Here is a 122,633-nt window from a genome sequence, read left to right as displayed (position 1 = left end):
CTACTATGGTGTGCTCTCGCAGTTACTTATGTCTGCTGTGTCTTGTGTGATGGTGCACTTCTCTTTTCAACTCTATGTTCAGTAACAACACCCAGATAGCCTGAAATTGTGCATGATGGGAGTTTTTAAACCTGGAAACTGGCAATCACTGCAAATTGATTTATGGTTTGTTGATTGTCTAGACTTAAAATGATAGAGAAAAACGTTAATGCAAATTAAATGTAAAAGTGTTTATCAGCAGCTGTACATTACAAACAGGAAAAAAATTGAGGGAAAGCATATGCTTCCAATATTTGAACGCCATCATCAGATTGAGCAAAGAATTCATTCATGTCATTGATGAACAAGTGAACTTCCAATATGTCTCTGTGGCTTCACTTTGATCATAAATGTAAAGGAAAATGACAGGGAACATTCATGTCAGGACTACACCTGTTCATCAGTAATATGAGCGACTTTGTTAAATCTGATAGTAACCAAACATTTGCCTGATTTTGTCAAATCATGGTTGAGTTATAACCTTGCTTATAGATACAAACACTCAATCAATTTCCTTTGACTCATTCTATGAGAATATGGATTTGAAATAAAAACTGTCAAATACTCTATTTTCATTTCTAAGTGATGTGCTAGCATATTCTGTATATGAATAGAATTTATAACAACATGTAAGCACATATGCATATAGCCCTCTCTCCCCATCCCTACTGGGATAGCCCGTAGACCACCACTGGATTCAGAGCCCCAAAATTTCAACATTGTAAGTTTTTTCTATGTACTTCATAAACAACTACTGAGTGTCTCTAAGCCTTTTTCTTCTTGTGTAAAGTTTTTTTAAACTACAGAAAAAAAAAGATTTTGGCATAGGAAGGGTATAAGGTATATATCAAAGGCTCTGTCTGGTAAATCTAGGTATTGAATGACTGTTACTCTGTTCCTCTTACCTTAGGCCTCCCTTCCCAAAGCTGTCAAGTCCTATGTTTTATTTCCATTACGGAAATAAAAATGATCTACACATTTTGACTACCTGGCAGTGGAGGAATGATTGGATGAATGGATGTCTTCCTTTGATTCCATGACAAAACAATCAGTCTATGTAGTAATTTAAGAATTTCCTGAAATTTCTGAGGCTCGTAATACTTTCACCTTTCAAAATATATTTATAAAAATTAGAAACTTCTCATATTGCCCATGGAATATAGCTTACACTGCCCGAATTTCTGCTTTGTTATTTTCCTCAAAGTTTCTAAGTAATCAAACTTGTAATAAAAATTAGAGGACTCTCTCTCCCCCTGCTGGCCAGAATACAGCAGAGCAGAAGGGGATTAAACAGAATTACCAAATGCCAAAACATAAAGGAAACTCAGTTGCTAGCAAATTCACAGACCAACTCAGGCCTTAAGACACTTGCTTGGTATACACTGTCTTTAAATTTTTAATATTTGAAACTTTGAGTTGATGACCAACATTTCTGTTTTTTCCCAAAATCTAAAAGTTGGTGTGTATTGAATCTGCCATTCAATGTGCGCTTCCAGATTCCCTTGCACCAGGCTTACTCTCTACTCTGCTATGGTCCCTACTGGGTTGGCTTCACTTCACTGGTCTGCCTGGCTGTATTGCTAAATTTGTCACCTCAAGCTCTCTGGTTTGCCAATGAGTGAACTGAAACCCAAACTTGCTCAAAATCACACTACCTGATTAACAGCAAGGTAGATTTCAACTTGGGCCTCCTAAATTCCAACATATGAAGAAAGATTTTATCCCTTTATTAATGAGTGCTTTAGTACCTACTGTGCTCAGACATAGCAAAATGTCAAAGACACAGACTCTACAGGAGAAAAATAGAAGATAGGAAATCATAAGAAACATGGTGAAAATGCTGAAAGAAGGGATGAGGGGGGTCATCGTGGTGATGCACTCGCGAGGTCCCACTGTCTCCTCCTCATCTAGGTCAAGTTCATCATCCTTTCAAATATAATACAAATATCACCAAGATTTACCAAATAGGCAGGTGCAGTGGCACATGCCTGTAATCCCAGGGATTCAGGAGAGTGAGGCAGGAGGATTGCAGGTTCCATGTCAGCCTGAACAACTTAGGAAGAAACTCTCTTAACATAAAAATAAAAAGGGCTGAGGTTGTAGCTCAGTGGTAGAGCACTTGCCTTCCACATGTGAGGCACTGCATTCGATCCTCAGCACCACATAAAAATAAAGATGTTGTGTCTATCTACAACTAAAAAAAATAATAATAAAAAGAAGGGCCTTGTAGTGGTAGAGAGCCCCTAGGTTCAATCTCCAGTACTGAAGGAAAAAAAATTACTAAGTAATGCCCTCAAACCTAGGGGTACACATTTATTTGGCATTCATTGGAAATAAGTGCTCAGTAGTGGGGAAACAGTACTAAACACTACATTTATTAGATTACTTCCTCCATGGATGCCCTCCGAAATTGTCACACATCCCTCCCCCATTCGTGCTGACTTTGTAATTACTCTCTGGAGTCAAGAAGAGGTCTAGATCAGTAATAGTCACAGGCGTGCACAGTAGTTGCAGGGCAAGCAATGTCTCCCCATAGACACGGGAATCATATGAGCTTGGGCAATGGCAATATGGGATTAAAACTAAACCAAGAGAAGAGTAGAAGCTAATCTTGGTCAGTGATATCCAGGACACCCCAATTGGACACAAGTACAAGAGAAAAGAATTACCTTTATATGTAACTCATAAAAATTCTCAAACTTCATCCTTTGAAACTTGGGCTCTTTGAAGAAATTGTTGATTCCAGAATTGAGGAAAGAAATGCTTAAGAGGAGTCTAAGACACCTCATTGGGCCAGAAACAAGGAAATATTCAGACTAAGTAGGTGGTGTGAAAAGAACTCAAGTCATGCTGGGCATGATCACACACACCTGAAATTCCAGCAACCTGGGAGGCTGAGGCAGGAGGATTCCAAGTTCGAGTCCAGCCTGGGCAACTTAGTGAGCTTCTGTTGCAAAATAAAAAATTAAAAGGGCTGGAGATGTAGCACAGGGTAAAATGCCCCTGGGTTCAACCCAAGTACCAGAAAAAAAAAAAGAAAAGCCAAAGATAATTAGTACTTTATTGAATAAAACAAAATTCAGGAATCCATAATTATAACAGAAAAAGAGAGCAAAAGGAGAGAGAGCACATGCACAGGAGAAAAGCCAGAAGTCTGTTTTTGTAGATAACATGAGGTCATGAACATACAATGACACAATTCAAAGCCACCGCTTTGCAACCTCCAATGTAATAATCAATTCAGACCTCAATGGATGTTAAAAACCCTGAATAAAATGTTACTGATGCTGTCTAAATTGCCCCAAGGATGACAATGAGATTCACTAGTAACCTCTTGAGCTAAGTATCATCCCTGATAGTATACAACTTGACATCATGTGCTTCCCAACTTGATGCAATAAGGACGCAACTCCTGCAACTATCCTTGAAAATTAATGCTCACACTCTTCAAGGCTGGAGACCCAGCTCAACTTTACAGAAAACACAGAGCTGGTTTGCATGAAAAAAAATATCAGACAAATCCAGAATGTACAATATTCTAGCTTGAATTCTTTAAAAATGACATTAAGAAAAAAGATGGAGGACCGTTCTGAATTTAAAGTAGTCAAGATTATTTGCAGGTAAATGGATGGAGTTGGAGATATTACACTAAGGGAAGTAAAGCCAATCCCAAAAAACTAAAGGCTGGATGTTTTCTCTGATTAGTGGATGCTGATCTATGATGCGGGGAGGGGCATGGGAAGAATGGAGGAACTTTGGGTTGGCAAAAGGGAGGGTGGGGAAGGGTTATGGGGGTAGGAAAGATGGTGGAATGAGATGGGCATCATTACCCTAGGTACATGTATGATTGCACAAATGCTGTGTCTCTACATCGTGTACAACCAGAGAATTGAAATGTTGTGCTCCATTTGTGTCTCAGTGAATTGAAATGCATTCTGCTGTCATGTACAACTAAGTAAAACAAATTTTTTAAAAAATTTAAAAAAGCAGTCAAGAGACATGCCATGATCAAATGCGATGAGTGAAACTTGACTGGCTCCTGGAGTGGGGGGAGAAGACTATAAATGATATTCTTGAAACAACATGGAAAATTTGACTACAGACTGAAAATTCAGACAAATGTTACAGCATTGTTAGTTTTGCTAGATGTTATGATTTCATGGTTAGTTGAAGAATGTCATTATTCTTACAAATGCATGCTGAAGAATTTGAGAAGTGTGATTATCCATAAATGTTCAATTAGAAAACTACATATGTATAAAGTTAATGAAGCAATGTGAGCTGATGAACATAGGTGGTGTCATTTGTGCTTGCTGTAGTATTTATTTAATACAAAATTACCTAGGGTTTGGTGTACAGCTCAGTGATACAGCACTTGACTAGCATGTAAGAGGCCCTTGTTCTAATCCTCAGCACTACAAAGAGAGGAAGGATGGAAAAACAGAAGGAAGGTTGGAAGGAAGGAAGGAAGGAAGGGAGGGAGGAAGGAAGGGAGGGAGGGAGGGAAGGAAGAGAGAAATTGTCAAAGGTATAGAAAATCTGTATAGGGAGAAAAAAGTGAGTTCTTGGAATTCTCCATCATCACTGAAGAAACAAGCTATGGGAATAAAGCAGATCTCTTTTAAATTGAGCATTTGGGCATTCAAATGTTTCTGAAATTTGTAAAACATGCAAAATGCTTATGTTATAAACTGAAGTACAAAATATTGGAAGCTAATTTGCCTGTATATTAACTACCTGAAAACTTTTGTGACTTTTTGAAAGTGTTTTTCTGAATTTTCGAAGCATGTTGTAACCATGTATTATTTTTATGTTGGCATAATATGAAACATTAACACCTAATTTTTCTATTCCAAATAACCCTACTTCTAATTAGATTTGTGTAGAGTCTCAGATAACACAATAAAAGTCTGGCACAAAAACTAACATGAAATGGACCACAGACCTAATAAAAGCAAAAATAATAAAACTAAAATACAGGAGAATGACTTTGCAACTTTGCAACAGGCAAAATATCTTAGGACATACAAGCAGCACAAACTATAAAAAGAAACATTGATAAGATGAACTTTATCCAAATTCAAAACTTTGCTCATTCAAACACTATGTCAGGAAAATGAAAGGATAAGTCACGACTGAAAGAAAATATTCATAATATAAACAAGCCTCTTAAACAAAGATTGGTATTCCTCCATCTGTCAGGTGGACTCCTTTAACAACAGCCTACTGGTCTTCCAGCTTCCACCCACCCTGCAACTACTCTCCATGGGATAGCGGACTGATTTTTAAACACAGGCACCAGGACAGGCTTCATAGTTAAGTCATAGGTTACTCGAAATATTTATGAACTATCTATGTCTTGAGCACTATATACTGGACATTTATCAGTGGACAGAACAGAAAATCCTTTTGTTCTTATGGATCTTATGGTGGGAATGATAAAACAGCTAAATAAGTTCATCTAGGGTAAGTGAAGAAAATAGAGTACAGCCAAAAAGTAACAGGAGGGTGGGGGGCAGGTCAGAGAATGCCTCGGTGAGGTCCACTTAAGAATGCTAATCAAAAGTGGATTAGCGAACGCAGTGCTGCACACCTGTAATCCTAGCGGTTTGGGAGGCTGAGACAGGAGAATTGCTAGTTCAAAGCCAGCCTCAGCAATTGCGAAGCACTAAGCAACTCAGTGAGACCCTGTCTCTAAATAAAATACAAAATAAGGCTGGGGATGTGGCTCAGTAGTCAAGTACCCCTGAGTTCAATCCCCAGTACAAAACAACAACAACAAAAAAGCAGATCAAAGACTTAGGCACTAGAACAGAGACCCTTTGCCTAATAGAAGAAAAAGTAGGCCCAAATCTTCACCATGTCAGCCTAAGATCTGACTTCCTTAACAAGACTCCTAAAGTGCAAGAAGTAAAATCAAGAATCAATAAGTGGGATGGATTCAAATTAAAAAGCTTCTTCTCAGCAAAGGAAACAATCAATAATGTGAGAAGAGAGCCTACAGATTGGGAGAAAATCTTTACCACATGCACCTCTGATAAAGAGTTAATCTCTAGGATATATAAAGAATTTAAAAAGCTTAACACACACACACACACACACACAAAAAAAAAAAAAAACATAACCCAATCAATAAATGGGCTAAGGAACTGAACAGATACTTCACAGAAGAAATACAATCGATCAACAAATATATGAAAAAGTGTTCAACATCTTTAGCAATAAGATAAATGCAAATAAAAACTACACAAAGATTTCATCTCCTGTCAGAATGGCAATCATCAAGAATACAGGCAACAATAAATGCTGGTGAGACTGTGGGGGAAAAAGTTATACACAAAAAGGGACTGCAAATTAGTGCAACCACTATGGAAAGCAGTATGGAGATTCCTCAGAAAACTTGGAATGGAACTGCCATATGACCTAGCTACTCCACTCCTGGGTTATACCCAAAGGACTTAAAATCAGCATACTACAGTAATACAGCCATGTCAACGTTTATAGCAGCTCAATTCACAATAGCTATACTATGGAACTAAGTGTCCTTCAATAGATGAATGAATAAAGAAAATGCGAGATATATTCCCCCAATGGAATATTACTCAGTTTTAAAGAAAAATAAAATTATGGCATTTGTCAGTAAATGGAGATGGAGAAAATCATGCTAAGCTAAATAAGCCAATCCCACAAAACCAAAGGCCAAATGTTTTCTCTAATATGCAGATGCTAATTCACAATAGGGCGGGGGCACTAGAGAAGAATAGCGTTACCTCAAATTGGGTAGAGGGAAGTGAAGAGAGGGGAGGGGAGGGGATGTGGGATAGGAAGAATAGCAGAATGAAACAGACATTATTACTTTATGTATGTATGAGACTACATGACCAATATGATTCTACAGCATGTACTCTCAGAAAAATGAGACATTATATCCCATCTATGTATATCAAAAGTGCATAAATGCATTCTACTGTCATGGATAACTAATTAAAACAAATTTTAATTTTTTTTAAAAGAATGCTAACCAACTATGCAAGGGAAGCAGCAGCAAGTACAAAGACCTAAACTCAAGAATGAGCTTTTCTATACGTGACTGCATGACCAATGTAATTCTGCAACCTGTACACTCAGAAAAAATGAGAAATTATATCCCATCTGATTCAAATGTATGATATGTCAAGATCATTGTACTGTCATGTGTAACTAATTTAAAAAAATTTTTAAAAAAAGAACTGAGCTTTTAATATGAGCAAAATAGGAAATTGGCCAGCATAGCCAGAGCAGTATGTAGATGGGGACAGGAGATAGAAAATGCAACTGTAAGATGGGTGTGTAGCCTTTTGTTAAAGAAAGGAGTATAAATTTAATTCCATGTATTTTAAGACACTGTGAGAGGGTATTAAGTGGGCAAACAACATGACCTGATCTGTATGTTTTAAGATCAGTCTGACTATCCCATGCAGTAGGCTACTCTTTTGAGTGGAAGACCAGATAGGCTGTTGTTACCGTTGTCCACATGAGAGGATGAATACCAATCTTCGTTAAGAGGTCTATATTATGAACATTTTCTTTCAGTTTGTGCCTGTCCTCTCATTTTTCTAACATGGTGCTTGAATGAGAAATTTTATTTATTGGCTGGTTTAAATGTGTTATTCAAAGATTTTGTTTTCATCCTATTATCCCCCTTTAGAAATGATTTTTTTTAATGTTTTTAGTCCATTTAATTAGCTGAATACTGCCAGGTATGGTGGTGCATGCCTGCAATACCAGCAATCTTGGAGGCTGAGGCAAGAATATCATAGGTTTGAGATCAGCCTCAGCAATTTAGCAAAACTGTCTCAAAATAAAAAGGGCTAAGATATAGTTCTGTGGTAAAGCACAGAACTTTACAATAATGCGGGAACACAATCAATCAATAACTAGATACTTCTTAGAATTTCCAATTGCCAACTTACTCTCAAGAAAGTTGCAAAATTAGGTTTTTCATCTACATGTAGGATCAGTGCATTGGCCTAAATGAAAATGCTCATTATAATCTTGAAGAACTCACCCTCACAATAACTAAAAGAAATAAAAAGTATGTGTGTAATGAGGATATGTGGCAACTAGAATGCTCAGAAACTGCTAAGTATAAATTAATTCAAGCACTTTGGAGTACTACTTGGCAGAATCAAATGAAGAGAAACACATGTACCTTATGATCTAACAATGCCATACCTACATATATATTCAAAGGAAATGCATGCATATGTGTGTTCACCAAAAGATATGGTTAACATTCACAGCAGCACTATCCATAATAGGTTAAAAAAGTGGAAACTATTCAAATGACCATCAACAAAATAGACAAATTGTAGTATGTGCACACAGTTGCATACCAGACAGCAATGAGTATAAATGAAAAAACTACACACAAGATGAAAGCATCTTATAAATGAAGTGTTGAATGGAAGAAGGCAGATACTAAATAGTTCACAAATGTTATATTTCAATTAAATGTTTACTAAAAGAGAAAAATACATATATTCCCACTGGTGGTTTTTGGTTTAGCATGCATGAGACCCTGGGTTCTATCCCTAGCATCAAAAAACAAAAACTTTTAATCACTGGTGAGTTCTGGGTGGAAGACTCTCCCCAAAACTTTCCTGTTGGTGATTCCCTAAAGATAGAGGGGAAAAGTGAAAGTAAGGTTGTATTTAGGACATAACAAACTGGTCTACTACAACTACATTCTTTTGAAGTCTAATGTTTCATATTTTAAAACCTTATGAGAATTCCCTTTTCTTTGGCTATGTGTAATAAAGAGAAATATTTCCCTCAAAAATACTTGAGAAGGGCTGGGGATGTGGCTCAAGCGGTAGCGTGCTCACCTGGCATGCATGCAGCCGAGGTTCGATCCTCAGCACCACATACAAAAAACAAAGATGTTGTGTCTGCCAAAAACTAAAAAATAAATTTAAAAAATATAAAAAAAATACTTGAGAAAACCTAAATTTCAAGGAAAATGGACCACAGCAAACCTGTGGTTCCTGCTACTTCCGGCACACATCTCAGACTTCAGTTTAAAAAGAAACATTGAAAAGTAGATTAGTTCTGGTTCCTGGTTCATCTGAGATTCATACTCCAACTGACTCTGGGCAAGTGACCTAAATATTTTGTGCTTGTGTTCTCATTCATATAACTATCTCACAACTATCTTGAGTTAAATGAGATGAGGTAAATATATTGAGTTCTTAGTACTGTTAAATCTTTTCTTTCTCTATCCTGTAAGCAGTATTGAAGTGGAAAAAAAGTCAACAAACTGTTTGCTGCAATATATATATTTTAATTCAAAGTGAATCAACAGTAATACACCATAAATTCTTATTTTTGACACTCACCAAAATAGTCACCTGGAAAACCCGCTTTTTGTGACAAAGTACAGAAGGCTTGGTCACATTTAAATCACTGAGAACTAGAGAGAAATACTATCGCAAACTGTAATAGACATTACATCCATAAAAATTTTCCCAGTCCTTATTGTAATATTGCACAGTGCAATTGCTACATGGCAAACTAGTGTAGCATAGAAGTCAAAGCAAAAACAAACAAATCAAAGAAAGAAAGCCACAAGTCTAAAATTGTTAAACAGTTAACAGTTCAAACTTGGTAATCAAATCTATATCATTGGGTTCATTAAAACAAATCTTCCTACACCTTGCAGTGTATGATTTAACTTTCACTTAACACAAACCAAGTTTAAAATTAGTAGTAGAGATTTAAAAAGTGAAAAGTTTTTGCTAACATAGTAATGTTTAATTAAACACCCTGAAAGAAAAAAAACACTAAATATCAGGATATTTGATAAAAAATAATTTGCAAATTAAAATAGTATGCAAATATGCAACCTGGAAGTCATGCAGTGTTTTATTTAAGAAAGCATTAAACCAAAGAAAACTGTTAAAAATGGTTTTAAATAGGGTATAAATCCAGATTCCTTGTCAATATGCTAAATTTAGACTTTAGCAGGATTTTGAAAAGTTTAAACACTTTAAAAAGCCCATGATTGCATTAAGAGCAGTGTAAGTTAAATGCGATATGCCTTTAACAATATTATTACTGTAGTATGAAAACGTCGACCTTTACCATTTAGTCAATTGTTAACAAGACTACCTCAGCCTTGGAACTTAAATAACAGAAGATACACCATTTCAGGGTAGCAAACACAGCCCTGAACAAAAAGAAAACTGCACTGGTTTTGTACCTGTGAGATAAGATCAATCTTTTGCACTTGGTGTTTCTGAAACATCCTTTGCCAGCATTGATTCTTTTCTAAGAAGTGAGCAGATACCAGTAATCTGCTAGACCATATAAACAAAATTAGAAGGCTGTGGAGGGCAGCAAATTTACTTAAATAGTGACTCCATAAACATGTCATCTGTAAATAATCTTTTAAATTAATCTTAGTCTACTCCTTTTTAAGTGTATTATATATATATATATTTCTATTTATATAAAATGCATAGAATTGATTACTAAAAACACTGAAACTTGTGGGGAAAATTAAGTCCTTCATTTTCAGTGTGACTAAAAATGTACTGCTGGTTTTTATTTTATGATCTAATACTGTAATTTTTAAAATCAATTTCAGGCACATTTATTTCATTGATGATTATTAAATAAAACACTGCTTGTATTAATGGAGTAAAGAAAAGTTTATCCATTATTAGCTTATCATCAATGCTGTCCTAGAGCTGTCCTAGTGGTATGCAATTCATTTATTAAACAAACGTTGTAAATCCAAAACATTTGGAGAGTTTTACACTCAAATGCTTCGTACTGTTTATTCCAGTAAATGTTATAAGATTATATTCCAGATTTTTAAGGAAAAAAAGTTAAGTCAAGCCTGCAAGATACAGCTTTCTCAATTGTCTACAATGCCAGTATGAAAATAAAAAATTAAGTTACATTGATACATCCAAGTTTTTTATATGCAGTGATGAGCACAAACATTAATAGAGATAAAATACTGATGCAAATAACACACCCCAAAATAACATATGCAATTATTTTCCATCATTTACAATACAGTAGTTACAATGACACTTCAAACAGAAAAGCAAAGTAAAAAAATCAAAACCCCAACTTCTATTTCATGTAATTAGACTTATACAGAAATTAGAAGGCTAAATAACAACTAGTTAATCACCTAATTTCACAGCTATCTGAAGTGGCAATCGTTATATAGCAGCTTATCTATGATACATTCAAGATAAATGATACAATTTATTACTTGTCTGTAAGCTAAAACACAGCCTCAGTTTAATACCTTTCCTTAAATTCCACCTCTACACTACAATATACTTGAGGTCTATGCAAAAAGTAGCTACCTTTTATATAGGAAATGGATGATTAAGTCTTTGGTGCTGTAAAAGCAACTTCATTTAAACATCACCACCATCACCACCAAGGGGGAAAAGGGGGGGAGGGGACCCAAGACACACTTCCTAGGAAAAAAAGCATGTAATTTCTGTCCCTGACGGAATGTATTAAATAAGCAACACCACCAACAAGCAAAACAAGTACTACAATGTAAAAATACTATAAAAAATAACCAAAAAAACAAAAACCCTCTCACATGCATAAATGAAAAATTGCACACAAAGAACTCACATCTTTTCAAGCTTCAATAGTAAATATTCTGCTACTATTTATTAAATACTGCATGGTTTGCCCAAGCTAAGATGAAACCACATCATGAATCAATGAGCATTTTGCATTTTCTTTCATTATCTACTCAATGTCATGCCTACTGCACCTCTAAACATTTTATTAAGTCCAATTATACAGCAAACACTTCCAAAATAAACTTAGATTGTATTGCAGTTTCACTTAACAGTATATAAAATGCTGTGCTGTGACAGTTATCAACTATCCATTAGATACTGTATCAATTTTTCTTAAGCACTACTAACTGCTTGCTTTTCTTGAAGCTAGATCATTCTGAAAAATCAGACAGCAGAATTCAGCTATAGCAAACATGCTGCCCTCTTAATAAGGAAAAAACAGCTACTATCTGAAATCATACCACACAAAACCAAAAATGAACACTACTCTATCAAAAGAAAACTAAAGAGTAGGTCTGAATTTTAAGTGCTGCAGTCCTCAACATTTATAGATAGGTAATAACATTAACAACCTCAAATATTTAAGGCACTATGTGTGGGAACGGTTTACAATGCAGCTGAGATTATTAGAACAACATTAAGAGCAAAGTCTAGGCAACATTTTGCCCATGCAAAAGACACATGCAAATGTAAAGAACAATAGCTCAATTTCTCAGGTTAAGTGACCCAACATTTATACACTAAGACACAGATAATACAATTCACTTGTATGCTGTAATTCTGACACATGTGCATCTGTTGCTCTAAGTCTGTACACAGAATGGCTTCCCAAATGTGGACGTGTCTTGCACTAGTTAGAAGGCAATTTTATAAAAAATAGCAGGAGCAAAACTGGACTTCTGCTCCCATAAGTCACCTGTCTAGAGTTACTACATAAGAAGATAACATGACCAAAGACAAGTTATACCAAATGTGCAAAACACATTAAAAGTGAGATTTTTAAAGCTCAAAGTTGTTTAAATTGCACCCAAGTCTACATGATCCAAAAATAATTTTCTTGTGCCATGGCTAATTTTTATTAAATACCATGTTTTTATTTTTAATCATATGTTTGTATCATTGAGCTTCCTCAATATACTTTTTTCTTTTCACATATATGGATACTGGCTGAGTTTTGTTGGACTCAATGGAAATCCAGTATATGCAGGTGATGCTGCAATGTAAGAATGTGGTGGGAAGATTGGTTTGTATTGAGTCTGATGAATGGTTGGGGATGGTAACAGACGGGGATTTATGCCCACTGGAACTTGGTGAACTATGCCACTGGGATGGGAGATATTATAAGTTGGATGCTGTAACATAGGTCTTGAGGTACATGGAGAGGCTAAGAGGTGGGCCACTGGTGCAGCACTACTGAGGGTAGCTGATGATGGGTATGGAAGCAGAGTAGGCTGTCCTCCAAGGTGTGTATTTCCAGCCAGGTGGGCATGTACTGCTGTATGGTTAGGACTTCCATGAGAAAGAGTGAATGGATTACTGGTAACACTAGTAGGGATATAAGCTTGCTGTCTTCGATGCCCAAAATTTCCATTCCACTCTTGATGCCCAGATCCAAAGTGTTGAACCTAACACAAAGGAAAAAAAATGATTAATAACATATTTTAGGGGCTGGAGTTGTAGCTCAGTGGTAGAAAGTTTGCCTAGCACATGGGTTCAATCCTCAGCACCACATAAAAATAAAGGTATTATGTCCATCTACAATTGAAAAAAAAAAGTATTTTAAAAAACAAAAGCTTTAAAAAAACATAAGATCAAAGGACAGAAAGAAGGAACTGTGACTAATTAGTCAATAGTAGATCTCTCAGAACATTAGCTTACATTAATATAAGCAAAAGAGAGAAAAACACCAATGAGATACATACACATGCGTTGTAATATTTATTACTACATATTATTACAGTATTAACCCTGCCCCTACTGCTGCTAGTACTATTACTGCCCCTAGTACTACTAACAAATATCATTGGAGTACATATAAAATTAACATTTTATTAAATTCCAGAACAATCCCATGATATAACTATTACTTCCCATTAACTGTGATTCTGATTTGTTGAAGAGACCTGGCCAAGGTAATATATACAGTGTGTGGCACAACTAATATTTGAACCCAGGTCCAACTCCCAATATTTGTGATTTTTTTCTCTTCCCAACTAAAACACAACTGCCAAGCCGAGTGTCCAAGAGATCATCTCTATAACACATAAAAAATATAGCTATGAATCCATGTGCATATGTTCTGATTTTAAAGAGTTAGAGACAACAAATACTAAAACTTTGTCTACAGATATAGTTCAGTGGTAGAATGCTTGCCTAGCATGTTCAATCCCCAGCATTCCTCCCCACTCCAAATTTGACTGAAAACTTAACCGTATTAAAAGAAGACTATAAATTCTATGGATAATTCTATTAATCATCCTAGTAAGCAGGTTACACTTTAGTCACTTGGGTAATGAAAAGGGGAAAATTTATTAAGACTGCTTACAGTTTCAGAGTCCTTGTTCCTCTAAGGATGGAGAGGGGACACCTCTAAACTTGAATACTAAACACCTTTACATATTCACATATAAACTTACTTGGCTGAAGTTCAAATGCTGCTGCTGGAATGCTGATGTCAATTTTTGCTGACGATTACCCACTGCGGAAGGCTGGTTTAATCTTCCAGGGGCAGATCGTCCTTTTATTAATGGCTGGCATGTAGAATCTGGCAACAAACAAAATATGAGAGTTGGTCCTTTTTCCTCCCCTAATAAAAATTAGAAATGTCTTTACATATTTTGCACAATAGTGCCTTAAGAACCTTAAAATTAAATAAAAAGAAAAGAGAGCTGGGTGTGGTGGCACATGCTTACATCTCAGCAACTCAGGAGGCTGAGGCAGGCAGGAAACAAATTCAAAGCCAGCCTCAGCAATCAGTGAGACCCTGTATCAAAATAAAAACTAAAAAGGGCTGAGGATGTGGTAGAGCAGCCCTGGGTTTAATCCCCAGTACCAAAAAGAAAATAGAATAAAGTAAAATTATTAAATTTCAAAAAATTAAGTAAAGGAGCTTATGGTTTCTAAGCACTAGATGATATCAGAAGAGATTTCTTCCATACAATACACAGGACAAGGATAAGGCAGAAATACAGAGATAACTTTTGGCAATCGTATTTTCTGATATTCCTAATAAATTAAGACCTTTTAAGGACAATAAGAGGGCTGTGGCTGTAGGTTAGTGGTAGAGCGCTTGCTTCGTATGCATGAAGCACTGGGTTCAATCCTCAGCACCACATAAAAATAAATAAATAAAATACAGATATTGTGTCCATCTACAACTAAAAAGATAATTTTAAAGAAAAGACAATAAGAGAAACAGGAGGACTCAGTTTACCTGTGTTTGCCATATGCTCATCGGCATTTAATCCATTTTCTATTGCCATTGGTGGCACCACAACAGTACAAACAGCTGGCTTGGTTTCTATGTCAGAAGTTGCCATGTCTGTGTTTTGATGAGTGTCCTCCACAAAACTGCTCTCTGCAAATGGACTGTCATGCCCTGAAGAGTCTGATGTTGGAGAGCCATCAACAGTATCACAACCACTTTCTTGTTCTTCATCTGACATACTACAAGAAAGCAGTTTTATAAGTAATATTTTTAACATTAAATCTGATATTGTGGGGCTGGGCTGTGGCTCAGCAGTAGAGTGCTCACCTAGCATGTGCAAGGCGCTGGGTTCGATCCTCAGCACCACATAAAAATAAATAAATAAATAATAGATAGATAGATAGATAGATAGATAGATAGATAGATAGATAGATAGATCTGATATTGAATAATAGCCAGGCTCCAGTAAATTTAAAAGAATCTTACTCAGCTATTTTACATAATTACTCATTTTTCCTTTACCAACATATCATGTTTTCAAAGAATTCTAAACCCTAAAACTCATTCTCTATTCAATCATTAAACCCAATTCCATCCTGTTTTAGAAAAATCCTTTCAGTACTGTATTTTTTCTCTTTTCTCTTCCCACTTGATCCTTAGTGGTACTTCATAAAATTCTCCTTTATAAATTCTACATAATTTCATCTAGACAGAAGTATTGTTCTGGATAATTTAAATGAAATGTACAAACACATAGCATGTGACTGGGATATTTCAGACATGTGCCTTTTCAAAAGTCTTCCAGATTGCTCTACAGGCCTAGGCAGAGTCTCAAATTTCTTCTACTGTTGATTGTTCTCAGGCCCCGACAAGATCTCACTGTTTAAAGTTTCTACATTAATGTTTGTTTTAATCACTCATTTCATACAATTTGAAACATCTCTTTTTATATGTACATTTTATTTTCCTTTTTATCTTGTATGCATATTTATGTGTATATGCATAATTTATGTGTGTATATTAATATATAAGCTGAACACATCAATTTCCAAACCACATTATAAGTAATTTATAAGAAGAGAATATATTAAAAAGACTTTATAACTTCCACAGAGCTTTGCCTATTAGTATTTAATGCCATGTTTCCTGACTAAGGAAAAAGAGAAGTGTTCAAAATTAACTCTTAAAATTTTTTAAAGTATTATTGTTGACAAAAAAATTCTAAAAACTGAAATCCAATGTATTTCATGAAAGTTCTTGTGGCTTATCTATTAAGATGTTAACAGATCATGCTGGTTATGAGAAGCTTACTGTCTTAGTGGCAGTACATGTCCCCAGCTAAAAAGAGGCCTAGAAAAGGAAATATGGACAAAACCATGCAAACACATCATCAATAATTTAAAAAAAAATCACAGTGGCTGCTCTAGAGATAGTGGGTCAGTCAGTAATTCATTACGCAAAATATTCTTTTTTAAATTTTGTTCCAACAAATGTTTTTATTCAGAATTTATCACATAGCAGTCTCTGGAGCTCAAGTTGAAAAAGTGGAATTTTTTTTTTAACCCTTTCGAAAACAGATGATTCTTTAAAAATTACTTCATAGAAATTTCAATTTTTCATTTAGAATTGTTCTATAATAATGAAAAAAAAATTCTATTAAAAACCTGAATCCACAAAAAAGTGATCTAGTTAAAAAATCACGTTTAAGAGAGAATTCACTGTGGTAAATTGACAGATACTTATTAACTTACACAACAACAAAAGAAATTATAGGCTTTTTAGTAGATTTAATATTTATTACATACTATTATTGAAATTCTCTTACCTGTTCGGTCTCTTGCAAGGGGATGGGCTGGACTGCCCTGAGGAGCTGGTGCTCAGAGTACTATCAGGACTACTTAATGAACACATCCGATCAATATTCAAAGTGCTCTGGCAAGCTTCACAATCTAGATTACCTTTACATCTAGTGGAAGAGGGAAGGGGAAAATATGGGTAAAAAATGAGAAGATACTCTCAAAATAACCAGAATTTACATTTTTAATTTAAGGATGGGAAATGTTAAGAATGAGCTACATGGACTAAAATTTAAAGCTTAAAAATACAACAGTAATCACAACAAATCTGATGTAGCATATCCGCTTTGTCTAGAACCTGATTATCTCATCTGAAGGTTTTACTCCAAACTAACAAGGTTGTCACAGGTATTTTTCAGCACTCTAGGGGCACCACCATCATTCTTTAAGGATGCTGAGTTGGGCACTTACTCTCTGAGCGAATGTCTTGGTGAAGTCTCTTCCTCATCAGTGTCACTGCTGATAGTGATCACACTCACTGCAGGACTCGGGGAATCGGCGATGATGATGGTTTGCCGCTGCTTTTCTGAAACCGATGAATCAGAGTCCTGTCTGACAGACGCTTCACAGCAATCTCTTGCCTCTACTTCTGAGTTATGATTGTCCTGTGTTTCTACACAACTTACTTCCTCAACATCTTTTCCATTTATTATCTTTGGAGAAATAAATGCTGAATGTGGGATACTGGTATTCTGCAATGAATTACTCCTGCAACCAAAGGAATAATTTGTAATTTCTATAATTAAAATATGGAAATGACATTTCTCTAATATATCTGTTGAACTGAACAATGCAAACCTTCACTTGTTCAAGTGTGTGTACATAATGCACTGACATATCAGAAGTTTTTGTGAAATATAGAATATTTCTAAAAATATTAGTGTAGATTGCATTTATATACATTTAAGTGGCCATATTTGGTAAATGTTATATCTGAATGTCTATAATTGCTACATTATAGGTAGAAAATAAATCAAAAGGGCAAGAAAGACAATCTTACCAACAGAAAGCATTTATTTCCTCTCTTCCTGGCTCCCATTCCATTAGTTTTACCAAAATACCTCTGAGAAATTGAGAAGGGAGCTCGCTTAGTGTTTGTAACAAAGCTATCAAAGAGGTCATTTTGAATACAACAGAGTGACCCTTTAGTGTACATGCAAAATTCATTTTAAAGATAAAATCTCAAAATGCAAGAAAAGTTGAAGTACCAATACCCACCTGTTCTGACACAGTTTATTTTTCTTGGTAGTGGCAGGCTGGGGCCAGACAACATGTGCAATGCCCACACTAATTGGCTGAGGGGCTGATAAAGTTATCTGATTTGTTAGAAGAGGCTGTGGCATCACTGAGTTGTAATGATTGCTGTGTGAAATCATTTTCCTAAAGAAAAAGTTCAGAAAAATTAAATCTCTTCTTTATAGAGATCTATGTTTTTCAGACTATTCACAAATCTCTTGTTTTGAACTTACCCCCAGTCTCCAAGCCTTTGTGAAGCAGCCACACCCTCAGAAGTTAGTGTAGCAGTAGCAGGAGCCATGGGTGTTACCTGCTGCCAGGCAGGTACCAGCATCTGCTGGGTTCTACCAGACCATGTCTGCTGTGTCAAAACAGAACCACCAAACAAAAGCCTCTGAGTTATACATCATACATCTCAAACTCAAAATGTATTAAAGTCACAAATAAAATTATAAAAGTTAAAGGCAATAAATATCCTACAAAAAGGATTGAAAGTGACCCAACAGCACAGGCTGACAATAAAACAAATACATCAGTGCCTTTATTTATATGTCAAGAGGACAGCTCACATGCAAAAACATAATGAATTATGACCAACCTGAGAGAGAACTCCTGGTCGGATCTGTAGAGGCTGCACAGCTGGGGCCTGAGTTACAAGTGGAACTGTATTATCCACCCTTATTGAATAACTGGTGGGTTTACCATGTGCTGCAGGAATACCTGTGAAACGATTCAGTAAGAGAAAAAAAAAATTCCTCTGATTTAATTTATAAAATCATTCTAAATGTAAAGAAATAAAGTCTGGGTTTATAAAACCATTCCCTATGCAAAACTTTCATAACTCTAGTAAAGAAATGCACTTTCTATCTACTTTGTGTTACATCAGTCCAAAAACTGTTATAAAGTTATCTGGCCTCAGCCTGCCACTACCAAAACAAAAACTCCTTGTTTTATGAATGCTACACAAAGTTGAGTCATTTATTTTTCTCGAAATTTCCATTTCCCTTTGAAGTCTGCTATTGTAGTTTATTTTCTTTTCAGATCGTTCTCCCACTGTAATGAAGGCCCTAGAAAGGTAAAGGTACTTGACATCCTGATACCCTGGCAAGTAAATGTTCTTATCACTCAAACTTTTAACTATGAAGCTGTGGCAGGGTCTGACATACTTGACAACAAAAGGGGGATATAATGCATTTCACAATTCAATGGACAAGATAGTTTGTGAAGGGGATGGAAATTCCAGAGATTTCCAAATTTCTGAATGGCATATACATTAAGGAAAAGCAAAATAATAACAATAGTAGTAATAATAATAATTTATTCTGCCTAATTTGATGACATAACAAAGCTTTGCCCAATATGGCTTAAAGGACAAGTGCTCTAGTCCTCGAGAGCTGCTGCAACTCCAGAACAAATATGTTTCCCATTTAACAAACAGATCTACCTAATTATCCATGTGGAAAATTAAAAGTAGGCTTGCCAGCAATGTTAATTCCATTAACGTTAGTATTTCTGTTCAATGTATTGCAAAGTGCCTTCCAAATATTGTCTTACACAACTTAACTTTGAGACAAGAAAATATAAGCATGATACCCCAACTGAGAGCTTTAACTAACAAGATTCTAGGGACATCATCCAGGGTCAAAAAACAATTAACTAGAATAAATTATCTACATAATTCCAGACTACTGTAGTAGTCACTTCCAATACCTTGCAAGAAATGTGCTAGGCAATTTCACACAACTGTGTGAACAACATAGCATTGTACTACTAAATGAAGATGACTACCAAATCTCCTGGCAATGTAATCTCCTGCTCACCCCCCACCTACTACCGCAGTACTAGGGACTAAACCTAGGGCCTTGTGCCTGCTAAGTAAGCACTCTACCACTGAGCTACATCCCCAATCCCAGACAACATGACCTTAAGGAACCAAATATGCAGCCCTTCAATGACTGAAGTATGTAGTGCACGGCTTAAAAATATTGTAGGTTTTTGAATAAAGGTGATGTTGGCTGTTTTTTCAGTCATAAAAGAAAAATATAATTGTTTTCTTTTCCTACTGAAAAACAATCTTACATTTTTTTTGCACAAATGTAAGTGCTAATCCTAAGGTGACTTTTATCTTACTGCCAGTATATTCTACTTTCTCACTCTACCTAAAAAGCTAGGTATGGATTAAGTTTTACAAAAGTCTAGACATTTCTTTTTCCTAACTGATTTTCTTGCCCCTTCCAAAATGTATGCCTTGATAAGAATATTCTCTAAGAAATGGAATATAAGCACACAAGCAGTGAAATTATACCAGGTCAAGAGACAATTTCTTCAAGGAAATAAAAAAAGCATAATTCACTTTGATAAGGAGGAAACTCCCAAACCCAAACAATAATCAAATTGCCCTTAAGTTCTCTTTATTAACAACGCCTGAAGTGAGAATTCCCTTATATCTTCTCTCTTCAATAGCAATGGGTTAGAATCCCAACTTTTTTGATAGTTATTAAATTAGCTTAAACTTGGTCTTTGATTAGATTTGCTTTAATGATTAGAGAAGTGGGACATAAAAAGCTTATAAAGATTGTTTTATTACAGAGAAGAATCTTGCTGGAATGCATCTCACTCTAAAATGGTAGGTTTCATTCAGAGGGGAGGAATGGCTAAACTTTTCAGGTTACTAAATAATTTTAAATGCTTGTTTCATACATATAACTTATACTCAGATTTGTTAAATAAAAGTTTGACTAAGTCTTCTACACTAAAGTACTTTTGGGGGAGGGGGTTTCTGGGGATGAACCCAGGGCCTTGTGCATGCTAGGCAAACACTCTACCATCTGAGCTACATCCCCAGTCCTATTAAAGTATTTTTTAATAAGCACTATCTTACAGAATCTATGTACAAACATCTATATATTATATTAATAACATAAATACATTACCTATACACCATGGCCCCAGCGTAAAATAAAAAATTTAAGTCAAAGAGATAGGCATAAAATTTATTTCAAAACACAGTCTAGGATCACACCAAAATTACTACTCCACAACTGCACAGTAATTACTTTCAAATGTTTCTTACAGATAGACTGGCACATCATGAAGGGGAGGGGTAAGAAATCCAATACTGAGATTTTCTATAGTGATGCTGAGTTGGGGAAATTGTCTACTTCTAAGGCAGATACTACATGATAAACCACTCATATTCTTGCTACCATATGTACAGAAGAGTTATTTTTTTAAATCAATTATACACCATATAAAGAGTTAAAGGATTTGTCTAACCTTATTGAAATGTTTTAAGACTGTTGCTCAACCCTGTTTAGAAATGTATCTGATAAGTCTCTTTTTTATATACCTAAAAAATAAGCTCTGAAGAAGAAAAAAAAAAAACTGCTACTCCAAATCTTCATGGAATACACCACAGTGTGGGGTGGGTGACCCTCCAACTGCCTCTGGTACATGGGAGAGATTATCAGAACCAAAAAACCTATTTGTTAACATAGATTATAAATTTACCTAAGAGAAAAACCAGAACGTCTACCACACTCACTTTCAGATGATATGTATACATATTGATTAATTATACAAATATAGTAAAATATTAATGCTTGTTGAATCTAAAATAGAAGACATTATTTTTTTCATTTTCTATGTATTTGAAATTCTTACAGTAAACAGTTGGAGAAAAACACACACAACAGCATCTTTAAAGAGGGCTAACAACTTGATAATGTGGGCAATTTTATTACTAGACATAGCCATTGGTCACTGCCACAGATACTCAAGGCCACCACTAGATCACAATTTCATCTTGAGAATTAACCATTTGTCATTTTTTAAAAATGCTTTCAGTTACACAACCTTCCAACTGAGACCTTATATGAAAATCCCATATGATCACACAACTCAAATTGACATGTAGGTCAATGAAAGACCACATATACTATAATGTTCCCTTAAGATTATTGCCTAGTGACATGGAAGCCATCTTAGTTTGTGTAAGGATGCTCTATGATGGTCATAATGACAAAATCACTTAACAGCACATTTCTCAGAGTGTATTCCTATTGTTAAGCAAAGCATGCACACATATTAAAGAGCTGAGAAGAAAGCTACCAAGTTGAACAGTAGTTAAAGATTTGACTTGTTTTCACATGTTACTCCAACCGAGTCAACAAACATGTTCTTGGTGCTTTGTTTGGTCATATTCGAGATACCAAAATTTTTCAGAAGTTGCTCAAATGCTTAAGTGAAATTTAAAAATTCAAAAAACTTCAAATCCAGACTCCTGAGTTGCTGGGACTAAAGGCATGTACCACCATGCCTAGCAAAGTACAATTTAAATGAAAGAATACCTTGAATAGCTGGGGGACAGATAATCAGTGTCTGCTGAAAAGCATCACCACAACCAAACTGTGCAGTTCCCGCCTGCAGGGGTATCCCGTGGTGTACAACAGAGTGAGCAGACGTGGTTAATGCCTGAAACAACAATGCACAGCACATTACACACAGCAGTGTTCCAACTGCCACACACATTCCTGAAAATCATAATTCTACAATAAAAATTGACCCAGAACATGAAAAGAAAAACAAATTGACCCAACTAAATTAAATTTAAAAACTGATTTGTTGAACTCTACTTTTGGCAGTTGTGACATAGAAGAGCAAGTGGAAGATATGGAGAGAATGAAAGAGGAAAGTAAAAAAATGAATTTGAATAGATTTGTTCCAATCGTTAGCTTGAAATTTAGGATTTAATAAAAAAGCTATACCATGTCCTCCCAGCACTGTAATTTCACATGCCATCAAGAAACTTTTGTCTACCTCAAAAGCAAAATGAATACTCATAAAATTTTTTAAGAGTATAATTATTAATTACCACAAGTTCTTACCTGACTTCTTAATGTTCCAATTTTAGTAAAATTTGCTGTCAGAGTAGCAGTGCCACTTGAAGCAACTGGTCTTAAAAGTGAAGTTTTGTTGTGATGATTTGGGTCACATGAATTTGGGTGGGACTTACAAATATCCATAATATGAAAACAGGACTTCACACTGCAAATGAAAAAGTTAAAGATGTTACATTATTTTAAGTGCTTATACTAGTTTAAAATTATTGCATATTAACAAAAAAAATTAGAAAATAAAATTCTATGATTTGCACTTAATCTACCTATTTCCAATATTCATCTTACTAGGATATCCTATGAGGAAAAAAAATGAATTTAAAAGCAAGGAAAAGTATTATTATTACCTGCAACATTTTAAGACAAAAAAGCAATAGTGGGGGGCTGAGGTTATGGCTCAGAGGTAAAGCACTCGCCTAGCATTCGAGAAGCACTGGGTTCAAGCCTCAGCACCACATGAAAATAAAATAAAGATATTGTGTCCACCTATAACTAAAAAATAAATATATTTTTTAAAAAATCTAGTGGGTATTTTGTAGATAGCATACAACATTTTTGACCCTTATCCTAAATGTTTTTTCCTAAATTTCTGTTTCTCCTATTTAACTAATGAGTTAAATTTATTAACTATGTAGTTATAATGTTATTTTCAAAGTGGGAATCAATAGGATATGCTAAAGTATTTGGGGTAAGTAATGGGGCTTCATGAAAATATCAATTTCATAATAATAAATAGTGATTTATTCCTATGCCTTCTTTGTTAAGTCATCTTAAAATAGTAAACGAAGCTATTTTATATTATTTACTTTATTCCCCTCCCTTAAAAAGGAGGTCTAGGACTCAAAAAAAAATTTGCAAGATTTGCCTAAGGAAACTCTGATAAGACCTTCCGATTTTGAGCATATATTATTATAATCTATCAAAAAACTCTTTTTCTGGGCTGGGGATGTGGCTCAAGTGGTAGCGCGCTCGCCTGGCATGCGTGCGGCCCGGGTTCAATCCTCAGCACCACATACAAACAAAGATGTTGTGTCTGCCGAAAACTAAAAAATAAATATTAAAAAATTCTCTCTCTCTCTCTCTCTCTCTCTCTCTTTAAAAAAAAAAAAAAAAAAAAAAAAAAAAAAAAAACTCTTTTTCTCTTCCAGAATGCAGGGAGCAAAGTTATGAAGGGAATGGAAAATGGAGTTTGAAGGACACAAAAGAACACAGGACCTAAGGTCTGTAAAAACTGAAATGTGTCTTGGTAGAGAAAACTGATAATATTTCCTTTTACATATCACAGGTTACTAAGGTAAAAATGCCATGTAAAACCAAAACCACTTGCTCTTATTTTCAGTATGGTTCTTTTGGAGAAAGAACATTGAACTGCAATTCAAATTTGTTCTATTTCTACTCTGCCATCTACATAAACTTGGCCAACTTATCTATTTCTTTTAACTCAATACATATATGTAATGAAGAAGAATAATTTTTTAACACATTGATTTTCTAGAGATCTATATTATTTTTCAAGAACCAATACAAAACATTATAAGCAGACATACTGGTTGCTATGAGGAAAATCTAAAAGATGTTTCATATTAACAAAAGGATGGTTCAGCGTCTCAACTGGAGTAATTCTTAAATCTGCATCAATCAGCAACATTTTCTTCAATAGGCTAACAAATTCTCTTCTATCCGCTTTCTCAGCCAAAAGATCACTTCCTTCCAAATCCATCACTGTGTTCACCTACGAAATCAAAATTTCAAAACATCAAATAAAAATAAGCCATAGAGGGTAGGAGATTTAAAACATTATAGCTTTTAAAAAATATATTAAAAAATAGGAAACTACAATGATTTTGAAATAAATAAAAACAACTGAAATTAACAAATCCTCAAAGTATTTCGAGGTACCAAACAAAATTCAAAGCAGAGGAAAAGTAAATAACCATTTCTAATGTAGGAAAACCAAGTCTGCTTGCTAGGATTTTTCCTTCTGAAGAAAATACTTTCTACTAAGTAATAAGATAGCTAAACTAAAAATTTGATAAAGACATGCAATTTAGCTTCTGAAAGTTTGAAAATTTAGAATCAATTTCATTTGAAAAACATAAATACAGCAATTACTCTACAGTCATTTAGAAAATGAGTAACATGCCGGAGACAGTAGTATACTCCAGTAATCCTAGGGGCTCGGAAGGCTGAGATAGGAGGATCACTAGGAGGATCACAAGTTCAAGGCCAGCCTTGGCAATTTAGCAAGGCCCTAAGCAACTTAACAAGACCCTATCTCAAAAGAAAAAAGAAAAAGGGCTGGGGATGTGGCTCAATGGCAAAGTGCAATTTCCCAGTATCAAGAAAAAAAGAAATGATTAACATATTTTGGCACCCAAGGCATTCAAGTCTACCATCTTAAGCTTAGAAGATTAACAAATGTAACTGTGGTACTCACATGCGCTATATCATCCAGACTGTTGAATATGTACTTTCTGGCTTCTTTAGACTTCATTCCTGTCTCAGCTTCATGTTCTTCCAGTGTCTTATTACATATATCAAAGAGAACAATAATATATTAGTAGCCACTATTTGCAAATTTTTATCTCTTTAATCCTGGCACATTTAGTCTAATACATTGAGCATTCTAAGGCAAGTGACATTTTCAAAAGAGCAACAACAAAAATATAATTTTTAAAAGCACAAAAGTTTTTAAAAAAAGCCTTGCTTTAAGCAAAGAAAAATATTACATATATAACAACTCCTTTTAAACAAAAACTATTTATAAAGTTAATCATTGAGAATTTACTGATTCCACCAAAGACTCTAGCAATAGAGTCTTTGGGATAGGCAATAAGTGGTTAGATTCAGTTCTTAGATTCAGTTACCATCCTATAAAGCTTAATAATATAGAACTGATTAGACAAGCACACAATACAAATGTAGTTATGCATATAATAGTTAAAAAATCATTAAGAGCCAAGTTCAGTGGCAAATATCTATAATCCCAGCAACTTAAGAAACTGAGGCAGGAAGACAGCAAGTTTGAAGCCAGCCTGTGCAACTTAATGAGACAGTGTCTCAAAAGATAAATAAATAAAAAGGGGAGCAGGGGTTGTGGCTCAGTGGTAGAGCGCTTGCCCTACATGTGTGAGGCACTGGGTTCAATCCTCAGCACCACATATAAATAAATAAAGATATTGTGCCCATCTACAACTAAAAAAAAAATTTTTTTAAAGGGCTAGGGGTATATATCAGTGGAAAAGTTCAATTTTCAGTACCACACCAATCAATCAATCAATCAATCAATAAAAATTAAAGGTGAGTTAATTACACTGTTAGGTTAGAAAATGAACTATTATTCTGAGAAAACTTCCTTCTTAAAGAAGGATTTTAAAAAGTTCAAAAGGATAGAATGTAGTAAAATAAAAACAGGCATAGAAGAGATTACCTGTGCAAGAAGCAATTTAGAAAACTGTTTTTCTAAATATTATTTTTTTATGAATTACCTTTAATCTCCAACCAGAATGAGACATATCTGTTTCTCTGCAAAAAAATCTTGTGGACTTCGTACCCACATTTAACAACTGTTCTCCTGGTAAACCTTGAGTCTGAGAAATATATCGAATCTGAAAAATCGTTTAAAAAAATACAGTTAAATTCTTTCATGCAATAGATGTTATTTGAACACTTACCTTAGCCACTATGCTAGATGTTGGGTCAGACATGAAAAGGTATTATCTGTGCCCAATAAATTAATAGTCTAGTGGGAAATATAGTACAGTATTTAAAGTACCATAATAAATGTATGCTTCATGCAAAGACAAAAACGGCATACTTAATCTTATAGTCAAAGATCCTTGACAAAAACCCTGTACTAAAATTACAATACACATAAATATGGAAAATCAAGAGAGAATACCTAAACATTCAAAGCCTGGAAGAACAGAGGTTCATTAAGGGAAAAATGGTTAAAAGATAAAACTGAACTAGCAGACAAACCTTATCAACAAGTTAAGAAGTTTCAATTTTGTTCTAGGAGGTGATAATGGAAAATCAATGGAGAAATTCAAGCAAGAAACTAACTTACTGTCCTGTGCCCCCATCCCCTCCCCTCTGTTAAGTACTAGGGATTGAACCTAGGGTCTCTACCACTGAACTACATTCCCAATCCTTATTTAAATTTTTTTTATTTTGAGACAGAATTCATTATGTTTCCCAGGCTGGCCTCAAATTTATGATCTTTCTGCTTCAGACTCCCGAATCATAACTTACATTTTTAAAGTAATGCCTAAGAATAGGTAAGGAGATAAGGCCGCAGGAGACCGACATACAGAGGCCTGAATTGAGAGACTGGATGGGGAGACAGTAAGTAGTGCATTCAAGAAATTTAGACTGAGAGACCAGATGTATTACTACTGAGGGAGTCTGGAGTCCCCGGCCTATGTGTAATTGTTTCTATAAAGGAAGACACACAGTTATAGATAAGCTCTCCCAAGGAGCATACTAAAAACCTTCAGCCTCAGGGACTGGATGTTCTGTTTGGAATACTTCTCCCAGGTGTCCGTATGGCTCTCTCACTTCCTTCAGGAATAGGCTCAAATGTCACCTTTATCCACAAGGCTTTCCAAGCCAATAAATAAAAGCAGGCTCTGCCCTTCTCAGCAGCCCCACCCTTCTGGACATATTTGTCCTCACTATGCTTTTTACCATCTGTTATCCTATACATTTACTTTCTACTTTTTTTTACCCCCTTCTCTATTAGAAACTAAGTTCCACATAGGGAGGGACTCTGTTTATGTACATATATTCCCAACACCTATGACAGTGCCTGGTATACAGCAAGCCCTCAGATATTGGTTCTCTCACTCATGATTGGGATAAAATAAACAGGTTTAAAGGTAGAGAGGTGCCAGGAATGGTGGTAATCCCAGCTACTCAGGAAGGTGAAGCATGAGGATTACAAGTTTGAGGCCATCCCGGACAACTTAGTGCAACCACGTCTCAAAAATTTAAAAAGGGCTTCGGAAATAGTTCAGTGGTAGAGTACCCCTGGGCTCAATCAATCCCAGTAACTAAATAAGGGGGAAAAAAAAAAAGCATGGGCTATAGCTCCTTGCCTGGAATCAAAACCTAGGGATAGGACACCAGGAGAGGCTGAGGGATTTGAGAAAGACTATGAAACCCATTCAAGTGACTGATAGGCTGACATCCATCGGGTGAGACTAAAGTCCAAAAGATCACCAGGACCACAGAAGGGGGACAGAATAGAGCAGGGTCTGGTTAGGCCCTTTGACCTTTTTTTTTTTTAGTTGTTTATTTTATTCATTTATTTGTGATGCTGAGAATCAAACCCAGAGCCTCACACATGCTAGGCCACCACTGAGCCACAATCGCAGCCCCAGGCCCTTTGACTTTTAATCCTTCCCCCATATTGCCTTGGGAGCTCATGAGTTGTATGGAAGTCCACTGTTAATAGCTTCTGGATTCAGACTTTCTATGTTCAATTCTTGGGCATAGGGAAGTATTTAACTTCCCCACAACCTAGTTTCCTCATTTATAAACAAGAGGTAATAGCGTGTACCTTCTACAGTTGTTAAGAGCATTAAATAAGTTCATGTAGGAGGGGTGAGAATAGGAAAGATAGTAGAATGAATCAGATGTAACTTTCCTTTGTTCATATATGAATCTACCACCAGTGAAACTCCATATCATGTATAACCCAAGAATGGGATCCTAATTAGAATAAATTATACTACGTGTATGTACAATATATCAAAATACACTCCACTGTTATGCATATCTAAAAAGAACAAATTTTTAAAAATTTTTAAAAAATGAGTTCATGTAAAGTATTAACAGTTCCTGGCACATAAAAGAGTTCAGTAAGTAATCGTCAGTAATATTACTATCACTCACTCAACTGCCACTGGAAGGCAAAAATAATAATCATAATTTTCTTTTTTTTAAGTACCAATATTGAGGCTGGGGTTGTGGCTCAGCGGTACAGCACTTATGAAGCACATGGGATGCAGTGGGTTTGATACTCAGAGCCACATATAAATAAATAAAATAAAGGCCTATCAACAACTAAAATATATTTTTTTAAAAAATATCAATATCCTGTTTTGAGGGTCCAAGTTTATCAAGGAAACTACTAAAATAGCAAACAGATAACAGAGAAAGGTATATGCCACTGTTGCTCCTATCACATCCTAAATTAGAAAATCCAAATCTAAGGAGATGGGAAAGTCTATGAAAATCAAACACATTAAATAGTCTTAAAAACTTATGTGAGGGCTGGAAGTGTAGCTTAGTGGTATAGGCCTAAATGTCATGCACAAGGCCCTGTATTCAATCCCAAGCACCACCAACAAAAAAGAAAAATAAATGTGAAAAAAAAAATCTGGCCAGGAATTGAATCTAGTGTCCTACACATACTAAGCAGGCATTCTACCATAGAGCTACAGTCCCTGCCCCTATAAACATGTTCATGGATGCAAAAAAGCATAAGACTCCCAAACCAATATAGGATTCTTTTTTTAAAGAAAATTAAGGGTAGAGGAAAGTTCTCCTATCTTGAATTTAAACATTTAATTAGGCCTATTGAGCAAACATCTTACTTGAAAAAGAGTATAAAATCTAAGACTAACCACCAAAGCAAGGAGTCTAAACCTTCGCTACTATTCATTTACATTTATATTTTAGAAAATCACTTATTTTGAAACACTAAATTGAAAATTATTCAACTAATGATGTTATATTATTTATTCAAACTCTTCAGAAGCAAAGTCACAAACATTCTGAAAATATTGTTAGTCTACATCAGATAACACCTGTTCCAGGTTTTGTTGGAGTTTTGTTGTGGTTGTTATTGTTGTTGTTTTTTTCTTTTCCTTTCTTTTGTTTAACCATCAATAATAGAATTTAGAAAACTTGGGTTTTGGTCATTGTGTTGTTTTTAAAATTAGCATTGTGACTTGACAAATCAATTTATTTTGTGGTACCTCCGTTTTCTCTCCTTTGAAAACTGGGAGGACAATGAATAGATAATCTCTGGGATCCTTTTAAGTACTAACATAGGTAGTCCAAGAATAGATGTGTTAAGTCCAAATTCAGAGTATAATAACAAATCAACTTTGGAATTGCCACTAGATGGTGTCCTGTTCCAGAGTAAAAAGCATGCCACAGAGTCAAAAGTATCGGTTGACTGGTTCCTCAGCACTTCCGAGGGATGATGGGACTTTTTGATGAGATTACCAACTCTTTCAGAGTAGCAATAGTCTAACATCTGCATCAAAGTTAGAAGCTGGGTAAAAAGCTAAGAGAGAGAGAGAGAAAATGGAAAAATTTTTTTAAAAAACTATTTTGGGGGCTGGGATGTGGCTCAAGTGGTGGCGTGCTCACCTGGCATGCGTGAGGCACTGGGTTCGATTCTCAGTACCACATAAAAATAAAAATAAAGATATTGTGTCCACCTAAAACTAAAAAATAAATATTTTAAAAAAAGAAAAGAAACTGTCTTTTAAGAGGTATTCTACATATGGAGGAAAGAAGGCACAGACTATAGAAAACCTGACCTAAAAGAGAAGGTTCAAGGGCTGGGGATGTGGTCAAGTGCCTCTGAATTCAATCACCAGTACCCACTCCCTCCCCTCAAAAAAGAGAAGGTTCATGGGTTGAAAGTCACTGGAAGATGATAAAAGTCAATCCTAATATCTAATAAAACTACATTTATCAATACTAAATAATTTTTAAAGTCATCTCAGGAACATTCAAGTCACTCAAATTAATTATCTCTTATATATTCCATTTGGTATAGAAAACCAAGCCCTAAAAAACAGAATTAAAGAACAACATATTATGTGATTGTCATGTGCGCTTTTAAAATGTTCTATTTTGGGGTTGAGGTTGTGGCTCAGTGGTAGAGCACTTGCCTAGCACGTGTGAGGCCCTGGGTTTGATTCTCAGCATCACATATAAATAAATAAAATAAACAAGCGTATTGTGTCCACCTACAACTAAAAAATAAATATTAAAAAAAATTCTATTTTCTATTTTTTCTTGCTTAAAAGTTAAATACCATATCACCTAAATAAAAATTACTATTATCCAACAAAAGCTAATTACCAAAAAAAATTATATAACGACTTTGTTGAATTTGACTTACATTTCCCATTAAAAAGAGTTGACTCGATCTCCAAAATAAGGAAGACACAAAAAGAATAATGAATAATAAGAGGGCAGTTTCTCCAAAAACAATCTTCATATTAAAAAATCAAAATGCTAGTAAATAACATTGTCTAGTAACCAATGAACATTCTTAAAAACTACTATGAAGGGGCTGGCACTGTAGCTCAGTGGTAGAGCACTTGCCTAGCATGTGTGAGGCACTGAGCTCAATTCTCAGCACCACATATAAATAAATGAATAAAATAAAGGTCCATCAATGTCTAAAACACATTTTTAAAAAACTACCATGAAAAGTATGTTTCATGAGGTAATTTCGTGGATCCTACTTAGAATCTTTAAATAGTATTTAAAAAGACTTCTAGCACGATTAAAAAACAGCTGAAAAGACAGACAACGGTTCAAGTATCTACAGTACTTGATAGTCTATATAATGGCTGATGGTTTAAAACCAAAAGTTATGATGCCTTTAGAAGTCTGTGTATTTGAGAGGAGCTCAGATTTCATATGTCAACAAAGTTTATCATGAAAGTAAAACCCAATTATTTAAATGAGCACAATCCAGACCTTATATAACTACCGTATAAAATGAGATGTAAAAGATTCTCTAAAGAATTCTAAAGAATTCTAGGGCTGAGACTGTGGCTCAGCGGTAAGGCACTTGCCTGGAATGTGTGAGGCACTGGGCTCGAACCTCAACACCACATATAAGTAAATTAAAAAAAAAAAAAAAGGTCCATTGATAACTAAAAAAAAAAAAAAGAATTCTAAAACACTGGTTTGGGGTCTGTGAATTGTAACTACTTTAAGAAATTTGACTTCAACATTACAAGAGAGTTTTGAAAATCAAGAATCAATGTTAAGATCTTGAACTTAAATTCTATAATAACAAGTTTTGCCAGTTGACAAAGATACTCATGTGATTTGTATACTTGGGTCCACATACCCTTCTAAGTCTATTATTATTCTTTCTTTCTACCAATTCAACTAGGTTACTATGATAGTTCTATTACCTGATCATACTCCAAGGCTCCCGGATAGAGCGGCCATCCGAGGAATAATTCTGCAATCACACATCCCAATGACCACATGTCTATGGCTTCACAAAATGGCAACCCCAATATTATCTCTGGAGCTCTGTGGAAGGGAAAAATCAGTCAGGGTGGTTTTCATTTAAGATTATCTGGTTTCATCTGATATTCAAAGAAATGTTATCAAATGGCAAAGGAATCATTTTCTACTTTGTTCTTTTATAACTCTTTGAAACACAACCATAATCCTGATTTAAGCTGAATAGGGCGCCATTAGTACATCAATCACTGTGATAAAATCTCATGAATCTTTTACACTTGTACAGAGTTTTATTATCATAACACTTTAAAAATAAGAAAAAAAACAGATCTTGTTTTTCAGACTACAGAAGACTAGAAATAACACACAATAAAGAAAACTGGCAAACGATTAAATACATGAACCATGACATCAACACGACTAAAACCAGACAGTGAGAGATAAGAACAAAGGAAACAAAACAAAAAGGCCAAGACTAAAAGTGGATATAGACTTAGGTACTACTTCAGAACACAATAATAATAAATGTTCACATGACTGGGGTCATTGGTCATCCACAAAACCATGTTCAATGTATTCTCCCCTGAAAAGTAGAAAAGTATTAGACAAAAAATTAAAAGCATTTTATTACTTAAAGGACTTTGGTTAGAAGTTGGAAAATGTACTCCATGAAATACTATCATTCCCAAATAAATTATGTAGCTACTTCATATGGCTTTCCCGGGAGAAGCTTCATGTACTGCAATTGCAAAGAAAGTCACAAACATTATAGTTATCCTGGATTTGTTCGTATGTGTATGTGTGTACATTTAATTTTAAAACAACCTTGAGGGGCTGCAGTTGTGGCTTAGTGGTAGAGCGCTTGCAAGCCTAGTAAGTGTGAGGCACTGGGTTTGATTCTCAGCACCACATATAAATAAATAAAATAAAAGTCCATTGACAACTAAAAGAATATTTAAAAAAATTGACATTACAGAGAAGTTGCAAGAATGGTAAACAAATATTTCCCCCAAAATCACCTGAGAATAATTTGCCACATTACTGGATGCTTTGTCTTTCCTACACACAAAAATATTCCCCTACATATCTGCAATATAATTATAAACATCAGGAAAAGAACAATGATATATTGCTAACCATCTAAGTCTCAGAGCCCATTCAAGTTTGACCAATTATACTAAAAATGTCCTTTTTAGCAAGCAAAAGGATCCAACTCAGCATCAATTGTGCATTAACATTTAGCTGCCATATTCCTTTGAGATTTTTTTCAATATAGAATGTTTCCTCAGTGTTTCCTTGATTTCCATGACCCTGACATAAAATGTTACAGGCCTGTTACTTGTAGAAATGTCCTTGAATGTGGTCTTACTAGTGTACACTCATAATTAGATTCAGGCTATAAATCTGTGAAAGAAATACCACAGAAATTTGTTTTCCCATTATACTGTATCAAATGGCACTCAATTTTGATATGTTCCATCATCTCTGGAATGCCCTCCAAAGTCTCACATGTTAAAAGTTTGACTCCTAGTGCAGCAATGTTCAAAGGTAAAGCTCTTGGGAAATCAATGGATCATGAGGGTTCTAAACTCATCAATGGATTAATCCATTGAGGGATTCATGGCTGAATGGACTTAGAAGGTGGGAGGTGAAAAACTGTAGGAGGTAGAATCTAATAGTTAAAGGCATGAGTCATTGAAGTCCAAAATATAAATCCAAGGTACTTGGAAACTCTACCTTGTCTCTGCTCCTTCCTCTATCCATCACTCCAACTCTGCTTCTGGGCTGCTATAAAATGAACAGTCCTGCTCCACCATGCCCTCTTCACCATAATGTTCTACCTCACCACAGACCCACAGGAGTGGAGTCACCTGACTGTGAAACTAAACCTCTGAAACTATGAGCCAAAATAAATTTTTCCTTCTTTCAGTTTTTTTCCAGGTATTTTGTCACAGAGATGAAAAGGTAACAAAACACCTTCCATCACTAATAATTTTCACTGTGATCACTTAATTAACATGGTATCTGCTAGATTTATCCACTACTGAGTTCCTCCTTTTCTCTTTGTAATTAACTATTTATGGGGTTTCAGTTTGAAACTAACCCATTCCTTATGAAACTTTATATTTATTCATTTATTGACCTCCATGAGTACAGATTAATAGACTCCTGTTTCATTCAGTAGGTTATAATTCATTGATATAATTATTCCCAGATTTGACTGCTTAGAAGTCCTTTAAAGTTTTATATGATTTTTGACATGTCCCCACATTTTCTGATTATTTCTTTGCTTTCTGGCACAGCAAGATAGTCTAGGTTCATGTTGTTCTTTTCCTATTAAGGCCCCAGAGGCCACCATTTCTCTGAGGATACCCGGTATTTCTTTTAGTGGAGAATGATAAGTTCAAATGAAGATCAGAAAGCTATGGATTCTCATTACTATTAAGATGATTCCCAGGGCTCCCAGTATTAGAGAGAGACAGAGAGAGAGAGAGAGAGAGAGAGAACACACACATATATAGGTACATATATGTATATATACATAGTTTAGAAGAATAAACTGTTGATTTCTTAACTGAGACTTCTGGTTGTTATTATCTTCTAAGGCAATAATTTGTTTGGCTCAGTCAAGTGCTTGCCTAATAAGTGTGTGGCACTGGGTTCTCAGCACTACATATAAATAAATTAAATAAAGATCCATTGACAACTAAAACAATATTTTTTTTAAAAAAATGTGGTCCCTGGGAACTGTTTTGTACTGAGGATTGAACCCAGGAGCACTTTACCACTGAGGTAAGTCTTTTTTTGTATGTTTTATTTTGAAACTGGGTCTCACTACATTGATGAGGCTGGCCTCAAACTTTCAATCTCCTGCCTTGGCCTCCTGACTTGCTAGGATTACAGATATCTGCTACTACGCCTCTCATAAGACAATGATTCTCAAGCTTGGCTGCACATTATAATCATTTGGCCCTGGTTACACCCTACACCAATTAAATTAGACATCTTGGAGTAACAGGGTGTTTTCAACATACAGCAAACAAAATTAAGAAGCAATGCCCTGCACTCAATAAATTAGGCCAATGGGAAGACCACCCTATTTTCTCCCTGTATCTTATATCAGAATAAATGAATTATTTTCTATTATAGATTTGGTATTTGCACAGCAAAGCTTGTACTCCTGGCTATCTGTGGCTATAATTAATGGTTAAGATTCGGCAGATCCAAAAGTATTTACTGAAAAACAAGAGCCATGGGGCAATGCTATGAAAGATCTTCAAAATATAATTATAAGAAGGTTTCATTCTTTTGACAAAATAAGTGGTTGTGCGGATGTATACACATGAATTGTGCTCAGATGTAACTGAGTGTGCTAAACCATATTGTAGAAGAGAAAAAATAAGTTATACTAAGCTATCAAGCCTATATATTCACAATATTATATAAAAGAAGCTAGAAAGAAACCTCATTTCTCAGTTCGCTATTGTAATACTCAGAACCTAACAAAGAAAATGCACTCAGCAAACATTTCTCAAATAAATCATTCCAACATAGTTTGAGGTACACAATGGAAGCATCACAGTGACATCAGGGTTTGAAGTAGGTCTTGAAGAACGCAAGTCTACAAAGAAAGAAAAAGAACTAGATATAAGAGTTTATTTAAAAACACATATCAACTTAGATTTTAAAAGATGCAAAGCAAAACGGCAGTTCCAAAAGGATGGCGTCAAGAAGAATTTACTACTGATTTTTAATCATGTAATAATCTGAATCCTAAAGAATTATTAAGATTAATAGGACAATCCCAATGTATATAAAAGCTTTATGGTTACTTTGAAACATGAAAAATTCTCCGTAGGATTTAAAATTTGTTAATATAGAAATTTTCAATATTGCATTTGGCAATGAAAGAAAAGTAAGAGAATGATAACACCTAGGATATGCAACTTAGAGAGAAAGAAGTATGAATTCTGGTTAAGACTAAGAAAAAAGTTTCTGTCAATCAGACCAAAACCAGTGAATTCATTCTGCCATTTGATACCATCTAATGAATGAGCCAAGTTTCTGACAGTGATAAGAATATAGAAGTATCATTATAAAATATTAAACAGGATTTGCATACAGCCCCTTTAGCTATAAAATCCGAGATATAAAAGTTACATTCACAGAAGCAAACTCAGTTCCTTGTTTTAAAATGTGAGTGAATTTTAACTAGAACTGTTGATTTTGAGGGAGGAATTAAGAGTAGGTAATCAGAGCTCTCAGACCTTGAGGTCTGAAACCTCCAGAAAAAGAGAGGCCAAGAAAGAATTGAGTAAAGAGAACCTCCAACAGCAGTACAGTGACAAGAAAGGTAAGGTCAATGACGAGTTCCTAAGCAAAAAGGATCTGTTAGAAGAGACCTGGCTAGCAAAAATAGCCCAGCTGTGGTAAACTAACCATGTGGTCATTGGCTCAGAGGGCCAAGAGGAAGTGGGGCTCTTCACCTGAGTACCAAAGCCTGGTCAGCTGCTCTAGGCAGGAGGTTCTCAGGATGAAGGATCTGAGTGGCACATTCCATGGCTGCCACACCTAGCTTCCAAAAGTTTGTATTTTATAATACATATACATATCATAAACAAAAAACACAGTAAATTTCTCTGCCACTAATCATAGCATGCCATATATTTTTCTACATATATCATAGGTTAAAAGTTTAGAAATAATACTTAAAAACACTTCCATTCTAGATAACTGCCAGAGATTGAGAGTTCTACAAGATAGTTTAACCACAGAAAATAAACTTTAGAGTGCTCGCCTAGCATGCGCAGGGCCCTGGGTTCAATCCTCAGCACCACATAAAAATAAATGAATGGAATAAAGGTTAAAATTTTTTTTAAAAAAAAGTGATCATAGCATAGTGATCACATTAAAAAAAGTGATAAGGGATTCTGAGTAGTGGGCCACTCTTAAAATAGATCTTCTTTTCCAATCCTACAGGAAGATCTTCCACTTATTTTATCATCTACCTTAACTCCCTTCTGAACATCCATAATGTGGCAATGTTGAAGATATTGGAGAGAATAGAAATTATTTGTGTTTTGAAAATAGACCTGGTATACATTAAACATGCCTATTTAATGAGGAGTACAACGAAGCCTGATGTTTCTTTCTTTTATTTATTTATTTATTTATAGTTGTAGTTGGACACAATACCTTTATTTTTATTTTTTATTTTTATGTGGTGCCTCACACATGCTAGGTGAGTGCTCTACTGCTGAGCCACAACCTCAGCCCCACCTGATGTCTCTTTCTATAAATAACAACACAATTAGAAAGCAAACGTGAAACCCACAAACCCACATAGTCTATAAGTCATAAGGTACAAAGGCACTATATATCTAAATGCTGTTTTACTTTCTTATTTTGTTGTATATTTTAACCCAGATTTATCAACATTCATTATGAGAAAATTCTTACTGCTTCTCTAAAGTCTTGAAACACTGATATAAACCACAGGTTAAGACTTAAATTTGGTAAGCTGAAAAATCTTGTAAATGAGTATGCAGGCCTGTGGATGATTTGTGAGACTTGTGCTAGACTTAGGAGACAATGTTCACAGTAGAGGCTTCAAAACAATATACAGTAAAATAAGAAGTTACCTGAAAAGATGACCAACAATGAAACACTTTATTTGCTCTATTCCATTTTTGCTTATTTGTTTACTTATGTGTCCAATAACTGGCAAAAGAAACCCAACCCTGTTAGAAAAAGGGATGTCTTGGTCCAGAATCTCAATATATTTAGTTAAGAAAAATTATATTTCTAATAATAGATAGATCCCTTAAGTTACCATTTCAAATGCCACTCAACTAAAGAACTTGTGTGCTGTTCATGCTCATTAAGAAAATATTGCATGTAATCTCAGAGGCTCAGAACTGAGGCTAGAATATTGCAAGTTCAAGGATAGCCTTAGCAACTCAGCAAAGCCCTAAACAACTTAGCCAGACCCAGCCTGACAATAAAAAATTTAAAAAGCAGGGGATGTGACTCAGTTCGTAAGCATACCTGGGTTTAATTGCTGGTGGGGGGGGGGAGAGGAGGGGAGGGGAGGGGAGAATATTGGTCTGCAGGGGCGGGTGGGGGGACTGGGGTTGTGGCTCAGAGATAGAGAACTCGCATACCATGCGTGGGCACTGGGTTCGATCCTCAGCACCACATAACAATAAAATGAAGATGTTGTGTCCACCTATAACTAAAAAAATAAATATTTTTTAAAAAAAAGAAAATATTGGTCTGGGGCTGAAGCTCAGTGGTAGAACACTTGCCTAGCACATGTGAAGCCCTGTATTTGAACCACAGCACTGAAAAAAGAAAAGTAAATATCAATCATAATATAGCTCCCAGCTTGAGTTTTCCTGCATACAGAGAATTCCAAGGCCAACATGAATATCTATTTAAAGTCTTCATTTCTCAAATAAACTAAGCAGAATGCTGATATACTTCAGCTTCTTAAGAGTTTAGGGATCGAACAATACAGACATGGCCAGATATGGTGCTGCACACCTGTAATCCCAATGACTCAGAAGGTAGAGGCAGGAAGATTGCAGGTTCAAAGTCAGCCAGAACAACTTAGCAAGGCCCTAAGCAACTTAAGTCAGACCCCATCTCAATAAAAAATAAAAAGGGCTAGGGGTGTAGCTGAGTGGTACAGCACTTGTCTAGCATGCTTGAGGCCTTAGGTTTAATCTCCTGTACTTCCCACCTCCTACTGCTGCCAAAAAAGATAATGGAGAAATGCTGCATATCAACTTGAAAAAGATAAACTCAATAAACAAAACTACTAAAATCAGAAGTCTTCTCTGAGATAGAAGTAGGTCTGGAAGAAATATTTAAAATAACAGATTAAGATAATTCACGTCTCTCTCTCTCTCTCTCCTCTCTTTAAAAAAAAAAAAAAGATAATTCACGTTACACAATTCACCCATTTAAATGGCACTCTCCAATGGTCTTTAATGTATTTGCAGAACTATATATATAACCATCACCCAATCAATTTTAGAACACTTTCATGACCCCCCCCCTTAAAAAAAAACTATATCCACCCCCCTGCCAAAAAAAAAAAAAAAAAAAAACCCTGTATCTATTAGTTGTTACTCTCCAGTTCTCCCAAACTACCCTATCCCTAAGTCACCAATATCCCTTCTCCCAGAATTGCCTATTCTGGACATTTACTATTAATGGAAACATACATATGTGGTCTTTTATAATTGGATTCTTTTTTTTTTTTAAAGAGAGAGAGGAGGGAGAGAGAGAGAGAGAGAGAGAGAGAGAGAGAGAGAATTTTTAATATTTATTTTTTAGTTTTCGGCATGCCAGGCGAGCGCGCTACCGCTTGAGCCACATCCCCAGCCCCTATAATTGGATTCTTTGACTTGGCATAATGTTTTCAATGTTCAACAATGTTGTTGCATGTATCACTACCACATTTATTCTTATTGCTGAATAATAGCTACTCTTTATATATTTTATTTATCTATGGATTAGGTGATGGACATTTGGCTGTTTCCATTTTTTAGCTACTTTTAAAAATAAAAAGTAGCCAAGAAAGGCTATGTCAGCTCACCAGGCTACTGCAGAAGAACAATATACTCCAGTGCTAAAGAAGGCCAAAGAAGAGTTTATGCCAAGAACAAGTATTGTCTCAGAACTGGCCAATACAGAAAGAAAATGCCCTTTATGAATATATATCAGAAAGTGGAGAGTAGGTACTAGTCTTTACAGGAACTACAGATATTTCTGTTTTATTCAATACAACAGGCTTTACGATCGAGCTAATCTTGTGCTATTCATTCTTCAAACATCTAAAACACTAAAAGAAAACAGTAAGAACCTCGTGGCCGTAGTCTAGTAATCCAATATAAAAGAACACAGGTCACAAGTGCAATTCCCTTTGAGTGACTTTCATGAGACCATTATGCTATGGTGATATTAAAAATATATTTTATAAAAAAGCTAATTTGGAAATACATTTTATAAAAGCTCTGGAAAGATAAGTATTGGATCCTGGTAAGGAAGCATTGATTTCAAATAATAAAAATCATCTACATAGAGCTAAATTTATAACACTCCTGAGTAGGCACACAGCTGTCCCTCAGTAGCATGTAATTTAACTGAGCCTTAGTATTTTCATTTTTAAAATGGAATTTTACTAAACTTACATATTCAAAAGATTTTCTAAAGGACCAAGTAAAAGAATGTGTGTAAAATGTAAAATAGTATATGCATTTCCTTAAAGTATTATTCATACTTTCACTGTCCTAATTCACACTCCTTTCTTTTCAAACCTCTACCTTCTTCCCATCCTGATTCCTGACTACTGTCCTTGCATCCTACTTTACTGAAATAAATAGATGTAATTTGAAAAACAGTTTCTACATTCTCACCACATCCACTGGCCCACCTGCATCTGTCAGTGGGCTGCTGCTATCAAGATAAGGCATCCAGGCTCACTTATTGAAGTACATAGCTCCATCGACTTCCACTCTCTCTCACCACCATTATGTCCCTCTCTATGCGACAATTCTACAGCTCCCACCTTGAAAGAAAAAAGAAATTCTCTTGATTACATATCTTCCTTCAGGCTCCACCCCCTTCTGTTTCCCTTTACTCTTAATCCTTCTTGAAAGCTGTCTCCAATGGAATTCATCTTGAACTAACTCACTTCACCAAAATATAGTTCCTCTCCTGGACACCATCAGTTACTGCACTGCCACATCTTCCATTTACTAGACTTGCATTATTGAATACAACTGATTATGCACTCCTTCTTTAAAAACTACGTGCACTTGGCTTCCAGGATACCAGGAGAACACTTTGTTCTTCTTAATTCATTAGCTTTCCCTTTTCAGATTCCTCCGCTAGTTCCATATCATTTTCCCAACTTTCTTTTTTCTTCCATCCAGTGCTAGGAATCAAATGCAGGGTCTCAACCATGCTAGGCAAGCAATCTACCACTCAGCTACATCCTAGCCCTCATTTTCCCAGTCTGCTGAGGCTCAGACTTTGAAAATCTATCTTCTCTCTACATTCACCTCCCCTAGTGATCTCATCCAATCACAGAGTTTTAAAGCCACCTTTATTGTAAAGACTTCTGAATATGCATCTCCACTGAGGCCTCTCCTTGACTTACGTTATCAAATTGTCTATTCAATACCTGTTGAATTTCTATTAAACATCTTAAATTGAATATATTCAAAAAGAATTGATCCCCCCCCAATCCACCCACCTCCAGCCTTCCCCATCTCAGTAATTAACAATTCTATTCTTTTTAGTATCTCAGGACCAAACCTGAGAGAAGTAAATATGCCTCTTGTCTTTTATTCCCCACATCTACCCCAGCAAATCCCCTAGACTATCTTCAAACAGCTCCAGAATTTTACTACTATGCTCCCCTTTTACGACTACTACCTTAATCCAAGCCCTCATTATCTTATCTGGATTAATACTAGAACTTCCTACTAGTCTTGTTTCTGTCCTTGTTTTCTACCATCTGTTCTCTATCTAGCAGCATGAGTGATCCATTTTATACACAAATCGGACCTCATCACTTCTCTTCTCAAAATCCCCAATAGCTTGTATCTTAGTAAAAGTCTAATTCCTCACAATGACCTCATGAGGTCCAGCCTTCACCTATACTGTCCAGCCCTTAACTACATCTGATATTTCTATTATTCTGCCACTTGGTTTCTCTGATCCAGTTATATTGACCTTATTCTCCTTTCAAAACTTGGTTCTTAAAACCATTACACTTAAAGATACCTGGGGGAAGACGGTTCCAGGTAGGCAGCAAGACTTGATCCCTTCACCTGTATTTATTTGGTTTTCTACTTTAAGGTCACTGTATTACAAAGGCCTTCCCAGAATACCTTAAATAGAAGCCCTCACCAAAACATGGCACTTGCACTTCACCTTTATCCTGTTTGTTGTTCTTTATAACATTTTTTATCAACTGATAAATATACTTGCTTATTGTCTCCTATCCTCAGGCCCTACTAGAATACAAATTCCATGGGGGCAAGAACTTTTATAATTTTTTTCAATGCTATAACCCCAGAACGCTGCCTGATATAATAGGCACTTATTCATTATTTGCTTACAAGAGCTGCTAGCATACATTCATTCATTCACAGGAAAGATAAGAAAAATTTTGTTCAATCAAATGTACGAGCTCAACAGGTATCAATCCAAGGGACTCTTATATGCTAGCCACTTCACATTTAGGACATCTGATGTATTTTATGACTATATAATAAAACAAATACCATTCACTGAGCTTTAACAACAGGCCCAGCACTATGGAAATAACATTTTAATACATTATCTCATTTAACGAAAATATGCTAAAAACAACATATTGTATTGTTCTTCTGCCCTAAGATAAAAATCAAGGTAAATAAAATGTTGAACAGAAGCCTCTGGTTGAGCAGAGAGAATCATGAGAAATAATAAATAACTGTTTTCTAAAGCAGCTAAGCTTTGGAGTTTGTCACATAGCAATAGATAACATACACATTGCTGGAAGTTTCCCAGAAAGTAACGGGACTGAGATTTAAATAACTGTTTCCCAATCCTCTATACCATACTAGCTCCTGTTATAAAACCATTTGACTCAGAAAAACAGAGGAAGTCAAACAGAAAACCTAGAAAATGACCCAGAAATCACTTTTAGTAATTCAATTAAATGATGCTCTCATTTTATTTTTTTACAGAACTGGAAAATACTGACCACTGTTTCTAATAGTTCCATAACATGAGAAACCATCTGTAACAGGCCTCATATGATCCTTACCTCTCTTAGACAATCAAAAGAAAAAGAAGTATTAAAAAAAAAATGGGAAGAGGGAAGGGAAGGAGGGCACAGAGAGAGAATTTTTAGTGTCATAAACCCTTCTAAAAATATGCAACAGTAATTACATGAAACACATAACACTATGAACAAGGTAATGTTGTGTTTTATAAATTATTCATTTGATATTCATACAAACCCTTTTAATAGACAAAAGAAATAGACACAGGAGTAAGCAACTTTCCTAACTAAAGTCACGTAGTAAGAAGTGCACCTGTGACTCAGATCTGAATTTTATGCCTTCAGAATCCATGCTTTTAATGCTTTTTTCTAGTATACACTGAAATAAAAACTTCTAGGATTACTAAAACTATTAGACTTTAATCTTACTGAAAGTTCTCCCATGCCAATGCTATATTTATCATTACTGTGTTCTTTTTAAATAGATTCTAAAACTAATCAGAAGGGCCTGGGGATGTAGCTTAGAAGAAAAGCATCTGCATCATATGAATGAGGCCCTGAGTTTGATCTCCAGCACAGCGCAGTAAAGCAAAAACAAAAACTAAACTACAACTAGTAGAAAATCCATGTCTTTTAGAAGAAAAAGTAGGCCCTAATCTTCATCATATGGGATTAAGCCCCAACTTTCTTAAAAAGACTCCTATAGCACAAGAACTAAAACCAAGAATAATAAATGGGATGGACTCAAACAAAAAAGTTTCTTCTGAGCAAAAGAAACAATCCGTGAGGTGAATAAAGAGCCTACATCCTGGTAGCAAATTTTTACCCCTCACACATCAGATAGAACACTAATCTCTAGGGTATATAAAGAACTCAAAAAGCTAAGCACCAAAAAAAGAAATAACCCAATCAATAAGTGGGCCAAGGAAATGAACAGACACTTCTCAGAAAAGGGTATACAATCAATCAACAAATACATAAAAAAATGTTCATTAGAGAAATACAAATCAAAACTACTTTTTGATATCATCTCACTTCAGTCAAAATGGCAGCTATTATGAAGACAAACAACAATAAATGTAGGCAAGGATGTGGGGGAAAAGGCATACTCATACACTGCTGGTGGGACTGCAAATTGGTGCAGTCAATATGGAAAGCAGTATGGACATTCCTTGGAAAACTGGGAATGGAACCACCATTTGACCCAGCTATTCCTCTACTTGGTCTATACCCAAAAGACTCAAAAACAGCATACTACAGGGACACAGCCACATATAGTAGCACAATTCACAATAGCTTAACTGTGGAACCAACCTAGATGCCCTTCAGTAGATGAATGGATTAAAAAATGTGGCATATATCCACAATGGAATATTACTCAGCAATAAAAGAGGATAAAATCATGGCATTTGCAGATAAATGGATGAAGTTGGAGAAGATAATGCTAAGTGAAGTTAGACAATCCCAAAAAAACAAACAGAATGTTTTCTCTGATATAAAGAGGCTGATTTATAGTGGAGTAGGGAGGGGGAGCATGGGAGGAATAGAAGAACTCTAGATAGGGCAGAGGGGTGGGAGGGGAAGGGAGGAGGCAGGCGGTTAGCAATGATGGTGAATGTGGTGGACATCATTATCCAAAGTACATGTATGAAGACATGAATTGGTGTGAACATACTTTATATACGAAGATATGAAAAACTGTACTCTTTATGTGTAATAAGAATTGTAATGCATTCCGCTGTCATGTATTTAAAAATAAAATCAATTAAAAAAAGAAATTGAATTCTATGCATGTATGAATAAAAAAAGTGAAATATGAATATACTTTTGTTAAGAGAAATCTAGCTAACATTTTACTGATCCCTCGCCGTGATCTTCACTCTGTTACTCAGCTAAACCTTAAAAAAATCCTTCACATTAAATATGCAGACATCTTCTGGACACCTCTTAGTTTAAAAAAGGATCTGACTGTGGGAAACACTGTGTTCCTAAAGATAACTGCAACGTCTTTTACAGAGGCAGTTGGGAAATGAGCTCAACAGTGGATGTGACCATCTACTAGTAACAGGGGTGATTACTCATAAATACCAATTCAACTGCAATAAAACCTTTAAAATTAAAACCCTGTTCTTGGCAAAAGACAGAAAAGACTCAAAATGCTTATAAGTACAGAAATAGATAAATGTGGATTTGTTCAAACATAGAAAAATGTCAGGTTAAATAGAAATTCAAGTTTTTTCAGCTACTATTAATGTGAAATCAACCTGGCAAGGAGGATCAAAAGGTACATATTTCCACAATATTTTAATTGTAACTAAACAAGCCTCTCCTACTATATAACAAAAGCTCAAGCTTAAAACTGCCAGTCACTTAGATATTGTATAAATTTTACATTTTTCCTATTATCTTTATCAAATTAGATGTTAAATGAATCCATGCTTGGATTTTGTAGAAATTTCACATTTTTCCTATTATTATGATCATCATCACATCAGATGTAAGCAAAACTTTTTTATTTCCATTTATTACAAGGAAATTTTCTAGTAAAAAGACAAGTGGGAACGTGTTGCCTTAGGAGGGAAGGCATACTGGAAGTGTCCCATAGGCTCTGTCTCTGATAGGGCACACAACAAAGGAGACTCTTCAAAGTACATCAGGAGAACTTACTCTAGAGGACCTCAGAGAGTGTGTCCAAATCATAACGCAACTGAAATTTATGAAAATGTGAAAGAGCATTTTCTACAGGTGGAACTTCTACAGTAGAATGATCACTAAAATACATTAGTGAGTTTATTTTTGGCACTCTTGTGAATATCCCAAAGAATGGTGCCTGTTTTAAAACCACCAACAAAACTCAACTCTCTTAAAAAAGCAAAAAGATGTCAAAATAGATGATTAACCACTTCTACAAATGTTTTCAAGTTATGAATGTTTTTTGATATGAGAATTGTTGCCATAAAAAATAACATCGATACAGAATACCAGTCATGAAAGTTGCTTTTATGACTATAGCTGAAACTATCCAATAACATTTTGAAATGTAATCAAAGTACAGGCTCTTAGATCCTCATTCAAATGTAGTTTGTATCGTAGGTTAAAAATAACGCAATTAAAAATATCCTTACTGCAAGGCCACTTAATGTTTTAACTATGCAGGACAATGATCCAGATCAAAGCACCAAGTACAGAGAACAGCAATAATAAATATTTTCAAAGCCCATTAAATTGAAAACCTGAAGCCAGGTGCAGTGGTGCACGCCTGTAATCCCAGCGACTTGAGAGGTTATGACAGGAAGACAGCCAATTAGAGGGCAGCCTGGGCAACAGATTCTGTCTCAAAATAAAAAATAAAAAGATGACTGTAATCCCAATAGCTCAGAAAGCTGAGACAGGAGGACCGAAAATTTGAGATCAGTATCGCAACTTAGCATGGCTTGACCCTGTCTCAAAGTAAAAAAAAATTTAAAAAGGGGCCACCAAGTGTAATCCCCAGTAACAAACAAACAAATAAAGGGTTTGAGGGCATAACTCAGTGGTAAAGTGCCCCAGGGTTCAATCACCAGTACTGGAGTGGGGGGGGGGGTGCTGAAAAGAATATAAGATGGCAGAGATTTAGTATACATGACCAATATACCAAATATATAGTTTATAGTTTAATATCAAATAAGATAAAGTATCCATCTATGACTGATCAGTAACTAATGTTTTATAAAACTATAAGTCAGAAATGCACTTTATTTATAGACAGCACTATTAGCTTCATTTTATCTACTAATAACAGCTTCAAGATCACTCAAAATTCTTGTAATATAAAAAACTATGAGAATATTAACAAACATCTAGAGAGTAAAACTAAAGGGCTGCATTCAAAAGATAATATGAAAATATCTGAAAAATAAAGGAAAAACACCATTTCAGCTAGAGGCTGAAAGTGTCTGTTCTTGACTTCATAGTTTATATCTATTGAATATAGAAAATTTAATATTTATCACAACTCATAAACATGCACTATATTAATTAATATATGCATTTGTATTTTACAGCCCTTATAAATATTTTACTCTATGAGATAATAAGAAAAATTGTAATTATCCTTATTTTACATATGATTAGGAGGGAAATAGAGAACAACCCACTGTTTCTTAAATTTATTTCACTATGAAATATTTTAAAATTATAAAACATCATCAAAAACACCAACAAAAACCTCATCATCTGTAAGATATGTCTATTCTAAATAAGAAAAAATAAGTGCAACAAATGATTGATTTTCTAATTTTATGATAATTATTGGGAAAAAAATGTGAAGTGAGCAGTTATGAGGAGCCTGATTCTTTGCTAAATGTTTTATAAAGGAACTGGAGTTGAGGCTCACTTGTAGAACACTTGGTTAACATGTTACAGCCCTCGGTTCAATATCCAACACTGAAAAAAAAAAAAGTTTATTGCTGATAACTTCATTCAATCCTAACAAAAAGCCCCTGAGGTAAACAATATATCATCCCACTTTAGAGTTGAGGAAACTGAAGCATGAAATTAACTTTTAAAGTTCTGGTGGTAAGTGTTGGGGCTTATAAGCAAATGAATCAAGACTTTCACAACAATGTACAGAAATCACTTTTATTTTATAAACTATTAAAGGTATTGTTACAAAATGCATTATTTATTCATAAGAACACATGCCTCATTCCTTAATGAGCACATGTGAGATTAGACACTGATTCATTGGGTGATTTCTCAATACAATTTCATGTAGCATACCAAATTTCTTTTGCTCACTCTCTCAAGTCCACCACCCCCCTTTTTAAAAAATTTTTTTAGTTGTAAATGGACACAATACCTTTATTTTATTTGTTCATTTTTATGTGGTGCCGGGTAACGAACCCAGTGCCTCACACATGCTAGGCAAACACTCAATCACTGAGCCACAATTCTGGCCCCTCCACCCCCCCCCCCTTTATTTTTTATTTTCAGAGAGGGTCTCACTGAATTGCTTGTTCAGACTGGACTCTAACTTGTGATCCCTTCTGCCTTAGCCTCCCAAGCATCTGGGATCACAGGTGTACATCACCACCTACAGTTTCTTAAAAGCAAATTTTACTTATCAGCTAAATTAATATATTCAGTATTTTCCTTTTACTTTTTCCCTCATAATTATTTATGATGACATAGCTTTAAACTTATTGAAACACCCAGAACCAGAGTTCCCAAATGCTAACACATTATTCTGTTTGCATTATCCTTCTCTCTCTTTTTTAGATATATACAATGAATACTATTTTTCTGAACCATCTGAGATTTAAGTGGAAGACAACATACATCTTTACCTCTAAATGCTTGAATCAGCATGCACTTCCTAAACAAGAAGTCTCTTAAATATCAGTATATTTGTGAAAATCAGGAAATTAACATTAGTACAATAGTATTCAAACTTTGCCAATTGTCCCAATAATGTTTTCCTTTAGAGCAAACAATACTTTAAAAAAGTAAATAAATCCCAGACTCATGTCTCTTTCATTTTGCTTATTTGGAACAGCTCTCCTTGCTATTTCTGTGGTTTTCATGACACTGTCATTTTGAAGAGTACACACCAGTAGCTTTGTAGAATGTGGCTCAATTTGTGTTTATCTAATGCTTCCTCATAAAAAGATTCAGTTTATCTGTTTTCAGCAGGAAGACCACTGGAATGACACTATCATTCTAATATTTTTATTTTATTTATTTTATTTTTTTTTTTAAAAATTTGTAGTTGAAGATGGACAGAATGCCTTTATTTTATTTATTTTTATGTGGATCTGAGGATCGAACCCAGTGTGTCACGCATGCTAGGCAAGCGCTCTACCACTGAGCTACAGCCCCAGCCCCTCATCCTAATATTTCTAAATGTGCATATCAGAAAACTTGCCTGAGATTAATTTTCAAAGAGCACATTTTAATGCTTCTCAGAAAAGATTCTTATTAGCTGGTAGAATCAAATAAATACAGACTTTGGAGTCATGGAGATCTGAATTCCAAATCCTAACTCAGTTACAATCTCTAGACCCTCAACAAATTATAAACTTCATTACAGCCTCAATTCACTCATTTATCAATGATGGACTGCTAAGGTTTGGATAGACTTTGCGTCCAAAGATTCATGCAGTGGAAGTTGGATCCTCAATGTGGCAGGGTTGAGGTGGGGGAACATTTAAGAGGGAAGACCTTGGGGTAGGATATTAGGCTTAGGTGCTCTACCTTCATGAACAGATGAATGCTGGTCTGCAGGAATGGCTTGGGTGTGGGAGTGGGTTCTTTCTCCAAGAATAGATTGTTATTAAAAAAAAAAAAAAATCAACTCAGCCCTTCTAGTCTCTTGCTCCACACACACCCCTCCTGCAAAATCTAGTTCCCATTCCACCATGTTTCTAAAGGGGACTTCTCCAGGAATGGCATAAGCCTGTCATCCCAGCAGCTCAGAAGGCTGGGACAGGAGGATCCCGTGTTCAAAGCCAGCCTAGCAAAAGCTAGGCGCTAAGCAACTCAGTGAGACCCTGTCTCTAAATAAAATACAAAAAGTACAAAATAGGGCTGGGGATGTGGCTCGGTGGCCAAGTGCCCCTGAGTTCAATCCCAGGTACCCACCCAACCACCCCAAAAAAAGAAACAAGAAGCAAGAGGAATTACATAATCAACTATGGTAATGACACGTGATACTGGCAGAATAGACAAATTTGTTACTGCCAGGCAGTAGAATAAATAATAAATGGTGCTTAGTTAAGGGGTATCCATACAGGAATAATGCAAATTAATCCCTACCTCATACCTTACACAAATATAAATTCCAGAAGGACAGCAGCTCCAATTTAAAAAAAAAAAAAAAGAAAGAAAGAAAAAAAAGTCTTAGTTCGTAAAGAATACTTTTGAAAAATAAAACTACATTTAACAATATCAAAATCAAGACCATATATTCATGTAAAATAAGAAAGTGATAAAACAAGCCACAGATGGTACTCTCCCTAAAGGTTTCATATTGGGAATATATTTTAAAATAATACACACACACACACACCAACAAGAATAAGACAACCAAGCACACAGAAAATTAAGCAAAAAAAAACACTTCATAAAATAGAATGCACAGTCAGTGAACTTGACACAGGTAGTAGTAAGATGAGCATGTTCACACTGTGAAAATCTATCAAATTACTTAACATCTGTGTCTATAAACTATCTTATACTCAAAAAATGGGTGTATTAATCATTATTCACACAAATTCAATGTTTCCCAAGCTCTCAAAGATTCTGCACACATTCTAAAATAAGCAGCAGGGAATAACCATGAGATACTCCCTATCATCATATCGTTGTGTGTGTGTATAAGGTACTGGGATTCAACCAGGGGCACTTAACCACTGAGCTACATCCCCAGCCCTTTTGATTTTTATTTTGAGACAGGGTCTCATTAATTTACTTAGGGTCTTTCTAATATAGTAAGGCTGGCCTCAAACCAGCAATCCTCCTGCTTCAGCCTCCCAAGTTGCTGGGAGTACAGGCATGCACCACCACACCTGGCTATCTGCATAATATTCTTTTAAACCATGCCACTCTTCTTTTATAGCTCCTACTTATGAAATATATACAATATTCCCAAGACTGTATTACATGCTTTACATGCATTGTGGATTTAACCTTCACAATAACCTGTGAGGTAGCTATTATCACCATCATTTTATAGATGAGTAAATTGAGGCTTAGAAAGATTAAGCAACTTGCTTGAGGTGACAACCACAGGTGGGAGAACCAGAATGAACCATATGAACCATATGAACATGTGAATAAATATGGTAACATAATTAGTTACTTGTCATTATTTAAACACCATCAGACTTCATTATATTGTTTCATCTATTTTATGACTTACCCAATTCTATCCCTGCTTGAAACAGAATATTTAATGCCCCATGAATCACTACAAAGCATAAAGTTTTCTTACAAGCCCTTAAAATGAATACTGTCATATCCAAAATATTATAGTGTCAAAACTTTGCTACATATTCAATGCGATGCTATTTGAAGAAATTATATGCTAATGAAAAGCAATTTAGAGCAAACAACTTATTTTTAATAAGTTTAAACACATACTTCAATCATGTCAGATAGCTTCACCACCATATTACTCAAACATAAATTCTCTCATGAATTTATTTCTCCTAAATACTACAAAATGGTATCCTGTTTTCAGGTGATTTTTATAATCCTGAATTGCCTATTTCTGCAATAATATTTTGCCATTTGTACAGAAACTATATCCTTAGATTTCAAATGAAATTTTCATTTTTTATTTTACTATGACTCAAAAGCAAATGCATCATATATATCTATACACATATGTATAGATATAAATTAAGTAAAAGTGTTATTTATAAATGTTGATACAGCAAGCAGTTCCCACTTAAGTATACTGGGATTCAGTTGCATCTTCTATAGTGTAAATTAGGGTAAAAGTCTATGAAAAATATTTTCTTACAGTTCTAAAATTATTTGCTTCTGTATTACAATGGCCTTAGTACAAATGTTTTACCTTTAGGAACTACTGATGACTCATTTAGCCTTGAGGAAGGGGGAAAAAACACATAAATACCAATTCACAATGCCAGAGAGCATTTTGTTACAAAATAAAATCACTTCCTATTATAGCAAGAGTGGACAATCCAGAGACTCCTGAAGTCAGCAGAGATAAAGGACTCATGTTATAAGGAATTAATTGCCAAACATACTGAAAATTAACAAATGCTATCTGAGCAAAGAAAGGCTATTACACATGTTTAAAGTATTGAAATCCCTTTGTTTAGCAACCTTGTCACCTTTTTCCAATTGTATATGGCATGTCAAGGTCCTGACATAATCTTGATGTACTGCAATTAGGTTTCCAGGACATAGTTTGTGATATATGATGACAAAGTATATTCATATTAGGATTTAAGGTGAAAAAGGAACAAAGAAGTAATGACAGTTCTCAGTTGAGGACATATATCACTTACTAGTTAATATGTTGTTAGTAAAGTTGCAGGACACCAAATCACCTTACAAAAGTCACTTGTACATCTACACACTAGTAAAATAAATGACTCAGGAAAAAAATCAAGAAAGCAATTTCATTTATAATAGCATAAAAAATAACAAAATATTTAAAACTAAATATAACTAAGGAGGTAACAGACTTTTTGACTGAAAACTATAAAACACTACTGAAATTTAAAAAGACCTAATTCATGAAAAGATATCCCATGTTTCTGGAGTAGAGGATTTTAATATTGCTAAAATAGCAGTACTTACTAAAATATTATACATATTCAATCCACCCATATCAAAATTCTAACAGTACTTTCATAGAGATTTTTAAAAAGCCTAAAATTCATATGGAATTTCAAGGGACTCAAAATTGCCAATCTGGAAAATAACAATTAAAACAGGAAGATTCTTACTTGCCAATTTTAAAACTTACTACAAAGCTACAGAATCAACAAATGAGAGTGCAGCTCAGTGGTGGAGTACTTGCCACGCATGTACCAACCTTGCCTTGAGTTCAATACTCAGCACTGCCAAAAAAAAGTTAATAAATAAGTAACCAAAAAATTAAATCATCACATCTACGGTCAATTCATGTCCAACAAGGGTCTAAAGACCATCAATAAACAAAGGACAGTCTCTTCAATCAGTAGTGCTTGAAAAACTGAATGTTCACCCATATAAAAGAATAAAGTGGAAATCCTACCTCACACCAAAAATTTAATTCAAAATAACAAGAAAGACTAAATTTAGAAACTAAAACAACAAATTGTTAGAACAAAACTTAAGTAGAAATCTTCATAAGCTTAACTTTTACTATGGTTTCTCAAATTTTATACCACAAGCATAGCCAACAAAAGGAAAAAAAGTATATAAACTGGTCTTTATCAAGATTAAACAATTTTGGTCACATAATGAATGATTAGATAAACAGCAAGGAAACAGCCAAACCAAAGAACTCCTGGAAAACTAGACAAACAGTTCCTTTGTTAATCCTGACCTGTAATGTGGGAAGATCAGAAGATTTGAGGAGAAAGATTAACTAAACATGAGTTAATGACATCTAGATATTGTCCAAGAAGACACTCAGAAATTAGGTGTTCAAAAGGAAATGCAGCTAGATATTTCAAAGTTAAGAAAACTGAAGTCAAGAATAGAGTAAGATCTCCAAGAGGGAACTAAATTTTTTTTTAAGGGGAAATGGACTGAGACTGAATCTTGAAGACAATATCCATTTAAACTTTTTCAAACAATAAAGTTTGTCAGAGAAATGAAAGAGGAACTTGATGGTATAGCGCTAGGGAAGCCAACAAAGGAAGTTTCAGTAACATGAAGCACAAACAGTGCTATGACAGAAGCCTAGCCAGTTGAGGCCTTAAAAAACACATACAGTGGTGTACACCTGTAATCCCAACAACTCAAGAGGCTAAGGCAGGAGAATCATAATATTGAAGGCAGCCAGTCTAGCTCAGTGGTAAATCACTCCTGGGTTCAATCCCCAGTACCAAAACACACACACACACACACAATCACACCAAAACACACACACACACAATCATACCAAAACACACACACACACACACACACACACACATACACACACACAAAGACATAGGGCTCTGGGTTTGATGCCTAGCATCACAAAATAAATTAATTTTTTAAAAAATTATATTTATGTAAATATCTATGAAATTACATTTATATGGCAAAAAATCCATCATATTTGTTAATTAACAAGTTATCAATGTCTTTCCCAAAAGCAGTTTGAGGAAGATAGGGGGAAATCCCCAGAGTATGGGACTAAAGAGGTAAAACTAAGCTCAAATGAGTTCTGCAATTTAGTAGCCATGTACTACTCAATAAGTTGCTTAATGAATCTGAATCTCAATTTCCCTATCAGTAAAATGAAGATAGTATTACCACTTACTATAGTTATTATAAGGATTAAGGATAATTATGTAAATTTTCTAGCACAGTGGCTGGGACTAAGTAGATAATCAATGCCATTCTTTCATGAATTCTGTTCACTTTTATATTCTCAACCACTGAATTAAAAAAAAAATCTACCACTATGACATGACAGAGAATACAGATCTAAAAAAAATTTTAATGCAGAGAAAAGTGGTAAAAAAATTAAAATTCAAAATTAACGTTTTTTCCTATTCAAATCAAACCATCTTAAAAAAAAGATGTATCCTTGTGATAACAAGAATGAGAAGGGCATTTTCACATGCTATTAATGAGATTATAAACTGGAATAGTACATTTCTGGAAGGAAGCATGGCATTGTCCATCAGCAAAATTGTCCACCAACCTTTGACTTAACAATTCTCCTTTTAAAATATGCCATGGAAATGTCCCTGTAACTATCCAAGGTCAAATAAGAAAGTTCTCTGTGGCAATATTGGAAAACTAAATCTATATCATAGAAGTCTGGTTAAATAAAATACATTTTATAAAATTACGAAATGGACAGGCTGGGGTTGTACCTCAGTAGTTGAACATCTGCCTTAGCATGTGTGAGGCACAGGGTTTGATACTCAGCACTACATATAAATAAATAAATAAAAGTCCATCAAGAACTTAAAAAAAAAAAAAGGAGAGAGAGAGACAGAGAGAGAAATTACAAAATGGAGCCGTGATACAAGAGAAATTATTCCTGTTTTACTTCATATCCTTCTTTATTAATATAGGATTTTTTCTGACAGCCTCCATTACTTACACAATTTAATATTCTGCAACCTGTACACTTGGAAAAATGAGAAATTATACCCCATTTGAATCAAATGTATGATATGTCAAGATCACTGTATTGTCATGAGCAACTAATAAAAAAATTAGATCTAAAAAAAATATTAAATCAAATAATTTTTAACTGTATTGGCTTTTAGACAAATGAAACAAAATTTTTTGTGATTCAGTTTTTCCTCACAAAGGAAATATTTATTCTTTTGAATGTCAAAGTTAGTGCCTATTAGATTCTCTCTCCTAAGTAATACAATCTCTCCACACCAGCTGATACCTAAATTATTCACTGGCCACTGAACTGGCACTCTTCCACAGTAGCACACCCATTGTTATTAACATTTGGGGTGCTGAATTCCTGGGAAGATGCTAAAGACTCAGAAATGGAATAGGCACAAATGCTTAGAGGTATATGATGTCAAGAGTGACACCTGATCCATGATATCATTACATGTTATTGTCTTAGTACATTCACAAGCTACACATACCTTTTAAAAAGGCTAGATAGCCCAAAGAAAATCCTGAGAACCTTTGAAATTTAAGGCTTTATTCAATAGAATTATAAACCATTCTCCCTACAGAATGGGAGAAAATCTTTACCACACGCACATCGGATAGAGCATTAATCTCCAGGACATATAAAGAACTCAAAACACACCCAAAAAAAAAAAATCAATAAATGGGCTAAGGGGGCTGGGATTGTTGCTCAACGGGTAGAGCGCTCGCCAAAAATGGGCGGGACCTGGGTTCGATCCTCAGCACCACATAAAAATAAAGGCATTGTGTTGTGTCCATCTACACCTAAAAAATAAATATTTTTAAATAAATAAATAAATAAATGGACTAAGGAACTGAACACTTCACAGAAGAAGAAATACAATCAACAAATATATGGAAAATGTTCAACATCTCTAGCAATAAGAGAAGTGAAAATCAAAACTAGACTGAGTCCATCTCACTTCAGTCAGAATAGCAATTATCAAGAATACAAGCAACAATAAATGCTGATAAGGATGGGGGGAAAGGTACACTCATGCATTGCTGGTGAAACAGCAAATTGATGCAACCACTGTGAAAAGCAATGTAGAGATTCCTCAGAAAACTTGGAATGGAACCACCATTTGACCCAGTTATTCCACTCCTAGGTTTATTTATACCCAAAGGACTTAAAATCAGTATAATACAGTGACACAGCCAGATCAATGTTTATAAATAGCTCAATTCACAATAGCTAATGAATGGATAAAGAAATTACGGTATATATACACAATGGAATATTACTCAGCCTTAAAGAAGAATTAAATTATGGCATTTGTCTATCAACAGATGGAACTGAGAATATTAAGCCAATCTCAAAGAACCAAAGGCCAAATGATTTCTCTGATATGTCGATGCTTATTCATAAAAAGGCAGGGTAGGAGCGAATAGAGGTACTTTGGTTTAGACGGAAGAAAGGAGGCATGGGGGTAGGAATGACAATAGAATGAATCAGACATTATTACTCTATGTGCATATATGATTACAAGACTTGTGTAACTCTACATCATGTACAACCAGAAGAATGAGAAGTTATACTCCATTTATGTACGGTATGTCAAAATGCAGTCTACTGTCATGTATAACTAATTATAACACATTTTAAAAGCTAAAAACTAAAATTTTTAAAAAATAAAAAGAAAGAAGATAATAAAAAATGTCTTCATTAAGCTATTTAACATATATTTACAATTTTAGAATATGGCCTTTCAAATCTGATATAAAAATGGACTGATCTAGTTTATATGGCAGTATATTTACATATTTTATAGCTATAATGTATAGAATTAATATCACTTTATGTTTATGACCAAGTTTTTAAAAATTAATTAATTAATTTGTTATAATTTGTTATGACCAAACTTTTTAAAAGTGTTTTTTGTCAGGTTCGTGATGGTGCACACTTGCAATCCCACTGATTTAGAAGACTAAAGCAGGAAGATGGAAAGTTTGAGGCTAGCCTAGGAAGACTAGGAAGACTCAGTCTCAAAAATTTAATTTAAAAATTAATAAAAGGGAGGCTGAGAATGTAGCTCAGTTGTAATGCACCCCTGGGTTCAACCCCCAACACCACAAAAAAAAAAAACTAAATATAAAAAATGTTTTTGCCCTATGTCGGATTAGTACTATTGAGCATTATATATTACTTACCATCTTATAACTTAACATCACACCTATAATGCAAGAGAACAGTAACAGTGCCAACTTTAACCCATTAAAGTACAAACATATAAAGTTAAGTATGTGCCTCAAAGTCAACCAGTAATAGAATTTGGATTAAAATTCAGAGTTCATAGTTTGCTAGTTCTACTCCAATTCTATCCTATTATTCATCTTATTTTTCCTTCACATTACTGAAAAAGAAAGAGTCATCAGAGAGGAATTAAGTGGGAAGAATAAAGTACGAACTTATAATTTGGGGAAATGATTACATGAGAAACATCATTTGCTATTTCATTTCAAGAAGGACGGAAAAAATGAGGAGGAGGGCTGGGGATGTAGCTCAAGCGGTAGCGCACTTGCCTGGCATGCGTGCGGCCCGGGTTCAATCCTCAGCACCACACACAAACAAAGATGTTGTGTCCACCGAAAACTAAAAAATAAATATTAAAAAAATTCCCTCTCTTTTTAAAAAAAAAAAAAAAGTGAGGAATGGAAGGAAGTTACAAGCTACAAGCCCAGAGGAATGACAGATTTAGAATGTTAGAACTGAAACAGCTGCAGATAACCCTTAGAGGATCTAATACTCAGAATGTGTAGATTGATTCCAATGCTATTCCCAAACAGACAGAACTTAGTACATGGCAGAGCAGTGATAATTCTTTTCTTCCTCCTTTTTTTTTTTTAAGCCGCAAAGAGGTGTTTATTGCAAGCTACTTTGGTCCTCCACGTGTACACAGCACCTGGTGAAGCTGAGAGGCCCTGAGCCCAGGGTTTGCAGCAGTTTTATACACTCTTTGGGGAAGGCAGGGACTTCACATACATCACAGCATCTCTTAGCAAATCATCACACATGGCAGGAAAATCATAAAACAACTCTAAAACATGATTAGCACATTCACTGGTGGGAACAAGGTGGATAAGGGTCTTTGGTTAGTACAAGAGGGTGATTCGTTTGAACTGATTGGTTTAAGCCATGAGGGGAGTACGTGCTGAACTACATGGTTTCCCAACATGTTATCAACCACCATAAACTACTTGGGGGTCATCTGGCATCCCAGGTATTTTCCCTGTCTCATGCTGATTGGTGGTTGCTAGGGGGTTGCTATGGGTCCTCACCTAGCCTGAGTCAGGGACACCTGGCTCCGCAGATCTCTCCTGTTATTTGTAGATAAAAACTCAGCAGGGTGGGTAAGTGCCTAGGAGTAATCTGTGGGTCTTTCCAAGGACAAGGGTCACGCCCCCTTCCTTGGACAGGCTTTGCTCTGAGGTAGAGGCTGGTTTTTCATTCCCCCCCCTTTGTCTGGAAACTTGGGAACCAATCATGGTTCCCTCAGTTGGGGGTCTATTTGGGCAGACTCTACATCTTGGTAGAGTAAACAGTAACCCTCAAGGGACCCTCAAGGGACAGTCTTCAGCTTCCCAGACTCACTCAAAATTGGCCTCCTAGATCCAACCTGACTCGATTTACCTATCTACACTATCTATTTCTGGCTTCATTCCACCCTCTAATTTTAGGAACACCTTATTGCTGTAAGGAGAAGGGGCGATGGCTCGTTCTGGCTGCTTCAGAGCTGAGAGGGGACATAGAACGTGAGGGGTCTAGAACGTGAGGGGTCAACGACATGGGGGACGTGAGTTCCCTTTTAGAAGTCAGTTCAGCAGTGGAAGTGTAACTGATGTGACTCTGCAATCTGTATACGGGGTAAAAATGGGAGTTCATAACCCACTTGAATCAAAGTGTGAAATATGATATATCAAGAACTATGTAATGTTTTGAACAACCAATAAAAAAAAAAAAAAGAAGTCAGTTCATTTTGAAGACTGGTTGGAGAACAGGTTGTAAAGTCATCTGGGGATGGGTGCTTTGGCCGGTTTTCATCACCTCTCAATCTGGGCATCTGGGTAGGCTTATAAGAGGGATCCCGGACAAGTCCCCATATGTTATGCTCAAATTCAGGACCCCCAAAAGACCACTAGAGACCAAGATGGTTGTAAGCAGCAAAGAGGTGTTTATTGCGAGCTAGCTTGGTCCTCCGCACACACATAGCAACTGGTGACGCTGAGAGGCCTCTCCTTCTTTCTATGGATGTAGTCCCTTAAGCACTGAACTGCAGAGGTCTTGTCTAAAATATATTTCATGGCACAGAACTCAAGATAATGTTCTAAGCAAGGTTATAATACTTTCAGATTTTTCAATGAGATACATTTATGTTTTCCCAAATAAAATATATACATCCAATCTACGTTAACCAGCTTATTTTATGTTAAGGAAGCTGGGGATATGTTCGTTTTATGGCTACTAAAAGGGAAATTTTAAACAATGAAAACAAAATGGGTTACTTAATATAATTCTTAAGCTTTCCTACTGAAAGAGCCTTAAAAAAAAATAACTACATGAAGACTAAGCTCATAATCCCTCTAGAAAGGTCTAGAGATATAGGGGGGCCTGTGAACTTTTATGCTTGATTCCATAATATGTTTCATCAAAAAAAAGTATTTATTTCTTCAAAATTGAAATCCTATAAAACTGACATCAAAAAAGATCTATCATACTTATCCCACATACCTTACAGACCCATGATGGATAGAAGCAGGACTCAGTTTTGGAAGGATGCCACTTGTAATTACTGAAAAGAGTTCAAGGTGAGGTTGGACAAACAGTGTTGATTTCTATAAAAATAATCCATGCCTTAGTAGGGAGTTACATTAGAAAACATCATCACAAGTTCTTTCCAGTTTTAAAATCTGTGAGTCCACATTCCAGTCATTCACAGGAAGGACAAGTACTCCATTATGGCTCAGTGTGTGCCTATTCCACGAGCAAATACACTACTGAGCTAGGTACAGGTATAGCCCAGCACAGTGACACAGGAGCCAGGAAAGATTTCATCAAGGAGATAATATCTAAGATAAACCTTGAAGGCTGAAAGAGATGGTTTCTTGCTCCTCTTTTGAAACATGCATAAAGCATCTTTAAAGTATTATTAGCCAAGGGAAGCTCGGGGAAAAACTGTACTACAAAGCTGAAAAGGGAAGATAAATAATAACATAGACATACTACTTATTGACCACATTCATTAGTCAATCTACATTCTTAAATTCTAACATATAGTAAAGCTAGTATTACCATTAAAGTTGTTAACTGTAAGATCAAGCTTTAGCGGGGAAGGAGATGAAGATATTAAAGAAAACATCAAGGAACCCTGAATGGCCAAAACAATTTTGAAAAGGAAAGAAAGGTTTTGGAGCACTCAAACTTCCCAATTTCAAAGTATATTATAAAACTAAAGTAATCAGAACAGTATGATACTAAAATAAAGATAAACAAATAGACCAAAAGAATAGAATAAAGAAACCAGAAATAAATCATTGCATATATGGATAAATAATCTTTCACAAGTGTGCCAAGACTACTCCATGGGGAAAGGACAGTTTTTTCAGATGGTGTTTGGAAAATGGCATATTCAGAGGTGAAAGAATAAAGTTGGAGCCTTATCTCACACCATATTAAAAAAAAAAAAAAAAAAACTGGCACTGGGGCTGCAGCTCAGTGGTGGAGTGCTTGCCTAGCCCAGTGAGGCACTGAGTGAGATCCTCAGCACCACATTAAAAAATAAATAAAGTTATAAAAAAAATTTTTAAAGCAACAAAAAAAAACTAAAGAGAGAAAGATTCATAACATTGGGCTTAGCAATTATTTCTTTTATGAGACACCAAAAGCAGAAGAAACAAAAGCATAAATAGAAAAATGGGACTATATTGGGACCGGGGTTGTGGCTCAGTGGTAGAGCACTCACCTGCATGCATGAAACACTGGATTTGATCCTTAGCACCACATAAAAATAAAATATATTGTGTGCACCTATAACTAAAAAATAAATATTTATTTTTTTAAAATGGGACTATAACAAATTTTTAAAGTCACATTTGAAAAAAAAAAACCCTTTTAAAGACTATAAAGGCAACCTATGGAACAGAGAAAATATTTACAAATCCTGTATCTGATAAGAAGTTCATATTCAGAATAAAGAACTCCAACAAAACACCAACAAAAAAAATCAAATAACCTGTTTAAAAAATGGGCAAAAGACTTTTCTCCAAAGATGATATTCAAGTGGCCCACAAGCTTATAAAAAGATGCTCAACCTCACTATGATCAGGAAAATGCAAACCAAAACCACGACAACATATCACTTCACATCTACTAGACTAGCCACTATCCAAAAGAAAGAGAAGGAAAAAAAGTACATTTATATAAAAACTTATTCTTGCACATTGTTTGCAATTGCAAAAAAACTAAGTCGATGTTAGGAAAGTGGCTAAATAAATATTATATCTACATATATAAATACATACATATAAATATCATAATCTACACAAAAAGTACTATTCAGAAGTAAAAAATAGAATGAGCTCTATCAACTGACATGAAATAACTTCCAGCAAACATGATTAAGTATAGTCAAGTGCAAACATGTATCCATAATACATTATCTTTCTTGAAAGAAAAAGAATTTTTAAGAATAATACATTTATCTGCTTATTTGTACCAAAACACACACACAGAAAGTCAGAATGTAATGGCTATCAAAACAGCTGGATGGGAATAAAGTGGAAGGGATGGGGAGAGTAGGGACAAATGTGCGAGACAAACTTTTTATATAGTTCTGATATTTTAGAACCACGTTATTGATGAATCAATCACCAACAAGGACACAAAGGGACTCAAAATGGTATTCAACCAGAAACAAATGGACCTAACTGTATTTCAAATAAATAATGTGGGAATGAAGGTAGTAGAGAGGACATTTAGAAAGAAGCTAAGCTGAGCAATTTTGTAACACAGTATTTTGACTTCATACTCCAAATCTAACACCAAAGAATAAAAGAATTATAAATGTTATACTTGGATAGAAAATAATAAGGGTGAACAACTCCAAACTACTTTAAATGTATTCTAGAATTGAACAAAAAACATTGTGGATAATGAAAACCTGCTTCTCAGCGTCAGAGATGAGATTATGCAAAACGAAGAAAGAATGAATTCTGAGGTGTCAGGTTTGGACATATCAAACATGAATTCATGGTTTTAATATACAGATAAATAAATACATACATACATCAACAAACACACATGCATTTTCTAGCTTTACAACTCAAAGGGGCTGAAAATGCAGTCATACCCTAATACTACAAGCATACTTGGCATTAGCATCCAGATCTTTTTTTCTAAATAACCATTCTCCAACAAAAGTATGCTGCTGTCTGCAGCATGTGTACTAAAATTTGAACAATATAGAAAAGATTAGTATGGCTCCTGTGCAAGGATGACATGCAAATTCATAAAGCATTTCATATTTTTTTAATTGACACCATCACATAACTTAATGTAGACTGGCTCTGTTTATGTTGGGATTTATGCCAACCAAACGTCACTTCTATGAGATCTAGCCCAAAAAGCACAGTCTCAATCTAATCATGAGAAACAGACAACCTAAAGTGAGGAATAGTCTACAAAATAAATGACCAGCACTCTTTAGAAGTGTCAGGGTCACAAAGGCGAAGAAAGACAAGGAACTGTTCCATATCAGAAGACTGTAGTAGAATGAATCAGACGTTATTATCCTGTGTGTATATACGATTACATGACCAGTGAAATTCTACATCATGTACAACCATAAGAATGGGAAATATACTCCATACACACACACACACACACACACACACACACACACACACACACACACGTCAAAATATATTCTACTATCATGTACAATAAATTTAAAAAACTTAAAAAGCTGTTTACCAAAGCACAATATATGCATAATATGAAAATGTATGGGGCTAGAGATATAGCTCAGTTGGTAGAGTGCTTGCCTTTCATGCACAAGGCCCTGGATTCAATCCCCAGCACGACAAAAAAAAAAAAAAGTCATAGTGAAACTTATTAATTTGTGCATGTAATATGTTATAATTATGATTTTAAGGATAAAGCTTCTTTTTAAAATATTTAACTTATGAAGATGAGAAATTAGGAGTAAAGTTAAGAAATTTAAGGGAAAGCACCTTGAAAAAATGAAGAAGTATGCATACATAGTACTCTACTATTAAAGTACCCTACATAAAATATTGTTTTATGGGTCTTTCTATGTACCTTAATTTTGTTACAGGAACTTTGTCTTTGATACACTAGGGTCTAAAAATAATGAGAAATGGGTATGTCCTAAATAAGAACTGGCAAGTATAAATTAATGTTTTTACCACTCCATACCTTTTTGTAACTCTTATAATAGAAAGTTTTTTTTTGTTTTTTTTTGTTTTTGTTTTTGTTTTTCCCCTGAAGTGCAGGGGGTCAAATCCAGGGCCTTGCCCATGCTAGGCAAGCACTGTACCACTGATTTATACCCCAATCCCTAGAAGCACTTTTTCATTCAATTAGCAATTAGTGCTAAATTTGTAATGCAGCATAGAATCTAACTGCCACACAGGTTCCTTTATAGCCCACTTTCTTGTCTCTGTGCTCTGAAAATGACTCAGAACCACAGGCTAAATTCTATATTTAAAAAAGAAAGAAAGAAATTCATGACCTGAATGTTGCCACCACACCTCATAAATACACCACCTTCTGCTGCTAAAACCTTTTATGTATTCAAGAGCCTATGTGTTCTTGACAGAAACCATGCTCAAGCAGCTGAATTTAGAACATGCTGACCTTGAGCAAATCAATGCCCTTAGCATGTACTTCTGGCTTCTATCACTGCAAGAGCTAGACAGCCTCACCATCTATAGTAGTCAACAATTTCTGGCCACTGTCCCCTGTCTATTTTAAGATATCCCTACTACATTTGTGTTACACAGTTCAAAGAAATAGAATAACACATCATGTGTGCTTAAACACAAATCATTTACCTTGGAAATCAGAGCATGTGTGTTTCTAACATGCTTAGCTTGGAAATATTTAATTTGACACATTTCCTGTTTTCATTTAAAATTACAATGTCTTTTGAATAAAAAGTGAACTCAACTACTATGTATAACCAAAAGGCTCTAGTGAAAAATCAAGTATAAGACACTCTTGCTTATTATCCAATAAGATTTGTAAGTAACTTAGTCATAAGCTACAAGAGAAATGGCAAGATTCCAAACATAGTGCAAGCAAATATTTAAAGAAAGTAATAGTTATTCTCCATTTCCACACAAAATTACATAAGACATCAAAACAATCCTATTAAGGACCACACATTTTCACCAATCTACCTTAATAGAAAACTCTCAGATCTCAAGTAAAGTTTATTTTCAATTTTTCATCTGAGCAACCTCAACCAAAATGTTAGCACTAGTCTTTGTTTACAAATACAAACCTTACTTTTTTTAAAATTATAAACATAGGACCTGCAGTGTAGAATAGCTATTGTCTAGCTTCTCAAAGTTTGGTAAATAATTTAACTGAAATTTATATATAAACATAAACTAGAAACAGCTAATTGTACTTAGCAATTATTCATAGCTTTTTTTTCATCCTCAACACAGAAGCTAATAGTTGTGCAAAGTCCTAATGCTAGAAACTGGTATCATAAAATATTTAGCTTTTTGCTTTTTAAAGGATTTTCTTTACTCTCTTGAAACATCTAACAAACCAACAGACATTCTCAAGTGTAAAAAAATAAATTAGGCTTTTTTTTTTAAACTCTCATCAAAAGATTTCAAACACAGAAAAACATACTAGGTATAACGGCATTAAATCTGACATGGAGAACAAAGTAGGACCCAAATAAAGTGAAGTCATTTACTAACAAGTGAACTAAATATAGGACTCAAGCAGCTGGAGTTTATATAACATGCTAGTTTACTGCTAAAGGCTCTTAAGACAGTGTCCACAGTGACAAAGGGAAAGGGGGAAAAAAAAGAAAGCACTAATTTCACGCTATTAAATATGATTTATGATAATTTTTCCAGAAAAAAAAACTACCTAAAAGTTAATCTTATGTCTTATTAAGTTGAAAACAAATTATCAGGAGCATCATCGATCAAGCAAATCTAATCACATGAAATTAAATGAGGGTTACAATGCCACAACAGCGAATTACCTTTTAAACTACCTAAAAAGTTTTAAGAATGATGTCTAGCACTCTAATACTAAAAACCACATAATACAGAATATATAACTACAGACAAGGCTATATTGCTAATTCCTAATACATATTTTAATAAACTTAATTGTCACTAAGTTAAATGATAAACTACTGACAGAAGGACATTAGAGTTTACTTTTGTAGCAGCTAATTAATTTCTTCTTTACTCTGCCCTGGGTAGTAAAGCATATACCTGCAAGAAGGCTAATCAAGGTAATCAGAAAGAGTATAAAGGCAGGTGCAATACCAGAAAATACCCCTTGTTGGGCCAAAATAAGCTTCGTGTGTTTGTTTATGTAGTAACTTTTGAATGGCCAATATTGTCACCAATATTGCTTCTATATCTGCCCCACTGTACTGGGGATCATGGGGCTCTAGAGCACACCAAGACCATAAATATGTTTAGGCCAAAATGAAAATAAGTTATTCTCAAAACATGAAATTATGAATTAAAAAACATTTTCACACTCATGAAGGAATTCTTGGCATTCTGAATCCTGGTAACTCTTAGCCCCTTGGACTATTTTACCTCAAGCTAGTGTTACATTATTCATGACATTGGAGCCTTTGTTAATATTTACATGGAAATTGTTTTCTTTTTCTTCTTCAAATTTCTCCCCAACGGCACCACCACCAAAATAGCATTACTCATAGCATATATGTAGAAAAAAAATTCAAGATAGCCATGGAAGAGTATTCTAATCTTAAAATCATTAATCAGAATAACTATTTGAATTCTTTTAATTTTTCTAAATGTTCAGTTACATGTGGTTATAGCTTTAAACTATTCTCAAGGCTGAAATATCCAAAGATAGATATAAAAATTACTTTAACATTTAAAGACTTCTATTTGATCATCATTAATTGCATATCATTTCTGGCTATAATGAAAATAGCCATATATCTTGAGCATGGAACTCATAGAGATTTTTCTATTCTTCTCAATTTTTCAGTTATCTTTAAAACCTCAAACCTTAACTAATCTTGTCTTGATTTCCTTCCAAATACATTCAAAAACTTCACTTAGCAGAAATTCAACATTGTCACCTACCTGTAGTACCGAGATTGTAGATATGTTGAACAAACAGTCTTTGAAACATGACTGGCTGACCCAAAGTCTATTACTTTAACCTTGTATGGCTGCCGAACAGGATCCACCAACATAATATTCTCTGGTTTGAGGTCAGCATGAATTAAACCAAGACTTTTCAATTTTTTCAGTGCAGTGGCCACTTGTTGAAGAATGGGCCGAATCACTTTTAGTGGCAGAGGACTGAATTTATTTTGTTTCAGAAAGTCATACAAATTTTGTTCCAGCATCTCAAAGACTAAGCAAGTATGGTTACGGTGCTGAAAACATTCATAAGCTCGTACAAAGTTATATTCATCAGCATTTTCAGTACTGAGCCTTGCTAATATGCTCACTTCTATTTGACCTTGACGTGCATAAGAAGGGTGATTCTTCAAAATTTTAATTGCTACAATTTCATTTGTCCCTCTTTTCCAGCATTTAACTACCTGGCCAAAAGTGCCTCGGCCAAGAAAATCAAGGACTTCATATGTATTTTTCATGGAGCATAAGACTTCATGCTGTACTAACTGATAGTCACCTTCTCCAGTGGTACAATTCTGTTTTGATCCTGTGGTCGTTGTCACAACTGTCACCGGATTTCCCATGTTGGTTTGCAACATTGCAGGAAGTATGGACAATTCATCGACAATCTGCATTGCGCTGCTGTGATTATCCAACTCCTCACTCTTGCGCTTCAATCCACATCGCTGGGGGCCTTCTAGGAAATGTAACCTGTTTCGCCACGCCCCAATCTGAGGTGCCTCTGCTCGAGCTTGCTGAGCTTGAGCTGCTATAACTTTTGTAGCACCTGCAGTATTTTTTAAAACAACACTAGTCTGCAATGAAAAGTTCTGTCCTCGGGGTCTATTAAATGGTATCTTTGTCTGAAAAGCACTACCCTTTGTGGGAGGATGAGAATTTCCAAAGTTTCTACCATTCACATAGGTCCGTGGATAGCTTCTTTCCTGGAAAACACAACTGCTTGGCTCTACCTTCAGTTTCTTCACACTACAAAAGGCACTTGACTGAGTTTGATAAACATATGGTGGGTAGACCAAGACTTGTGAGGCCATACCTACAAAAGAAGAAAAGCAAACTTTAACTACAAAGTATTTGGGGTTTTATGGGGTTTTTTTTTTTTTCAATTTTAAATCTCAGGAAGAAAACTATCCATAACTTGTCAAATCCATAACTTGTTTTTAAAATCATTATTATAAAATATCATTAAGAATTTTTCCCCTTGAAAAATATAAAGATCCTTAATATCTCCATGTTAGTTAATTAACACTTCAGTTATTTAACGTATTACACAAAAGAGCTTATTACACAAAGATTTAAGTACTGTTATTTACTCAAGAAACACTGAGTAGACATAATGGCCAAGATAATTCATAGAAAGGGTGCAGACCATTTTTCCCAAAAAAGAAAAGTATAGACCCCTAAACTGTACACATGTGACCAAAGTAATGCATTCTGTCACCAATTAAAATTCAAGAACCAATGACAAGGATATAAAATATTCATTACAAAAATATAATTTTATAGGCATAGTCATTAAAGCTAAAGCTCAAGACTGCCTCAGAAATAAAAAACTATGCATGTTTTTAAAACATATCTTGGTAGGGATTTTTAACTAAAAAAGACACCCATTTCCTGAACAGGTGATCTTACATTCTATATGCTAAGTATATTATCCTTTGATCTAAAGTGTCATTATACTACAAAGACAACTTAATGACTTTCTACTCTGTTACCTACATGTTGCCTCTCTTCTCAATTTGTCTTTTATTACATGGATGGATATTCCTTTAAACTTCCTCCAAATAATAGTCATTAGTTCACTTATATTTGAAAAAGAGGTTACTTAAAGCCATTCCAAAGTTCCCAAAGACTAAATGATACTATATTTATTTTATCCCTGCATCCAAAAAGGGATTAAGGTAAATGAGGGTAAAATACCAAACATTCTAACTAAACCATGAAGTGCATAATGATATCATAAATAATATTTGATTCCAATTTAACACATATTATGAAAAACATTTTACTGACATATAAGATTTTCTTCCATGACTTTATTTTGCCAACTTATAATTTATATAATATGAAATCAATCCATCAACTTCTGGCCTGTATATATTAACTCAAAACACACACACTCAACAACAGATCCTCAGGACCACAAACTAAGATGACCTATATATATATATCTATTATATAGATATTCAATCCACCATCCACTACTTGGTCTAGCACACAATATGTAAACATAAGTCAAAAAAGGCATTTGAAAGAATCATCACTTTTAAGTAATACTCCATATTTTCTACTTGGGAAAAATTATCTTGGAATTTCCCAATGGTAAATAAATCCTTATACAAATTATTATACAAATAAGCACAAAAGCCAAATATAGGAACTTAGCATGATGCTCTCTTTATTTACGTCTGTCTGCACATCTACCCTACAAGACAGCAATTCTCCTTTAGATTTAGATCAAAGTAATGTGACATCTTCTTGCTAAAGCCTGTCCTGAGACATACACACACACTACTCACACTTGAGGCAGAGCTGGGCACTTAGAGCTCTCATAGAAGTCTCCACATTCTTCTCCTTTGCATTCATTACATTATAACTCTCAGTGCATACATTTGTCTTCACACTAGGCATGAATCAAAGTGCCCAGGACATGGTGTCAGTGTTCAATAAATTTGGCATGGTTGGATTAATTTCAAAACACCTTCATTCTCCACAATATAAAAATCTGTTATTGGAAATGAGCACAGTGGCACATGCCTATAAAACCCAGCCACTCAGGAGACTGAAGCAGGAGGATCACAAGTTCAAGGCCAGCTCAATGACTTAATAAGACCCATCAGCAATTTAGCAAAAGACCTGTTTCAAAAATAAAAAATGCAAAAGGACTGGGGATATAGCTCAGTGATAAAGTGTCTGTTGGTTCATTCCCCAGCACCAAAAAACAAATAAATAAAACTCTCTAAAATTCTAAAGTTCCAAACCATTTTATACACACACACATTTTTTTATTTTTCCTTTTTGTAGTAGTGGGGATTGAATCCAGGAGTGCTCTACCACTGAGCTTTTTCCCCAGCCATTTTTATTTTTTATATTTTTTTATTTTTGAGACAGGATCTCGCTAAATTGCCCAGGCCAACCCCCAACTTGCAATTCTCCTCCCTCAGTCTCCCAAAAAGCTGCAGTTACCAGCAAGCACCACCACATCTGGTGTGTATTTCATCTGTTTTCATAAAACCTCATTATCTACTTCATATCTTTACTCAGAAGATATTTCAAAACTCTACTCATTCATGATTTTTTTTCAGTTGTTGATGAACATTTTATTTTATTTATATGCAGTGCTGAGAATTCAACTTGAGTACCTCACACATGCCAGGCAAGTGCTCTACCACTGAGCCACTACCCCAGCTGCTCATTCATTATTCTTTTAATGAAATGAAACCGCATTGAAAAATCATTTATTTTTCTAGGTATTTCATCTTTTGTTTTTATTTGTTTTAGTTTTTGGTACTGCAGATTGAACCCAGGAGCCCTTAACCACTGACTCTCATTCCCAGCCCTTTGGACTGAGTCTCAGTTGCTGAAGCTAGCCTCCAGCATGTAATCTTCCTGCCTCAGCCTCCCAAGTCATTGGGATTATGGGCATGAATCACCCTACCAAGCTGAACACTCTTAAAAAGACAAAATAATCCATTAATGCACTTCAAGCTAAACTCCCTAATCTTATCCTCAATCATTGAAAACTCCTATGGTTCCCCCCTGCTTTTTACTTTTTCTTTCTGTGTGTGTGTGTACAATGTGGTACTAGAGATTGAACCAAAGGGCACTTTACTACTGAGTTACAACTCCAGTATTTTTTTAGTTTTTGAGATAGAATCTCACAAAGTTGCTGAGATCGGCCTGAAATTTGCGATTTTTCTGCCTCAGCCTCCTGTCACTGAGTCTGGCATCTCCTAAATTTTCAAACCACTTGTAAAACCCACACATGCAGATGCAGAAAGGTACATGATGAAACTCACAGATAAAATTTCTTTTTTTATTATTATTTCATTTTATTTTTCTGCAGTACTTGGGATTGAACCCAGGGCATTCTACCACTGAACTACATCCCTAGCCCTATTTACTTTTTATTTTGAGACAGGGTCTTTAAAAAAAAGACAAGGTCTAAGTTGCTGAGTCTGACCTCAAACTTGCAATCTTCCTGATTCAGCCTCACAGTTGCTGGAATTTACAGGCATGCACCACCATGCCTGGCTACAGATAAAAATTTTAAAATAGCTATTATAAATGTGCACACATGGGGGCCAAGGGTACAGCCTAGTGGTAGAGCACTTGTCTAGCATGAGTGAGGCCCTGGGTTGAATTCTTGGCACCAAAAATAAATATATACAAACATACTTGTGAATTTAAAGGAAAGCATGAATATAAAAAGGAGAAACAATGAGAAATCTAGAAGAACCCTGTATATATAGTTGATGAATTAGTTATTTACTTTGAATTTTTTTTAATTGCAGTGATAGGAATTGAACGTCATCCCCAGGCCCTCACACATACTAGGCAAGTGCTCTACCACTAAGCTATATTAGACGATAAAAATGCAATTAGGCAATATTCAACAAAATTCCAAAAATGGACTTATCTTCTGATCTATAAATTCAAGCAAATTATATATTCATAATGTTCACTGTAATCCAATATTGTAAAGAACCAAAATATCCATCAAGAATGCACTGGTTGAATAAATCTTGAAACACGGATACGCTACAGTCTTCAAGAAGTATGAAAGAGGTCATTTTTCTTTCCTTGAATGCAGTGGTCAGAAGTTATGATAACTGGAGAGCCATCTTGAAACCATGAAGTAAGAAACTAAAAGACTGTCTAGCACACAGACATGGCAGAGCCTACAGATGGAAAGAGTCGAGGTTCCTGAGGACATCATTAGCTTACTGCACCTAATTTAGAACGCTTGTGTCTCTTGAGGTCTAATGGAGGAGAGAACCTGGCAGTAGAAGAAAAGGAAGCAGGAACTATGAAGTTCCCCATTTAGCCAGGAGGATCCCCTGAAAAGATGACCCTCAACAGGCCATCCGGTTTTCCATGTAGGGCCACAGCTAATGGTGGCTGTTGGCATTCCTTGTCTTATAGCAACGTTACTTCAATCTCTGCCTGTCTTTTAAAAAAAACTGGCATCACCATGTTTATAGTTGTCTCAATGGCTCCAGTCACAGACCTGAGACCAGCCTTCATCAGTTGCCCACAGCCCATAGACATGAGTGGCAAGAATGGCTGTTGTAATACAAGGCACTAGAAGTTTGCTAGAATTATGGCACTAGCCAGCAGACCCAACCTGCTTCTCTGACCAAGGTTCAGTTCATAGAATGACTACAGCTGGATGTTGAGTCCAAAGCCCTGCTTCCCATCATGCTCTCCCACCTGTTGGGTTTGCCTTGAAAACATTCTGGACACTTTCTGGGACTGTCTTTATTTCTCAAAGGAAGGGTGAGTTCATTTCCAGATTCCCTCCTTTGGTGGTTTAAAAACTGCCACAGGGCTGAGGTTGTGGCTCAGGGACAGCGCATTTGCCTAGCATGTGTGAGGCACTCAGTTCGATTCTCAGCACCACATACAAATAAATAAAATAAAGGTCCATCAACAACTAAAAAAATATTTTTTAACAAGTTAAAAAAAAAACTGCCCACAAATTCTTTTTCACTCTATCAGTTGTGTGATACAGATCAATGTACCTCCCCATGATTTTAGCTGGTCTCATGTTTGACTGACAACTCCAAGAGAGAGAACTGTGATTTCTAAAGCTATATTAGCAAATACATTTGCCATGTTGCTTGAAATATGAGTGTTTGCAGCCCTGAGTTGCCATGTAACAAATCCGACAACCCTGAGACCACCATGCTGTAAGGAAGCCCAGACTGTTAAGAGAGGCCACATGTAAGTACTTGGGGCAGCTTATGTGGTCATCCACGTCAGTGTGGAAGCGTGAGTAATGAGCCTCCAGCTGGTTCTGGCCCAGACATGGAGTCATCTCCCCATACCAGAAAGGAAAGACAAGACATCCCCACAGTGCCTGTTTGAAGTTATGGCCCACAAAATCCAGTCTAATAATTGGATTGTTTTTTATCATTAAAAAAAAAAAATAGCCAGACATGGTGGAATGCACTAGTAATCCCAGAACTCTAGAAGCCGAGGCAAGAAGATCGCAAGTTAAAGGCCAATCTAAACAACTTAGCAAGACCCTGTTTCGAAGTAAAAACTAAAAAGAACTGGAGAAATAGCTCAGTGATAGAGTGCCCCTGGGTTAAGTCCCCAATACCAAAAAAGAAAAAAAAAAGTATTTACTGTTATGACCTGATTCCCAAGATAATATTGCTATGTAAAAGAACCAAGATTCAGACAAATGTGTACTTTACAGTAAGGTATTTCCATGTGTTTAATTAAAAAGGAATACTATATTTTTTTCATAAGCATTGAATAACTATAGATTCTGTAGATATATAAAAGAAATTGTGAGTTTCTTTGCCTTAGAGGAGAATAACAAGAATACCAGAACAATTTAAAGACTTGCTTTTCACAGTAAATCCTTTTCTACCACTTTGTTTAGTGCATGGTTCAGGAAGGGAGTAGGGGCAAGTACTCTACCACTGAGCTATATCTCCAGCCCCTCCCTTTAATTTTTTACCATACACAAATATTACCTATCCCAACAGTTTTTTAATCATCTAGGAACCTATTATAGTGTATTATGTTTCATAATGATAAAAGAGATTAATAATGTGGGATTTGTTCAAAATAATACAGAACAGGGGAAAGTAGACAGGGATATGGATAAAATGAAATTAACCACAAATTGTTATAGAAGCTTGACAATGGGAACATAGGTGTTCATAATAACATGATGTCTATATTTGAATGTTTACATGTTTCATTAATAACCAAACAAATAAACAATGAAAGTTCTACCCAGAAAGATCCTGATGCAGTAGTTCTGTAATATAGTCCAAGCATCTGTTTATGTATCCATGGGCACTTGATTCACATTAAATCTGAGAACCAATGACCTAGTCTGTATAGAACCCCTTGGCAAATGAAGTCCTACCAATTCAGTCCTCAAGTCTGGGAGGTGGGGGAATATGAAGTCCCAGAAAACAGGATTAATGCATACTACTCTAGGACAATGCATGCCATGTTAAATGAACGTGTTACTTGAACAAGTAAGATCCAAGTAATTAACCTAGAGCAATTAGAGAAAGTGATATTATTTCTGAATCTTGCTCTTCCTATCTTCTCTTTCCTAATACACAAGTTAGAAGGCAAACAATCAACCCAAAACCCCAACTTGGATCAACAAAGGGAAGCTTAGGAAAAGTCATAATCACTCACCAACTAATTCACTGTACTCTGTAGGACTTCTTTCAAAGGGGACTGTAGAAAATAAATACAGATAGGAATATCACATAATATACAAACAAAGAGCAAATATCAGAAGAAGGTGGAGGTGGTGATGCTGGAGACAGACTACTAGAAAAGAACTACAAATTACTAATTAACTTGACCACTTCAAGACCCTGCCACATCCAGGTATTAAGTTCTTCCCTTCTCTTACCCTCCATCAGATAAACTAATGACCTGATTAAGACCATGTTATACACAGTGTTTATATATTTTACTGCTGTATACCCAGGAGTTACTATAGCCCACGAAGTCCAAAACACTGCTTTGACACAATATTATTTCCTATAATTGCAATATATACTGTGTTACCCTGAGAAGCTATATTATTCATGACTTTGTCATTTGCTCTTATCAATTGACTAAGTTTTGAAATACTATCCCTTTGTAAGCTAGAACTGCCTATAAAATATTACTCAGAGGATAGTGAACACTCCTATTAGAGCAAGAAATAAGCTTCCATTCCTCGGGCTTTGTCATTCAGGTACTTTAACCTGCTATGTGCTCAATGTTTGTATCCTGCCCAGAATTCCTATGTTGAAACCCAACCCTCAAGGTGATGGCATTAAGTGGAAACATTGGGTGGTAATTAGGTCATAAGGGATCCCTCCTTATGAATGGGAGGCATGTCCTTACAAAAAAGGCTGGAAGGAACTTGTTCACTCCTTCACACAGGTGAAATCACTCCTTTGGCCATGGGAAATTACAGCTAGAAGGAGCCATCTTTGAAGCAGACAGCCAAACCCTTACCAGACACTGCACCTACTGATGCCTTGATCTTGAGACTTCCCAGCTCAGACCTATGAGCAGTAAGTTTATGCCCATTATAAATTACCCAGGGGTTTTGTGACAGCAAACTAAATGGAAAAAGACAGGCATTACTCTTCCATTCCTCTAATAAACTTCAGACAATCTAAACCCTGTGGAGAGCCATTCTCACACGTGACTGGGCAACTCCCGGTTTGGGTCTGAGGCGCTCTGGCTAACTGTGTTGGAGCTTTCCCGGCCCTCTCCTGATGAGAGAGCCCGTCCGTGTGGGGGTGTGACTGACCACTGACCCCGGGTGCCAATCACTGACCCTGACCTTGGAGTGCGGCCCCCCCCTCAACCTTCATTGGATGGAATTCTCCCCTGAATTTCTTGTTCCCCAATAAAAGGCTACTCCCTGGCGTGCTCACTCTCTCTCTCTCCTGCTAGCCCTGAGTAATCCTTGCTGCCCTACCGGGTGGTTCGAGGTGGGAACCAGAGAGGGGAGCCGTCTCGGACCTGGTCATAGAAAAAGGTAACTGAGTCTGTGTGTTTTATTTCGATCTCGCTAGCTAACTTTTATGCCAAGAACCTCATTAATGAAACCAATGCACTGGTCGCTTGGTGGAATTGGCGCCCAACGTGGGGCTGCGAGCAAATATTTTCTATCAGGCTCTGTACAAAAGGCGAATTCGGACCATACGTCTCACATGCACTTTTTAGTTCCTTAATGGTTTTAAATGGGATTACAGTATGAACTCTAACTCTCTGATCTTGCTCATTAACTTGCTCAAAAACTGGAAAAAGTTGAAAACCACTAGTATCCTCCCCAGCTTCCTGTGCTTTTTCAATACCTCGCTGGAACAGGGTAAGAAAAGTCATTGTTAATCCAGCATACCTGTTAAATTTTGTCCTTTTAGCAGGTAATGGCCAAATTCGAATAGCCTGGGCAGGCGGTATTAAACGCAGCCTGTTAAAATTTCTCTGTAAGTCCTGAATTTCAACGTCTGATTCTTCTTCCTCGGACTGCGAGTCATGGGTAGACTCTGCGCTGTCGCCATTTTGAAACTGGGCTTCTAAGCCACGTGGTGGAGAAGAACTCTGTGCCCCTCTAAGAATTTCTTCCAGATTTTCCTCCCCAGGAAGATCGTCTACCTCTTCCAGAGGACTTTCTAGGACTGCGGAGGTTTCTTCTCTATGATGTTCCTCTCTATAATCTCCCTGGGGGCTAGCCTGATCCTGCAAGTTTAAAGTCACATTCTTAACCTTTCTTTTAGCCCCTAGTGCCTTTGTTTTTAAAGGGCTCCAGGGAAAGGGAATTAACTTAGCCTCAGGTGGATTTTCCATTTGAATAGACCTAATGGCTCTCTGAATGCCTTTTAATAGGTCTTCAGGGGGCCATGAACTCTGGCCCATATATTCAAAAAGACAAACTTCCAGAGCCGTCCAAGTTTTCTGAATATTTTCTATGCTTCCAGGTAATTCATCAGAAAGACAAACTTTTTGTAACTTCCTTCCTAGTTTCTCCCAAGTAAGTAAATTTGGAGACTCTTGTTCACAAAACCAAGGACAATATTCGCATACAATCTTTAAGAATTGTAATAACTGAGCTTTCTTTATCTGTTTTCCTTTCTGATTAATTATACTGTCTAAAATAGATACATTTTCTTATCCGTAGAAGTTGAATTTCCCATTTTAATTAATTTAACGTCTCTTTCCTTCAATATCTCCAGGCACTTTTGTGACCCAAATTGTCACCACTTCCTTTATCTTTATAGTGGGCTCCCACTCAATCTAGCTAATCTAGAATGCCCCCCTTGTGGGCGCCAATTCCACCAAGCGACCAGTGCATTGGTTTCATTAATGAGGTTCTTGGCATAAAAGTTAGCTAGCGAGATCGAAATAAAACACACAGACTCAGTTACCTTTTTCTATGACCAGGTCCGAGACGGCTCCCCTCTCTGGTTCCCACCTCGAACCACCCGGTAGGGCAGCAAGGATTACTCAGGGCTAGCAGGAGAGAGAGTGAGCACGCCAGGGAGTAGCCTTTTATTGGGGAACAAGAAATTCAGGGGAGAATTCCATCCAATGAAGGTTGAGGGGGGCCGCACTCCAAGGTCAGGGTCAGTGATTGGCACCCGGGGTCAGTGGTCAGTCACACCCCCACACGGACGGGCTCTCTCATCAGGAGAGGGCCTGGAAAGCTCCAACACAGTTAGCCAGAGCGCCTCAGACCCAAACCGGGAGTTGCCCAGTCACGTGTGAGAATGGCTCTCCACAAAACCCTATACAAATTGTTCATTATTTCACAATTACCAAACACAATATAACCAATACCAACACCCACAGTCATGGGTCTGCCAACTACTAACCATAGTGAGATATTTTTATTTTTTTTATTATTATTATTACACATAGTATCATTTCCTTTCTTCTGAAAGGAAATGGAGGGGACAGAAAGAAATACTTTGCTAACGTATCCAATTTATTAAGAGAAAACTTCTAAATAATTTTCTGCCAAACTTATGCACAATTTTATTAAGTGTTCACTGGCATAAAAAATATTCAATAAAAGGCTATAATGCCTTGCATCATCCTTACTCAACTTTCTTCTCCTTATCTCCAATTTAAAAATGTTTCTTTTTTTAATTATAGTAAAATATAACATAAAACTTACCATTTTAACCATTTTTAATTATACTATTCAGTAGCAATAAATATTCAGAATATTGTACACTCATCACCCCCATGCAAACATTTTTCCCCTTTTAATACTGAAACTCTTTACTCATTTAAAAAAATAATTCCCAGTTGGGCATGGTGGTACATGCCTGTAATCCCAGCAACTTAGGAGGCTGAGGCAGGAGGATCACAAGTTCAAAGCCAGCCACAGCAACTTAGAGAGGTCCTAAGCAATTTAGTGAGATTCTGTCTCAAAATAAAAAATAAAAAGGCTTGGGGATGTGACTCACTGGTTAAGGCCCCTGGATTCAATCTTTGGTGACAAAAATAATAATAATAATAATTCTCTATATTCGCTTCTCTATAAACCCGGGTAACCACCACTCATTTTCTGCTCTGATATGACTATTCTAGTTACACCTCATATAAATAGACTCATCTACCTTTTTGTAACTTAGGATATCTTCAATATTTATCCATTTTATACAATGTCAGAATTTTCTTCCTTTTTATGATTGAACAATACTCCATTGTGCATATGTGCCACATTTTATTTATTCATTCATCCATCAATAAGCAACACATACGTTACTTCTACCTTTTAATTATTGTGACTAATGTTTCGATGAACCTGGGTATACAGGTATCTCTTTGGAGATACTACTTTCAATTCTTAACTATTGTGACTAAATATTGCGATGAAATGGGTATAAAGGTATCTCTTTGGAGATACTACTTTCAATTCTTTTATCTATATACCCAGAAGCAGAACTGCTGGATCATATGGTGATTCTATTTTTAATTTTTTTTAGTACTAGGGATATTAAATTTAGGGCCTCACACATACTGTGCCAAAATTCTACCACTAAGCTACGTCCCAGATCTCTCTCTTTTTTTTTTTTTTTTTTTTTTTTTTTTTTTTTTGTCTTTTGAGACAGGGTCTTACTAAGTTGCTCAGGCTGGCCTTGAACTTGTAATACTCCTGCATCAGCCCCCTGAGCAGCTGGGTCTACAATAGATGACCTGGCATCTATTTTTAATTTTTGGAGTTATGACCATACCATTTTCCATAGAGGCTCTACCATTTTATATTCCCACCAGCAATGCACAAAGGTTCTAAATTCTCTACAACCTCACCAACATTTGATACTTTCTCTTTTTTTTTTTTCTTTTTGCTATACTAAGAATTGAACACGGGGCCTCATGTATGCTGGGTAAGTGCTCTACTACTAAGTGATATATCCCAGTCCTCTTATTTTCTTTACCTCAAAATAAAATAAAATAAAGGAAAGGGCTGGGGATGTAGCTCAGTGGTAGATATCCCTAGGTTCAATGCCCAGTACTTGAAGGAAAAAAAAAAAAGTAGTTATAATTACTTTATATCTTGTATGGACTAAACTAGCAAATATCCACTTAACTTCAATATGATTACCCACCTCACCCTACCCTACCCAAAAAAAAGAGAAGTACTCCACCGAAAAAAAAAAGAGAGAGAGAGAGAGAAAGCAAGCAACTTAGATTTCTCTAGTTAATAATATCCAAAATTATAATCACAGAATGACCACCTGTGAATTTTTCTTGAGAATTTTATAAAGTTATATTTGTCACTTGTTATATATATTTCAATAGTTTCACACCCACATGTTCTAATTATTCTCCTGAAGGGCTAGAATTTCCTTCCAGAGAACAAATATAAAAGAGGAGGGAAACTCTTCACCAATTATAGATATTTCCACCTTTCCATTCCAAAAACTGAAGAGCAGAAAAAATCTGAGTTTCTAAATGTCTAAAAATATTGTATATACCCAGGTCAACCTACACAGATTTATATTTTTATACCTTTCAGTTTAAACTCCATGCTACATTTTTTAACAAATTAATCAGCAATGCTTGAAAGAAAAGGAAGTTTTCTTCAGATAAGACAAAAAAGGCATAAACGATGAAAAGAGAAAACTGACAAATTTGACTTTATTAAGATTTAAAACTGTCAGCCTAGGTATCCATCAACTGATGAATGGATGAAGAAAATTTGATATATACACACAATGGAAAAAAATGAAATTACATCATTGTTGGGCAAATGGATGTAATTGAGGACACTGTTAACTAAAATAAGTCAAACTCAGAAGGTCAAAGGTCATATTTCTTCTCTTATATGTGGAAGCTAGAGAGGAAACAGGGAAAGAAGGTAGAGTGGGGGAATTTCATGAAAATCAAAAGGAGACCAGTAGAATAAAGGAAAGGGGACCAGTGATTGGGAAGAGGGAGATAAAGTAGCCAAATTATATTGTTATATTGTATGCATGTACTAATATGTGATAACAAATCCCACATTTATGTACCTATAATGCACCAATAAAATGTGGGGAAAATTGAAACTTTCATTCATCAAATTACATTAGAAATAAAAATAAGCCATTGAAGGCTGGGGTTGTGGCTCAGTGGTAAAGTGAGTCTAGCATGTGTGAGACACTGGGTTCAATCCTCAGCAAAATAAATGAACAAATAAAATAAAGGTATTGTGTCCATCTATAATTAAAAATATTAAATATTAATAATAAAATTTTTAAAATAAGCCCTAGACATAAAAAAGATATCTGCAATACACATAACTAACAAAGATGTAAAGTCATAATGTTTGGCAAAATGTGGTAGAGAATAGGTAAAAGATATAAACAGGTGAGGGACTGGCAGAACATTTGTCTAGCATGCAAGAGGCCCCAAGTACCATCAGCACAAAAATAAACACAAAGGACATACAAACCAAAAGACAAAAATAAAAAAACACCCAATCTCACTAATAATGAGGAAATTCTAAATTAAAAACTCAAGAAGAAGTCATTTTACATCCATCCAACTTGAAAAAAGAACAATAACCAGTGCTGATGAAGAGTGAAGCAACAGAAACTCTTAAATACTAGGTAAAAAGTACAATCACTTCAGAGAGCAAGGCATGTTCTATAATGTAGCAATTCTCCCAGGTATATCCCCTGCCTAGAGAAACTCAAATAAGTACAAAGAAACTGGTAAAATAATATTCTCTACAACATAGTATGTGATTTTTAAAAAAATGTTGAAATAAACTAATTATCAGAAAATGACTGGATATTGTATTTTGTTTGTTTGTTTTGTACAAGAGATTTAACCCAGGTGCACTTTTACCACTGAAATACATCCCAAGCCATTTTTTATTTTTTATTTTGAGACAAGATCTCAACTAAGTTACTTAGGGCCTTGCTAAATTGCTGAGGCTGGCCTGGAACTTGCAATCCTCCTGCCTCAGCCTCCTAAATTGCTGAGATTACAGGCATGGGCCACCACGCCCAATTGTATATTGTATCTTATTCATACAATACCAAGTATATAACACAAGTGTGGCTTGTAACACAATCATCATATATTTATGTGCAACAAGAAAATTAAAAAATAATAATTGTAAGGGTAAGACATAACTGATTTTAAGATGCATGCCAATTTCAAAAATGATAAAATTGATTGTGCGCAGTAGAACTGACAAAGTGCAGTAAAATAAACGGAAGTTCCATGCATAAATATGGCTGATGTTGATCTTACATTCTCATTTTCCTAAATCTCAAAACATACTGAACAAAAAACAAGTTACAGAAGAGCATGTATCATATATTATAAAATACCTTTTATTAAAAGGACACAAAGTTACAAAATCATGCCTCAGGATCCAAAGGGGATCAGTTCCAGAATACCTCAAGAATACCTAAAATCCAATGGATGTTCAATTCCCTTATGTGAAATGGCACATTATTTGCATATAACCTACACATATCCTCCCATTTACTTTAAATCATCTCTAAATTACTTATAATACTTAACACAATATAAATGCTGTGTAAACGATGGTTATATTACATTGTTTAAGGAACAATGACAAGAAAAACAGTCTACATGTTTAGTACAGACGCAATTTTTTTCTGAATATTTTTGATCCATAGTTGGTTAAACTGCCCAATGAACACACAGATGTAAAACTTACAGATATGGAGGGCTGACTGTACTGTTTCTAGGTATATTAAGTATCAGGCAAAAGCATAAAAACATGCATGGAAATTATAAACATGCCAGGAAGAGAAAGGGAAAGTGAGGAATATCAACTATATAACTTTCATTTTGCAAACTGGATGCAAGCCACGTAGGAATTGATTCTATTGCTATAGTTTCACAGACTGAAATTACGTTAATTTTTAAATGACAAGAGGAAAAAATGTATGAGAATACGAATAGCTTCTTTTTATATAATTCTGTTAAAAGTTATAAAAAACAACTATAGGGGCTGGGATTGTGGCTCAGCGGTACAGCACTCGCCTAGCACGTGCGAGGCCCTGGGTTCAATCCTCAGCACCACATAAAAATAAAGATATTGTGTCCAACTAAAAAATAAATATTTAAAAAACAACTATAATAGATACATTTTATTAATATATCCAATCAGTCATACCCTATTTTGTTCAATTTTTTTTCAATTTTTTTTCTAAGTTTTCTTTCTAATCAAATGAAGGCAGGAACAGGAAGATCTAACAACAAAAAATTTTCTTCAATGAGTTCCTTCTAGCAAGAGGCAAACACATGTACACACAAAACTACAACACCAATGAAGGTGGTAACATAAGGATCCAGAAGGCACAAAGAGCAAAGAAAAGGGATGACTGACATATGACCTGAAGGAGCATGAAAGGATTCAGTAAGCAGGTAACCTATGGTCTAAGTTTTGAATACTGACGGGAAAAGTCTATGTAGGAGTGATAGGATATTCCATGTACTAAAAAATTAACAGCTCTGTAAGGGCAGAAAATATTGGGGGAAAATAACATATTAGTTTTAGTTGGCTAGAACAGAGGCCCAAAAATTGCATTAGTCAAAACTAGCACAGTCTATTTTCATAGGGCCCACAAGCTAAAAATGGCTTTTGTAAAGGGTTTGGGTTTTTGTTCGTTTTGTTTTTTGTTTGTTTATTATACTAGGGACTGAATCCTGTAAAGAGTCATTTAAAAGAAAAAAGTAGCTGGTACAGAGGTGACACGTCTATAGCCAAACTACTTGGAAGGCTGAAGGAGGAGGACCACAATTTCAAGGTTAGCCTGGACAACTATTTTGAGACCCAGTCTCAAAATAAAAAGGGCTGGGGATGTAATTCAGTGGTAAAGCCCTTGCCTAGCACGAGCAAGGCCCTGGGTGTGATCCCCAGTACTGGGAAAGAAAGCAAACAAAAAAAAAAAAAAAAAACAGGGAATAGTTGCAAAGCCTAAAATATTTTCAAATAGCCTTTTAACAAAGTTTGCCAACTTCTGCACTAGAACACAATTGGCCAACAAAGGGGCAGCTGGAAAAAAGTCAATCACTAAAAAGGACAACCTTACAAAGAGGTTAAAAGGAGGACAGAGCTGAAGAACCTTGTCTTTCATGCTAAGGAGCTATGGAGAATGTGGTGTCTCCAAAGGGGCTTTAAAAAGAAAACCAATATACTCACTCCCATTTTTGTTTTAGAGTGATTCCTCAGGCAAACTGTGAAGGATAAAATAAAAAGGAACAACACTGGAGACAACAACAGAAAGACTTCTAGAATAGTCCAGATGATAGTTGGTTAGAGTCTGAACCTAGGCAGAAAGAACTAAGAACTAAAGTCAAGAGCACTGGTTATCAACAGGTAGCTAGGAGGAAAAAAAAAAATCGAAGAACTCTAAACAAAGGAAAGAATTAACAAAACTGTGTTTCTGGTTTTCAAGAACTGAGAGCCAAATGATAACAGGAAATACAAAAATAAAGAGAATGGAGAGGAAAAACTGACCACAATTTCAGACTTGCTCAGTTTGAGTGCCTTGTGACTTAATCTGAGTTCCCTGCCTTCAGATAGTTCATTTGGGAAATTAGGCAGGTATGAGACATGGTTTTAAAAAAAAAAAAAAAAGTCAAGAAAGAAAAAAAATGAAAAGAAATAATGAAATTTTAAAACTCACTATCTAGCAACAAACAATCATAATTCAAACAAGCATTACCAGTGGATGTAAAAACTGAGGTGTGAGGTAGGCAGGGTAGTGCATGCCTATAATGTCAGCAACTCGAGAGACTAAGGGAGGAACATTTTAAGTTCGAAGACTTACAATTTAAGGAGATCCTGTCTTAAAAAAATTGAAGGAAAAAAAAAAAAACCTAGTGTATAAAGTTTGAGAAATAACAGGATACTGCTGTTAGGTGACAATTTCTATGGGCTCTTACGTTTCTCCCCACATTGCCTCCCTTTTAGAGTCTCTTTCTAAGGATATTGTACAGCAAACACTTGGATCATAGAGACAGTGTCTTTCTCCCAAGCAAAGGGCACACTGTTTAATGTCCAGTATGATAAAGATGACACCCCTCTCTCTTTGCTTGAGTAAAGGTCAGGCAAGCTTATGATCCCTGATAAAAGAATCCCAAGTTTCCTAAGCTTGGGATTGAATGCTCTCCAATTAATGCAACTCATTTTGTGCAGGAGTCACCTGGCCTTATTCACATAACCCTGTGGAAAGTGAGTCAGGAAACCAACCAACACAAAGACTGACACACTGGCTACTGCTACAACCCTAAATAAGAAAATCCTTTATCTCTGATCCAGGAGTCTCCTACCTTCTCCCAACATCCCAGGCTAACTTTTTACTGGCAAGATCCTTTATAGTTCTTGACACTTAAAGTGTTTTAGAGTTTCAAAATACGGCACATAACTAAGTGATCAAAGTTAAAATCACTAGTAACAGAACATATTCACTTGATGCATCTCCTCCTACTATGTAAATGTTTTATTAGGCTAGAACAGGGGCCCAAAATATACAATGGGCAAAATCAACCTAGCCTATTTCTGTATGGCCCACAAAAACAAACACATTCATCTGACATTCCTAAATACAAAAGAACAAATGTATCCAAAGTGAGGTTCACTCTATTAACTAGCAGAATTCCTCAAATGAAGATATCAAAACAACACAAAGAAAAAAAAAAAAAACACAAAGTCTGAGAAACTTTTCAGATCACAAAAAACTTAAAAGATTCCTAACTGAACTGTCTTTGCTTTTAGGAAATAATTAGGGTTAAAGAGACATTATGGCTGCAACTTACTCAAAAAGTTCAGGGGAAAAAAAGGTAAAAAAAATAATAATTATATATATATATAGATAGATAGATAGATAGGTAGATATATAGATATATCTATATATATATAGATATAGATATAGATATATCTATCTATCTATCTATATATATATATACACATACATCAAGAGAAAAGGTAAAGAAAGGCAAGAGGAAGAAAATGTTAACATTTGAAGAATCTAGATGAAAGACTACATGAATTCTTTGCTGTTCTTTCAACTTTTCTATAGTTCTCAATTTTTGTCAAATGATGAGTTAAATGGAAGTAATTCTTCATTAGATGTCAAGAATATGAGTGATAGGCAAATAGTATCTTTTGGAAGGAGGCTGGTAGTATTCAAGGGTCATTTATTTGTTAAAGAACTGCTTGATACCTTAGGCATGGCCCAGAGCAACTAAAACTTAAGTCAGGCATACAAATCCCTGGGATTATTAGCCAGATTTGGTTAAACTATGATTAGCCAGATTTGGTTATGAAAAAAAAAGAATTCATATGCAGCATATGTTTTCATTTACAAGTATTACTTAATTCATAATATTTTTGAAGCTTTTGATCATACTATAATATCCTCAATCAACAGACTAAAAAGTACAATTTCATTATGTGATCCAATAACTTTTTGACAATAAAAAAGGCCTTTCATTTTTGAAAAGACAGAACTCTAGTCTATACAAGTTATTAGAGCCCTATAATATAAGGCTCTAATAACAGAAATTAGAAAGTATCACTACACGGCCATAATAGACAATAAAAAAGTAATTACATTTATTAATTTGCTTAAAATGTATATCTATGAAAGAAAAAACATGTTATCTTAGAAATAAAAATCAGGATATATGAGAAAATAAGTTGTTGGTGAAAAGAGTACATGAGTTTAACACTTCATCGATCAATTGTCACTATTTTAAATACCTATCATTAACATGTTCTTTCACCAATATTCTACCCAGGAAATAACACTGAACTATTTCACATAAGAAAGAAACATTTTACATAAATGAACCACCACATAATTTAAAAACTTCATAAACTGAGCCTACTATCTGAGGTGCCTACAAAACATTTATTTGAAAAAATACTAAAGTCTTGGGTATTTTCCAGCAGTATTGTGAACAAAGCATCTAGAGAATGTGTTGACTGTAACACAAATCAGCATGTTAAATAACAAGCTTCATCTGACTTAGCAAAATGTTCCAACTTTTGGAACAGAAAATGACCTGCTGGACATTTCAAAGGTGCTAGAAATCACCCTACCAGGACAAATCCATACTTTAACAGGTCTAGAAAATGGATTATTCTTAATAAAATGGATAATTCCCTAGATCTTTTCAAAGTCACACAAAGTAAAAAATCAGAAATGAAAATATTGACAGGTTGGCTAAAGATAAAAAGCTCACCTGAAGCTCTCTTTCTTCAGAGTAACAATTATAATTTACTTTATAAAACATGTTTGAAAGAAAATGCTTTCTTTAAATTCTTCATTCAATGGCTAATAGCTACCAATGGGTTGTTAGAAAAAGTAAACAGTTATATAAGTTTGGATTATAAACCACTCTCTTAATAGAGAGCCAAGTGCACGTTTTTTTACTCTATAAGAAAATCTGCCAAAAGAAAACCACAAAATTTTTATTTAAAATATATGTAACTGGAGCTGGGGTTGTGGCTTAGCAGTAGAGCACTCGGCCTACCACGTACAGGGCCCTGGGTTCGATCCTCAGCACCACATAAAAAATAAAAATAAATAAAAGGAAGGTATTGTGTTCAACTACATCTAAAAAATAAATATAAAAAATAAATAAATAAAAATAAAATATATGTAACTAACTTTCAGACAAATACAAAACATTAAAGATTGAGAAAGCAAAGGTCAAATGATCTTTACCAAGATCTCCCAACCCAATCTATCTATGAAATAAATCAACAGATGAAGTCAAATCCTAGATAAATAATTTGATGAAATGCCCACAGCTAACACAGCAATAAAAGAAAAAATTCTGCTGTCACATAAAACTTTATAAGAGGTAATGATTCAAAGCTCTGAATGAACATTTATAGAATCAACATCAAGCTTTACAAAACTTTCCAAAGAGTGTGGGCTAACCTAAACAATCTTTTATAGATTCCCATTGTGTAGTTCCCATATTATAACATTCTACATTCATAGCTGAAAGAGAATTATCACTCTACAGTAATTTACATCGCAAGAAGGAAAATTCTACAAAACCAACAAAGTGTCACAGTGGCTGCTACTAGCCCCCTTTCTCACATACACACACAAGTTTTTCATTTGAAAGAGCTAAAAAGACCAATATTTACAGCATATGCTTAATTATGGTAGTTGGTGTTTTTCAAAAGTTTTATTAAAGACATCTGAGGACTTTTCAAATTTTAACTGTAACAAAAAAGTCAATTATTTGTACTTTCCAAATTAATATCCTATATGCTTTTACTGTGTTTTACATTGCTAAAATCAGAAGTATTTTTTTCCTACCTGGATTTATGTTGCCTACCATAGTACTTTATTTTAAGTGCTTTTTTAAAAAATATTAATTTTTTAGTTGTAGTTGGACACTATACCTTTATTTATTTATTTTTATGTGGTGCTGAGGATCAAACCCAGGACCTCACGCTTGCTAGGCAAGCACTCCTACCACTGAGCCACAATCTCAGCCCTTACGTGCTCTCTTTAAGGAATTTAAAAACCTTTCTAATGTAGAAACTCTTTTTTTAAATTTCTTTCTTTCTGCAAGGTAATCCCAATGCCTCTTCTTCAGAGGCTGAGGCAATAGGATCATAAGTTCAAAGCCAGCCTCAGCAAAAGACAGGTGCTAAGCAACTCAGTAAGACCCTGTCTCTAAATACAAAAAAGTGTTGGGGATGTGGCTTAGTCATTGAGTGTCCCTGACTGAGTTCAATCCCGAGTACCCAAAAAAACAAAACAAAAAACAATTTTTTTTGGGGGGGGGGGGATTTAATCCAGGGGTCTTTTATCACTGAGCTACATCCCCAACCCTTTTTATTATTATTATTATTTTCAATGTTCAGATGGGGTCTTGCTAAATTGCTTAGGGTTTCACTAATTGCTGAGCTGGCTTTGAACTTACAATCCTCTGGCGACAGCCTCCTGAGTTACTGGGATTACAGGCCTGGCTTCTATTTTAAATTTCAGAGTTTCACTGTCAGTTCTTCTTCTTCAGTACTGGGGCACTCTACCATTGAGCTATATCCCCAATTCCTTTTATTTTATATTTTGAGACACTGTCTCAATAAATTGCTGAGGCTGGCCTCAAACTTGCGATCTTCCTGTCTCAGGCCTTCACCCCCCACCCCCAACCCAATCCCCAGTAGCAGGGATGACAGTACACCACTACCTAGGCTTGTCACATGTTATCTTGTCAACTGAAGATGGCCTTTCACCAATGGCTTCAGGAAAGTCTCTGTGGCATCAAGCCAAACAACATGAGGAACAGAAATGAGAATATGTTTGTCTTATTTTCATGACTAAATTTGAGGAAGGGGACAGGGTGGAGATCTACAATGTCTTCTTAAGAAGGCCAGAAAAAGCTAAAGAACAACAATGTAATTTACAAAGTCTTAAAGAGGAAAGAAAACAAGCAGCTTCTCAGTACCTCAAAGAAAGAACATTGAATTCTTAGAAATCTATTAGAACTGCTTCTATTTGGCTCTGGCTTCCTCTAATCATTAACTTTAAGTGGCACATTGTTACGTTGCATGTATAAGCTGTATGTTAAAACTACAAACTGATATGAACTTACAGTCTCACAAATATCTTTCTTTCACAGCAAGTCTCATAGAAAAAGTTAAGGTTTTTGTTTTACAATTAGTTGTAAAAAGCCACATGCCAATACATGGTACTAAAAATTACACATATCAGTACTTACAAAACTTATGTCTTCATACTTATCTGAAGAGATTTCTAAGTACACACCAATAACACATAAAAAAGATATTAAAATTTCAGTCCAAAGTTACAACTTATAGCTAATACATTTTAAATTCAAAAAATAAGACTAGTCATAGTATCAAGGAATAAAATAAAGAAAAATGGGCTTTATCAGTTGACTGAAAATGGATGCAAAGTAGTTACAGTTTACTGATGAGAAACTGATTCTCAAATAACTAAAAGTGCCAAAACTGACCTCATACCATTTTTCAGGCATTTACACAAGACACTATACAGAACTTCAGAAGCAAAAAGAATGATTACCTATTAATTATGAATGATGCATATATCAAAAAGTTATTGTATAGCAATGTTTACCACAGTAATATTTAAAATATTATTTATTCACAGCACCATGGAACTTGATTAAGAAAAAAATTACCACTAAGCCAGTAACATTACCTGGAAACATACTGTTAGAATAAATGGGTAAAGTAATATGAATTTTAAAATGTTTTATTATAAAATCAAGAAAAGCACACATTACTCATACCAGGAAGAGGCTGAATTTCAGTACAGCAATCATCTTTAAATTGTTTGATTATTATAAAATTTAAAATGTTCAGGGAAAAATAATCTATTTCCTTCCAGTCGTTTTAATGTATATTTTATTAAACAATCAAAATACATGTATAACCTGACATATCCATTTGTTCTTTCACAGGGTATCTTAACTACTATTTTAAATAACAATGTACTGGGCTGGGATTGTGGTTCAGCAGTAGAGCGCTTGCCTAGCACATGCGAGGCCCTGGGTCCGATCCTCAGCACCACATAAAAATATTGAGATAAATAAATAAATAAAAATATTGTGTCCAATTAAAAAATAAATATTAAAATAAATAACAGTGTACTGCCGTTCAGTGGGTGAATGGATGAAGAAACCGTAGTACATACACACAAGGGAATATTACTCAGCAATAAAAGATAATAAAATCAGGGCATCTGCAGGTAAATGGATGGAGTTGGAGAATATAATGCTAAGTTAGCCAATCCCAAACAACCAAATGCTGATATAAGGAGGCTGATTCATAATGGGATTGGGAGGGGGAGCATGGGAGGATTAGATGAACTCTAGATAGGGCAAAGAGGTGGGAGGGGAAAGGAGGGAGATGGGGGTAGAAAAGATGGTGGAAGGAGATGGACATCATTACCCTAAGTACATGTACGAAAACACAAATGGTGTAACTATGCTTTGTATACAATTAGAGATATGAAAAAGCGTGCTCTCTACGTGTAATATGATTTGTAATGCATTCTACTGTCATATATAACAAACTGGAATAAAAAATAAATTAATTTAAAAAACAATGTACCATTTTACTATGTGCATATCTTTACTGGACTGCTGTTTTTCCAATTTTTTTCACCATTTATTCAAGTTGCAATGAACATTTTCATATAAACGGGTTTTTCACATTTTTAATTTTCTTAGTATAGCATTCCCAGAAAGGAGACTTTGATAATGACAAATACTGCCAAGTGGTGCTTGGCAGGGTGCAGTTGTTCAGTTCTTATTAATACACCCACAAGATACAAATATTTTCAGATTTAAAGTTTCAAAATCAAACTGTAATAGAATGAGGATGACAAATGTAGAATACAAAGGAACAAATTTGGAAATAAGATAATCAACTCAATTTGAGGTACCGTGGGGCAAAAAATATAGAAATCATTCCACAGTTCAAAATATGGGTTGAAAGCTCAAAACTGTGTAGGAGACACTATAGATTCAATCTTCTGAATGAATACATAAACCGTGAATAAAACTACTGGGCAGTTTAATGGGAATAATTTTACTAGAACAGAATGGATAGAACTACACTGAATAAATGTTGAAGAAATTTGGAAGAAACAGAAAAAGGAAACATTCATAGATTTGAGGAGGCCCACTTGTAAATGGCTGCTTAAGATCCCAGAAAGTTGAGAATGTTACAAGGTTAAAGAGAAAGAATCAAGAGAAAGGGGGTACTTGACATTCTTGGACAAACTAAAGATATGAAAAACACAATCTAGAATTTAATCCACATACAGAATAAGGAGTCATCTTTGAGGGATGAAGAACCATTTCTTTCCTTGAGAAAGGAATAAAAGCACACTTGTGTATACTGTTTGCACTAGATTCAGAAGCTCATGCACACTGACCTCAGTACAGGAAACAGCATGGTTTTCACAAATCAAATGTGCAGATGATACATTTACAAGTATTTGGTCAGGTACTTGTAAAACTAGACAATAAAGATGTCATACTTCAAGTAAGGTATTTAAGTGAAATATAAGCATGTCAGTATTTCACTGCTTTTATAATAACATATTTGATTCCCCAATAACCTGTTATGCACTTGCAATATAAAACCTGTAGACCATGGTCCCCAACCTGAAGGAACAATTCAGATACTTTCACAAATGTTTTAATTATAAACTTTCCCAATAATGGTCTGTAACTTCTAATAATCATGAAGTGAGATACTTCATCTTCTTCCAATCTAATTAACAGGAAACAATTTCAGGCTAGATATATCATTTGCAAGAAAACACTTTAAAGAGATTTTGCAAGTTAAATAGCCACTAGAAAGCCAGGAGTGGTGGTGTACACCTGTATCTCAGCTGCTCAGGAAGCTGAGGCAAGAGGATCCCTTGAACAATTCTTTCCTTGAGAAAGGAATAAAAGCACAAGGCCAATGTAGGCAACCATGACAAGACCCTATCTCAAAAAAAAAAAGAAAACAACGAGCCACCAGAAATACTTTCAGAAATGCCACACTAGGCTTAAACAGGACAACTGGCAAGTCAAACACTCCAAGAATTTTCTATTCAAAGCTATTGGCAGCAATTATTTTACAATCCCAACACTCCCTAAGTGAGCTTCCATACAGAATTCACTTTTAAATACATATGTTTAAAAATATCAAAATGTCACCAAATTGTCAAGTTTCATTATGTAGATTATACATAATTATAGTAGGGGTAACAACATAATACATGCCCTGTGTATACTTCTACTTTAGGGGGCCCAGGATAAATCAGGCTGGATGTGTAACTCAGTGGTACAGTGTTTGCCTAAGACATAGCAAGCCCTAGGGTGGATAAGTAGCACTGCAAAACAAAACAAAAAGTCTATTTTTAATCTACACAAATGAAGTAACATCTCTTTCATATAGTGGTTTCAAGTAAGTTACAGCTTGTAATTTCAACAATCTTAAAAGTACCTTTCAAAATGTTTTTGCTTTTAATCTTCCTTCCACAGGTTGGTAAAGGAATGAAGTTTGGAGGACATTGCATTCCACATATAGGAGGAAGAAATATAGTTAGAAAAGGCAAACCAGGGCTGGACACAGTAGCACACACCTGTAATCCCAGGGGCTCAGGAGGCTGAGGCAGGAGGATCGTGAGTTCAAAGCCAGCCTCAACAAAAAAAGTGAGGCGATAAACAACTCAGTGAGACCCTGTCTCTAAATAAAATACAAAATAGGGCTGAGGATGTGGCTCAGTGGTTGAGTGCTCCTGAATTCAATCCCCGGTACCAAAAAAAAAAAAAAAAAAAGAAAGCAAACCTAACACAATTTTCTCAATAAATATGAGAACTGTGCATGTCAGAAAGAACATGGGAGAACAAGAAAACTGGATTACTAACTAGAACTAAAAAATAGGACCTTCTCTTGATTTAAATTAACATAGTATATTTATATAAGACAATTATACTATTGGCTGCACATAGTGACACAGGCCAGTAACTCCAGCAACACACAAGACTGAAACAGAAGAATCGCAATTTTGAGGCCAGCCTGGCACCACAGTCAGCCCTTGTCTCAAAATATAAAAGAAAAATCATGCAGCTTAGTAGTATAATGCTTTCCTGGCATGTACAAGGCCCTGGATTTGATCCCCAGTACTGGTAAGAAAGGGAGAAAGAACTTTATCAATTTTATTTTTGTTATAAACTTTTTTTATCAAGGCTAACCAGTTTGATAGTCTAATTGTTTGATTTTGCTATACTGAGAATAGAACATGTACTAGATAAAATATTTTTTAACCAGGAACGGAGGCATACGCCTGTAATTCCTGCAGCTCAGGAGGCTTAGGCAGGAAGATCTGGAATTCAAGGCCAGCCTTATCAACTTAGTAAGGCCTTAAGCAACTTGGACCCTATCTCAAAAAATAAAAAGGGCTGGGGATGTGGCCCAGTGGTTAAGCATCCCTGGGCCCTGGGTTCAATCCTCAGTACCAAAAAAAAAAAAAAAAAAAAAAATGGTTTTCATAAAAAATATTTTATAGAAGGGAGAGCAGTGGAGTAGGGGAAGGGACTAGAAGGGGAGAGGGAGGAAGAAATGGGAAAAGTGAGGAACCAGGGATATGAAATTAACCAAATTAAGGTATTAAGGTATATGCATACATATATAACTACATCACAATGAATTTTACTTTTATATATAACTATAATGCACCAATTAAAAAATAGGAAGGCCAACATTATACAGGAAAGGCAGCAGAAGGAGGAAGGAGAAGAGAGAAAGGGGAAGTACTGGGAATTGAAATGGAGCAAATGATCTTATATAAATTTATGAATGTCCAAAAACTCCACTATTATGTATAATTACAATGCACTAATAAAAAACCGCTTAAAAATATTTTATCAGGGGCTGGGATTATAACTCAGTGGTATAGCACTTGCCTAGCATGTGTGAGGCAGTGGGTTAAAGTCTCAGCACCACATATAAATAAATTTTTTAAAAGTTGTTGACCATCGACAACTATAAAAATATTTTTTAAAAAAATATTTTATCATTTTTGTATCTGCTATAATAAAATTTTATTTTTCTGTGGCTAGTCTATGACCCAGCTACAAAAACTACTTAAAACATACTAAATAGAATACAAATCCAATATTTTAACCCAGTATTATCCTTATCTAATTTTATATTAAAACATAAACTACAATTAATATGCTGCAGGGAAAAAGAATAACAATGATACTAATACTGTCTCCACCAAAACTGTCTGATTACACTTGACTCAGAACATGATTTCTGCCATTTTAAGAATGTAATAAAGCACAGCATCTAGCCACGGGCTATATGGCAACATAACCTATAATTTTCATTGTGATTTTATGTCACCAAACCCTATTTAATTTCCCAATAGAAGTTTTAATAAATTATATACTTAAAGCCCTCAGAATTACTAATATAAATTATATTTTGGAAGCTATGTCCCTGGAAAGTCAGGTTCAATTTTCAATGTTATCACTCTATCTAACTTATTAACTATTTAAAACTGTAGCATTATATATCTAAAGTCATAGAGTTTACCAAACCTACAAGATTCTCCTTGTATTATTGAACATACAAAACACAGTTGAAACATACAAATATGAAATGTTTGGGCCTTAACATTTCATGTAACTGCTTCATAAGACAGGAAACATTTTATAAGTGAGTTATTTCCTGCAAATGTTTCAAAATTTACAATTTTGTTTTTAAAATGTCTAAAATATTTTGTATAAATTTACTAATAATTTACAACAAAGTATGGGGAAGTTAAAGAATTTGAAGTTAATAAAAATGTTTTTAGCAAATCAAACACTTTTGTTAATTTTTAAGGTAGAATAACTGGCTACTTAAATACAACTAAGTTTTAATCAAACATTAAGACAATTTTCTTGGTAATTCATATGTAATCAAATGTAATTTATAATAAATAGCTATAAAATTTTTAAAAGGGAATGACACTCTAATAATCTGATCATTTTAATCCCTATTATAACTAAAAATTTTTGTTCCAATTAGAAAATGTGCTCTAGCATTATCAATCATGGGGGGATGAAAGGAATTACATGTGACCAACTCTGGCAATTCTTTACTTTCAATAAGACCAAAAGGTAACACAAAACAATCAATCTATCACAACTTAGATTTTTGTCCAAAAGACAAAAGTTATAGCTCAAAAGAGCAAATACTACATTTCCCTTTATTCTTCTTCCTGAAATTAAGTCTCCAACTTTTTCTTTTAAGTGTAATCCTATTGTTTAAAAAGAAAGAAATAAAGATTAACAGAAAAGAAAATGAAAGGTAAAAATAAATCTGGATATCTAGTCATTTAAAAAAAGAGATACTTAGATATCTAGTCATTTAAAAAAAGTATACTTCCAGGGTAGAGGACATGCTTGTCATATGCCAAGCCTTGATTCCATGTCCACCACCAACAACAACAACAAAAAAAAAAGGTGGGGGGGATGTTTACGTCAGAAGGTAAAATGGATTTTGTGACAGGTATCAAAAGTCTTGAGTTTTATTCATAGTTTGAAAAACCTAAATTCATATAGTATTATATGTAGCTTAGTTTTGTTTGTTTGGGTTTCGTTTTTGGTTTGGGGTACTAAGGATTGAACCCAGAGGTGCTTTACCACTGAGCAACATTCCCATCCTTTATTTTATTTAATTTTTTTATGTGGTGCTAGAGATCGAACCCAGTACCTCATGCATGCTAGGCAAGTGCTCTACCACTGAGCCACAACCCCAGCCCCCCCAATCCTTTTTATTTTTCACTTTATTAACTTATTTATTTTAATGAGGTATGTATTTTCAATGTTATCCCTCTAACTTATTAACTATTTAAAACTGTAGCATTATATATCTAAAGTCATAGAGTTTACCAAACCTACAAGATTCTCCTTGTATTATTGAACAGACAAAACACAGACAGCAGAATGCACTTTGATTCACTGTACACAACTTTTCATTTCTCTGGTTGTACTCATTATAGTGTCACACCATATGTGGAGTCATACTTGTACCTAGGGTAATGATGTCCATCTCATTCCACCATATTTCCTGCCCCCATGTATCCTCCTGTTATTTTTCATTTTGAGACAAGGCCTCCCTAAATTGCTGAGGTTGGCATGGAACTTGCAACCCTTCTGCCTTAGTCTCCAGAGTCACTGGGATTTCAGGTGCGAACCACCGCACCCAGCTTTAGTATTATTAAGGATCTTCAAAAACTAAAAATGAATCTTATAAGTTATATTTTATGCTTTCCATGCTTCTGATTTCAGGTTAGGTCTATAAGATTTTTTCAAGTTATATGAAAAGTTTATCACCTTTAAGTTCTACATTAAGGGAAACTGTTTCAGATTGAAGACATAAAACTAAGGACAAAGAAAGAGGCAGGGAGGAAAAAAAGGATTTTAAAAATTAAGTTATTTCACAAGACTGATTATTGAGTAGATATCACCAGTTTATTCCTGGTCATTCCCTGAAGCTATCACAAATTTTTCTGTCTTTATTAACTATGTGAACTCTGATCTCTAGCAACATGAGCACTTAAACATATTTGGTCTCCCAAATCTAATTAAGCCTAACTCTTCCCCCTACTATTTCCCAGCTTCGCCCTTCTTACTTGCCTCACATCCTCGTTCCTAATCAGACTCCCAGGGGAGTGAAAATTTTCACTTTAGAAAATTAGAGAAATCATATGATTTGAGTTAACAAAATACATTTAAGATCAAAAGTACTGTCCTTGGTTTCTTTCATTTCAAAAACTTTCTGTTGGCAGGGGGTGACAAATGCCTGTAACACAGCAATTTGGGATGCTGAGGCAGGAGGATCACAAGTTAAGGCCAGCCCCGGCAACTTAGTAAGACCCTGTCTCAAAATAAAAATAAAATAAGGCTGAAGACATAGCTCATTGGCAAAGCACTTGTCAAGCACGCATGAGGCCTTGGGTTCATCCATTACTGGAAAAAAAGGAAACAAAAAACAAACAAAAACTTTGTTGGAAAACAAGAGCTTTCTAAAGTACCGACTTGGCATTAACTACCCATTAAGACAAATTTAGCCTGGCATAGTGACATATGCCTGTAAGCCCAGTGACTTGGGAGGCTGCAGCAAGAGGACTACAAGTATGAGGCCAGCCTGGACAACTCAGCAAGACAATTTCAAGGGGTGGCAGGGGTTTGGCTGGGGATATAGCTCAGCAGTAAAAGTACCCATCCAGTACCATGGGGTGGAAAAAAAGACCAAGTAAATCTGCTCAGTGTCCCCAAACCACAGAAGCCACCCTAAAAATACAATCTTGACAATACTCATCTCTTCTAATTTCCTCACAAGTAATAAAAGCAGAAGCTCTTGGTCCCTAACATAACAGTGGTATCTCAGAATCAAGGCAATATGCTGTCTTTGTTTAGCGACATTGGCCCAAGTACCAACTGAGAACAGCCTGATCCCCTAAAAAACTCAAGGTCTAATTTGACAAGCACTTATATAAAATTTACAACACATATTCTCCAAATATCTATTCTACTTTGGTCCAAAATGAATGAGATCCTAAAGACAGCTATGACAAAGCTGTAGCAGCAGCACACTAATATTGTTTTTCCCCAAACCACTCTTAACTGTCCCAACCCAACCGAAAGAAGTAAACTATATATACTTCCTTAAGTTGAAGACACATACTCTGACTATCCTAAATCTCCAATGATTCAAAACTATCCTTATTCAAGTTATGTTAAGTGCTTAAAGGTACTAGGCAAAAAATATGTCTCCCCCACCCCTTTTAGTACTGGAGATTTAACTCAGGGCGCTTCATCACTGAGCCACATCCCTAGTCCTTTTTATTTATTTTTTATTTTGAGACAGGGTCTGGCTAAGTTGCTTAGGACCTTACTAAGTTGATGAAGCTAGCTTTGAACTTTTGATCCTCCTGCCTCAGCCTCCAGAGCCCCCAGGATTACAGGCATGTGCCACCATGTCCAGCAGCATATGTCTTTTAAACAACTGGATCCAGAATCAGTAAGGGCATTTAAGATAATTTCTCTTGAATTACATTTGTATCATATAAAATTTGCCCATGACAAAGTTTCCTGCAAAAATTTTCTTTGTTCCCACAAAGAAAAATAATACTATATCCCAGTTACAGAGTAGAGGAAGGTGAGTAACTTTAAAAATAAAAAAATAAAATAAAAAGTTGATATAGTCTTCCATTTTAACAAGTTTTAGTAGTTTGTCCTCAGAAGTAACTTCCAAGTTCACCATACCACATTGGAAGTCTCGATTTCAAACATTAAGAAACTAGGACAGCTGCAACCCACAAATTTTAAACAGAAATATTTATTTTGGCAGCAACAATAAAATGATATATCAACTTATTCTGTGTCCCCTAATAGTTAGGACACATAAATTAGTAGAAGGATATTTTAAATATGGAGAATTTCAAAGTTCTTTAGAAATCCTTTAATCTACATGTTGCCATGACATCTTTTCACATCCAAACGCAGGTAAAGTTGTAATGGCAACTACATCTCTATGCCTTTGAATTAACCATCAATAGTGTAACTCTAGTCTACCTATCATCATACTTGCTGAACTGCTACAATGAGAACAGCATTTAGTAAGTTAACTCCTCTTACCTGACAAACTTAACTTCAACAGTGACCAGAATCATTTTTATCATTCAAATGGAAAATAATATTCAAACAAGTATGCCATTTACATGAATATGAATCATGTTTGAGTAACAATATTTCCACATTCTGAAGTTAGCATTTTCCCCTTCCTCCTTCCATATTACTTCAGTGTTCATGAATCAATATTTAAAAACAAAAGTTCAATCAAAAAGTTAATTTAATAGCTGATGTTTTTTAAAGTTGCAAGAAAAGAAAAAAGAGCTGGGCATGGTGGTACACGCCTGTAATCCCAGTACTCTGGAGTTTGAGGCCAGAGTATCACAAGTTGAAGGCCAGCCTCAGTAACTTAGCAAGGCCCAAAGCAACTTAGGGAGAACTTGTCTCAAAATAAAAAGGGCTGGGGATGTGTTCATTATTAAGTGCCCCTGGGTTTAATCTCTGGTTTGAAGAAAAATAAATAAAATAAGAATAAAAAGTGTCGGGGATGTAGATCAGTGGAAAAGTGCTCATGGGTTCAATTCCCTTACCAAAAAAAAAAAAAAAAAAAAAAAAATCTTTCAATACTTTAAATGTAAAGCCTATATATCAGCGCCATACTTGCTACTTTATGGTATCCTACGACAGAACATCTAAAAAATTAAAATAATATGATCTACAGCTTCTTTTTAAGCATGTACAAACCATCCACTTTAATGTGACTTTAAAACCCCATGCCCAGAAGCTAATGACTGGTTTATAAACAAGATAATGAGTAGTTCAATGGAAAAAATATTATGACAATAAACTACGACTGTCTCACCATGTTATGATCTGCTTGCCTAATATGTATGTTTAGCTACTGTAGTCAGCAATGTCCAAATATAAATTTGAAACATTTAATGGCCAGCCTGTTCTAGACTTCAGGCTCACCTTACCTGTTTAAAACATAGTTTTTAAATATACAGTTCTCCACAAATATTTTTTTCTTAGAAAAAAGTGGGGAGTAGGGAAGGACCTAAGGAACAAATTTTCCATAAATACAAAAAAAACACCCCAAAATCAAATATTTTTGCACATCTTTACCTTAACACACATAAAAATAATTTTTAAATGTTAGGAAAACAAAGCTCATACAGGTTAAGCATTATATTTCATAAAATACAAGTTCCCTACACATTATGAATGCAGCCATGAATATACCAAGAAATGCCTTGCTGACTTAAAAGAACTCTGGTTGGTCAAATTTCAATTACTAGTAAGTGGCATGAAGGCATAAAATAATCAATAAAATTATAAAAACAATTTTAAAGGTCGATCATATTTTGTTTACTTAAAATACTAAGCTTAATCATGATCTATCTAAACCTTATCATTGCTCATTGTATAAAATTAGCACTGCACTTGCAAACATAAGCAGAATCTAGACTTATCAAACATATGGTGAGATTTGTCCAGCTTCGGAAATACTAAATGTGTATGGAAGATTAAAATATTTTTTCTTGGGAAACAAACAACCCTCCCACCCTGATTAAAAGTTTTCATCAAAAATCTGATCAGAAAGAAAGGGAATCAAAATCAAAATCAACCCGGCAATCAAAATCTTGACGTTAACTGAAATGGTCTGAGTATAAGCATTCCCATTTTAGAAACTACAGCGAAAATAGAAAAATAAATAAATAAACCAGCCGATCTCCAAACAACTAGAAGGTCCGCCTAAGCACAGACTGGTTTACCAGCTAACTTCCCCAGCCCGGTACCAGAGAGACCACAAAACAAAGTTGACAATACAACCAACCATGAGCTTTGCTGTAAACTGGACGATAATCTGAAATCTGGGTGGGGGGGGGGGCTGGGGGGGGCTGTGCTGTTGCTAATAGAAGCAGCGAACTGACAGGTGGAAAAATAAATTCCCCAGCAGGCCAGCAAGAGGTTGTGAAAACACGGTTCAAGGACTGAACGTGTTGTGACTACTCTGTAACAGGTCCAAGGTAATTGACGCACACACCCTTTAGCGCAATTCCTCCAGCACGGAGGAGACTGGGAAACAGGCTTTCCCGAGAGCCACATACCATTTTAAAACAGCAGTCTCCTCCCCGACAGGAAAACCGGCATTCTCATCCCAAGTCTTTCCGCGACTTCTCCCAGTGCGGCGAAGGAAAGCGGGCGACAGCCACCGTAACGAGAGAAGCCGGCAACAGCCCCGCCGCGCGGCCGCCACGCCTTCCTCCCGCCGCCGCTGGGGACGCAGAGCCGCGGATCACATTTCTCCTCCCCAACAATCACACGCACGCACGTCCCAAGAGTTGACACCCTCCAAACCCGCGGTTCCGCGACGCCGGTGACGAGGCCACAAAGCCCAGGGCACAGCCCCTGGCCGGGGCACTCCGGCGGCGTGCGTGCGCGTGTTTGTGTTTGTTCTCCTAATGAAAGGAAAGAGGTCTCCGTAGTTACGGCCTAGGGCCGCGCAGGGGAAGAGCGGCTCCCCCTGTGGGGTTAAACAAAACTTCGGTTGCTGGGAAGAGCCGTTGCGCAACCTTGGCAGGAGGAGGCCGGGACCGCCCGGCCCAGCCAAGGCGGCTTCCCGGAGGCTGCGCCACCGCGTGCAGGAACCACGCGCGGCCCCCGCGTCCGGGGGCCTCGGGCCTGGCGTGGCGCCGGCCTCAGAGGAGCCGCTGGGGCTGGGCCACACGGCGGGAGCTGGGGCTGAAACCCGGGGTGCGAAGGCGCCGGGGATGCAGATGGGGACACCTACGCGCGACGGGGGCGGGCCGCTCCGTGGGGGGGGGGGGGATCTGGGCCCACCCGGGTCCGACAGGCGGGTCCGCTGGTCACCCAGACGCAGGCCCCCGATCCTCCCACCCGGGCGCGGGTGCTCCTCGCCCAACTCCCTTACCTTCCTAGAGGCCCGCGCTCTCCCCTCTTCGGGCGGCCGCAGCCCTGAGCATGTCCGGGGTGGGTCGCGGGGCCGTGCCGGGAACAGGGAGCCAGGCGCTTCAGCAAGCGGCACCACCCAGCCCGGGCTCAGCCCCTCTCCGCGGCCGCTGCCATCTTGTCCTGGCGGCTGAGAGGAAACCGCGAAACACCCTCCCCCGACCGCGGCTGCTGCTGCTGCTCTGGCTGAACGCCGGGCCCGTCTCCCTCATCTTCCTTCCCGGGGATCTGGGGTGGGAACAGCTAGACTGGGGCCGGGGAGAGTGAGAAGCCGGCCGGCCGACCTCCGGCAACTGGGCCTACGAATGGCGCGGGATGCGGGGCCCACGGCGGTTGGGCCCCATTCCTGAAGCCCCGAGAGCTGCGAGAGGAGGAAAAGGAAGACAGCCGGAGAGGCGGCGACGGCGAGGCCCGCAGCTCGGTCTCGGGGCGCCGCGCTGCCGGCAGTCGTCACCAAGGCAGCTGCTGCCGGCCGCCCCAATCTCGGGCCCCTCCTCCGCGCCTGCCGATCTCGGCCGCCGCCTCCGCAGCGCCACCGCCCGCCCGGCCGCGCTGCGCACCGAGCCCGGGCGGCCCCGCTTGGCTCGGGCCGCGGCGCCTCCGCGAAGCCCCTCCCCGGGGTCCGCCCGCAGCCGCGCCCTTGTTGCTCGGAGCCCGCCGGGTTGCTAGTGCGGTCCAGACCGGAGCTCCCTCACGCCATCCCTCTGGCAAAAGAATCATCCGCCAGCCCCTCTCTGCGGTTCTGAACCTCACTCAAAGCCCACTCGGCCAAAAATACAGATTTAAGAGAAGATCCTGACACCCAAAGAGAGGATTGAAACACGGAAGCAGGATTTTACAGGCCTTTCCAGATCCCGTAATCATAATTCCCCTTTCTATCCTTGGAAGTGTTTCTTGGCAGGTTTTTTTTTTTTTTCTTAAGGGTTCAAAAATAAGAAAAGGAGAAACGCTTAGTCAAATGAACAACCTCGATCTTTTCAGAGGTCCTTCCCAGTCCCCAACCCAAAACGTCCAGAAACTTGTAAATACAGGCTAAAGCATAAGGGAAAGGCCCTCTTGGAAATTTTCCAAAAGCACCTCTGCAGTCCAAAAGCCCATAATTGTCAAGTTTGCCCACCTCTACATGGATAATTCTCCATTGAGTTAGTTCCACCCCCAGAGGCTAGTTTCCTCGCTCCTGGAGACTAGGAAATCAACAGAATGGCCCATTTCAACCCACGTAATCATAGAACCATAGAATTTTAGAGATGAAAAACCGTAGCGATCCTAAGTCCAAATTCCTACGCTAAGATAGAGGTTCAAAGTTTAGGAGACCTGAACAGGGTTCTAGAGCAAGCCTCTGGTCTCTACTCCCTCCCTCCAACTTTTCCCTAGGAAAGAACTGACCTTTAAGCACCCATCCTTAAGAGTCAATTTTCTTTGGCACCTGTTTCTTCTGGTTCCTTATGTTCTGAATTAATGTCTAACCTTTGGGGAACCCAAGCACCTTTCCCTCAGGGATGGAAGTGACCTTCTTTGCTTCCTACCTTCCTGTGGACTGAGTTTCCCATGAATGTATTTATTCCCAGACATTTTCTATTGCAGTATCTGGGGGCCGGGCAAAGGGAGTGACAACTTGCTGCATATATAATACTATATATTTTTTCCTTGCTGCTTTTCAAAGAGGAGAGAAGAGTTTTTGGAGAAAGCCTTTCAAAGAAAGGGTTTAGTATATCCTGAGGCCACTGGAAATAACATTTTCAAATGAGGGGTGGGTTTTTTTTTCAACTAAGTAAAAAAAAGTCTTTCAAAATAGAAAAAAAAGACAATGACTTTTTCATAATGATAGCACATAGAATCCATTTCTTTTCACTGTTTAGTTACTTTTGATATTTTAAAGGAATAATCCAAAGAACCAAAAGAAAGGATGAAATCATTACTTAAAGGAGAAAGTTTAGAATACAGAAATCTATCCAACAAAAACATGGAAAATATACTGCCATACTTGAAATTTTCAGAACGTTTGTTAACATTTCTCTAGGCCACTTCTAATGGAAACATTCCTTCTCCACATGTGGTCATTGCTACATTTATGAAGAGGCTGACAGTGGGAAGAATTTTTTTTTCTTTTTATCCCTATAAAGTACATTAGTTCTCACTACACTATAAATTCCAGGAGGAGATTCTGTCATCTTTTTTTAACCATCAAATCACTAGTGCTGAATACAGTTCCTGACTAGTGAATGTTGCTACATAAGTAAACACTATTGATTCAAGCCCTCCTCCACTTTATTCCTATTGACCCCTAACCTAATCTCTACCTCTAATCTCTTCCTCCTGGAATCCATTATGAACAGGAACATCCAGGTAATTATTCAAAACTCTGATGTAGCCATTTTATGAAGTTTGCTTTTTAGAAAAGGGAAATTTTTCATAGTGCTAAGTTCTTTTAAAATGAAGGTTACTCACCATTTGATCCAGCTATTCCCCTTCTGGGTCTATTCCCTAAAGACCTAAAAACAGCATGCTACAGGGACACTGCTACATGGATGTTCATAGCAGTACAATTCACAATAGCAAGACTGTGGAAGCAACCTAGATGCCCTTCAATAGACGAATGGATAAAAAAAAATGTGGCATTTATACACAATGGAGTATTACTCTGCATTAAAAAATGACAAAATTATAGAATTTGGAGGGAAATGGATGGCATTAGAGCAGATTATGCTAAGTGAAGCTAGCCAATCCCTAAAAAACAAATGCCAAATGTCCTCTTTGATATAAGGAGAGTAACTAAGAACAGAGTAGGGAAGAAGAGCATGAGAAGATGACTAACATTAAACAGGGATGAGAGGTGGGAGGGACAGGGAGAGAGAAGGGAAATTGCTTGGAAATGGAAGGAGACCCTCAGGGTTATACAAAATTATATACAAGAGGAAGTGAGGGGAAAGGGAAAAATAATACAAGGGGGAGAAATGAATTACAGTAGAGGGGGTAGAGAGAGAGGAGGGGAGGGGAGGGGAGGGGGGATAGTAGAGGATAGGAAAGGCAGCAGAATACAACAGACACTAGAATGGCAATATGTAAATCAGTGGAAGTGTAACTGATGTAACTCTGCAATCTGTATACGGGGTAAAAATGGGAGTTCATAACCCACTTGAATCAAAGTGTGAAATATGATATATCAAGAACTATGTAATGTTTTGAACAACCAATAAAAAAATTTAAAAAAAAATGAAGGTTACTAAGGGGCTGGGGTTGAAGCTCATTGGCAGAGCGCTTGCCTGGCCCTGGGTTCAATCCTCTGCACCATAAAAAAAAAATAAAAATAACACAAAGGTATTAAAAAATGCAGGCTACTGAATTGTATATGGAAAAAAAAGTTAAATAGTCTTTTTCTATAACAATATTACTGAAAGTGGGGCCCAGTGGCACACATCTGTAGTGCCAGCTACTAGGGAGGCTGAGGCAGGAGATCACTTGAACCCAGGAGTTCAAGATCAGCCTGGGCAACATTGTGAGACCACATCTCAAAAAAAAAAAATACTTAAATATTTATTAGGTTCCAGGGACTATGATATGCTTTGAGGATACAATGACAAAAGGAGACACCCTGTGGACTTATGCTTTCTCAGGAAAGTTGGCTATTATACAAATAATTACAGTATTAACAAACATTATTAAAAAGTACAGGGTGCAATGACAGAATAAAACAGGAAGATCTAATGAGATGGGAGGTAAGAAAGCCATAGAAAATCTGGTTCACTTCTCATTCTTTAGGGGTCAACTAAATATTCACTTCTTTGGGGAAGAATCTCAACTTCCCTAAGCCAAATTCCCATATAGCTTTTCCTTACAGCATTCATCTAAATTGTAATTTTACAATTATTGTCTGGTTATTTGATTAACATCTACCTCTTCCACTAAGCTGAAAGCTCTAGAAAAGTGGAGTGCATTTTCTTTATACTTCAGTGTTTCCCCAACAACAATGCAGTCGTACATGGTAGATGATCAACAGGACCTATCACGTCCAAGGCCGAGAGCAAAGTAAAAAAGCAGGGCTCCCTGTTCAAAAATTGTTGAGGCTTAGAAGTCTGTGACAGCAGAGCATTAAATCATGCTTAAGGAACTTCTAAACACAGACCTCTGTAACTACAGAAGCCAAATTAATGATGAACGAATGAAAATTGAGATCTGAAGGATGTGTAGGAATGAACCCAAAGAAATGACATGCAGAAGGAAAGATACATGCAAAACCATATGGGAAAAATGCAATGAGAAACCAAGACAGCTTTTAGTGAGATATGAAGACAAATCAAAGCAGATGAGGATAGAATGAGAAGCAAAGGCCAGACTGAGATTTAGGACTTTATCTTCCGGCAAAGAAAGTAAGGGAAAGATTCAAAGAGATGCAAGCATAATCAAAGCAGCCATTTCCTTTGTGTGAGAGAAACATGGGTGGAAACTATGTGTTTCTTCTGCCCACTTTTCTGTTATTAAATATTGCTTCCAAGGAACTGTCATTCAGAGTAAAGTGAATTCCCACGTAGTGGTTTAAAGCAGTGTTTTAAACCCTACCTAGGCTGGGCATAGTGGCTCACGCCTGTAATCTTAGTGACTAGGATGGCTTAGGCAGAAGGCCAACCTTGGCAACTCAGTGAGATCCTTTCTCAAAAAAAATAAAAAGGCCTGGGGATGTAGCTCAGTGGTAGAACGCCCCTGGGTTCAATCCATAGTACCAAAGGAAGTGGGGTGGGGATACTATGATATGTGTGTTGTCTCCCGCTACTACATCCCACCCCCACCCCCACCCCTCCACCAGCCAAGGAATTTTTGTCTGCTATGTTGATTTGATCTTATATACCAGAACAGAGCCTGGTATAAACTCAACAAATATTCATAAAATGAAAGAATTAATTTTTTATGTAAGTAGTAATAAACTCAACTGCTTGATCTCAAACAGTCATTTGAGATCACTGACAAATGAAATCCATGACTTCTTTACCTCTTTGCCTGTCTTAGGCCCTTACCATCCCCAAAATTATTCTGTCCAATGGAGGCCAGACCTCTTTGCACTTGCCTTGTGTCCATCGCTTACTGGACCACAAAAAGGTGTTCATATAGAGAAGCAACTCTCTCAGCCTTAGTAGATGATGCTGATTCTTCTGTCCAAATCATTGCAGTTTCAGGAAAACCCTTGGGACTTTGTCAGAGCCTGAGTCTCTAACCCACATTCATCCTTCCTCAAGGAAGTTGGGTTTTGGGTTTGTCCCTCCACCACCACCCCCACAAACACACACACCAGACCCTAAATATCTTTTCTTGCCATTAAGCCTTGAGGGAGTGAGAGGTAACTAGTCAACTGAAGAGCTCCCTAATCACAAATCAAAGGGGGAGAGTTCACCAGGGGTTCTATCTCCTCCCTCTGGGAGGTCCTGGCTGCCTTATGCAAATAATCTGCCTTCTTCCTGGAGATCAGCTTTATACACCTGAGCCTCAGGGAGGGGCAGTGGAGAAGGAAAAATAACAACAACAACAAAAAACCTTCAAAAGTCTCTCCTGCCCACATTTGCATCATGAAAAAGTCCACTCATTTAACTCTTTGCAGTCAAAGATCTGTTTCTCTTCCTAAAAAAAAAAAAAAAAAAAAAAAAAAAAAAAAAAAAAAGCAAATAGCATAGCGTGGAGGCTGAGATAGGAAACTGAAATTCAAAGCCAGCCTGGTCTATTAGCAAGACCCTGACCTGCGGAGGAAAAAAAAATTGAAAGAAAGGGCTGGGCATGTAGCTCAATGGTAGAGCACTTGCCAATAATGCATCAGGCCCTGTGTTCAGTCACCAATACACACACACACACACACACACCAGGCAAAAAACTCTTCTCCCTGAATTAATACCAATAAAAATAATCTAATATTAATCTGGAAGTTCAAAATCTTAATCTGTGAGTTAGCTACTACTGTCAGCACAAAGCAAAAATTTTTTACAGTCAAATTCATCCCTGGAAATTACCTAAATTACCCATAACATATCGTATACATTGTTTGGATATGCAACCTGATACAATAACATGTATATATTAATGATATGCTAAAGTTACAACTATCTTATATTTGATAAAGGGGCTAAAAGCATGCAATGGAGGAAGGATAGCATCTTCAACAAATGGTGTTGGGAAAACTGGAAATCCATATGCAACAAAATGAAACTGAACCCCTTTCTCTCGCCATGCACAAAAGTTAACTCAAAATGGATCAAGGAACTTGATATCAAACCAGAGACTCTGCATCTGATAGAAGACAAAGTTGGATCCGATCTACAAATTGTGGGGTCGGGCTCCAAATTCCTTAATAGGACACCCATAGCACAAGAGTTAACAACAAGAATCAACAAATGGGACTTAATTAAACTTAAAAGTTTTTTCTCAGCAAGAGAAACAATAAGAGAGGTAAATAGGGAGCCTACATCCTGGGAACAAATCTTTACTCCTCACACTTCAGATAGAGCCCTAATATCCAGAGTATACAAAGAACTCAAAAAATTAGACAATAAGACAACAAATAACCCAATCAACAAATGGGCCAAGGACCTGAACAGACACTTCTCAGAGGAGGATATACAATCAATCAATAAGTACATGAAAAAATGCTCACCATCTCTAGCAGTCAGAGAAATGCAAATCAAAACCACCCTAAGATACCATTTCACTCCAGTAAGATTGGCAGCCACTATGAAGTCAAACAACAATAAGTGCTGGAGAGGTTGTGGAGAAAAGGGTACACTTGTACATTGCTGGTGGGACTGCAAATTGGTGCGGCCAATTTGGAAAGCAGTTTGGAGATTCCTGGGAAAGATGGGAATGGAACCACCATTTGACCCTGCTATTGCCCTTCTTGGACTGAAGACCTTAAAAGAGCATGCTACAGGGATACTGCCACATCGATGTTCATAGCAGCACAATTCACAATTGCTAGACTGTGGAACCAACCCAGATGCCCCTCAGTAGATGAATGGATAAAAAAAATGTGGCATCTATACACAATGGAGTACTATGCAGCAATAAAAAATGACAAAATCATAGAATTTGCAGGGAAATGGATGGCACTAGAGCAGATTATGCTTAGTGAAGCTAGCCAATCCCTAAAAAACAAATACCAAATGTCGTCTTTGATATAATGAGAGCAACTATGAACAGAGCAGGGAGGAAGAGTAGGAAGAAAAGATTAACATTAAACAGAGACATGAGATGGGAGGGAAAGGGTGAGAAAAGGGAAATTGCATGGAAATGAAGGGAGACCCTCATTGCTATACAAAATTACATACAAGAGGTTGTGAGGGAATGGGAAAATAAACAAGGAGAGAAATGAATTACAGTAGATGGGGTAGAGAGAGAAGTTGGGAGGGGAGGGGAGGGGGGATAGTAGGGGATAGGAAAGGTAGCAGAATACAACAATTACCAATAGGACATTATGTAAAAATGTGGAAGTGTAACCGATGTGACTCTGCAAGCTGCATTTGGGGTAAAATTGGGGGTTCATAACCCACTTCAGTCCAATGTATGAAGTGGGTTATGTATGTCAAGAGCTTTATAATGTTGTGAACAACCAATAAAAAAAAAATTTTTTTTTCATGTTTTACCTATTGAGGTATTTTACTTATTTTATTTATTTATTTATTTATTTGTGTATTTATTTATTTTCTTGGTACCAGTGATTAAACCCAGGGGCTCTTTACCAGGGACTGAACCCAGGAGCTATGTCCCCAGCTCCCCCCGCCCTTTTTTAATTTTTTTATTTTTATGACTGGGTCTTGCTACATTGCAGAGGTTGCCCTCTAGGTGCAATCCTCCTGCCTCAGCCTCCCCAGTAGTTGCTGGGATTCCAGGCATGCGCCACTGTACCTGTCTTGATCTTGATATTTCCTTGCTCACAAATCTTCTATTTTTTCACATACTAAAAATGTCCATATTTCTTGGCTTGACTATTGAGGTATATTACAGTTGGACCTCATAAAGCCCTTTTAGTGTTCTTTTCTTTTTCCTTAACTCTAATCTTTATTTGTCCATGTCCAGGCCATTTCTGCCATCAATATTGCTTTCTTGGGGCTAGATGCATGGCTCAGAACTTGATTGCATGCTTCACATGCTTGAGGCCCTGGTTTCAATCCAGTGTGTGTCCCTCTCATCCACTGAAATCATATACATCCTTCAAAGCTAAATGTTCTAGGCTGAGCATGTGGTTCAGTGGTAGAGTGCTTGCCTAGCATGCACAAGGCCCTGTATTTGATCCCCAATACTGCAAAAAGAATCAATATCAAAAAAATCTCCCAAAGCTAAGTGTTCATTCTTCCAAAAACTTGGATTGTACATCCCATTCCTAAGTGATGCTCATTCGCCCCACAACACTTTTTAGTTCCTCCCATAAAACAAGCTCTGTTCTGAGTGCTTTTATTAAATAACTCAAGGATGATTATCACTATGGTCACTGTACATATGAGGAAGTTAAGCACAGAGACATTAAGAAGCTTACCAAGGTTCTGGGCACTGTGGCACACACCTGGAATCCCAGTGGCTCAGGAGATTGATGCAGGAGGACTGCAAGTTCAAAGCCAGCCTCAGCAATTTAGTGAGGCCCTAAGCAACTCAGGGTAACCCTATCTCTAAATAAAAAATATAAAAAGGGCTGTGGGATGTGGCTCAATGGTTAAGTGCCCTGAGTTCAATCCACAGTACAAAGAGAAAAAAAAGAATGTTGTCCAAGTTTATACTGTATATTAAGCTGTCTGGTCTTAAAACAGACCAAGATAAACCTCTGCCCTCTCGCCAAATTACAAATTGCACTAAATATATTTTTGATGTTTTTATAAAACATGTGGTCATAAAAGAGATTATCATTCTCCTTAGGAAAAGTTAAAGGTGAGGATTATGTGCCTGACAAATCTCAACATCAAAGCATGGCTATGACAAACACTGAATTAAAAAAGAAAAGTAGAATTTTGTAATTCTGCTTGACACGTCCATGGAGAAGAGTGGCCCATCTTTTACAGGTGAGGAGAGATTCAGCTAAATGAGAACAGGGGCTCAAATACACCTGTTACCCCAGACCATATAGTTCCAGTCCTCTGGCCTCAGTCATCCCATTGATAACAGCAAAATGACTGAATGACTGTCTATATACCCAAAATAGGAGCTGCCTGATATATTCCCAAATTCCCTCTTCCATCTGAGCTAGGGAAACAGCCCCAGTCCCCCCATATTCAATATTGAATGCCTGTCTCCGGTAATAAATCACCCATTCTTTCTTTCTGAGTTCATGTGCCATAGTGAAATGTATGAGGAAGTACAAAGACCATCCGGAACAAGCTGTTCTCACCAACAGAAGTGGTATATTCAGTCATGCATAGCCGTGTAACACTGACTACCAACTATAACAAAATCCCTACCTGCACATTGGGCTCCTACTGGGTTAGTTAAATGTCAGGCACTTAAGAAGAAATTCTTTGCATGAGAATCTGTCCTTCTACAACATCACCACCCACCCTGTGGATCCATCAGTCCAGCTTTCTAGAGCACAGGAATAGGGAGAGGTCCTAGGTGCCCAAGTGGATGAAGCTAGTATGCATGAACCTTGAGGACAGCTGAGCCTTTAAGACTTCTGAATGAACAGGAGGGTTCTATGCACATTTGTGAGGCTGAGATTGGTATTCTTCTATCTTCCTTGGTGCTTTTGCTTGTGATGCCCCTTACATTACATTTCCCCCAACACATCTAGTTTTCTCTCTCTGCTCAAAGATACCTCCTTCAAACTATATTCTGGTTACCAAAAGTGCCCCCTGCCCCTCCCCTGCCACAACACACAATACTACTATTGAATCCAGAATTAGACAGGCAGTCAGTAGATCAAGGAGGCCAATTTGAGTGAGTCCAGAAAGTTGGAGAGGGATAAAAATGCTCATGCCTTCAGAGCCCTCTTCCACCCTTATCAAGATAACCTGTCCCAGGTGCTGCAGTCCGGCTGCAGCAAAATAACCCGGGGGGTGACGAACAACTTGTGTACATTGTGTACAGGAGTGGGAGCCGTTTATTGAAGGACCGAAGGGGTATATATACATTCCACACAGCTTATCTTAATTAACATAAACTAGATACAGCAGTCAACCAATAAGGAATCTCCACACTTAATGGCTCGCTGGCGTTACTTCACAAACCACTCCCTCTGCAAAATGCCAGGCGCCATCTTGACTTGTTTACAGACTTTAACACCAGGGATTGTCCCCCTCTACAGGGAGTTGTTAATTACGCCCTCTTCCTGCCCAGATCATTCCAACTTGGTCCCTCCAGCCTATCTGCTTCTCCCCTTTTGGCCATCCCACTGAGCATCTCCTGGGCCTAGGCAAGAACCCAGGAAAGAGAAAAATAAGGGAAGAGATCAGGAGAACAAAGGAAGCCTAACACATATAAAAAGGCAGAACACCCTCATTTCTTGGGATACCAGGATATCAGCTATGGCCCCCTTTTTCCTCCCAGGAGAAGTCCGTGTTTCCCCTCTTTAAATAAACCAAATAAACCCTGCTTTTTATGGTTGACTTGGTGTGCTTCTCTAATGTTATACTTCAACCTGTGAGGGAGCAGAACTTGTCACCCATAACTGGTGGTATCACTTTTTCCACCTGGCATGCAGAGCACCTGAACACTGAAATGACTCTTTTTGTTTTGTTTTGTTTTGTTCTGGATACTGGGGATTTTACCACTTTACAATTGAGCTACATCCCCACCCCTTTTTATTTTTAATGAGACAGGGTCTCACTAAGTTGCTAAGGGTCTTTCTAAATTGCTGGTGCTGGCCTCAAACTTGCAATCCTCCTGCCTCAGCCTCCCAAGTTGCTGGGATCACAAGCATGCAACACTGGGCCTGGCTGAAATGAATTTTTGATAAAAATAACTCATTCTCCAAGTAAATTAAAGTTTAATCTTAAGAAAAAGCATGCTATTTAAAACACACTTTTATTTTATGTTTTAAAATAGCCAAAGCAACCAATAGCCCAAACAAAGCCTTCACTGGAAGGAGAAAAAGGCACTTCTCATGAGACTTTGCTTCCATCTGTCAGAAAATTGTCCTAATATGCCAATTTTGTTAAGGCAACACACTTTCCTGCCATCTGTCAGAAAAGTGTCATAATAAATATACAGGCCTATGTTTCTACTGTGTGAATGGTGCCAGCTCCCACACTGCAGCTCTGTTGAAACAGACTTCTTTTCTTGTCCTTTGTCCCTCTCAGGAAATGGAGCAGGAACAACCTGGACTCAGGAGACTATATGACTTGGGACAGATGCCTCCAAAGCATTTTTCCATTTTTTTTTTTTGTGCCAGTGATTGAGCCCAGAGATATTTAAAAACTGAGCCATACCCCCAGCCTTATTTATTTCTTATTTTGAGACAGGGTCTTGCTGAGTTGCTTAGGGCCTTGCCAAGTAGCTGAGGTTGTTCTTAAACTTGAGATCCTCCTGCCTCAGCCTCCCAAGTTGCTGGGACGATAGGCATGTGCCACCACGACTGGCATTTTCTCTCATTTTTAACTTGTATTTTTTTGCAGTGCTAGGGATCAAACCCAGGGCCCCACATATGCTAGGCAAATGTTCTACCACTGAGATATCCATAGTCCAATTTTTCATCTTTGAATTTCACATATTAATATCTACCTGGCAAGGAAGATGAGGATTAAATGAGACAGCATGTAAACTTAATATGGTAGTATCAATGTAAGAGTTAGCTGAATCTGAATATTAAAGAAAGCCTCATTTTCGACTCAGAGTATAGCTCAGCGCTAGTGTTTGTCTCTCTACTGTGTAAAAAGCTCAGCACCACAGACACACAGACACACACACACACACACACACACACACACATCTAATTTCAAGTTAATTGGAGAATATTTCATAGTCTCACTGCTTATCTGTGCCCCATTTGAGATCAGCCCCAGAAGTAGGGGAAAAGAAGGGACAATCTGAGCTACAAAACAAAATACTTTCCATCCCATCTTGGCTGCTGCCTTTCTTCCTCTTCTCTATAGAGAGGAGGAATTAGTCACTCTCATAGTCCTCACTTCTCACCTTCACTACATTCAATTTTGTATCTAGACCATAGTTTTTGTTCAACTTTGAAAGGAGCCATTTTCCCTGATTTTCCATTATCTTGGTCTCAATGAAGAATTCCAATCAGAAATGCCTCCACCAGAAAATTTAAAGTCCTGACTGGCATAATCAAATATCAACTAAAATGTCTGCTCAGACCAAGTTCACCTTTTCCCTATCCCCAGTTGATCCCAATTTGCCTTCAATAAATAAAAGTATGGCCATCTAGGTCAATTGCTTACTACCCATATGCTTGAATCATATATAACACAATAACTATACATACTAGTGAATATGCAGGTTATTAACACTGGACAGCATCACAGTATTTTATTTTGGTTTTTGCAGTGCAGGAGATTGAACCTAGTGCTTCTCAACATGCTAGATAAGCACCAGACCCCTGAGCCACACACCCAGACTCTGTTTTGTTTTTTTGTTTGTTTGTTTGTTTTGAATAATTTTTTTAGTTATACATGGACACAATATCTTTATTTTGCTTACTTATTTTATGTGGTGCTGAGAATCGAACCCAGTGCCTCACATGTATGAGGCAAGCGCTCTGCCACTGAGCCATAACCCCAGCCCAATCTCTTTGTTTCTTAAAACACCAAATGCTGCTCAGTATTTTTAGTCTTTGGTATGTGTGCACGCGCACGTGTTTGTGCCCACGCAAGTGTGTATGTGTGCAGTATGCATGTATGTATAATCTAACACAGAAACCTGCTCACAGCTTCAATTTCATTGCTAAAATTGCTACTGGGAGTAATGTTGCAATAATTTTTCTTTTTTTAGTAGGAAAAGAACATATGTTCCAAAAGAAATATGTGAGAGAGAGGAAGGGCCTACAAAATTATGGAAGAAAACAAATGTGAAAACAAAAAAAAATGATGAATTTTCCTACATAAAAATGCTATTAGTTCAATTTGCAGTAAAATTAAAGTAAATGTGCATCAAAACCTAAACAAGCATTCTTCTTTAATCAGCAGACTGAAAATTATGGTATAAAGGTCATTTTTGGTCTGCAGTCAGACAAAGGAATTTCATTGGAAATGAGGAAGACAATTTATTCTTTTCATAAAGTCAAAATGTCTTGAAACTATGCAATGGAAAATTTAACTTGTTTACATGTTGGTTATTTTATGAAAATATAAGTTATATAATAAGGTAACATAATGGTATTCAATGTTCTTTGATTAATATGATAGAAAAATAACACATACATTATCTAGATGAGAAAATATCAGTTTTAAATGCTCAAAAATTATACACTAAATTATTATTATTTTATTTATTTATTTATTTATTTATTTTTATTGGTACCAGAGATTGTATCTAGGGGTGCTTTACCACTAAGCCGAGCATGCCCAGACCTTTTTTATATTTTATTTACAGACAGGGTCTCACTGAGTTGCTGGGGGCCTTGTTAAGTTGCTGAGGCTGGCTTTGAACTCACAATCCTCCTGCCTCATCCTCCCAAGCCACTGAGATTACAGGTGTGCTCTATTGCATGTAGCTTCTAAATTCAAAGACTAAGATGAGCAAAAGGACATTCTCTACTTTCTTTTTTTTTTTTTTTTTTAATGTGGTGCTGGGAATTGAACCCAGGGCCTTGTGCACATGAGACAAGCACTCTACCAACTGAGCTATATCCCCAACCCAAAAGGTCACTCTCATGATTGCCCTTATGTTTATAAATTTGTTGTCTCTTGCTCCAGGAAGATTCACTTTATTTATTTATTTATTTACTTACTTATTTTACTTATCTTGTTTATTTATTTAACTTGTGGTGCTGGGATGCACCCAGAACCTTGTGCCTGCTGGGCAAGTGCTCTACCACTGAGCCGTATTCCCCAGCCAAAACATTTTTAATAAAACTTAAAGACTTCACAGTCTTCTTATCTTTGCCATTTTCCTATTACTGGAGAGAGAGAGAGGGGTGGGGGGGGGGAACAGCAGGATCTATTCTAATACAATTGGAAGAAACATACAAAATACATATTTGTGAGTCTATTATCTCCTATATCTATGCTATTATCCTTAACTAACTTAAATGCCCCTTGTAATAATTTGTGCCAAGGGGTTTTATGGGTTGGCATATAAATTAAAGAAGATAGAGGCATTGAAATCTCCCCAGTCAGAGTTGGTGTCAACTGTGACATCAGATCATCTTGCACCTGCACTACTGTTTCTCCATCTCTCTACCTTGGTTTCTTCATCCATAAAAAGACACCATTGCCAGGCACCCTACTACGTATCTGTAATTCCAGCAATTCAGGAGGCTGAAGAAAGAGGATTATAAATTCAAGGCTAGCCTTAACAACTTAGCCAGACCCTCAGCAACGTTAGTGAGACCTGCCTCAAAAACTTTTTTTTTTTTTAAATAAAAGGCTGGGGAGGTAGCTCAGTGGCAAAGCATCCTTGGGTTCAATCTCTAACACCAAAAACGGGGGTGGTGGTGGCTGGGGATGTCACTCAGTGAAAATGCTCTTCTGTATTCAATCCCTAGTAGTGAAAAAAGAAAAAGATAAACAGTTATTAAGTATCTAAAAGACTAATGTCATGCATACTCCATATTAAAATACCATGTTAGGGCCTGGAGGTGTAGCTCAGTGATAGAGTGCTTGCTTAGTATGCAGGAGGCTCTGAGTTTGAGTACCACATCAAAAAAGAAAAAAAAATTAGGAAAAACAGTGCTGCTGTAAAAATATACTAGTTTAATGAATCTTAACTCTGGGACTTAAAGAACAGAAAATAACTTACTATTCCTTTCCATTTAAGGGAAATAAATTAATCAATGACCAAAAGAAAATGTGTATTTAACAAAATCAGGTATGTTCGATTTAGTTCAGTCCCTCTCTGTTGGATACAAATATTTAAAGAATGAATTGAGCTGGGCATGGTGGCACACACCTGATTTCCCAGTAACTCAGGAGGCTGAGGCAGGAAGATCACAAGTTGGAAGACAGCCTGGGTAACTTATCAAGACTGTCAGCAACTTAGTAAGATACTGTCTCAAAATAAAGAAGAACTGAAGACATAGCTCAGTGGTAAAGTACTCCTGGATAATTCAATTCCCAGTTAAAAGAAAAAAAAAGGAATTGATTTTCATGTGGATTTTCTGCTAAAACCTACATCACATTATTTATATACATGAGTATCCACGTGTATGCACACACATACAACCTGCTCATTTTCATTTTTTGTCTCTGCATTTTAGTATTTTTCTTTTTTACCTATATTTTTATTTTAATTGACACATAATAAATTGCACATATTTATGGAGTATGGTATGACATTTCAATATACACATATACATTGAATAATTGTGTTTCTAAGTACATAGGCATCCATGTGCATACATACAAAGACGTGCTCAAAGCATGTTCATTCCTATTATTTACACCAGTACTTATCTAGAGATGATATAATTTCAAATTAGTGGGCACCAATCTAAGCAAATTAGGAAGTTCTGCTTTTCCTGCATTTGCAAAACAAATCCAGCCTTTCTGAAACACAGTCCAACACTGTTTCATCTTTTGAAATGAGGAAACAGATGACTAACTTAAGGAAATCCTAGACTAGATATTTATAAATTCAAAGATATCAAGGTTGTTATGCTTCTTTTTAAAACAAGCCTTTTCTAAAGAAGAATTATGACTAATAAAGTGTGAGTACAGGCGCACAGGCAGGAAATTTGATAAAAATCCAACAAATTAGGACACAGTCCAGAAAATCTCTTGGGGGTTATGTTCCTTGCAAGTAGATAAATATCTTTCTAAAGGTTAATGTTCTTTAAAGAGTTTTCTAAAACTGTCATCACAGGACTGTGGCACATGACATTTTTGTTAATCTTTTCTGGTCAAAATAAAAAAATATTCTGAAAAGAAAAGAAAGTTCATTTGTAAACACTGAATGAAGAAGAGTTTTTTATTTTTTTTTTTTATTCCTAGTCACAGGATCAAAACTAAAGCTAAACTCCTCGGATATTATTTAGTTTGCTACAACAGTTTCCTTTAAGGTTTTGCAGATCACAACTGCTATAATGCCAACAAAAGGATCTACAGTTCAGTAGGGTTTAACTTCTTATCCAATGTTACAGAATAGATCTATTTGCTCCTGAAATGCTGGTTGTATTACAGCTCTGCATCTGTCCTCTGGAATTAGGTTGCAAAAAGCCCAACTTTGCTTATGTTTCACTTTGTTTCTATGTTTTCAAGATCTTGATGTAACAAAGGCTGACAATCCAGGGAAATCCATCACTAAAAACAAAGTATCAAGTAGAAGAACAGTTTTTTTGATGTAGTAGACAAATATTAAAAGGATTATTTTATTTCATAGGACCATCATAAAAATTTTAATACATCCTTACAGATTCATTCTATTGTAAAAAAGAATAGCAAAACTTCAACTGATAATCTTTCCTTAGAACTACTCACTTCTCTTTTTCCTTCATACTATGTATATCCATAATAAGAAATCGAAAGTTTAACATAGAAAAAATGTCAAATAAACTTTTTAAAAAAACATTTATTTTTTAGTTGTAGTTGGACACAATATCTTTATTTTATTTATTTATTTTTATGTGGTGCTGAGGATGCTAGGCAGGCGCTCTACCGCTGAGTCACAACCCCAGCCCCAAACATTTTTTTTTTTGTACTGAGAATTGAACCTAGGGACACTTAACTACTAAGCCATATCCGCAGCCCTTTTTATATTTTATTTTGAGATAGGGCCTTGCTAAGTTGCTTAGTGCTGCAGTCTGGCTGGGCGAAATAACCGGGGGCGAGTGACAAGGAACTTGTGAAGGTTGATACAGCGGGAGCCACTTTATTGCAGGACAGCAGAGGTATATATACTTAACTAATTACACACAGCTTATCTTAATTAACATAAACTAGATACAGCAGTCATCCAATAAGGAATCTTCATCATTTTAATGATTACACACAGCTTAACTTAATTGACATAATCTAGACACAGCAGTCAGTCATTAAGGAATCTCTGTCATCTTAATGGCTCGCTGGTGTTACTTCTCAAACCACTCCTTCTGGCAAAGTGCCAGGCGCCATCTTGACTTGGTTGTGGTCCTCATCAGTTTAGGGCCTTGCTAAATTGCTCAGGCTGGCTTTGAATTTTCGATCTTCCTGCCTGAGAATCCCGAGCCACTGGGATTACAGGCATGTACCATGAGGCCCAGCCCCAAAAACTTTTAATATGACTTTTAAAACCTAGAAACTTGTACATAAAAGGCTAACTTTTAAAACATAAATATACAGCTCCTGCAAATCATTAAGAAAAGATCATTTAAAAATGAGCAAAGGCATTTTTCTACAAATAAGCTCTCATACTTGTGAAATAACATTGTGAGTACGTTCTCTGTACCATTGTTTGTAATAGTAAAAATTAGAAACAACCCAAATGTCCATCGATAAAAAAAAAAAAAAACAGTTGAAGAGCCAGGCCTGATTGTGCACACCTGTAATCCCAGAGGCTCAGGAGGCTAAGGCTAGAGGATCAAAAATTGGAGGCCCACCTCAACAATTTAGCAAAGCCCATAGCAATTTATATCGAGATCCTGTCTCAAAACATAATAAGGGCTGGGAATGTGACTCGGTGGTTAAACACCCCTGGGTTCAATTCCTGATACCAAAACATTCACTATCCTTGTAATATATTTAAATTCAATGATCTCAAACATATAATCTTTATTCATCGATTTTTATTTTCTTGTCTGGACTTTGCAAATTTCGCAACTTATACAATTACAGTCATGTATTCCTTCCCCTTTTGCCACTTAATTTATCAAAAAGATACTACTTGTAAACATTTGAAATCTGAAAGGTCACTTCTCAGTCTATTCCATCTTAGCATTACTTTGTAGTCTTTTTCTTGGCAGAAGACACCTAAAACACTGTACTACTTTTCATCACAAAAGCAATAAATCCAAGACATCTAATTAGCAAATGCATATTCCCATTTCAGACAACAAGCTAATTTGTTGAAACCAGTGTTTACGGTAAACTCAAAATATTTTTTGTTGTTTTTTAAAATGTGGAAGAAATCTGCAAAGGTAGCTTTTTTATTTATTGGTTTTTAATGTAACATTCAATCAAATATAGAGTCAACTCAAAAAACAAAATGTAAAAATCAGCAGTAAATAAACTGAATTATGAAAACATTTGTAAGGGCTGCTTACCAAGTCTCCACTTAAAACAGACATTTCCAGCTCTTATCAGAAACTGAAAATTTTCAGACATTGAGGTATCCCTAAGAGATCTATCAGGTTCATTATAACTAAAGTACACATCTCCCGGAAAATGGCCTCATAGAGTTTTAAAAGCACGAGAAAGGAAAAGTGACATCATCCTTTTGATTGTACCCTACCAAAAACTTACAGATAAGTTTTGAGTTTGTTTTTCTGACTGTTGAAAATAGGCTGATTGCAACAGAGGTGTCAGATTGCTTCTCTCCATGTGAACTTCAAGTTCAAATTTAGGAAGTCGTTCTGTCATCAGAACATGTTGTACAAATTAACAATAGATTTCTAAGCCATAAACACATTTTAACAAATCTAATTTTTGCCTAGGTTGTTCTTTTCCACATCTCATTATAGATACTTTATAAAAGTGATTGTTATTCTCATGGTTCACTGGAAGTAAAATAGCTTATCAGAGTTGAGATTTGAAAGAGAATTTTCCAAGAACAACATAGTTTCTTGGTTTTCAATGTTTTGAATAGTCCTAACATAAGACAGTCTTTTCAATAACATACTGAAGGGAAGAAATTCCTATTAAAATTTTTCTGTTCACTTAGATAACACTCACTTCTCAAGACCTACAAGAATAGGACAAAAGGCAGGTGAGTTTTGATGAGCAAAGAAGTATGAGGCATGAAACAGTGCTTAGAGAGGAAACAAGTTAGAAGAGTTAGTACTGTCGGCATAGTAGGAAGTCTTGGGCATACTGAATGGTTACAGTGTTATAGGAATTCAATGAAAAATTGATTTAATTTTTGGTACTAGGGATTGAAACCAGGGAACTCAAACACTGAGCCACACACCCCAGCCACCTTTATTTTCTATTTTGAGACATGGTCTTGCTAAGTTGCTTAGGGCCTCACTAAATTGCTGAGGCTGGCTTCAAATCTGCAATCTTCCTGCCTCAGCTTACAAGTCACTGAGATTATAGGCATTCACTACCATGTCCTGCCTCAATGAAGAATTTAAGTAGGGGAAAATATTTTTTAAAATCTGGGCTTTTTTGTTTCTTTTTTTGTTTGTTTTGGTACTGGGGATTGAGCCCAGGGGCACTTAACCATTGAGCCACATCCCATTGAGCTAAGGAGGCTGAGGCAGGAGGGTCACAGATTCAAAGCCAATCATAACGATTTAGTGAGGCCTTAAGCAACTTAGTGAGATCCTGTCTCAAAATAAAATATAAAAAGTTCTATGGATGTGGCTCAGTGATTAAGTGACCTTGGGTTCAATCCCTGGTTACCCCCCACCCCCCCCCCAAAAAAAAGAGACAGAAATCAGCCTAAACAGTTGTAAGAAGTCTTTTTCAATGGAGGGTTTCCATGCCATTATTTGAAATTACAATGGATTTTGAAGTATGTTGGCGCCTACTGAAAACTAAACAATTTTCTAAAAGTATAACTTTCTAAAAGTACCTTCATTTAGTTTGAACACCTATAATTTTGGTACAACTAAAACTAAAAGATCAATTTTACTTCCCTCAGGTGTGTAGTGTATAACAGGTGCAAGTTTTCCATAAAGGAAATGAAGAAAGGCCTATCCTTGCTGAGCAATCATAAACAGCTAATAAATTAATACGTTCTTTAGATCTGAAAGAACTATAATTAAATATTCCATTTAATTGGATTTTCTTATTAGATTATAAGATTTTCATTTATGAAGAAATTAAAAATCTTAAATAAAAATATCTTATATAAAAATAACAAAAATAGGAGCTGGGATTGTGGCTCAGTGGTACAAAACTTGCCTAGCATGTGTGAGGCACTGAGTTTGATTCTTAGCACCACATATAAATAAATAAAGGCCCATTGACAACTAAAAAAAAAAAAATTATATAAATGACTCCTAAGAAATTTTCAAATAAAAAAAGGTTTGAGCAAAGTTGCTTCTATTTTACAAAAAGTTCTAAATCATCATAACACATTCTTTATAGTGCAGTATAATTTCTATTACCCCATAAAGTCCCCTCCATGAACTTGAATCTAAAAGAATTCTTCCTCTTCTGAGTTCATTCTGAACACAGAGATTCTACCTCTTAGCTGGGCATGGTGGTGCATGCCTTTAATCTCAGTCACTTGGAAGACTGAGGCAGGAAGATCACAAGTTCAAGGGCAGCCTCAGCAATTTAGCAAGGGCCTAGCAATTTAGTGAGATCCTCTGTCCAAAAGGGGGTGGGGAGGGGTGGATATCTCTTAGCTTAGCACTTAAATTATCCTAGTACAAGTTGGTTTAAGATTTCAAACTATTTGGAAACTAGAATCATTTTTCCTTGTACCACAACTAAAGTTTAATGTAAAGTTAGTCCCCTTTTAGTAGTATCTACTTTGTGTCAGGGACGCTGCTAAGAATTATTAAGATTCTCTCTACCACTTCATAGAGTGAGGATACCCTTTTTGTTTATTTATTGTGGTACTAAGGATAGAACCCAACATTTGACCTATGCTAGGCAAACACTCTACTACTGAGCCATACTTTCAGCTCCCAAACAATCCTATTTAGAAGTAAGGAAACTGAGGCACAGCTTGACGCAAGGTGATCTGAAGCCAAAGCTCAGTCTTTTAGTGACTGGAAATAGTGACAGTGTCCTGGAAATAGAAATACTGGTGATCTGGAAAGGAAACAAATAAATAATGTTTTGTTCTATTCTGAGTGAAAATTATGTTTACTCAAACTGGAAACCTTTGAAGAATCACATCTTTGAACAGTGAATACAAATACAATATTCCCTAAATCAGTGCCCATTTATTCCAAAGAATGCTACACCTAAGAAGGTCTTGTGTGTGTGTGTGTGTGTGTGTGTGTGTGTGTGTGTGTGTGTAGAGGGGTGGTGGGTACCTGGGATTGAACCAGGAATGTTCTCCTAGCTGTATTCTCAGACCTTTAAGAAAAAAAAAAATCTTGATAAAGGGTCTTGCTGTCACAAGCCGGCTGTGGGCTGTGTGTGGATTGCTTTGCCCACAGTAGCCTCTTGAGGGGAGAGGCCTGGCCCTGCAAACTCCCTGTCAGGGATTGAACGCATGTTGCAGGTGAGCCTCTGCCTCTAGCTCTGCCTAAGATCCCACAGAGCACCAAGATGTCAATCAATATGCCCACCAGGAGACATCACAAAGTAAGGCTCCACCCTTGAAACCTTATGCCCCTCTGATGTCTCTGCTATAAAATAAAGGAAACATGGGCTCATGGGCCATTTTCCAGGACTCTTTCCCAGTGTGAAAGCTGACCCTTAAGGTCCAGAGGCATCCCTCCCTCGATCTGAAAAACTTATCTCTGTATGGAGGGATTTTTCGCCACTTAGCTTAATGTTGCAGCCAGCTCTTTTGAACCCAGTTCATCTCGTTTAGGCAGGTTGATGATGAGATCTTGCTAAATTGTCCAGGCTGGCCTTGAAATCCTCCTGCCTCAGACTCCCAAGTAGCTGTGATTATATAGACGTGCAACATCATACCCAGCTAAGTATGCCTTTTTTTTTTTCTTTTAAACCAGAGGATTAAACTCAGGGGTGCTTAACCACTGAATCCCATCTCTAGCCCACTTTATTTTATCCATTTATTTTTATGTGGTGCTGAGGATCGAACCCAATGCCTCACGCATGCTAAGCAAGCGCTCTACCAACCACAGCCCTCCCCTCC

General features: G+C 36.3%; 1 protein-coding gene across 5 annotated transcripts; it reads right to left on the bottom strand.

Annotated features, from left to right (window-relative positions):
- Positions 1 to 9,340: 9,340 nt before the first annotated feature.
- On the bottom strand, positions 9,341 to 100,743 carry HIPK3 (homeodomain interacting protein kinase 3). Of its 5 annotated transcripts, none has more exons than XM_081279973.1 (17): positions 100,606 to 100,743; positions 66,264 to 67,359; positions 32,242 to 32,365; positions 26,548 to 26,667; positions 25,497 to 25,583; positions 24,607 to 24,791; positions 23,048 to 23,207; positions 22,511 to 22,634; positions 18,760 to 18,881; positions 18,395 to 18,522; positions 18,144 to 18,305; positions 17,926 to 17,988; positions 17,337 to 17,633; positions 16,895 to 17,035; positions 15,076 to 15,308; positions 14,279 to 14,406; positions 9,341 to 13,267 (listed from the first exon to the last, which is right to left on the bottom strand). In XM_081279973.1, exons 2-17 carry the CDS (start codon positions 67,355 to 67,357, stop codon positions 12,791 to 12,793), a joined length of 3,645 nt encoding a protein of 1,214 aa, XP_081136099.1. In that variant the 5' UTR covers positions 67,358 to 67,359; positions 100,606 to 100,743; the 3' UTR covers positions 9,341 to 12,790. The 5 variants fall into 5 exon arrangements, with proteins under 5 accessions (XP_081136099.1, XP_081136101.1, XP_081136100.1 ...); XM_081279975.1 differs by having other exon boundaries at positions 18,395 to 18,519; XM_081279974.1 differs by lacking the exon at positions 100,606 to 100,743 and adding an exon at positions 99,782 to 100,162.
- Between the last annotated feature and the right edge of the window lie 21,890 nt (positions 100,744 to 122,633).

Source organism: Spermophilus citellus (assembly GCF_964194105.1).
Source record: "Spermophilus citellus genome assembly, chromosome: 2".
Lineage (NCBI taxonomy): Eukaryota > Metazoa > Chordata > Mammalia > Rodentia > Sciuridae > Spermophilus > Spermophilus citellus.
This window is presented reverse-complemented; position numbering and strand designations above follow the sequence as displayed.

Excerpts from the sequence above, each read along its gene's own strand:
- HIPK3 (XM_081279973.1), bottom strand. The coding sequence starts at position 67,357 with ATGGCCTCACAAGTCTTGGTCTACCCACCATATGTTTATCAAACTCAG. Across the intron at positions 24,792-25,496 it reads GTCTGGATGATATAGCGCAT|GTGAACACAGTGATGGATTT; the intron begins GTGAGTACCACA and ends TTGATTTCGTAG. Across the intron at positions 17,989-18,143 it reads AATAAACTGTGTCAGAACAG|AGGTATTTTGGTAAAACTAA; the intron begins GTGGGTATTGGT and ends TCAATTTCTCAG.